Source organism: Periplaneta americana, chromosome 2 (assembly GCF_040183065.1).
Source record: "Periplaneta americana isolate PAMFEO1 chromosome 2, P.americana_PAMFEO1_priV1, whole genome shotgun sequence".
In the NCBI taxonomy this organism is placed as follows: domain Eukaryota; kingdom Metazoa; phylum Arthropoda; class Insecta; order Blattodea; family Blattidae; genus Periplaneta; species Periplaneta americana.
Genome location: NC_091118.1, coordinates 166,928,666 through 167,072,844, shown reverse-complemented (window position 1 = coordinate 167,072,844; position 144,179 = coordinate 166,928,666). Strand labels below are relative to the sequence as shown.

General features: G+C 35.0%; 2 protein-coding genes and 1 long non-coding RNA gene across 3 annotated transcripts in view; 1 reads left to right on the top strand and 2 right to left on the bottom strand.

Annotated features, from left to right (window-relative positions):
* The first annotated feature begins 36,130 nt into the window (after positions 1-36,130).
* On the top strand, positions 36,131-121,259 carry LOC138694784 (uncharacterized). The gene is made up of 4 exons (XM_069818846.1): positions 36,131-36,925; positions 111,869-112,217; positions 115,191-115,297; positions 119,074-121,259. The coding sequence occupies exons 1-4, from the start codon at positions 36,835-36,837 to the stop codon at positions 119,235-119,237; spliced, it is 711 nt and encodes a 236-aa protein (XP_069674947.1). The 5' UTR covers positions 36,131-36,834; the 3' UTR covers positions 119,238-121,259.
* Positions 78,971-83,823, bottom strand: LOC138694786 (uncharacterized). The gene is made up of 3 exons (XR_011331014.1): positions 83,748-83,823; positions 79,903-80,006; positions 78,971-79,229 (listed from the first exon to the last, which is right to left on the bottom strand). It is a non-coding gene; the product is annotated as an uncharacterized lncRNA (long non-coding RNA).
* Positions 121,260-137,909: 16,650 nt separating the features above from the next.
* Positions 137,910-144,179, bottom strand: part of LOC138694783 (CDK5 regulatory subunit-associated protein 3) — a 17,874-nt gene continuing 11,604 nt past the window's right edge. The window contains exons 8-10 of the mRNA XM_069818845.1: positions 141,200-141,405; positions 138,961-139,132; positions 137,910-138,476 (exon numbers count right to left, since the gene is read on the bottom strand). Of these exons, the coding sequence (XP_069674946.1) occupies positions 138,405-138,476; positions 138,961-139,132; positions 141,200-141,405 (450 nt within the window). The 3' untranslated portion in view covers positions 137,910-138,404. The remainder of the gene's footprint in view (positions 138,477-138,960; positions 139,133-141,199; positions 141,406-144,179) is intronic.

Genomic DNA, 144,179 nt, shown 5'->3' with positions numbered 1-144,179 from the left:
GTCAAGAAAAAAGGAGATGGCCAAGAAAATATGATAACCTAAAAGAAGTGAAAGGCCGGGAAAAATGTGGCGGTAAAAAAAAAAGGGAGCGGGCTAAGAAAAAGGGAGTTGAACAAAAAAAAGGGAGTAGGCCAAGAAAAAGGGAATACGCCAAGAAAAAGGGAGTACGCCAAGAAAAAGGGAGTGGGCTAAGAAAAAGGGAGCGAGCGAACAAAAAGGAAGAGGAGCAACAAAAGGGGAGGGGGGCAAGAAAAAAGGAGAAGGCCAAGAAAAAAAGAGAAGGCCAAGAAAAAGGAAAACATCAAGAAAAAGAGGAGAGGGCCAAGAAAAAGGGAGAGGACCAAGATAAAGGAAATTATCAAGAAAAAAGGAGAGTGTCAAGAATAAGAGAAAAAGGGAGAGGTTCAAGAAAAAGTAGGAGAGTCATGAAAACAAGAGATGGCCAAGAAATTGGAGAGAGCAAAGGAAAACGAGAGGGAGAAGAAGAAAAGGACGAAAAGAAAGAGGGCGGTGAAGAACTAGAGGGTGAAGGGAAAAGAAAAAAAACTAAAAGGAAAAAATGAAGGAAAATAGGAGACTAATAAAAATATCGAAAATGAAAAGAATGTGCTAGTGAACAAGAAGAGAATGGAAAGGGGGAACACAGAAAAAGTGGAAAACGAAGGAAATGAGAAAAATGAAAAGAAAATTTGGGCGTGACAAAAAGTGGAAGTCATAGAATAAGTGAAGAATGACAGACAAAAAGGAAGAAAAATTACTGTGTGAAAGTGGGGAGGTATGGAAGGAAACGAAGAGCGGGACAGATAGGAATACAAAGTAAAGACGAAAATGAAAATGCCGATGTATGAGAAAGAAGATTAAGGGTATATGTATGTGACGACCAGAAAATGCAGGCTCTAAATTTCTAAAATTTTATAAGAAAATGAACTCACAATAGGACAAAAATTACAAGGTACCACAACAAGACTTATTAGAACTTAAATATCTGATAAACGTATAAAAAAGGTTACTAATAATATTTTTCAAATCAATTTTATCAAAGTATGAAAAAAAAATCGGCAGCTACATCATTTGGTACCCATAACATTGTTTTGGTCTTTCTGACATCTTTAATACTTTTCCTGCATTTAATAAACACTTATTTCTGAAAAGTAGACTACTCTCAGACATGTAGAGTTGTTTACTTCAATACAATTAATTTTTTATTTGTAGTATATAAAATATATTAAATTTACATAATATTTTGTAGCCTAATTTTTCTATTTTAAATTAAATGGGTATTATTATTATAGTCTATCTTTTGCATAAATGCATGTTAAATCAGTGTACAACATTTCATAATTCTATCTCTAATGGTTGTGCAGTTATGAAAAAATATGTGTGGAAATTTTCAAATTTTAGAAAATTTAATTTAAAGTAAAAAGTGAATTCTAAAAAATATTATTAGTAACTTTTTTATACTTTTATGCTCGACCATGCCGAAATGTATTAATTATACATCTGGTAGCAGTCCTTCAATGCATGTCATTAAAGTACACCTACTCATTAAAGTACAGGTCTTCAGCCAATGATAACTCAGCTTACATGTGTTCAGCCAATGACAAGTCAGCTTTGTACCGTTATAAAACCGCAAGTATCGATTATTCTCGGATATGCAATCGAAAGAGAATTAGCGAAACGTCACGGAGGCTGGAAATACAATACTGTCGCAGAAGGTTATGTTCTATTACTACAATAATTAGCGTTAATTGTAAATAATATTCAAATAAATTCAATTTGTCATCTCGTTTTTCAATGTCGAATTCAATAATCAAGTTATAATATTATAATATTATCAAGTTTAACGGGACTACGTCAAGGCCAATGACATTATTGTTCCTCGGAAAAAATCAATACTTTCGCGTCTGCGCACATCTCACAATTCACGACCTAGAATAAGGTCACTTCCGATCTTGTCAGATACAAATAAAATGTATACGTCTGAATACCGGTAATTTCAAGTTAGAAATATGGTCGAGCATAAAAATTCGTATGAAACTCGCCTATAATGGTAATTAAGAAGCTCGTATGAAAATTATTAAACTCGCTTGCGCTCGTTTGATAAATATCCATACTCGATTCTTAATTGCTATCATTATAGGCTCGTTGCATAATGTACTATTGTCAGATATTTAAGTTCTAATAATTCTTGTTGTGGTACCTTGTAATTTTTGTCCAATTGTGAGTTCATTTCCTTATAAAATTTTAGAAATTTAAGAGCCTGCATTTTCTGAAAATGTTTGTGGTAGTTCACGTACAGTACATATACCCTTAAAAGAAGAGGAGAATGAGGAGCAGATGGAGGAGGAGGAGGAGGAGGAGGAGGAGGAGGAGGAGGAGGGAGGACAGAAGAAGAATTCGAACTCAAATCCTAACAGACAGACTTTCTGTTATTAAATGAATTTCCACGGCGTATTATGCCCCCCACCATGATTCTCTATGACGCAGCATGACGAGTCAGTGGCTAGAGGCATGCCGATACAAACCAAGTGTTGTGTTTGGCTAACGGTGTAATGCAGTACGACTACGTTAATGAAGATCGCTCGCCGCTGTTACGTAACCGCTATGCCGCACACTGATCTCCATCGTCTCTGCGGAGAAACCACTACCCGACCTTTCCCAGCAGTTTTTGCACAAGTTGTGTCGTCACCAAGCACTTCTCCTGCGTGGGAGGAAGTTATGTAGGGAAACAAGTTTCTCTTTCATCCCCAGTGCAAAGATCCGTAGGATCGATCTAATCTAACAATGGTGTGTGAGAAACTCCGCTACTTAATTTTGCACTGGTTTCTGCAGACACACACCGCCATACATGAGATATCGCTTGCCTCCCAAAGATCATGTCTTCATTTTTTTCAGACATATGAAACTTGTTGCCTGCAATTCATCCCGCAATCTTGGATATGAATGAATACCACATAGACAAAGGGCATATAGCCTACGTCTCTGTAGTAGAATCGAAGGTCTTTGTTTTTGTAACTGAAGATCTAGCAGTGCATTGATCCCCACGCCATGGAAATCTATTTTAACTGCTTATTTTATTCTCGTTTAATTATTTATATTTCCTCTAATATTTGCTTGTTTATTAATTTAGTATTTAATAATTTACTTATCTATTTATTTTGTTAGTTGCTTCCTCTGTACTATTTTTTCTTGATTATTCTTCATTTATCCATTGTGTAAAAACTTATTTATTATGTATTACCACGTCTAGTATATACAGTCGCGAAACTCAATACGTGGTAAATATGCATCCATAGATAGTTGTTAACCACTAGGATCGTTACTCTCGCCTCATCACAGACAATGCGAAATAGTACCTGCACAGTCTATTGTTCCTAGTGCCCTCACAACTCAAGCTTCGTGACTGTATATACTGGACTGTGGTATTACTATTTATTCAATTATACTTATTTATTTATTTATTTATTTATTTATTTACTTATGTATTTATTCAGTTTATTTCTAATATACGACCTATTCATTTACTGATGTATTAATTAATTACAATTATTGTTTACTCATTTAATTGTCATGAATAATTTAATATTTTCTTATAATTTTCTTACTTATTTATTTACTAATTATTTACTTATCCCCTTTAGTCCCGAATTCATATTTTTTTTAATTGAAAAAAAAATCGGTCACATAATCATTCTGGGGTTCCAAAAAACCCAATCAAGTCTTCACAGAAAATCAAATTTTGGAGAACTTTTCACTCTTGGTGCCCCCAAATTTTAAATTATAATTTATAATTCTGTTATAGAAATGTTGAAAAATTGATACTCTTCATTTCTAGCAATTTTAAGTTTTCAAAATTTTCAAAAATATCCAAGGCACTGCAAAAAAATTAAAAGAAAATTATGTAGGCCTATAGTATACTCTACAACAGGACTGAAGAGGTTAACATTACCTACCTTTGTAGGCTGTTCACAAAGACAAATTAATTATAAAATAACAAAGAGTACTATTTTATATCTAAGTTAATGGAAACAACATGAATAACGTGGGTTTTGGAACCGACATACTAGTGGATTAGAAATCTTTTGAAACAGTCGTAAATTTTTATCGTTTAAAATAAAGGGTATGAAGTGTAGTTTAGAACATCATGGGTCCATGGAATGGTAGAGGAAAAGGAATAAATTCAGAAACTACTGCTAACACAATTTCGTTCAAAAGTGGATAAGATGGATTTTGAAACTTGGTGCCACAAGTATAGAAAAAAGCTGAATAGGCCACCTTCATCTTTAGATGAACAAGAGAAAGAAAGAAGCGTTTCCTGCTCATTAGGCCGTTGCAAAGGGCTAAAGCCAAGTGACTGATCGGTCACTGCCATGATAATAGTTTCGACAATAGTGGTTGTGACAGTGGCGATTGTAGTGATAACTGATGATAACAAATAATAAATGTCAGTGATAGGTTCTGTAGGTTATTTAATAACGCTGTTTCAACTGCCAGGTTATTTGGTGTTGATGGAACTGCTGACAGCGAGGAGGTATTTCGCGAGAAGAGACAAAAGATTCGTCTCAAGGTTTACCTGACATTCGTCTTATACAGTAGAACCCCGATTATCCGTCACTCTATTAACCGATTGGCGGATTATCCGACTGTGTATTTCTTGCTCTTTTTTTCTTCAGAAATAATAATTTATATGAAGTACTCTTTTGTGCAAGTAGGTTCTACATATGTTTTTGCTAGAGAGTGTTATTACAAGTCTTTATCGTTACAAAACATTGCCTATTGTTCAAAGTGCCGTTCTATAATATAACTTGTATATAAAATGTCTTCCACGGGTGTTAACAGGGAACGTGTTGTGCTAAGTATCGAAAAAAAATGGAAATAATTGAATTGTTTGAGAAAGAGAAACTGTGGCTCATCTCGCATCAGAATACGAGATTGGGGTTACAACTGCGCGATTTAATAAAAAAAAGGATAAAGTGTAAAAAATTATGTAAATCTACAACATGAGACCTCCTTTAGACTATTCCTATCTTTCCTGAGACGGTCATTACAAAGGGTTTCCTTGCTCCTTAAAAACCCGTCGTTGACAACCAGACTTAAATCAGTGAACATCTGATCCACTATCTAGTGAGTTAAATACAAGACCATGCAGGAAATAACAAAATCTTTCATGCTACGGATTATCCGATTTTTTTCGATCAACCGTTCAGTCCATCCCCTTCATTACCACGGATAATAGAGGTTCTACTGTAATTGGGAAAACCTTGGAAAAATCTAACGAGATAATCAGCGCAAGCGGGTTGTGGTGGTGGTGATGATGATGATGATGATTATGATGATGATGGATCTTGCAGTTAAGAAACGCCGCCTAACGTTTTCACCCGCACAAACAATGTGCTCTCCCACAACACAACGCAAATAATACATAACACGCGTCTCCACCATCTGTTAAGAATGGCATTAACCTTGGAGACAGGAGTTAACAAAAGTAAAAGTGAATAACGCCGTCCTCGTCCCCAGAAAGAAAGTAGTAAACATGCAGATGGACTAATGCGAAAGAAAGCTAACGACGCGTAAAGTCTTCGATACCCGCAAACTTGCCAGTCACTCACTGCAGACACTTCAAAATCCATTAGATTCAGTGTGTTCTGATTTAAACCATGTTTACCTTCCCATATAAAATAACACAGAGAAAGCAATATCAGCACCGTAATTGCGACGGCGAGTACGGAGAGAAGTATTTCCAGCGTGTAATCTGTCTAAATACTTTATTTTCTGACAAGGAAGCACCGTTGGCTTTCCATGCCGGAGGCTAGAGTTCAAAGTTGCCGGATCCAGGTGGAAATTTTTACCAAAAGAATTATGTTCGAACAGAATTTTAGAATTCATTGGAAACTTTCAAGATCATATCATCAGGAATATATTTTGTCAAATAATGTTTTCGATGCGAAAAATATTGCGAATTGAGAATTTTCAATAATACTTAATGCAACATGTAGCAACGCTACAGAGTAGTACGTAGGGCTACTCCTTCACTTCACTAACTGGCATAGCGGAATGTAATTCTATTCGAGATATTCTGGCTGCAGCATTGCCGGCTTTCCATAGCCATGCTACTACAGTTGAATGAAATTTGCAATTCCTTTTTAGCCCCTTCAGACCTAAATTTTTATTAAACAAAATTGAAAAAAAAAATGGTCACATAATCATTCCGGGGATCCAAAATTCCCAAATCAAGTCTTCACAGGAAATCAAAATTTGGGGACAATTTTGATCCCTGGGGCCCCAAAATTTTTAATTTTATTTTTAATTCAGGTATAGAAATGTTTCAAAAATAATAGTCTCAATTTCTATTCACATTGAATTTTTCAAAATGTTTAAAAGTATCGAAGACATTCCAAAAAAGAAACAATGTACTATAATGTACATCAGGCCTGAAGGGGTTAAGTGATCCATCTAAACCTACACTTCTAATGACTAAATTATTACTACTACGTGGTTGTAAATAGCTAACTTTATTCTACCTTAAGAAAAACTTAATTTTTAAACAATTTCATAGAAATCATAATTAAAATTCAAACACAAAATATATTTTCTCCTCTTCCTCATATTCCATTCCCTCAATTTTTTACAATCTCTTTTTGTCTTGCCGTATTCCTTTGCATCTAACGGAGAGGTTAAGGGAACGAGTAGTGATTAGGAGTCAAAAATCCTTTTTTTTTTATTTTGAATGTTAAAAAAGTACAAAACTTGTTTTTATATATAGTGGGTGTATTTCTGCAGATAAGCTCTTTAAATGGCCTTTTAAATTTAGCGGCGCATGTAATTCATACATTCTTTTTTTAACGCAGTTTTCTGTAAGTTGATATTTTTTCAAACTTAAGTACATTTTTCTCTGAAACTACTCAATCAATTTACATGAAATATTTACAGTGTGTTCTGCAGCCTGTGTTCTACAAAGTAGACCTACGAATTTAAGAATATCACACACATAACATGAGGAAAAAATATATAGCTTGCCTTCAAAAAATGGCAAAAATTGTTAATCAAAGTTCAATATATTTTCTGTTTCACTAAATGTCAAATATTTAACTAAATTTTGCTTTAGACTTTACAAAATATATCACTTGATAACATAAAAAAATACAAGGCATAAGAGTGAAGATTGTAGCAAGTAATGGGTACCTGAAGAATGAGGTGACTACATTTAGCAAAGTGGGAAAAACAGTTTATCAGTTAGGACCTATTTTTGCGCTTGGATACAAAACTTGTCTTTAAACCATTGAAATTATATTCCACTCTGAACAATAAAAGCCTAGAAATATTAAACTAAACTTTTGTACTAAAATTCTTTAATAGTACAGGCATCGCTACCCACTCCACTTGAGAAAAGTTGAAGTGATAAGATAGTAATACAGAAATGGTTTAATGGATGGCTCAGAGAAAATCTCACACATAATCGTCACTTTCTCCATCTGAAATCTCACAGAATCTTCCGGGGATTGTAACAAAGTCCCCTTGGTATGAAGAAGTCTTTGAGCTTTTGTTAAGCTGTATGAATTAAGCGTCCATCCCCCCCCCCCATCTGTAATCTTTAGAATATCTTTCTCTCGGCTGCTGTCTTAATTGTCTGTTACGTCCATTATTGACATTATACAATATCTTGTCTTCCTGTTAGCTCTGGTATAAAGAGCACCGAACTGCCCACTCCTCTTTGGCCTGATCCCAACTGTTGTTCAAATAATCCTCTTAAAGCATGTATCTCACAAGAATACTTGTAAGCCATCCTCTGCTTTACAGATCTAGGTTGTTGGTCTATTCTTGGTATGGTGTAATACTCATTAAGAAGTTTCTTGATATACTGTGTGAACGCTCTTTGGGACAACTCCTATGACACACAACATTATGGAACAATGAACACTTCCTCGTGATTCCAAAGAGTATTGAAAACAGACCTGCCTTTACCACTGGTATTGTTCCTCCATCTGAAGTAACAAGAATAAAGTAGAAAATGCAAAAATATCTAGTTCATTTTTCTCTAAAATGTAGCTATGAAATTACTTATGTAAAATCTTGAATCTGTGAAAGTCACAGCAGCTTGGATTAACTCAATAGTAGTAGTATCATCATATTGATAGCCGTCCAAATCTTGATTTAAAATATCGGCATCCTAATCAATTCAAAAGAACAAAAAAAAGTAAAATAGGCCTAATTATTTTATTATTAAGTAAATAACTTCTGTGGTTCTAATATTTTGGGGAAATGATTTTTTTCTACGAAAACTGTAAGCTTTAAAACTCGCGTCAATAAACTCGATATAGGCTCCACGTGAAGTTTATATCGGCACGTCAATTTTATTCAAAATGCTAACGCATCATGGTAGTCATATTTTACCGCTTCTTGTGACTAGAGAGAGACATCTGAGAAGGCCTAATCAATAAACGAACTCTTATCTCATCTCTCCAAAAGAAAGCGTCGTCTTTGATACTGGTTGAGTATTAATTAAACGCGGGCACTATACCATCGCTGCTATCTTTTATCCTCGCTCCTACAAAAACACAGTCTAAGACGTAGCATTTTCTATCATCTGATCCTGCAACGCAGAATTCAATTGTGTTGTCAATTTGCTACATGTATTACATGTTGTTATTACCACAATAATTTTAAATTAGTGTTATAAATAAATAATTTGTAGCGCTGCAGTGAAATGTCACAAGAAAAGACGTCGTTCGGAGGGTTGTAACTCACGAATCCTTTGCTTCAGGCGTCAGAATTGGTGCGAAGGACTCGTCAGCTGTTGTGCAGTGGTGGCAACGTCACATCTCTCAATATCAACATTACGCAATGCCGTCAAGTGTACTCGTATAGTCACAACGGCTTGAGGATACTATTACTACTATCATTACCTACTGCTGCTGCTACTGCAACTGCCACTACCAGCACCATCATCACCATTATCAGTGTCTACTGGTAAATATGAAGGAAAGTTTTGTCGGTATGGCATAGTTGCGCCCCGCGGTCAATTCGAGGCCTAGGCATGGCATAGTTGCGCCCCAAAGAAATCAGGTAGCATAATGGAAATGGCATAGTTGCGGGCAGGGCATGGTTGCGCCCCACGGCCAGGTAAGATACAGCAGATAAAAAAGGGTTGGTGTTTTGTGGGCATAGTTGCGCCCCGTTCCCATCAGGTAGAGAAAAGGGCATGGCATAGTTGCGCCCCGATGAAATAGGCAGAGAAAAGAGGCATTACGGAAAATCGAGCCTCGTAATCAACCAACATTATTGATTTCTTATTCGATTTAATATTCATTATCGAACTGTTAAAATGAACACCATAAAATTGGCAGTACTTTATTAACTGTTTTTCTACTGTTTATGCAGTGATTATCGATAGCATAACGTTAAAATCAACACCATGAAGTTGGCAGTACTTTATTAACTGACATGTTCAAATGAGTGAGCCGTTGGAATATGGGGCCTTAGCAGTCTTGACATTTTATAAGTGATTTTCACACCGTTTGTGACGTATAGTGACGTTAATTTAAAATGAATGTTACATTTACTGTAGTGACAAGGATAAAGAGTTAATAATTCACAATGATTCTACGTTTCGATTTTCGAAACCCTGTACCATAGGGTTAAAATATCGGTGTATAAACAAAAAATGCAGTTCATTTATTGTGTGAGATCGATAAAAAAAAAGTGTTATTTTAAATAGCAAAATTGATCATATGCTAGGCCTACCAGATTTCAATGCAGTTACCACTATAATATTTTTAAGTAATTTATTTATTTTGTGACAATCACTTTCGTGTGTACTATGCCCATCGGGGCGCAACTATGCCGTGGCCATTCTGCAACCTGATTTCTTCGGGGCGCAACTATGCCATGTCCATTGTGCTACCTGATTTCTTCGGGGCGCAACTATGCCATTCCGATAGTTGCTCCCCGATGGGCATAGTACACACGAAAGTGATTGTTATAAAATATATAAATTACTTGAAAATATTAAAAGTGGTAGCTGCATTTTTAAGAACATCTGTCTATTTCATCGCTTCTGAATTCCTCGATTACGTGGTTTAAAAAACGGAGCCTATCGATATCGGTAGGCTATCGATAATCTCCGCATAAACAGTAGAAAAACAGTTAATAAAGTACTGTCAAGTTCATGGTGTTCATTTTAATGGTAAGCTATCGATAATCACTGCATAAACAGTAGAAGAACAGTCAATGAAGTACTGCCAACTTCATGGTGTTCATTTTAACGGTAGGCTATCGATAGTAACTGCATAAACAACAGAAAAAATGTTAATAAAGTACTGCCAACTTCATGGTGTTCATTTTAACGGTAGGCTATCGATAGTAACTGCATAAACAACAGAAAAAATGTTAATAAAGTACTGCCAACTTCATGGTGTTCATTTTAACGGTAGGCTATCGATAGTAACTGCATAAACAACAGAAAAAATGTTAATAAAGTACTGCCAACTTCATGGTGTTCATTTTAACGGTAGGCTATCGATAGTAACTGCATAAACAACAGAAAAAATGTTAATAGAGTACTGCTAACTTCATGGTGTTCATTTTAACGGTAGGCTATCGATAGTAACTGCATAAACAACAGAAAAAATGTTAATAAAGTACTGCCAACTTCATGGTGTTCATTTTAACGGTAGGCTATCGATAGTAACTGCATAAACAACAGAAAAAATGTTAATAAAGTACTGCTAACTTCATGGTGTTCATTTTAACGGTATCGATAATAATGAATATTAAATCGAATAAGAAATCAATAAGATTGGTTGATTATGGGGTTCGAGTTTCCATAATGTCTTTTTCTCTACCTATTTCATCGGGGCGCAACTATGCCATGCCCCATTTTCTACCTGATGGGAACGGGGCGCAAGTATGCCCACAAAACAGGGACCCGTTTTTATCTGCTGCATTTTACTTGACCGTGGGGCGCAACCATGCCCTGCCCAAGTTTTGTTTACGTGTGTTTATTCTCTGAAGCGTGTCAATTCTCTGACAATTCACATGATTGCCATCTTGTAATTCCTAACTTAAGAGTACTCTTGAAATCATTAAACTGGTTACCAAAATATCTCATTTGGAGATGAACTTCTCATTAAACTGAAATATGAGCTCTCCAAGAGTGAAAGTCGGAGCAATTTAGCTTGCTATTGACATTCATGCATGCATACGAAGAAGTACGCAATATTCAAGGTTGTCCCGGAAATGGGCCGGCACTTAAGTGGATAGCCTGAGAAAACGCACATCTCTAGAATAACACAACATGATAAGCTGCGAAGAAAGGGAAATGGATGTACTAGCAGATACAATCACAGCGGCTGGTACAGTGAAAGTTGCTCCCACATGCAATATTCATTTGATTTTGTGGACCTCTTTGTTTATATTTACTTGCGAACCTCCTCGCTCTGAAAGTGCAGTGTCCTAGCCTACTTCATGGACACATGGTTGCGATTCCTAACTTAAGAAATGCACTAAACCGTCGAATGCAAAATATTTTTCTGGAATTATTTACCGATACACGATATTCCAATAGAAGAATAGGCCTACATATTTTTAGCATCCCTGATACAAAGTCTTCTTCTTCTGCTTCTTCTTCTTCTTCTTCTTCTTCTTCTTCTTCTTCTTCTTCATGGCAAGACTAAAAGCCTATTCCATCTCAAAGAATCTTCCACCGTGCACTAGGCCATTCGACGGATCGGTTTTCTCTTTCTTGTTATTCTAATACTTTTCTTGTTAATCTGGTATTGTCCATTCTGGATAATATATTATGTTCAAACCAATTATTTGTGAAGTTGTAAATTTTGTCGTCCTATTTAAATATATTTTGAGCTCTTCTCTTATTGCAGAACTATCCAGAGAGAACCGTAAGTAATGTCGTTAATTTCAGACGGTTATTCTTTGAGATATTTTAAACAAAAAAAAATTAATGAAATTTTTCTCGCTTTTGCTTTCTCTTAGAGATAATTTTTTTATATATATATGAAACATTTCATAGTGTGCTTTGGGAAAGTCACTGAATTTATTCTCAACATGCTCAGTCAATTTAAGAGAGCAGTGTATTATAATGACAAATGATTGAAGGAATTTTAGTTTTGTCCTTACATGTGCAGAAATTTGAACCGAATAAATGTAATTTTTCGTTCGTATTATGGTGAATAGAGGATAATACTTATAGGTTCAATATGTATTAGTTTTTAAATATCTATATAGAGAGTGATAGCGGATTAAGAACTGGAACACATCTAATCCGCCATGACGTGAACAAAGATTAAATAAATAAATAAATAAATAAATAAATAAATAAATAAATAAATAAATAAATAAATAAATAAATAAATACATAAATAAATAACAAATAAATAAATAATAAATAAATAAATAAATAAATAAAAATTTTCGTTCTGCAAACGAATTTTACAATGTGACATTTTACGATGAAAGAGTAATGGAACGGAGAGAAATTCTCTCCTGCGCCGGGATTTGAACCCAGGTTTTCAGCTCTACGTGCTGATGCTTTATCCACTAAGCCACACCGGATACAACCCCGACGTCGGACAGAATTGTCTCTGATTGAGTTCCAACTCTTGGGTTCTCTCTAGTGGCCGCTCTCTGCACTACGTCATAGAAGTCTATGAACATAGGACCGAAGTCCACACATATGCTGAGGTGCACTCGTTATGAGTGACTAGTTGGCCGGGATCCGACGGAATAAGCGCCGTCTTAAATCACTTCGTGATTTACGCATATCATATATTATTTCAATGTACCGAAGTACATACGATATTTCCATGCAGATATTCTGCGTCATCATACGATGAAAGAGTAATGGAATGGAGAAAAATTCTCTCCGGCGCCGGGATTTGAACCCGGGTTTTCAGCTCTACGTGGATAAAGCATCAGCACGTAGACTGAAAACTCGGGTTCAAATCCCGGCGCCGGAGAGAATTTTTCTCCGTTCCATTACTCTTTCATCGTATGATGACGCAGAATATCTGCATGGAAATATCATATGTACTTCGGTACATTGAAATAATAATAAATGTGACATTTGTTATGATCAAATTTCTGCACATTTAAAGCTGCCTATTTCTGGCCCTCTCTCTACTTTTGTCTTGAATTATCAATGCGGTCTCACAAATCTTCCTGTAGGTGACCTGCAGCAAGGATTCCCCGAGGATGTCTTCCTACTAAACAGGAGTTTGCGCGTCATGAAACATGCAGACTGTGGGAAGTATGTGATTTGCTCTTATTTTATCCTTCTGGTTAAACCTAAATTATTAAACGTTAATGTATCAGCTTGCTAGAAGTTGTTTAGATTCTCAGTGACCGTAACGCCAACCTAGTGCATTAGTATAATAAAGCGGTATTTAAGTTCGATGTAACCTCATTCCCTTTGGCTTTAATATTTCATAAGGTTGTGACAGAACATAGTTATTATACGCGGAGATAATTAATTTGAATAATCACATAGAAACCACAGTCTCATAATTTAGTTGCACAAAATATATAATAATTACATGCTGTTACATTTAGTTCATAATTTTTATGCCTTCTTTCAACGCTTTGAAACTCCGTGGTTTCCTCATTAACTGTATTTCAAAGTCATCGACAACATTTTCGAAATATCCTTCATCACACATTAAATCTTAAACCATTTCTGCTATGAGTTTAACACTAGAATATTGATTTCCAATGCTTCTAGATATGTTAAAATAAGATATTCATAGAATTAAACTAGCATTGCAGGGCTATGGGCCTACTATGTTGTTTATTTAACGCGCTGAAGTTTATGTAAAGGTGAATTTTCTCCAGTGCGTTATATAGAGTGGAAGTAATAAAACTGTGAAGATTTCAACGGTTTATTCCTTGAACAGAGCACAACAAAAAATTCTAAGAACATATTAATCCCAAATAAATAGTCTACATTTCCAAGAAAAAAATTCCCCTAAATGTTAACATTGTTTTTATCGACAAGTATTATCTGTACGATTCTGGTTTTTACTCTTATTATTAGACAAACTGATAATGAATGATTTATCTCTTTGCAGCGTTTAGATAAAATATACGGTTTTCTTACAAAATGAATAAAAATATTAACAATTATTATTATTTTCTGCGATTGGGAAGTTTGGTAACACTACCAGAATGACTAAGGGACGGAACTCTGCTGTTCAGACCGAGTGCGTGTGTGCTTTCGTACATGAACCGGCGACTCGCTACTGCCAAGCCTAGTTATCTAATTAACCACGCACTTAATTACAAAACGCATAATAGATTTTCATGTATTTTAATGTACTCTATACCCTCTTGAATCTGCACAGTTATATCACTTCCACCCTGTATAAATAGTGCAGTTCCTTAGGGACCAGTATTGGACCACCTATTATTTCTTACTGTTAATGATCAATCATATCTGTAAAAGATACTATTGTAGTTACTTTTAGTGCTAATGATTTAAAGGTTTTGAAACAAGCTATTGAAGCAATAATGATAAAACGTCTGAATGGTTTATAGCCAATAGTATGCTGCCTTTCATTTATTTACTTTCAACATTTATCTTGTAATTTAATTTCCTTTGTCCTTCAGGTGTTCACATTGATAGTCAACTAACTTCGTAACACAAGTTGATTTGAAGAATAGATTACATAAAGTTATTTTATTTGAAATTAAATGTAAATATGCCTTATTTTAGAATAAAAACGTCCATAATAGTTAGGTCTACCTATATGTAGGACCTAAATTTTGTAATAATTCACCTGAAAATGTAAAATACCTAAATAGTATAGCTTTTAAAACAAGAGTACATACATGGTTAGTCAAGGATTAAATTTTTATTCATGTAATGAAAACAAGTAATTTACTTTTAAACAATGTCCTACGTACTGCTTTCTTCAAATTTTAACTTTGTCATTTGCCCGTACAGTGCTTAAAGCAAATAAATGCTACATTACATTAAGAGTAAAAGTGAAATCTTAAAAATGTTCCTGGAAAATACATCACTGATGTAAGAAGCTTTTCAAGGAACTGTGCACATAAAGAGTAAATGTCTAAATTGAAACGTAATCTGAGTTATTCATGTAGGTAATTTGTAAATTTGTTTTCTTTCAAACAAGTATTTCTGTGTATTCATAAACATTAAAAGCAGCATGTGCCATCAGTTCATAAAAAGATAAGATTCCTTTTAGTATCAGTAGTAATATTTATTTAACCTTTTATATTTATATTACATTGTTATTATTATTGTTATATTATTATTATTATTATTATTATTATTATTACTATTACTACTACTATCTTATCATTCTTGTTATCGATTTCATTTTTTATTCGTTTTCTGTGTTTACTTTTGTGATCTTTCCTGTTCTCTTCTTTTAATTTCAATTATTATTATTATTATTATTATTATTATTATTATTATTATTCTTTTACTATCTTATTCGAATGCTTGCTGTCGGTTAGCGCATTAATTTAGTGTTTCTGCAATAACGTGTTTCTTGATACGGTATACTGTAATATCACGTGACAGAATACGGTAACTACATTATTGTCTTTAACACAGTCACGTGACAGAGTACGGCAACTACAGTAATGGTCTTATAGATTTTATGGCCAGTTACAAGTGATTGGATACGGTAAAAAGAGAAAAAAATTCAAGAACTGCTTCAGATCGTCACATTTGGAGGCAATGGAGGTGATTTACGGGATAATATATTAAATACTATTAATAGACGAAGTAGAAGAAGAACAACAACAAACATTCAGGAACGAAGCTTGGCGAAGTCTAGAATTAATTTAAATCAATTAAGTCAGCGGTCATCAGCACAGTGCATCCTCGTGCTTGTGTCTCCTACCCACGGATAAGACATTGCCCTATCGTGCATCCGTGGCTGCTGGCCGGGTATGCTTTCTACCTCTCCCTTCTGCACAAGGGTGCATATTTCGATGCACTACTTACCCGTTACCCATTTCAGCGAGTGCTGACGACCGCTGAATTAAGCGAAGAAAATTGGAGAATGCTTGTTGGCAGTGAAATACCTATCATTGAGCAGAAAACTATAAATGAATGAAATATACAAATAAAATGATATGTATACAGGATGTTTAAAATATACGGGACATAATTTCAGGTATGTATTTCCCACATGTAGACAATCAAAATAGTTCATTACAACATGTGTCCGGAAATGATTCATTTCCGAGTTATGGCCTTCACAACATTGAAATTCACCGGAACGTTTTTCTTTCCGCAGGTCGTTGTCATTACAGAAGATGTTCAAAATGTCCACCTCCTGCTTGAATACAGACCTCACATCGATGTCTCATTGACCTGGGAACACGATCCCAAACTCCAGGAGTATTGCGTATGTCCTCAGAACATGCCACAATTCGATTCCGAAGAGATTCCAAATCAGGCACCGGAGACGAATAAACCAATGATTTTAAATGGCCCCACAAGTAGAAATCGAGAGGGTTCAGATCAGGTGAGCGTGGAGGCCAAACAACTGGGCCACTTCTACCTATCCATCGATCAGGAAACCTTCGATCCAAGTATCGGCGAGCCGTACGACTGAAGTGTGCAGGAGCGCCATCATTCAAGAAGTGAATGTGTTGACGATTGATCAGTGGAGTGTCTTCTAAAACATGAGGTATGATGTTTTCCAGGAAGTTTGTGTACGCCTGCCCGGTAACTCTGTTTGATTTGAATACATGTCGCACAGTCTAACGCCTACACAACACTGAATGTAACCTTCGCCTCAGAATGAACTGTCAGAGTGCCCTCTTAATGTCTCCTTTGACGTCAACGACCTGCGGAAAGAAAAACGTTCCGGTGAATTTCAATGTTGTGAAGGCCATAACTCGGAAATAAAGCATTTCCGGACACATGTTGTAATGAACTATTTTGATTGTCTACATGTGGGAAATACATATCTGAAATTATGCCCCGTATTTTTTAAACACCCTGCATAATGGTTAAAATTGCCTAATAATCCTATAATGAGATCTGGCATATCCAGACTATTGCTGTGAAGTTATTTTGCTTTTGCGTATTATACAATGAATATGTAAATTCTATTTACAATGTGTTGTTGTTTAGTAGACAGGTCCGAACCTCACAAATGGTAACAAGAAGACACCACTTATGAGGTAAGTAGGCTAGGAGATCATGGGATAGGGTGGCCAGTTCCTTTCCCCCTCCATTGCATACATCGCCGACTAGCTACACATTACACTAGTCAGACTTCAGATGTATACAAACAATATTGTTCTTCCTCTGACACCTATCCTCAAGTGAGATGTACTGCCTGATAATATGATTTAAATCTATTTTAATTTCTGACTTACTTCCATAAACTCGCAATCTCAGCTTTCTCACAGAGCCTAGAAAAGTGATCCATGTAAGATCCTGTATGGCTATAAGAAAAGTTTTTTTCCTGTTATGGGAACTTTCATTATCAACTTTTTCCATAGATTTATATTTTCTTACGTATTTGTGCAAATTAATTCACGCATCAAAACAAGGTCGTCCTTTTTGTTAAAACGAAATTTTTCCTATGTAATTTCTTTTACCTAAAAGCTTCATCTCGAATCGTTAAAGCATGTCGCATTTTTAATTTTTCGTTACGAGAAATTGACATATGCGTAGAACATCAATCAGCTGTCGTTAGCATTCACCGTAAATGCCAACAATAATTAATAACTAAATAGCTCTATTGATAATGGAATTGACTTAGTATTATCATAATTAAGAACAACTGAATAAACTCCTTGACCATGTGATCAATAAGGTACACAACTGTCCAAGACACAGACCAAGCACAATGAAAACAACACAAGTCCATCCGAAAAAAAAAAAAACAGATAAATCGCCGGAAATGTAACTTTTCTAGAACACAGTAGCTACTACTTCGATCACACGAAATCTGATCCTAATCAAAGTGTTGGAGTACATCTTGCGTAAATCAGCACGAAGGCCTACATGAACATTCCTAGATACATGTGCTAAGTGATGACAACTTCAACAGTTGCCGTAGAGACTGTATTACTCGTACCAATTTTTTGCGCAATTGCAAACAAGTACTTTAAGTGCATATCTGGATACAAACTAGAAGCTATGCAATGCAACACTTTTACGAAGTGGGAACTACTACTCTAAGTTACACCTTCTAGTCATTAAAGGTCCATCTACATTGACCCTATTACCTCTTTGATTTTTAATTGGTTATTTAACAACGAACATCACCGGATGGCTACACGGACTAAGACGCCCTATCCTTAGGCAGCGCGGTCCGAAAGTTCGTGAGTGCGAACCCCGACTTGGACATGGAAGCAGTGGAAGTGCTATGCCCGCTTCTGAATCCATATTGGAAGGAGTCGATAATATTAAATTCAATCAGATTATTGAGGCTATCAAATGCAAAACTTGCCTTATCCAGGTAAAGTTATTTGTCAGAAAACAGGAAAAACTGTTGTGGATATGGACAGTTTTGCATTTGATATTAGTTTTCTGAACTCTATGGAAGAGGAATTAGTCAAGATTTGCACAAACTGACTATATCCGTAGATAGAGAGCTGCAAGAAGTATGACATCCCATATGTAACTGATTTTTTAATTTTGGATAAAGCGAGTTTTACACTTGATAATTGGTTAATTGCTTATGAATAATACGTTCAAGTCTTTGATAGAACGGAAAGAATGCAGATTGATCTGTAGTCTTTAGGGGTGCTATTCATAGACATTTCGCTAGCCCGCGCTACGAACTTGCTAAACTACTCCCGGCTATCGACTCATTACTTGTACAGGATTCATATCATATCATATCGCTAACGCTGGTTTATGAATACGAAAAACGTTAGTTCGCTGATCATCCACCGGAAGCCCGCGCTAAGAATGTCTATGAATATGGCCTTAGGAGACGTAGGTGAGTTTACTTTAGGTAGTGGACGCACTAAAGCCGTTTTCCAAAGATTCGGGTAGGTAGAAGTAATTATAGAAGAATTGAAAATGTGTGTTTTCATAGTAAGCATGATATCGATTAATTTATTAATAAAAACAATGCTTATCTTGTCAGAGCCTTGCGCTGTAGATCTGGTGTTTTTAATAGCCTGTCTAACTTCAGTGTCTGCAATATTAGAGTAGAAAAAATTTTCGCGTGTAGGAAGAGGAATAGCTAAGAGAGTATTCATAGTTTTAAGTTTTTGTTGCTTATCAGGCTGTGTGGTGGGTGGTGAAGTAGAATAGGCCTAATGATTGAGTTTATCATATGATATATTTGGGATTTCAGTTTCTGTAGTTTTACTTCCCATTCCCATGTCACGTAAATGCTTCCAAGGACACCCTGGGGAAATGGAGGCGTTGACAAGACTGAGAGCATGAAGGCGTTTGACATTTCTAATGCTTTGCGTTGTTCTGTTCCTAATTTTTTTTTATATTTGTAAGAGGTTTCCTCAGATTTATTGTGTCTATACTTCCTGTAGGCTAGGTGGCGTCACGTGACGCCTTGAGCTCACGTATACTATCGGACATCCATGGAGTAGTACGTTTTTTCCTTAATGGTGCATGTTTATCAAATAATTGTATCACCATCTTATTAAAAGTGGGCAATTTTTCATCGAAAGTGATTAAGTTAAATATTGTATGCCATGGCAGTTCCATGGCATTGGAAATTAATTGATCGTTCTCGACGTGTTTTAGATCTCTAGTGGTCGTCACTCGCTAAAATGGGCAAAGGGTAACCGGAGCCGTTCCGTGTGCCCCGTAGTGCAGCAGGAAGAGGTAGAGAGCATACTCGCTAGCAGCTACGAGTGCACCATAGTGCATTGTGTTTTCCGCGGGTAAGAGACGCTAGCCCCATGGTGCTCTGTGCCAGTGCTGCTCATCGGAGTGACTACAACCGCGGAGGAATCGGAGATTACGAATAAAGCTCTCCACCGGTGATCTCCGATACTACCGTAGGTGGAACAGGGGACATACGGAGGGATGCGGGGGTTCGGAGAGAAGCGACAGTTAGCTCAAGGACGACCGGCGCGTACGGACTGACGGTAGTTGTGAGTGGAATAAAATGGCACCAAATCGGATATCCGTCGCATGGAAATTCTTTAATTTAGTTGAAGGTAATAATAAAGTCGCACACTGTAAACTTTGTGGGCGAATTTACTTTAAGGGTGGTGGAATTTCGAATTTGTTAGACCATTTGAAGCGATCGCACAATCGCGAACTTCATGAAATCAATTACGCAAAACATTTGATACGATTTCTTTTTAAATTGTTTTAGTGCTATTGTTCCCAAAGGCTCACAGTCCATGAAAAAGTCTTGAAATTTCTCTAAAACGTAACTTTCGAGGCAATAAAAAACAAATGAAATATTAACAAGACGACTTGAGTTATATTTTACTGTTTAGACAACTTGAGTTATATTTTACTGTTTGGATTAAAATATTTCTGAATGAAACTAAAGAAACATCTGGTAATAATAGCCTATAATTACAATTATCATTAAGTTGATGCCCACTTATATTTTTATTACAGAGCAGGAGTGGCGCCTTTTAGAAGAGGCAGTTCAAATACTGACACCCTTTAACACAATAATCGCAATCCTGTCCGGTGAAGAATCTGAATAAATTATGTTGGACGGTAAATTTTATCCCATTGATAGCCCACGTTTCTTTTGTTTCATTCTGAAGCTCCCTTAATATATTTTACGTTAACTAAACCGATTAGAATAATAATTGACAAACCCTGTTTGCGATTAAACGAGAGTTTCTAGGAGAATTAAAGTATTAGGGTGCTATTCATAGACATTTCGCTAGCCCGCGCTACGAGCGTGCTAAACAGGATTCATATCATATCATATAGCTAACACTGTTTCATGAATACGAAAAACGTTAGTTCGCGGATCATCCACCGAAAGCCAGCGCTAAGAATGTCTATGAATACGGCCCTAAATGTTTACATTAGTTACTGAAAACTTTACTTCTGTGTTAATTTTGCAGTTAGATTGAATGTCATTAATTTGATCAATGACATAGAACTAATACGGCTTTCCACATATAAAGGGTGCGTCAGAAAGAACGGATGGATTTCAAACTATCGATACGCAACGAGGAGAGAGATATAGTGAGGGGGACCACGACTGTTGGTTCAGCCATAGAATGCAGTTTCAGTTGAGAATATGGTGTTGGTCTGGTGTACAACGTGCTTTCATCGTAGAGACATTTCTGAAAAATGAAGAGTCTGTGATCGCCACTCAGGACTCATTTCGACATCGGATGTCACGCTAGGATTCCAACTCGGAATACAATTTTGCGGTGGGTGGCTTCATTTCGTATCACAGGTTCAACATTAAAGTAGAAATCACCTGGACGAAATTCTATTGCACTGAGATTGTCCGAGGCTACGGTAAGATCTCGAGCCCTGCGACTTCTTTCTTTGGGACCATTTGAAGGCGTAAGTTTGTAAACATCGATCACATACACTGGACGAACTGAAGACAGCGATTCGTGAAGAAATCGTGGCAATTGCACCAGCTATGACTGTGAAAGTGATGGCGAACATCAGAAAACGCCTCGATGCCTGTATTGAAAGCCAAGGACATCATATGGATAATGTTGTTTTCCATAAATAAACTGCATGTATTGGTGAATATGTTGATAACAATAAATTTTTGATTTGATGAATCTTTACAATTTTCTTGCCATGTGAAATCCATCCGTTCTTTCTGACGCATCCTGTACTATGAATTTCAAAACTAGAAAAAAAAATCTGTCAGCTAACGTAGCACTTTAAGCAACACAAAAAAAAGAGCCGAAGAAAGAGAGAGAGATTAACATAAAAGAGAGATTAAACAACAACAAACTAGAACTTATTTTAAAAGATACGTGGACGTCAGCGGACTCGAATCACTACCTGATCCGATTAAAGGAATGCTCAGCGGAAAGTGTATGTCTGCGCCACAGCACATATACAACCTGCGCGGCATCAATCGGAGATAACCGGAGGTCTCCGATTGAAAGCGCGCAAACAACCGCTCCGGAGAAAACCTAATCATAAGCAGCACTCCTCTGTGCTGATGACGGCTGCTATAAGTAATGAATTTCGCTGCAGGCTTCGAGCACTGAAGAGAATATTCTGCGAATATTAAGTAATATGCAGATATTCCAGGAACAGGCAACTGCCCTGTTATTACAATTCTATCAGGATTGTTTGTAATAATTAGATCAATTAGGGTTTTACTAGTATCTGTGTGATGGGTGGGATTAAGGGGAAGAATTTTTAAGTCAAATGCTTCCAACATGTTATACAGTTGTAGAGTCCCGTTTGATTTAGGGGCCAGAAGATTGGTGTTGAAATCACCAAACACCAGAACGTGTTCATATTGCGGTAAAAGATTATTTAATGGATTTTCTAGGTCAGATAAATACCCTGCTTAGGAGATTTATAAATAACAGCCACAAGAAATTTCTGTAGGCTTGCTTGTATTTCCATGAATAGGTATTCGGGGCTTGCAGCATCGCCTTGGGATTTCAGAAGAACTTTTGGCTTCAGGTCATTCCTAATATAAGCGCATACTCCAATCCCTCACTTATATAATCTGTCAATTCTGCATAGATTATAAGCATTTAAATGGACAAGAGAGGAGGGGAGAGAGGGCTTAAGCCATGATTCACTGACGAGAATACAATGAAGGACTTGGCTAGAGAAAATTGAAGATACTTCATAATGAGCTAACAGGCTTTGTGCGTTTATGTGCGATATTTTCAGAGACGTGGACTGGAGTGAGAAAGATTGCTTCAACAGCTGTGAGGTAGGTTTTGCAAGGGTTGAGGGTGGGGAAGTTGTATGGATAGATTGTACTGGAGATGTAGGGCGGGGGAGGTTTGTTCTGAGACAGACGGACGGACGGACGGACGGACGGACCGACCGACCGACAGACAGACAGACAGACAGACAGACAGACAGACAGAAAGACAGACAGAAAGACAGACAGACAGACAGACAGACAGACAGACAGACAGACAGACAGACAGACAGACAGACAGACAGACAGACAGACAGATAGATAGATAGATAGATAGATAGATAGATAGATAGATAGATAGATAGATAGATAGATAGATAGATAGATAGATAGATAGATAGATTTGTGTTTTTACAAATGATATGCATACACTTCCACTTTTGTTAACTCATTCATCAGTCCTAGTAACGACAGCGTGGCTACAAAATAAATAACTTCTACAGGGTAGAAGTGAAATAATATTGCAGATTGAAAGAGCCGACAGGATATACTTCAATTAATAAAAAAAAAACCTATATTACGTTTTGTGATTAAATGCACGGTTAATTAGATAATTAAGTTAGAAATTTCAGCAGTCTGGTAACATCGCCGCTAACACAGTCCTCTTTCTTCTCGTAATACAGGTGTAAGAGGTCAATGAACTCAAATCTGTCTCCGTTCGTGAACTGCGTCGCGCCTCCGTCTCTGTCTACAACGTTAAAAATCTGGTTGCTTCGTTCAGTGGCTTGAAATGAGTGGTTTTTAAATTAAATTTACACGAAAACCGTCCACGCTATTAATGTGCACCAGGGGAATAAATGATTCTTTCTATTAATTTGAGAAAAATTATATACCGTATGTATAAATGATTTTTTGTTAGATTTTCTATCGATATGGACAAAATTCACGATTCTGCTCTAATAGTTACCGAGTAGGAGGGTGTTAAACATTTGAGAGGAAAAAAAAACTTTTTTTTTCAGAGAAAATTATGAACTTTCCAATAATAATAATAATAATAATAATAATAATAATAATAATAATAATAATAATAATAATAATAATAATAATAATAATAATATTATTATTATTATTATTATTATTATTATTATTATTATTATATCATATTATGGTATTACACTTTATTTCACTTTCACTCTGTATTTTGGTCACAAATCCATGTTTTTTAAATTTTGATTTTTTTTTTTGTTATTGAATCATTACGTCATTTTTATCATTTCTTATAATCTTTTTTATCATTTTTATATTGTTTGCTTTTCAAATTTGTTGAACTAAAATTTTCAGCCTACGTTTTAAAAAAAAAATTAACGAAGTGCTTGCAGTAAAACTGCTCTGTAACATTATACTGCTGCATTACGAAATAATAGGAAAATGATTATTACAAATAATAAGCTACTTCATACTAAGCACCAAAAGCTTTTATTTCTGAACATAATTGCGTTACCCGCAAATATAATAATTAGTTCGAGTTCGAAATTAAACTAGCTTGTTAAGAATAAATTGCGCACATTATGCTGTTTGTTTCCTGTAATTTACATAATTAGTGCTAGAAAAATCACGTGTTCAAAATTAAATCGCAGAATTACTGAATATTCATGCTCATAAATGCCACCAAGGACACAAAAAATTAAGCCGAATGACATATAGTAAGTTTATTTCGTATATCTTACAATGAAACAAATTAATGATCTTTTAATATAAATTGTTGGCTTACTTTTATGAATTGCACGTAATTTTAAACGATTTAAAAATATCTTTACGTATAGCATACCATTTTCAGTTCTTCCAAGCCAGATTCTTTTTACGATGAAAGAGTAATGGAACGGAGAAAAATTCTCTCCGGCTCAGTCTCAGATTGATTTAAGACGGCGCTTATTCCGTCGGATTCCGGCCAACTAGTCACTCAAAACGAGTGCACCTCAGCACATGTGTGGACTTCAGTCCTACGTTCATAGATATCTATGACGTAGTGCAGAGGGCGGCCACTAGAGGGAACCCAAGAGTTGGAACTTAATCTGAGACGATTCTGTCCGACGCCGGGGTGGGTATCCTGTGTGGCTTAATGGATAAAGCATCAGCACGTAGAGCTGAAAACCCGGGTTCAAATCCCGGTGCCGGAGAGAATTTTTCTCTGTTCCATTACTCTTTCATCGTATGATGACGCAGAATATCTGCATGGAAATATCATATGTACTTCGGTACATTAAAATAAAAATAATATACCAGATTCTTTTGATATACTACAGAGTAATCTATAAATATACAGGGTGTAATCGATATAAACTTCCAAAATTATGTGGGCATTACATATCGGGCTACTGAACAAAATATCTAGTGAAATTTAATTATATCTTACAATTTTGTTTTTAATTTGTAAAATACCATGTTTTTAAGTTTGATAGTGGTTTCATTATTTGTTTACATATCGACTGGACGTAAATGTTATTGCCAATGGCCTTACGCCCAACACATACCACTACACAACAAAGTAACAAACGACAGCTTCAGCGCACATACCGGACAAAGTAGCCTAAATAATGACTGTCTCTTCTCTTTTCCAAAGATGTTAGACTCACGAAACACATTTTTTTTTTCTGGGAAAACCTTGACAGTTACAGAAAAACAACATTTGACTTTTTTCTTCAGTTGTTTTGTTTTACCACAAGTATTTTTCGGGCAGTTTATATAATTTACACCCTGTATTTAAAATTGTCGTGTGCGTGTTCCTACAAGAATATTTAAACCTACCTGCTCCTCGCCCTTTATTTGCACGAATTGCAAGCGTTCTTTCACGTCTACTTCATAGATTAATACTATAACGAAATAGCTCCATTGTGAATTGAAATAAAAGACGACTCAACTTGACGATATGGACGCTAGAAAACATATTTTTATTGTGAACGCGGACATCTGTTATCAATTTGTTTTGTAAATGGCAGCTGTTTTCTGGAATTGACATTCGATGGTCTTTTAATTGATTTGAACCTGCCATGTATCATAGCCAATAAAGTCACCGAAGACTAATTTCCGTAAACACTCACCCCTATGTATGCAGCAGGACATGGATAATAATCAATAACCGTTCCACTGAATGACCGACAGACATAGGGTGGCGTTAAGAGTGAGAATTAGGCCTACATACTGCTGCTTTGAACAGAAAAACCGACATGCATAAGATTTTCAATGAGTAATACTTAACACAAAACTATACATCCTAACTAATTAAACAATAACAGTCTTACTAATAAACCGTGTATAGTTTTTATTCGAGACTTATGCAGAGTTGAGACAGAAAAAGTTACTAATAAACCGTGAATAAGCTATAGACGTGTAAACAGGCTGTAACTATACAATGGGAATTGCTTTGCAGTAGTTATATACACGAAACCCCTTGTTTAAGCGTTGTATATAGGGAAAAAATGGCCGCCCCTTTAACAGCTGTTCGTAACAACTGTCATTTTATGATGATGTTTACCTTGTAACCACAGAAGAACAAACCAAAGATCATAGAATTATTAGAATAATATTGCTGTAGCTTGTACTCTTTGACCAAAATGTAATGTGGTAATCGATTAGAGCCAGTTGTACTATCGATATTTAACATGCCACACTAGAGCGCTCTACCGGATCCAGTAGAGAACCTCAGATATTCTATTACTTTTCGTAACGAAGTAATGACGAAACTATGACGTAGCTGTGTAACAGTTATACTGTTATACACAACGTATGTAGTGATTATTAGTACAGTAAGGAATTTACAGACGACTTATAAACGAGCTACTCATTGTATAAGTATAAGACAGTTAAACGTCTGTATATAGACTTTTTATTAGTAAGACCGTTAATAAATAAATAAATACACAGTTACATGTAAATGCTTCTTATTAAGTTACTTACCAAACGGAGTTTTGACGCCTACAAGTGTAGTAATTCAGATAATCTCAACCTCTTGGTACCCATCGGTATGAAGTTTGTGGGACCTGTAAGACATAAATAAATAAAAAATAATAATAATAAATAAATAAATAAATAATAAAAAATAAATACATAAAAATAAATAAATAGATAAATAAATAAATAGATAAGTAGATAAATAAATAGATAAGTAGATAAATAAATAGATAAATAGATATATAAATAGATAAATAAATACATAATTAAATAGATAAATAAACAGACAAACAAACAAATAAATACATGAATGAATGAATGAATGAATGGATTGAATGAATGAATAAATAAATAACATAAATAAATAGATAAAAAATAAATAGATAGATAAATAAATATATAGATAAATAGGTAGATAAATAGATAAAATAGATAAATAAATAGGTAATTAAATAAATAAATAAACAAACAGACGAACAGACAGACAAACAAATAAATCAATCAAACAAACAAACAAACAAATTACATAAATAAGTACATAAATAAATAAATGAATAAATAAATAAATAAATAAATAAGGAAATAAATAAATAAACTCTCATCGATTTCATCTACGAGCATTTCATGAGCAAAATAAGTGTGGGAATTTCTAAAGTTGGCGCAGACTCTTTGAGGGCTACAGACGAGAGAGAGAAGCTGAACTCACGTACTTTCGAGTATACTTTTATCTTTTAATAAGCTATGTATAAACATAAGCAAATATTGGCATACAAGCTTCTAGTCGATCACTCCACTATGACCTTACTTTCAAGCACACGCGGAGAAATTTAAGTATTGGTAATCTGTCTACACGTTCAAATAATAGTGAAGTAATGGATTCGCAGAAAGCCGTGTTTAAAAATTATAATGTTTATGTCCCTGCCAACTGTTTGTACGGTAAGACTTAGGTAACCGTGTTCAAATAGCCATTTGCGTTTTAGTTTCTAAATGATGTCTACTGTTAAAGACTCATCACCCGTGACAAGAAATGGAAAAGATTCGTTTCTCCATATTCAGCTGGGTACTGTACAGCTGGTTTAAATCGGCGTGGCGGTGTCGTAACACACGGATTGGTTTTAGTGTTTGTGACGCTAGAATGAAGATGAAAGTGATCGATGCGGTATGGAGCTTTCCTTTGGATTCCATGCTTTTTATTAACACGATAAAACCTCACATAATAGAACAATTTCCACAGAGGCGCAAGAGATGATACAGTTGTGAAAACAGAATACAGCACGTGGTTCCACTTCGAAAAAAATGTATTTTCTTACAAAACGGAACACGTTCGATTCTCGGCGATGGAAGCACATATTTTTCATTCTTCCACAGAAGGTTAGACAATTAAATTTTAATTGTCATTTATATTAGGTGAAATCAGTAGTTTGCATCTTAAGTTTTCATTCCAGATAGGTACTGTAAAAATAATAAGATTGTATGTATGTGTGTATGTACTCGTAGTATACTATACTATACCATATTACAGTAGGCCTACAGTACAGTATAGTACAGTGTAATATACCATAGTACAGTATAGTACAGTGTACTAGTATAGCATAGTATAGTATTAGTATAGTATAATATGGTATGGTATAGAGCATAAAGAACTGAATAAAAAAAAGTCATTTTTTTTATAATTGTCAAGGTTTTCCTACTATTATACTATTACCAATCTTAAAAACATGATACTTTACAAATTAAAAATAAAATTATGAGAATCAATTAAATGTTACTAAAAAGTGTGTTCCGTAGACCGATGTCTAGTGTATATAATTTTGGCTGTATATGTCATTAACACCGTGTAGTATAGTACGTACAGTAGAGTACAGTATAGTATAGTATAAATACTGCGTGTTCAGTTCAAAATGTGTCATGGCTCGCTGTATGTCGTCATGTGGCTAGCCGATGAGCCTAGAGAATTCAATCTTCCTACACTTCTGCAGAGGCGTATTACCTATGTGCCAGAGAAGTTGCCTGGCAAGTACGGCGTTCATTCTGAAGAGTACTTACCGATCGTACCGTAACGCCGGTAGCGGCAGGAATGTGAACTGTTTGGAAACACGTACTGAGGTGAGTTTTTTCTTACTGTCGGGGTATGGGGAGAGGGTTAAGACGATTACTTACGTACAGTATTTGTTGATATTAACTTCGACGGTCAACATGGACAAGGAGCATTTGATTTGTATTGTGGAATGTTGCCGTACGCAACCGATGATAACAAATACCCTGCGTACGACTTGCACATGCAAAACACAGTTCGAAAGAGGTTAAAGGTAGTACACAGACCGTACAGAACGCCATCTGTTGCTACGACGTTCAAGTTATACCGTACACGTTCTCAAGTTCAGATTGAACGACTTGATTAATAGGCAACTTCTCTGACACAAAAGCTGAAACTCGCTTCAAATCGCTGACTCACAACAGTGAAGTCATGACACACTTTGAAATGAACACCCAGTATTAGTATTGGTGTTAGTGCAGAATAATATTTATGATGTGCAGTATATGTGTATGTACGATTGTGTGTGAAATCATACATAAGAAAGAGAGAATAATTTGTCTTATGATGTGATGTCTCAAAATATTCGAGTCTCCATTAAACATTTGTTCCCAATCCCTTACCTTCTCGGTCCAGGTGGAAAATGTTCATATTGATATATTTAGAGGGAACTATTTTCATGGTAAGTTACGTTGGAAAAAAATGTTCATAGTGAAATACGAGGATGAAAGGAACTGGCCACCCCACCCTCATTATATACTTAGTTGTCTCATGAATGATGCCTTATTGGTGTCATTTATGAGGTTGAAACCTGTCTACGGACAGTTGAGTGAACAATAAGCGAAAAACAATATTTTAGCAGCGGCAAGGGCATTTTTCTTTTCACATTTTTATGGGGAAAATCATCTTCCGCTTGACAGTCTGCAAAAATACTATTGTAAAATCTACTAACAAAATTGCTGTGGTTGCAAATTGTGTATCTTGTAGGAGTCAACCAATGCAAATGGAGAGTACATGTAATTACGAGTATTAACATTGTAATTTTACATAAAATGAATAGAGACTCTGTGGATTTCGATATAATTGAATTCGTCAGCCCACCACATAATCACACTTGGGGTGAATGGAAGAGTTACGTAATTGGATGAGTAATTGAATGACAGCGAACGAGTATATTAACTTTCAAATTTTAGGAAATAGGACACTGTAATTATGAGAACGATATTACTCGCTGACAACCAGCTAATGATAGGGAAAAATTATGCCGAACAGCACATTAATTATTTTAAAATATTAATATATGTACGCAATATAATTTTAAAATGATTGCTCTAGCGAAACAATGCAAGAGTGGAAACTGAAATAAAACCAGCTTAATGAATCGTTGTTGTGGCTGAATGGCCAGATTTTCAGCCTGTTACATTAGCGGTTCCGATTCGAGTCCTGGTCAAAATTGGGATTATTATTGAAAAAGCCATAGTGACACTTGTGGAAGGACAAAGTCGTAGTTAGAGTTTTTGTAGAGATTTTTGCAATTCTTCCCCTCTCCCGTGAGATTGCAACGTCATTCCATCACTTCAGTTAACACTCCCAAACACCGGCTGGCGACGTCCGGAGTGGGCTGGCCTCTTGCCCAGTGGGGCTGCCTCCTCGAAACCTGGTACTCAGCTAATTCTTGGGCTCATCTCGCACAATATATTTCGCTATTAATAATTAAACCAATTCTAGATAACCACGTAGTAGATACATCGTCATTAAATAACCCATTTACAGGCAAGGGATTTACAATGTACTTTCCTGCTTACAGTTCCGGAGGTTCATTGCCGCCTTGACATAAGTCCGCCATCGCTCCCTATCCTGAGCAAGATTAATCCAGTCCCTATCATCATATCCCACCTCCCTAAAGTCCATGTTTATATTATCCTCCCATCTACGTCTCGGTCCCCCCAAAGATATTTTCCCTAAGTAAACTTAGAGAAGGACAAGACATTTATGCAGTAATCGAAACGTTTCATTTACTTACTCTACCAAAGAAGATATGAAAAAAAGAAAATGACAATGATGATCACTGTGACTTCGAAATTTTCATTACTAATCAATTCAACCAACCTCAAATGCTGAAACAATTACAGTAGATGAATCTTTATACCGACATTTTTAACGTAGCACGTTTAAAGCGAGCATATATTCGGGGAAAAGTCCGTTAGCATTTCTGTAATATTCTATGAGAATCTAGCTCCTTAGCGGGAGCGCGCCAATTCAACCCGCAACATATCACGCTACTTAGCGGCATCGGGTCGATGAAACTCGCAACGTATCATTATTGGAAAGAAAAATAGTGGTTTAAATAGAAAATATCTTCATATAAGTATATTACATTTAAGATATTAGATTACTAGTGGCTTGAGTGGCGAATGCTATATTTATTTTCTTGCATAGGTTGAAATTCATTAATTACGCTAACAAGGGAGCGGTTAGTGAGCTGATATCGAAACATATCTTGAAATTTCGCTGATAGAATCTACACCCTATAGAGAGACCATAGGCCTACACCAAAAATTAGCTGCCAGTTCAAACTACAATTTCCTGAGCGTTTAAAGCTGAATTTTGCGACCCTGCACTGCCGCTAGGTAGTACCACAGCACTCCCCGTCTCTCACCAATATTTGCTGATGAGGGGTGTCCAATTTCTGCTGCGTGGCTACTTTATCAGGCGACACTGAGCCTCGATCTCAGGGCCTTGCAGTTGAAACTCGCAGTTGATGTTCAGTATGTGGCATTATTAGAAGACTTCCCTTTTGTCAGCGAAATTTCAAGGCAGGTTACTGTATGAGCTCACTGACAGTTCCCTTGTAAGATGATTCAGATCAAATGATGACATACAATTACGAGTAGGTATTTAAAGTCGCATAACCGTCAACCACTTAAACGTTTCATGCAATTAGAAGGTTTTTACGAATTCATTATCCTTTTTTTGTTTTCTTAAAACTGTTTTGTGTGTTCAATGAAGTGTGAAGCTTCGTTGCAACTTCGCGATAATATTGTTGGCGGTTTTGCACTTAAACTCTCATATTGCAATATTTACATAAAGTAATATAATTTTTATTTAAATAAAATGAATGACTGTGATATTACGTAGCACAAGAAGAGCTACTGCATGTGATCGACACATTTCTACAATCTTTTAATAAAACATTTTAGCGGAAAATAACAAAAGGAAGTAAAATTATATCGAAAAGCAGGGAGACAAATGGTACCAGTCCTCTTATAGTTTTCTAAGGAAGCGGGATTTCCAACAATAGTATAATGGCGAAGACAAAATAACTACCCACTGGAATCAGGAAACAATATATGCAGTGACAACGAAAATTACATTACGTAATATGAATTATTTAAAAGTTACAAAAAATATACAATTTTTCGCATAAATGGCGTAACTGTAACAATTCGAAAAAATAACTCAAATTCACAAAATTGCTGTTAGAAATATATTCAATTTAATAATTACTTAAATTAAAATTCAGAAAATCGTAGGAAACAGAGACATACATCTCGCCTTATCTCTGCATAACTTTCTGCATTTATCGATGATTAAAATATTTAAAAATAGATCAAATATCCAATTGGATAAAAACAGAAGAAAACAATGGAATTACCATATAAGCCGAATGACAAATGACAATAGTAAAAAATAGACAAGAACATATTTCCAATTGAAAAGTGAAGCATAGGATGACCAAAGAGGAGATGGAAGGACATAGAAGATTATTGAAGAGAAACAGGCGTGAAATATTCATTGAAAGTGGAATAAGAAGAAAATCCTTAATTAAAATACTAATCTGAATAAATTATAATTTATTACTACGACATCAAATTTAACAGTTCTAAATGAGGGAGAAAGCAATTACGGACTATTTAGACAAGGTACGAATTTGACTTGTTTTATTTGCGTGTGGAAGAAGTAAATACAAAATGTTAAGTCCACAACGTTTAGTGTGTTGAGTTTACCTTCACCTTCAGGTGCAAAATCAGGGCGCGAGAGAAAGGTGCCTAATTGCTGAGGTCATTATAAATGTCTAAATGCACCTGACTGACCTCACGTCACCTGAAGATAAAGATACACTCAACGTGCGAAATATTCCTCACCAGCAGTTGAGAGATTCCAATACAAATCTCATTTGGCCCTTGTATTTCGTGACTCATATGTATTTTTTCATATTTATAACTCCTAATCCGCAGAAAGTATTGCTGTACAGTTAACATTCTAATACAGTATATTGTGTTTCTACTATGCCCTCTACTTTTCTGTGTATAAAGATGATTTATTTAAACATATCTCATTATGATTCAATTTCGAAAATTCCGACTTGCTATTTCTAATTTTATTCCCTTATTTTGGTTTTATATCACTTAATTTAAGCACTTTGCAACACTGTATTAACTTTAAATGTTATTATAATTACTGGTATTACTGAAATCCATCTCCGTAAGATATTATCTGTCATTATTTAAATATGACTGATACAGGTTAATATAGGTTTCGTCACAGATTTATTTTGCTTTGTTCACCACAAATAACACACTATCACTGCTAGAACGAATAACTGTTGTCTCTTAGAAGAAATCTTTACTTTAAGAGTTTTGGTTTATCTAGTACCTGTGAAGGACAAGTGATAGTGTAGGAAGCCTTAGTAATTATATCAGCAGAAAAAGATACGATGCAGTAGTTTCTAGTTCTTTAATGTTATGGTAATGTGGATGACAGTGATATTGATAGTAGACACGACGACGAGGAGTGTGGCGGCTGCGACGGAGAGAGCAACGACGGCGACGACGAGAGTAACTGCTACTCGACGAAGAGGATGGAGAGACTGCGACGAAGAGGATGAAGACTGCGACGAAGAGAACAGAGACTGTGACGAAGAGGATAGAGAGGATGCGACGAAGAGGATGGAGACTGTGGTGAAAAAGATAGAGACTGCGACGAAGAGAACGGAGACTGCAACGAAGAGTACAGAAACTGTAACGAAAAGGATGGAGAATGCGGCGAAAAAGCCGGAGACTGCAACGAAGAGGACGAAGAGTGCCACGAAGAGCACGGAGACTGCGACCACGATGACTAGAACGACGAGAGTGACGACAAAAATTACGAGGAGGACAAGAGTGACGAAGGTGTCGAGATTAACGACTGCGATTACATTAATGATGGTGACTTCAGAAATGACGAATGACGACGAGAGTGACTGCGGCTAAGACGAGAATGACGACAGGGACAATGAGAACTAGAATAACGACACTGATAAGAGAATGACTACAACGACGAAGAGAGACTGACGACAATGACGACGAAAATTACAAGACGGTCGATCAGAATGATGACGGCCACGACGACAGACTGCCAACGGCGATGAGAGTACGACAGCGATGACGAAAATTACGAGAGGTCGACCAGACTGACGACGACGACGACGGTGAGAGTGACAGCGATGACGAAAATTACGAGAGGGTTGACCAGACTGATGACGAAAGTTACGGTAGTGACGAAAATTACGAAAGGGTCGACCAGAGTGACGATGAGAGTTACGACGGCGATGACGAAAATTTTGAGAAGTTGACCAGAATGACGACGACGATGAGAGTGACAGTGATGATCAAAATTACGAAAGGGTTGAGCAGAGTGACGACGACGAGAGGACAGAGATGACGAAAATTATGAGATAGTTGAACAAAGTGACGTCGAGAGTGATCATAGTGATGATGAAAATTACGAGAGTCGACCAGTGACGAGGGTGAAGAGAGTTAAGACAGCGATGTCGAAAATAGCGAGAGGGTCGACCAGAGTATCGGCAGTTATGACGAAAATTACGAGAGCGTCAGAGTGACGACGACAACGACGAGAGTTACGGCGGCAATGTCGACGACAACGGCGACGCGACGAGAATGACAGCGGCGACAACGAAGGTGAGAATGAAGAAAACGAAGATGACGAGAACAACAGTGAGAACAGTATGATGAGAATGGAGGGGACAAGGATGGCGGAAACAATGAAAACGTTAAAAAGGATGACAAGGATGATGATGATAACAGTGGTTGCTGCGGCAACGATGACTATGACCGGTATGTGCGATGATGACGACGATGAAAGAAAGGAAAAGAAAGACTGAATAAAATGAACAAAAGAAATAAATACAAAGAAGTTGAGAAATAAGAATAAGAAAGAAAAAATCAAGGAGAGAAACTAGGAAAAGTCAGGGAGTGACTCGAAACAAGAAACCAAGAGAAAAAGAAAGGCAACATACAATACTGAAGAGGAAATACATGTCAATGCCATTTAACAGGTTGAACTGATTCTATTTGACATCAGAAGCAATCCCGTCATGCCTGAAAAAGCTCCACTGCCACACAAATCGATTTCAAGAGCAAACTGCTTACGTTAATTTGTTTAGATTATACATATGTCCGCTCTACTGGTGAATCGAGACAGAGTCGGGTCCGGAGTGGGGGAGAAAGTGTATTACTGTTCACACACAGATGAGGGCGAGGGGACGGGTGGGAGGAAAGTGCGGGGAGGGGCTTCACGAGCGTTAAAAAATAGATTTCGTTTTCGCTTTCTTTGACGGTGGAATTTTCATAGTAGTAGCTTTAGTAGTAACTCACGCATCGCTTACTTTCAACTGTTTTTTTTGCCGTCTACAACAATCCATCTTCAGTTGTGTTGTGTCTGTCAGTCTAAGCGATTGTCTTCTGTGATGTAGCTTAGTGTGTTGTAAATATGTGCATGGTATTCATTTTAAATCGGGTTTCGTAGCCTTTTATTGCAGTTGTGATTTTAAGTGATAACTTTAGTATTTTAGCACGTGTGTTCTCGTAGTATGATATACAACTATCGAAGACTATCGTTCAAAATTGTGTTTTGATTTCTAAATTCCGATCCATTTGTTTTTAAATTTTGTTGTTTCTATGAACCAGTATAAATTAATCCATATGATCTGACCTTTATTCAGAGGTTTATTGAAACTTTTTTGTAAAATATAAAAGAGTGCTATCGTTGCATTTAAGTCTGTCCAAAATATGATAATTACATAACATAATTACGAAAACATTAATGTATTAAAATTATTATTACCATAAAAAGTAATGGAAAATTAATTAAATACATTAAATCAAATAATTTAATATATCAGTAATAATAATAATAATAATAATAATAATAATAATAATAATAATAATAACAATAACAATAACAATAATAATAATAATAATAATAATAATAATAATAATAATAATAATAATATGTATTTCATCGTACTGCGGTATTTGTAATAATTTGCCTTCACTGAAAAAAAGAAAATAAAATCAGTACAGTACATCTGACTTAGAAAGTGTTATTAATCACAATCTCTCTTTAGAATAAACACATTTTAATTTCGTAATATGCAAATAATTATGTTCTGTTTTAATGAGCTTATTACAGCCATTTTAAAATCTCTTCTTCCAGTTAAGTGACTTATTTCACACCCGAAGCTAACTTCAGATATATCACAGGTCTTAATTGCCTGACACTCCAAAGAAAAACAATGTAATTGGAAATAATTATCGGAATATAAGACTTACGACTCTTACAGGATCACACTTACATTACATCGCGACTGCCACACCTTCTATAAATCCTAATCATTTACATTCAGAAACAAGACTATTTTATCAGAGGTAAAAATCTTTTTATTTCAAGGTTGAGCACATATTCACATAGTTGATGGAGTATTGTGTGCCTAAAATTTCTGTGTAGCTGACATCTGTGCTTCAAGGCATGCCATATTTAGGAACCAAGTGTGTTAAGACAGCCGGATTTCTGACGTGTGATTCCCACTAAGGAAGTCATCAAGCTACGATTGGAGAATGCGACCTTGGGATACGTGCAGAAGACTTTGTTATCGCCTTTCTAGTAACAGGATTAGGTGTAGCTCAGTTGACACTAGACTTCTGGGACCGTGTTCAGAGTTCTACGTCATTTCTGTTATAACGTCAATAGAAGGATCATCTGGATGACGTAATGATGCTTCGGAAGTAATACCTTTACGACGCTATGAATCTGTTCCGTGGTCGCCGGAAGTTTCTACTGCAAAACAAGCTTTTAATAATGACTTGGTGGATACTTTTGCTTCTCAACTTTACAGGTAAGTGCACATTTTAGATGAGGACACTCTGTAAATATACAGGATGTATTAGGACCTCACTGACAAACTCTGAGGAATGATAGGTCACACACAGAGGTTCATTTTTTGTTAAGAAACATACGCTCGATGAATTACACCCCTGATCAAATAGCCTATGTATCAAGTAAGCCATTTCCATATTATGAAATGGCAACCTAAAAGAGAACAACCACTAGGATCTCCACTTTCGAATATGAATTTTTGGTAACGACTGCTGCAAGATATTACCACAGTCTAGTATATCGTCGTTGTTCTGCAATAACTCCTATGTGACATATTTATAGATTTTCAGATTTTTGCTTAAATAGTGATAAAGCAAATAATAAAATCTCCTATATGTAATTATATTTCTTTCTTTCGAAAATGTAAGAATTCACAATCCCTTATGTACGGCTGCCATATGATGAATAAATGTGTTTTTTCTTCCTACTGAAAAATTGTATATTTTCCACATAGGATTTATTACAGGAACAACGACGATACACAGTCACGAAGCTTGTGTTGATGAGGGTACTAGAAACAATAGACTGTGCCGGTACTGTTTCACATTGTATGTGATGAGGCCATAGTAGCGATCCTAGTGGTTAGCAAATATCTATGGATGCGTATTCCCTACGTATTGAGCTTCGTGACTGTATATACTAGAATGTGCTATTACTCCATGCAATTCCATCAGGGTTATCGCCTCTGTTACATTGCTGTAGTTTGTTATTGGTCTGTGTAATGCACATTCAGTCGGTTTTACCTTACCTGTCACACTGCACTACGTACGTAGGAGTCCATCGCTGTGGAGTAACGGTTAGTACGCCTGACTGTGAAACGAATGGGCCCGGGTTCAAATCGTGATTGGGACAAGTTACCTCGCTTAGGTTTTTTCCGAGGTTTTTCCCCCAAACCAATAAAAGCAACTGCTGAGTAATTTTCGGCGTTCGACCCTGTATTTTAGTAGGTTATTTTATGACGCTTTAACAACAGCTTAGGTTATTCAGCGTCTGAATGAGGTGAAAGTGATAATGAGGGTGAAATGAGTCAGGGGTCCAACACCGAAAGTTACCCAGCATTTGCTCATATTGGGTTGAGAGAAAACCCCGGAAAAACCTCAACCAAGTAACTTGTCCCGACCGGGAATCGAACCCGGACCACCTGGTTTCGCGGCTAGACGCGCTAACCGATACTCCACAGGTGTGGACCTTGTATTCATTTCACCGGCATTATCACTTTCATCTCATTCATACGCTAGATAACAATAGCTGTTGAAAAACGTCGTAAAATAACCAATTAAAAATACACTGCTCAAAAGATAAAAGTAGTCACTTCATTAAACCTGCATATATTTTCTCCACCGGTACAAATCACACTGAAGTTATAGTGAAAGTAAAGATTATTCTATTTTAATGAAACTTACAATTACATAAACATTCTTCTAAGAGAACTCACTTAAATGTATGCTCGACCATGCCGAAATGTAGTAATTATACACAAGGTAGTAGCCCTTTAATACACCTCATTAAAGTACACCTATGCATTAAAGTTCAGGTGTTCAGCCAATGACAAATCACCTTTGTACCATTATAAAACCGCAAGTATCGATTATTCTCGGATATGCAATCGAAAGACAATTACCGAAAAGTCACGGAGGCTGGAAATCCAATACTGTCGCAGAAGGTTATGTTCTGTTACTATAATAATTAGCGTTAATTGTAAATAATATTCAAATAAATTCCACTTGTCATCTCGTTTTTCAATTCTAAATCAATTTCCAGGTTATATCAGAGTAATCTTCATCTTATTCTCTGCCAAGGTCAATGACATTCGGCCTCGGAAAAAATCAATACTTTCGCGTCTGCGCACATCTCACAATTCAGGTCAGTTCGCAATAACCATAAGAAGACCTAATTGTAAATAATTTCAAGTTCGAAATATGGTCGAGCATAAAAAGTCGTATGAAACTTGCCTATAATGGTAATTAAGACGCTCGTATGAAAATTATATACTTGCGTCTTAATTACTACCATTATAGGCTCGTTGCATAATGTACAATTATTTTTAAGAAAATGTCTTAAACTAAAATGCTCCCACATGTCACAGGTTAATGAAATTCATATTAAAACGTTAGTGAAAGCAAGTTAATATCGAGTACTGCCTCCCCTAGCATATATGACAGCATTGCAACGCCTGTTCATTCTTCTGACAAGACGCCGCAGTTTTTCTTGTCACAGAAGTCTCCAGGGCGAGTAAATCACCCGCCCTGGAAGTCTCTATTCTTCCATTAGGGCTTTCTCAAGGGCTCGAAAGTACATTTCGCCGTCGAATGCGTTGTTCCAGTTAACCCCAGATTTGTTCTACTGGATTTAAATCTGGACTCCTGGATGGCCACTCCATTACTTGTAGATTGTGCTCCTGCATGAATTCCTACACATCGTTGCCAACATGTGCTCTGGCATTGTCATGCATAAACAATGCATTTTTCCCAATTGTCCCAGTTTAGGAATAACGTGAGGTTCTACGATCTCATTAATGTAACGTTCACAGTCAAGGTTCCATTTATAATAAAGTTGAGCTCTGTTTTTGTATTCAAATTTATACCTGTCCACACCATAACGGACCCACCTTCGTATGAACAACAGGTTGAACTGCTTCAGGATGGAATTGCTCTCCTCGTCGTCTCCAGAAACGTCGACGACCATCTGACCCATATAAGCAAAACCGACACTCATCAAGTCGCCAAAGTTGTAACTCCCAGTGAACATGTTCTATGCCGAACTGCAGTCTCATTCCAAGGGAATTTCAACGCTTCGTCTGGACGTTAAACCAGCCTCTTTTAGTCTGTTTCTGATGATCTGATCGCTAATTCTGATCCCTGTAGCCTGCTGTAGAGCGAATTCCGAATCTCACCGGTGAGCAATCCGATGGAATCACGGTGTTCCGAATTCCACCGATGACGTCATTGATGCTCCACCGGTGTCACACCGGTGCCATCAACTTGCAGAGGTGGTGGCAGTCTCCATCAGTGAATCTGATTGGTTCTTGTATAGGGCGGGAATTAGCAGACGAATAACATCGTGCACTGTTATATCATGGCGGTGTGTTCTGCTTCAGTTCTGCTGTATTGTTTGTAATGAGCACAACGTAAAAACAATATGTTAATGGCTTATGAGCGAACATGTCAACGGACCCGTTATTACTACCGGTTCAAGAAATAAATTGTTTATGCTATCTTTTCTTTGAACGAGATGGGAGTACGAAAATTTCGCAAAATTTTGCTAGCGTAGCACAAACAACAACATGTACAGTCGCCATGACAGCCATCGATCCTTCCAGCAGTTTTGTTCCTTATTTCGCTGCAACGTGACGTCATTGATGCCACCGGACGGGTGAGATTCGGAATACGTTGGTAGGTTTACCTGTACCTCTCGTGCTGTTACTTGGCGGTTCAGTAATGCTTGTATAAGCATAAAACGGCCCTGTGCAGGAGGAGCTGTTTTCCTCTGGAGGCAAGTTTCACGTCTTCTAGATACTGTTCCATTATCTTGAAAGTGTTTCCAAATTTTCGATCGTGTCCTGTACAACCCCTAGCAACATACCTCTGTAAATGACCTTCCTGCAGAAGTGTAACTGTACGTGCAGCTTCGTTTATTGATAATTGAGGGGCTGGGTGCAAGAAGGGCATTTTAGAGGATGTGCCCTTTTTTGAGTAAAACGCTTTATTGTGTTCTCTGAACTGTTACGCATATGATCACCAAGTTGTAGTTCAGTACTATGATCATAGAGGACAGGAGTACCCAAAATGGAAAGGCGTGCATAGATAACATTATTTATTGAATTTTCAACATCAATTTTCTCAGAACTTGCACTTGAGAGAAGTGCCTTTCTTGCACCCAACCTTTCAATTGCTTTCTAGTTGCCTTTCTTTGCCCTCGCGATCAGCCATTGTGTCAAAAACAATTAAATTACGATTAAATCAGCCACACAAGCAGCCAAATCCTAACACACAATCTAATTTATGTTATGTGAAGCTTTCAGTTGGCTTCAACAATGAAAAACAAAACAATCGCGATGTTTACCAACTTTCATATCGCTCCCCCAGTAGAAAAGTGTCGTAACAAAAAAAAATTGAATTTTGAGTTACATATGGCATTTGATGTGGTTTTTTATGCTCTTTCGTCCTAGAATACTGTCATAATTTTTTTTGGCTAAATTTACAATTTTATAAGCGATGTTTCAGTTTTCTATTTTATACTTTTTCTCTTATATCAAGTAGAACACTGTGGTATCAAAGTTACAACAGTTTTCGACAGTAATTCAGCAATTATTTTATTATCGGCAGTTTCGTAACTTAGATGCGACAATAATATTATTGACTTTCTTATGCCTTCGTGTTGTCTTAAAGAAATGTCACTGTTGCCTAAATTACATTCTTATTCTATGTTTGTGCGTTGTAAAAAGTTCACAAATTCATTTTTGTGTTTATTAAAGTAATCTACGTGAAATAGTCTTAATATATATCAAAATTGTCCCGCGCCGTGGCGTCGTGGTCTAAGGGTACGTACAAGTTGGAGCGACGATAAACGATAAAAGAACCAGCGATGCTATATCAGAGAGAATTGAAGCATGCATTATCATTGAGGTGTGCATATTGGAGTAACGATAAAAGCGAAGATACACGATAAAAGCGACGAAAAAGATAAGTTCCATTTTCTTCGCTCTTGTCGTTCATATAATCTCTGATTAAGATAATATTGATCTGTATAATGACCGGTGGTTATCAATATATCCGAATATTAATAGATTTATTACTATTTCGGCATATTAAATTAATTGTTGTAGATATTGGCAAATTGATCAGTTGTGTATTTATTCGTGATACATTATGTGACCACAATAACCAATCACAGCACAACGAATTTATACTACCTTTGGGATGAGAAACGGGTTCAATTTTGTACGTATTTAAGTTATATTAAACTTGACCCTAGCAGCTGATATTTCCTATATATCTTCTTTTTCATTAAGTGGATGCATAGAATATCTTCTACTGATAAATCAAAATGTTCTCTTCCCGCGTCCTCGTTGCTCCGATATGAACACTTGATTCTTTGATAATACCAAAGTGTCGCTAGGTCATTTCTTTTATCGTTTATCGTTGCTCCAACGTGTACCTACCCTAAGGCATCCTGCCTAGGAGTCGCGTTACGGAATTCGCGCTGTTTCGAGTCCTCATGGGGGAAGAAATTTTCTCATGACATTGCGGCCAGTGTATGGGACCGGTGCCCACCCAGCATCGTGATGCACTTGGGGAGCTACGATAGGTAGCGAAAACCGGTTAAGAAAGTCAGCTATAACGGCTGGGGGGATCATCGTGCTAACCACACGATACCTCCACTCTGGTTGGATGATCGTGCACTTCTGCTTCGGCATGTGGCCATGAGGCAGCAGCCGGCTGGTCGGTCATGGTCCTTCATGGGCTATCGTGTCACAGATTATTATTATTATTATTATTATTATTATTGTTATTATTATTATTATTATTATTATTATTATTATTATTATTATTATTATTATTATTATATATTAAAAGTACATGAAACAAATATAGCCTATACGTATAGTAAGACCGTAAAACATTACGAGAGGAGTTCGGCCGGCACCGTGGATCGTGTCCCGGCATAGCTCAATTGGAAAGAGCACTCAGCGCGTAGAGCTGAGAGGTCCCGGGTTCGATTCCCGGTGCCGGAACGAATTTTTCTCGTATTAAATGGTGATAATACACATTGGCTACTTCATAGTAGTCGTGTAATATTCAATGAGGTAGGCGAGACCTCATATATAATGAATATGTGATGTATAGCCTATACGGATAATGCTAGCTGGTCAGACTTGAAAACATTAAACGTTTCTTGGTGTCTCATTAATTCCTATAGTTCATTAGTTCGTCATTGTCCTGGAACTATTTATCATGCAGAAAATCTTAAACTGAACTAAAACATTGGGAACTATAGGTTGGGATTGTGGACTGTAGGCTGGACGAGGGAGTAAATCCCAGTTAATTTCAATAATTTATTGCTGGATCAGTCGTGTGCTGTGTAGGCGAGAGTTACCATGCAGCGAAATCACAGCATTCCACGAAGTTCTGGATGTTTAGACATAACTGCATCATTTTTAGTGGGTTGAAGCTTTACACGCTGTTGACTGTTCTGTGAGCTTCGAAACAATAACAAAAAATTCTCTCTATACCCAACAGGCATCTGAATTTTTGGAATGGAAATAAGCAAGCTTATTCAACGTGAGAACGGTCTTTTCTGAACAAACTATTCTACCTTTACGTACACATCCTTAGACTCATACATGATTTTTCTTAACATATGATTGGGCACATTTATAGATGAAAAGCTTTCCGCAAAAAATAGTGTTACATTAATTCGGTGTTAAGATAGATTACAATTTTGTAATGGAGCTAACGAATCTAACGTATTAAGATACATACAGTATTAATAGACCTTAATATCCATATACCATATAATATATAAAAACTGGATTCAATTTAATCAAGCAGTATTAAAATACACATAGATGAAACAATTAAAATCAATTGTTACACATGGTTCGGGAACTACTATCCCATATGTTTTAATACGAAAATACGAAAAACCTGAAATCCCATAAGGGCAACGGCCTCCTACAGCAGTGTAGGGTGAGCTGAAGGGCTACTACACTTGGGGAGCCAGTCCAAGAGAGCTTACACTATACTTACAAACACACAAACTATACCAACTAAACATGAAAAACTATACAGACTAAACACATAAATTATGCAAACTAAACATCCACAAAAAATTATGCAAACTAGACACATCTATATATATATATATATATATATATAATTTGAACTGGTAATGGAAATTACGGGAAAACGGCTGAAGGGATTTTAATAAATGACCCTTCATTTTGAAGCTTGGAACCCAAAGGTTTTCGAAAAAATAGTAGTTTTCAATAAAATGTCAATTTTCCTACATTATTTTCCTTTTTTCCAAAATCCATCTTTCGTCAGTTTTGAGAACTAATTAATTGCATTCACGGTCGACTTGATGTTCGCTTCCTTAAGCGAAGCGAGCATCAAGTCGGCCGTGTTGCATTTCAGAATGAAACAAAACACACACACTACAATAAACAATAGGCTATTACACGAAGGCCATGACCTACAGGATTGCTGACAGAGTTCAGACGGCTCAGATTCTTTCCCATCATAATTCCAATATGTCGATCTTCATTTGTGCAATTTTTTGATAACGTATAAAACATAATTTACAGGTCTGATTCTCTGGTCTATAGTTTTCCGAGTACAGCTGTGTATAGGATATTAAGAACTACAAAACTTAAGAATGTTTGATGACATTATTACCATTAAAAATGAAATATTATTATAGTTAATGCAAAACATAATGCTATACTGATATATGAAAGTGAAACCTTTTGGAGCTTTATGTAAGTAGACGCAGAGAAAGAATATTTTATATTAGATCTTGATTTCTATAATTTACTGAGTAACAGCTATAGGCCTATATAAATTTATGTTACTGAAAACTATAAAACTTACGTAAGGTAACAATGTTGTTATTAAAAATGAAATATGTTTACAATTATTAATCAAGTGGTGTGGATCCTTTTCATATATGTAACGGCAGTGTGATATAGATATTTATACAGTATGTCTGATTCTCTAACTTTCCTTGGTAGTAATTGAGTCATGCTTCCTATTTTAGCTGCGTCTTTAAACTACATCAAAATTAATTTCATATTTCTTTGGTTTAATTGATTAGATTTGTGATCGCTGCCAAGCATATTTTGTTGTAGGGAAAATAGCATGCCATTTCACTTCTTGCTACCGTGATGAGTAAGTTTATTTCCCGCAACCAGCAACAAATGAAACAATGAAGCTGCTAACGATTTACGATGGACAATTTTATTTAGGGCGTATATAAGATTCTACAACTCTGACATATCATTCGCCTCATTTTCCACATCTCAGCAATAAATTCCTCACAACAGCCTATATTACAGAAAATATACGAAATAATATTCATTGTTACACAAATTAATCCAGCAGTATTTGATAGATCAGTATTGTCTGGAAGAAGCGCAAAAAATTACAATTCATAAGAAAAGACCAAAAGGTATTACTTATTGATAAAATAAGAGGCCTATAAGATTTTTGTAGTCTCTTGATCACCTCAGCAAGATCTCTTAGTGGAAAAAGTAATTCTGCCCTCTATATTTCAGGGTAGTTCACAAAACATGCAGCAGCTATACCAAGATGCTAAATCTTTTGTTCAAAGCATGACAAACCTTACATTTTCTTAACTTTAACATACAATCCGCAATTACCCGAAATAGCTACTGCATTACTCCCACATGAAAAACCCACTGATCATCCTGACATTGTTACTAGCGATTTCGCATTGAAACTCAAGAACTGAAGGAAAAGTATTTGGCAAAAAAAAAAAAAAAAAAATCAGAGGGAGTATGTTTCACTATTATGGAAGCAAATAACTATCAAAATGTTTGGTATTCTTCATTGAAAATAAATCTGAACAATTTTTATTTTAACTTTTTATGGACTTAGTTTGCAGCAATTGCTGCACAAGCCACTAGTAAATTATAATCTGAACACACAACTATCCACACTAAACACACAAAAAATTATACAAACTAAACTCATATACAGTCTTAACTCACACACCAACTAAACACACAAAAACCTATACAAATTGCACACATAAATTATACAGTCTAAACACACGAAAAACCATACAATTGAACACAAAAAATTATACTAACTGTTTAATACCGTTTGATTAAACTACAAACACAATTGTAGGGTTAATAAATGCATACAACAGTGAATTTAGCGGCTGTAATTGAGCATTTTGTAAGCGTGATATTATGGAAGAGAACGTATTACCGGTTGGAGAGAGAGGACGACCACGGAAATGTATAGCAGCTCCAGAAATAACGAAAAGAAACCAGGCCAAACTAGCAAGATTAATATTCTTTTCTGATTCTGCTTGGTTCCTACTGATGTAATGGTAAATTACATAGGGCCGAGTGTTTTATCACAATTATAATGTATTCAAGTTCTATATGTATGTCATTGATGGTGCCGTGAATAATAAACTGAACAATACTGAAAATATGTGCAAATTGATGAAAGCAGATATTAATCTTGTGATATAAAGGAATGCAGTAACGAAAATTTGAGTTTTGATAAAATTTATAATCAGTATTTCTTTCGTAGGTTGCAAATAGTTGGGTAGACTCAAATAAGGGAAGAACCCGCTTTTCTAAGAAAATTTAGTTTTTTCTCGTCTCTAGAATGTTGTGTTATAATTGCAATAACTCTAGCAATAGCTTGGCCCACTGGAATTTAAATTTCTACCATAAATTCTCAGACTGTTCTGAGAATACTTAATTTCCCTATTCCAAGATTTGTGACTTATCCTTCTCCCTGACTGGACCCCTCAATTTACTGTATATTTTACTATATTCTTTTGTAAAATGTAATCATCTGAAGAATTTAATAATTTGACACCTAGGGTGCTATGCATAGACATTTCGCTAGCCCGCGCTACGAGCGTGCTAAACTAGCCCCGGCTATCTAGTGATTACTTGTACAGGATTCATATCATATCATATCATATCATATCATATCATATCATATCATATCATATCATATCATATCATATCATATCATATCATATCATATCATATCATATCATATATCGCTAACAATATGAAAACGTTAGTTCGCTGATCATCCACCGGAAGCCCGCGCTAAGAATGACTATGAATTACCATGCTATTCTTTTATATTGAATTAAAAATATGCTTGAGGTAATGTTATTGTGTAATATTTTAATTTGTTACTGTAAAATCCCACATGATCCCAACTGGACATTATCTAAACTGACATGTTCCAAACGGAGCACTCTCAGAACACTCATGATCCAAAGGCCATTGTCAAAACTCGTATGATCCATAATTTGAAGCTAAATAACTTTTACTCCTGTGTAAATAAATACGGTTACAAATCTGAATAGTAATTTTTAATCATTGCTCTTTCATTTATTAACTTTCATTGTGAAGAAAATGGGCTCCAAGTATTACAAATATGTTTTCCCTCATTTGTGAAAATTTTCATTTTTGGAACAAGTGAGTTATGACTCTAATCGACTCATATGATGGAAGTTCTAGAAGATTAGCGACGAGAAAAACCTCTTTACCATCCGAGATTGAACCCAAGACCTTTCAGACCGCAGTCAATTGCTCAATATCTGTTGAGCTATCCGAACGCCTTTCGAAGCAGTGGGATGCTATAAATATTTCTCCAGTATCGCCAAATGATTTTCCTCAAGAATACATTGCACACTTCTCAAGATTATTTTTATACAATTTAATAACAGTTTAACTATCAATAAAATGCAGATTAAGTTAAAAGGTTAAAGCTTAAATTCATTTTATTTATCAACATCAACGCCATTTAAAGAAAGACGTTTGTAATAAAGTCCATTTTTCCAGGGTTAAGAACATCAAAATAATGCCATAGTGATGGACTTATTGACCTCAATGAACATAATAATCTCAAACATCTTCATACACTATTTCTATAGCACTTTCACATTTGACCTGTTTCATCTCCTTATGTCTGCAGATATCGTGTATTATATTTCTGCTGTCAGGAAGTTAATCACAAAACCTTTCCCTGCGTAGAGACAATGGAGGACGATTTGCATTTCGAGATGATAATCGGCCATTCTTCTCATTTGATGCAAGCAGGAAAGCCACGCAACAACTACAGTTGTCAGGGCAACTAAAAAATTCACAGATGTAAGTTAAACCGCAAACTCATGTTAAAACGGACTTGTTTATAGTGTAGAAAAAACAGCCGTGCCCTTCCAGTAGCAGAAAACTCTGTTTCGTTTCTTGATGTTTACTGCTTTGATACGTGGGCTACTTGTGGTGGTATATTTAAATATATATCCTATTTTTTTCCGGTATATGTATATGGCACAAAAGTCGATAATACCAGAAGAATATAGCCAGCCAGGTACAACTTTCTCTTTGCAATGCTGAAAACCGAGAGCCGGTGTCAGGCAGGAATGCCTAGGGCGAGCTCCCGTTTTCCCTGTCTTCACAAATAACATTTCACCAAACTTTCCGCTTCACTTTATCTAAACCCTAGTTAATATATTACACTTTTTTGTATACATAGCACAGGATGGCATAAAAATTGATAATACCAAAAGGATATGGTAAGTCGATACAGCTTTCTCTATATTATGGTCATAACCACGAACCGATGCTGGGCAGGAATGCTAAGGGCGAGATCCAGTTCCTCAACCGGGATTGACCTTACACTCTGTTTACAGCTATGAAACTGTCTGGTCTATATCTGTGGTATCTCCGAAGATGAGTAGAGCGGAGTGTGAACTTATATTGCGTCTAAAACAGAATGAGCAAGATAGGGGATATCATATGCCATTTCAAGAACACATGGAATTTCTATTCAAAATTTATTTCTTGACTCTTTTTTGAAACGGAACTAAGCCTTATAAAATGTCAGTTCATGTGTCTGCGAGTAAGTGGATGGAAGAAAATGAGTGAGCGAATGACGTAATGAGCATGTGGAAAAGACTGAGGATGAGACAGTGAGCGAATGAGAGGGAATTAGTAGGGGATTGGGATAGTGTGCGAATGATAGTGAGTGAGTATGCAGTGTTGCCAACTCATAAATTATATCCCCGTCAGTCTAATATATGAAAATCCGTCAGAATCCGTCAAAATAAAAAATAACAAGGCCCACTCATTATGTCTATATACAAATAAAAAGCAAATTTTAACACAACTTACTTACCAATCTTGATTAAAATAATAATTCGTCAACCTTTGATTTGACTATGAGGAAATCTGAAACAGGGGATTCCTTAACATGGTACGGAACGGACAGTTCTGTTCAAAGAAAAAGTAAAATTTCCCAAAAATTAAATAATTATAAATGACAGCAGTTAAAAAAAGTCAAAAGACGATGTAAATAGTAATTTCCGCCGAAAATCCGTCACCAGTCAAAGTCATTCTTTTCCCGTCCGCTACGTTGAAATTCGGTCAATGACGGAATTTCCGTCCAGTTGGCAACACTGGAGTGTGGAGAGTGTGTTAGCGAGTGAGGGATAGAGGGTGTGAGCGAGGAGAGTGTGAGGGAGTATCAGCGAGTGCGGAAAGAGAGTATGAGCGAGTCGAAAGAGAGTATGAGCGAGTCTGGAGAGAGAATGTTAGCGAGTGAGGGAGAGAAAGTGTGAGCGAGTGAGGAGAGAGTATGAGTGATTGCTAACTCCGATTAGTTTTAAACATTTTCGTACATGTTTACATTAAAATAAATTTAACCCGTGTATATTTATATTTTTCTCTATAAAAATCAGGTGTAAATATCTATTTTGGACAGATCACTTCGAAGTTAGTATTTTTCCTGATTTTTTTTAAATTTGATTTTGAATTCTTTTATATGCTTTCCTTAGACACTAGCCTATCAATCATAAAAATTACAGCCCGATTGATCGACTATCATAGGGGCTATGACATGAAATGTTTGAATGGAGCGGAAAGCATTGTCTCGTAAAAACAAAGCTTTCAGTGTGACCACCGGTTAAGGCGCTTGCCTGCCGGTCTGAAGTTGCGTTCGGGCGCGGGTTCGATCCCCGCTTGGGCTGATTACCTGGTTGGGTTTTTTCCGAGGTTTTCCCCCACCGTAATGTGAATACAAGGTAATCTCTGGCGAATCCTCGGCCTCTTCTCGCCAAATATCATCTCGCTATCACCAACCTCATCGACGCTAAATAACCTAGTAGTTGATACAGCGTCGTTAAATAACCAACTAAAATAAATAAAAGTGACCACTGGATATAGCGAACATCGCGTACAGTACATAGTGTAGCGCTCTGTGTAGCCTCAGCATCACACCTTCAATTTTACATTTCTCAGGATACAAGTGGTATTGGAAGTTCAAAATGCTTTTAATATACCACATATTTTCGTTTTTACTTCTGTATTCTGTGGTTTAAGTTACCTGGTACGTTTAATTTCTATAAATTTGTTAAATACACGTATATTTTGTTTACCTCGATTTTTTAAAATTAAGTACTTCTATTTTTAATTTCCCATTGGATATATTTTAACACATCCTCTTAAATTCGGTACAGTTATAGGCCTATTTAAAACATGGGTTTGAGATTGGTTTGAGATTATGTATTATGTAGCTACGACATATCAGTTATTCTATTGATATCCGAAAGTATTTCTTATATGCTAATATAGGCGCTAACATTGTTAAAAAATGGCTTAATTCCAACTTCCTTTCTTTAAATATATCCAAATCAACTTTAGTACCATTTTCGTTAACAGCTGCCAGTGTTCAGAATTTAAAATTTAGCGATAAATATAGACTAATAATACACAGTGAAAATTGTTTAGATCCCAAAAGTTGTAAATGTCCACCTTTGAAAGAAGCCACGTATGTCAAATATCTAGGTATCATTATTGATCACAATTTAAAATGGCCTCATCACATTACTTATCTTTGTAAGAGGCTTCGTAAAACAATTTATAAATTCGTTAATCTTCGATGCTACTTACCTATTAGAGTTCTACGCTATGTTTATTTGGCCATTATTCAGTCTATCATTCAATATGGTATAATTGTTTGGGGTGCAAGTACAAAAATTAATCTTAGTCCGTTAAATTTACTACAAAAACGAATAATTAAAATTTGTTTGAAGAAACGTTTCGATTACCCAACTAAATTAATTTATTCTGAATTTAATGTATTTAATATTGAACAAATGTATAAGTATACGCTGTTAAAATTTTATCATAAAAATCGTAATAAGTTTGTATTACAGACACACAATTATGACACAAGACGAAATATTAATTCAACATTAGTAGAACCTAAATGTCTCACATCTGCTGGTCTAAAGCATAGTATAAATTTTGGCCCTCGGTTGCACAATGCTTTAACTAAATTAAACCCAGAACTTCTAACATGTAACCCACTAACATATAACAAGAAAATTAGAAACGTGTTAATATCTTCAATTTGATTAAATAAATTTATAGCCTATGTGTATGAATTAATCAACCTATATTATATTTGTATTCTATAAATTTGAAATATATATTAGTCCTACTTTTCACGTGCGATATTATTCTTCTCTAGTGTTAATATTATATTACATAATTCCATTGCCGCTGTAATTATATTTTAGTTCCTATTTTATTTTACTTATTTATTTATATTATTATTATTTTTTATTTTAATATTATACCTGAACTGCGACCGAGCACGAGCGCTGCTCATTCGGTCTCAAATTTTGTTAATACTACTGTATCTTCCTTTTATATTGCTCGTATTATTTTATTTGTATTTCTCTTTGTTTGTTTTGTAATTATATTTCTTTATTCTGTATATTTGAATTTAAATAAATAATATTAGTAAGAATAGCTGCCACAGCTGTGTGAACTATACGTAAAGAGAATTGCTCGATGAAGCCGTGATGCTCAATTCGTCTAGCGCGATGATTATAGGTCCGTGCGGTATAGAGTATTACCAAATATCTTGACCTCCTTGCAGATGCTGGAAGAAAATCGTGTGGAATCCAAACAGAACTAACGAGTACCAAGATTTAGCACGCTTCTGAAGACCTTTAAACCAGACAAAGTGACTCAACAGGTTTTCACATCATGACCAGCAAGCCACGGTGGGCCCGCGGATATCACAACACAAACTATTTTCGCAATTTTTGTGGCCGTAAATTTAAAGTGATACGCAATGTTTCGAAATACAAAACAAGAAACTGAAGCTGATCAGATTTTGACAATGGCACGTTTCACAACTTTAAGTAGAAACAACTTATGAAAATTTTTGTATTGCTAAATAGAGCAAAAAAACTTCCCAACAAAAATATAGTTTCCAGTGCAATGTTTTGGATGCAAATCGTAGGTTTAATGTGGCGTAAAATATTCATTCTTTTATAATACTGGTGATATTATCTATATCAATAACCTTTGCAATTTGTGGCACATGAAAGAGAAACAAAATTACCAATGACATGTGTACAGTCCACGTACAGTCTATTTTTAGATGCAGATAGTTCTGCCAATTAGCCACCAGTGGTATACGTTCTGGTATCTACAAAGTGTCTTATAAGTAGAGAGCGGAATTTTAGGTCCTAAAAAGTGGCATTTTAGGAGCCTAAAATAGGCTCTTAAACTCCTTTATTTAGGTTCTATAAAATAAAAAATAGGCTTTTTTGTTAAAGAATGTCACTAATATAAGAGTGTTTTTCATTCACATTTCCATAGTTTGCTTCACAGTAGATGATCAGCACTCATTGTGGCTATTATGTCGCTCACTTCTTTACTTACAAATAGTGAGAAAATAGAAAGGGGTTGTTATGTCATGGAATGTAAGAGAATGCTTATTCGAGTACAACCCAGCGAGTTTGTGTTAAATTGTTGACAGACAGAGGGATATATAATAATAATAATAATAATAATAATAATAATAATAATAATAATAATAGTAAAAGGTAAAAAGGTAAAGGTATCCCCGTAACATGCCATGAAGGCACTTGGGGGCAAGGAGGTAGAGCCCCATGCTTTCCATGACCTCGGCACTAGAATGAGGTGGTGTGGTCGGCACCACGCTCTGACCGCCTTTTACCCCCGGGAAAGACCCGGTACTCAATTTTATAGGAGGCTGAGTGAACCTCGGGGCCGTTCTGAAAGTTTGGCAACGAGAAAAAATCCTGTCACCACCTGGGATCGAACCCCGGACCTTTCAGTCCGAGCCAGCTGCTCTACCAACTGAGCTACTCGGCCACTCAATAATAATAATAGTAATAATAATAATAGTAATAATAATAGTTTGTCGCGCAGTAGTTCTTTTACATGTCAATAAATCTACTGACATGAGATTTAAGCACGCTTAATTGCCACTGACCTATGTCGGGATCGAGCCCGCAACCTCGAGCACAGAAGACCAGCGCTATACCGACTACGCGACCCAGGCCGATTGAAAGTTGGAATTTTAGGATTGCAATAGGCTATTGTAAGAATGAGAAGCGGTGGCCCGGAGGTACTTCTCTATTGTGTTGTTCACTGCTAGGAAGGAGTTGTTATCCGTCTTGAAACTTGGAATGTGAGCGGTACAGGATGTTAAGAAAAGCAGTAAACAGTTACGAAAAATGATGCAAAAATTTAAAAAACTTAAAAATAGGCACTAACGTCGAAATAGGCATTTTAGGCACTATAAAACCCCTTTATTTATATCTATATTTTCATGAAAAATATATATCAAGGAAAAAAAATAGGTTTTTGCCTAAATTCCGCTCTCTACTCATAAGTCTGAAACAATAAGCCAAATCTCTGAAATACTGTTTCTTCTATTCAGGTACTTTTGAAGCCTGAGTGATGTTTGGTAAAGAGGGTCGCATTCAAGTGATCCTGTTTGTTGGTAGCTGCAATCACAGGAAATATACCCTGGAGTTTAATTGATTGCACCCAGAACGAACGCCGATTACACACAGTTGCATCGGAAATCTCGTTAAAAATTTTGAGGCACGTGAAAGACAAACTGCTCCATGGACCACCGATAATGTTAAATGAGTAGCAGACAACTTAGTTTCCTCACGTAACTGTGTGTAATCAGCACTCGTTCGGGGTGCAGCTGATTAAATTTGAAACTTCCCTGCGGCTGCAGCTACCAGCAAATATAATCACTTGAATGTCATTCCTCTTTACTTAACGACATAACTCTGGCTTCAGAAGTACCTATAAAGAAGAAGAAATACCATTTCAGAGATTTGACCTGTGGTTCCAGACTTATGGGACACTCTGTATAAATTGAAGCTCTATGAAAATATCTCTACTAGCCACCATTCTTGCCTACAATCGTACCGAGGGTAATAAATGTTACTGCAGATCCTCCTATCTCAGAAATCAACTACAATTCCGCCAGACTAGCAGAATTGTAGGAAGGTCAGTTTATTAGATTTGGAGAAATTATAGAGCCAACACCAAAAAATCACTTCCGTCAAAGAGAGTTTCTTGTATCTATGTATATATGAATGTATTCATTTCTTCCGACTCTTTATACATACATATGTATGCATTTCCATCTTCAAATCTTTATAATAGGGTTTTATCGTTACATAAGCAGGCATTGTACAGAAATCCTATTGCTTAAGTTTTGCAACAATTAACAAAAAAACTTTCACTCCAGAGAGTGAATGCATGTGAATAATGTGGTACGCACCTTAAGGCTGACACCTGCTATTCTCACGATGAGAACATGCTAAATGTGACGAAAGAAAACCTTCCAAGGCCATTTTTTCGCCGTTCGGCGTTAATTGAAAAGGACGTAATGCTACCACTATAAGGTTTAATATGTGTGTATAAAATAGTATCTTTGTTCACCAAGTTCAGATTCTCACACATACAGTTTATTGAACACGATTAATCAGATTCTATTACATATTAACCATCTTAATAATTTAGCTCTGAATTACTACATTTTAGGAACGTTAATGCATTGCAGTAGACATTTTTTTAGTTGGTTATTCAACGAGATTATATCAATTGCTAGGTTATTTAGCGTCGATGGAATTGGAGATAAAGAGATGGTATTTGGCGAGATGAGGCCGAGGGTTTGCCATAGATTACCTGATATTCACCTTAAACCTGGGGAAACCTCGGAAAAACCCCAACCAGGTAATCAGCCCAAGCGCAGTAGATGTTGGCAGTCATACTCTACACATCGGTTATGACAGACCTTGACGTTGAGTGCGGACTAACGTCATAGTCCGGAATCCCGCCTCCAGTGGAAAGGCTTTCCTGTCAATGTGATGAACCTGTTTTGTTTATGAAGAAGCCTTATATCGTGCTTATCTCACGTAAGAGAATTCTATCACGTATGTGTACCATGTGAAATATGAACATCTCCCAACAGAAAGACAAAAGAAAAAGAGGACAGAGAGATGAAAAGAGTAGAAAAGGGAGACAAACAAGATGAGGCCAACAAAAAAGATGAGATGGGACAAACAAGATGAGAGAAGACAAAAAGAGGAAAGAGGGGAAACGAGAGCAATGAGAGGAAACAAGAGGAAAGAGAGGAAAGACAGGAAAGAAGAGGAAAGAAGGGAAACGAGAGCAATGAGAGGAAACAAGAGGAAGGAGAGGAAAGAAGAGGAAAGAGGGGAAAGAAGAGGAAAGAGGGGAAAGAAGAGGAAAGAGGGGGAAGAAGAGGAAAGAGGGGAAAGAAGAGGAAAGAGGGGAAAGAAGAGGAAAGAGGGGAAAGAAGAGGAAAGAGGGGAAAGAAGAGGAAAGAGGGGAACGAAGAGGAAAGAGGGGAAAGAAGTGGAAAAGGGGAAAGAAGTAAATGGAGAAACGGGACGAAAGAGGAGAAACAGGGCGAAAGAGGAGAAACAGGACAAAAGAGGCGAAACAGGACAAAAGAGACGAAAGAGGCGAAACAGGACGAAGGCGAAACAGGACGAAAGAGGCGAAACAGGACGAAAGAGGCGAAACAAGACGAAAGAGGCGAAACAGGACGAAAGAGGCGAAACAGGACGAAAGAGGCGAAACAGGAAGAAAGAAGCGAAACAGGAAGAAAGAGACGAAACAGGAAGAAAGAGACGAAACAGGAAGAAAGAGGCGAAACAGGACGAAAGAGGCGATACTGGAAGAAAGAGGCGAAACAGGACGAAAGAGGCGAAACAGGACGAAAGAGGCGAAACAGGACGAAAGAGGCGAAACAGGAAGAAAGAGGCGAAACAGGACGAAAGAGGCGAAACAGGACGAAAGAGGCGAAACAGGACGAAAGAGGCGAAACAGGACGAAAGGGGGCGAAAGAGGACGAAAGCGGCGAAACAGGACGAAAGAGGCGAAACAGAACGAAAGAGGCGAAACAGGACAAAAGACGAGAAACAGAACGAAAGAGGCGAAACAGGACAAAAGAGGAGAAACAGGACGAAAGAGGCGAAACAGGATGAAAGTAGCGAAACAGGACGAAAGAGCACGAAAGAGACGAAATAGGCGAAACAGGCCGAAAGAGGAGAAACAGGACGAAAGAGGAGAAACAAGACGAAAGAGGAGAAACAAGACGAAAGATGAGAAACAGGACTAAAGAGACGAAACAACAAAAGAAGCGAAACAGAACGAAGGAGACGAAACAGAACGAAAGACAAGCAATAAGACGAAAGAGGAGGAACAAGAGAAAACAGGAAAAACGAGACGAAAGATGAGAAAGAGAACGAAAGAGGAGAAACAGAACGAAAGAGCAGAAACAGTTCGAAAGAGGAGAAACAGTTCGAAAGAGGAGAAACAGGACGAAAGAGGATAAACAGGACGAAAGAAGAGAAACAGGACGAAAGAGCAGAAACAAGACGAAAGAGGAGAAACAGAACGAAACATAAGGAGCGAGACAAAAGAGGAAAAAGAGTTGAAAGAGGAGAAACGAGATGAAAGAGGAGAAGCAAGATGAAAGATGGAAAGAATAAGGACTTTAATGTAGTAAATATTGATATCATAGTGCAAACTTAAGACAACGGCGTATATTTTATATGTCATAAACGAGTTCGTATTTTACTGTTTCGTCTTTTAGGAGACCTTCACAGTGTGGTATGGAAATCACTACACTAAATATCTTACGCCATTTAAATGTACGTGGTTTGTAGCAGTTTTAAGTTGAAAATGAGAAAATTAGGTACTGTAACTTGCTTGAGTCTTACGTATTTATAACATTAGGTCCAAATACATCAGATTTTATATCCCATATTATTCGCATTTTCCATTTTTCGCAAGTCTTCATGTCTTAGTTTCCTCAGTTATTGTTTGTATTCTATTTATTTAGATTCCATTGTATTCGTACACTGTTTCACAGTTAGAATATGAAACATGTCAAACGAAAAAAAAATCTTAATATTACTATAAAGTCTTAATTATAGTCACAGTCTAATTGAAACAGGATACAGAAGAGTTTTACAATATAGATTAGATTAGATTAGATTTATTTATTTAACCTGGTAGAGATAAGGCCGTCAGGCCTTCTCTGCCCCTCTACCAGGGGGCTGCTAGTTCTGCTAGTTCAACACAAAGTTTTAGTATCAATACTTAATAGGATATAGAAATATTCATGAAGCGTTGTTGAATGTCATGAATTCACCTACAGGATAGAAGACGTGAGAAATTAGGTACTTCTTTAGTTCGGCCATAAATAAAGTTACGTTTTTAGTTTCATTTTTTTTATATTCATAGGGAGGCTATCAAACATTTTTACTACCACATAACGCACTCCTTTTTGATAGCACGATAGACTTGTCAATGGAGTATGAAAGTCATTTTTGATGCATATTTATGCTATGAACTAGCTTGGGAGTTGTTGGTAGTTGATATGTTTACTGTAAAACATAGGGAATCATGATTTAGAATACTGAAAACTAGACAACGAAGTCAATGGTTCTGAACATCTGGCCTGAATTCATTTGATAAAGATTTCAATTCTAAATATGCACATACACGTCGGTAGGTTCATTACAGACGTAAGATTGAGTATTGTGAGCTTTTGAATCAACATATTTTCAACTATTTCTACTAGAGGCCTCTTTATGGTCACACCTTCTTACCAGAAACTAAGAATTTAGTAGTGGCAAGTCAGAAAAAAATTTTTTTTTCCTTGAAGAAAGAGATGATTTACATTTTAGACAAACCTCCTACATGGGACCTGAAAATTCATAGTCATCGGCGGGTTCTGAACCCGAGATAATTGTGTCCACAGACAAACACAGTAGCCACTAGACAACCGAAGACGATATTTTAAGAGAAACATGCGAGATACTGAAAAATAGTAGATGGTAAATAAGTTTAAAGTCCAAAGATTCTTTGGTAACCCGTAAAATTCTATCTTATATTAGAGATTTAGTTTCTTTTGGAGTAATTTTAAATTCTATTTTTGTGGCTACATCTTAAAGACTTTACAATACTCTTGGTTTCAAGTCAATGAATATTTGATTCCGTTCCTTTGGGAGTAAACGCTACCTCCGTGGTTTAATAATTGCGACTGCTGCATTGCCTCCGGATTTCTTTCAAGCAGTCACAGGTCGAAATCTTTTACTGTATTTCTCCACATATTCAAGTTCTCGCAACTTTTTGTTATTTAAAGCTACTTCAAGTCTTTTATTAACATGTAGAGCTATGCCTTTGCTTGATATGAAGGGTTCGTTTCGCCAAAGAAATAGGCGGTACACTTTGATAACATGCATTACTGAAAATTGTTCCTGTAAGATTTCGTACGTAAGCAAACATAGAACAGCCATTATTTAATTTTCTATTCCAAGCTTCGGAGTCAACGAACATGACCATTACAAAGTTGAGTTTGATTTTAGAGACCCGCTATTAAAATAGGAACTTACTCGCCATAGTAGTCGTCGTAGGCGCAGTCAAAGCCATAACATAACTATTTAGATTAAGGGGAGATGATGATTAAATATGGTGAAAAACTAGTAAGTTTTCAATTCTTTTTTAATATTCTTTTATATACGAAATATAAGTTACTTATGGCCTTTTCAGCAACTCAGATACCATTTTTAAAGCTGTAGTGCACAGGGTTTTTAAATAACACTAATCTATGATTGCAATTTCCCGTAACTTTAATAAGTTTCAATTATTTTTACTTTAAAATGCTGTTCAATATATGAAAATACATTACTTAAAATTTAATGCGTATGTATGGCCTCTTCAGCAGCACAGACGCCATTTTTAAAGCACTAGTGCACAGTTTTTAAATGACACTAATCTATGATTGCAATTTCCCGTAATTTTAATATTTTTCAATTATTTCGGTTTAAAATCCTCTTTGATATAAGCAAAATACATTACATAAAATATAACGCGCATATATATAGCCTTTTCATCAGTTGTGACGCCATCTTTAAAGCTCTAGTGCACAGGGTTTTTTAAATTACACTAAATTTGCAATTTAACTTTAATTTTTTGCTTTTTTTCTATACAGAAAGTTATATATCTTTGGAACTATTTAAGCTAAATGCATGATATTTGGAACTCACATTCTTCAGGCTGTTAAGAAACTGTTCTTTGTAACAGAAATTTGCTATCTTAATTTGAAAAATATACCTACATATTCTATATTTCTATTCTTAAAAGTAATTGTTTATCTTAAAATTATTGTGAAAGCCAATATCAAAATTGTGCTCCATGCAATTTAAAGAACGCGTTTTTGAGAGTAAAATATTGTAGAAAACCTTAATTTAATCTTTAGAAATGGCTGAGATATATTAATTTTAATAAATTACAGTATTCTGGTATCATTTTTTTTTAATTTGGACTCAAAGTTTTTCAGTGAAAGCCAATATCAAAATTTTGCTTCAAGCATTTTATAGAACTTGCTTTTAGGAGTAAAATGTCATAGAAGATTTTAATTTAATCTTTGTAAATGGCAGAGAAATATCACATTTTTATTTAATTACAGTATCCTGGTATTTTTTTTTTTTTACAAAATTTGGGCCACCATTTTTTTCATAAACTAATCTCGAATTTTGAATGTTACAACAATGATTTTTCTATATACAAAAAATTAAAATTGTGCATCAATAATCGAAGAAAAAATTCAAACTTAACCATCATATTCCTTTAAAACCTTTCTCATCGTTTACACTGTCTGTCAATGATTGGTTTCGTTCTAATTACATGTACATGCAATGTAAATTAACTCTGTCGACAAATTTTAAGACAGTATTCGGAAGAAGTATCCCACGCCATAGCGTCTTGGTTTAAGACATCATGCCTGGACTAAAGTTAAGTAAAGAGCGCTTGTTCGAGTCTTCATGGCGAAAGAAATTTTTTCATGAAAATTTTGCCATTGTGTGGGATCGGTGCCCATTCAGCATAATGATCAATTTGAAGAGTTACCATAGATAGCGAAATCCGTTTCGGCAAACCAGCTGTAATGGTTGGAGGAATCATCGTGCTAACCAAACTATACCGTACTGTTTGGATGATCATTCACCTCTACTGAGGCATATGGATGTGAGTCCAGCAGCCGGCTCGTCGCACTTGGACCTTTACGGTTTTTTTCGCCGTCAGAATTATTCGGAGGAAGTATGTATAAACGTAAGAATGTTTCGAGGAAAGAAATCAATGACCGCTGTGAGCCATCATTCGAAGTCAGAAGTATGACCCTCAAGATATAAAATCCTGTTTTATAACTCTATTTTGATTATCCATGTCATTAACTGTTATTTAACAACGCTGTACCAACTGCGATGTTATCTAATGTTGGCAATGCGTGTTAGAAGTCATATCAACAAAAGATCTGAACATCAATGGATCGGGAGTGATGATCTGATAGTCTTATCGTACGGCCACCAAGATCACCTGACCTAACTCCATTAGACTTTTTTGTGGTGGTATATCGAAAGCTTAGTGTACGAGACGCCTATTGAAATTGAAGCTCCACATTGTTGCTCCTGCACTAAGTGGTCAGATGTCATCTGCCTATTTCACGTTTCTACCCCAAGTAATATAATACTTTGTACCAATGAACTGTACGTAGAGAAGTCACTTTTTGTCCATAATTTCTTACTCCTAAAATTGTAGGCTAAATCATTGCATATTCCCATCATAAAATCTAGTTCCTCTATGAGACTAACAATATTGTTTCAGTGACTGAGGTTAATAAAATGGCTGATAAATAGTGTGAAATTTTTATTGTTGTAAGTCTACACAAATAAGTTTAATAACGTTGAAAAACATTTTCGCAATTAAACATGGTGATGAGCAGAAGTAGCTTTTTGAAGTTACGTGCTGTACACGACGGGCAATTAATTTAAATGTTAGTACAGACTTTAGCCGCCTGCGGTTGTCACGGCTGTTTGAACTGTGTTATTTCCTGCTTCTTCGCGTCACGAAAGCACAATACTACACTCTCGTTCCCCTCGGCTTTATCGCCCATGATCCCTTGCCATATAGAATAACTCTAATTACAGAACAAGTCCCAATAGAACAGTTTTCTACGAACCGCAAATTACGAGAAAGATGCGCACATTTATATACCTTCCTATACTATTATTGTAATTTATTTACTCTTCTATTTATTTATTTATTTGTTTCTTTATTTCCTCTTCTATTTATTTAGTCACTTGTTTATTTATTTATTCGTTTATTCGTGTATTCATTTATTGATTTATTCATTTATCCATTTATCCATTTATTTATTTATTTATTTATTTATTTATTTATTTATTTATTTATTTATTTATTTATTTATTTATTTGAAAATAAGTGGTTTTTAAATTAAATTTACACGAAAACCGTCCACGCCGGAGGAATAAATGATTATTAGTTTTTCTATCGCTATGGACAAAAATTACTTACTGAATAAGAGGGTGTTAAACATTTGGGAACGATTTTTTTCTGAGAAAACTATTACTTTCCACCGATATTTTATTTTATTTATTTATTTAATAATAACATATACATAAAAACGTTACATTAAAATACCCCGAAAGAGAAATTATAGTTCTTTGTTACATACGACATTAGCTCTGAAAATCTGCAGGGTTATTTCACTCCCACACTATATAAGAAGCTACATTATATCTTTTGATCTACAGTAGTTGCCTCATATGTGGTGCCTTGTTGGTATTACTTGTGAGGTTCAAACCTGTCTTCTGACAATTGACTCAACAACAACAAATGTATTTTCAGGGAAAATGAGTTTACTTTTTTTTCACAAACTGTATAAGACATCAAAGCACCATTATTAAAAAAAAAAACATCTTTCCCCAGGAGATTTTGAGAAAAGAAATATATCGAATGAAGAAAATGCTCAATATATTAATTACGTATGCTCTTAAATACTCAAAATAGAGTTAAATATTCAGTCATGTCAAAAAACGTCAATATATTCAAATATACAAATTCAACATGACTTTGTTTCAACCTATAAGACATGATCGGAAAAGATATACTAAGTTTTCAGATACCTATATATGCCCACTGTATAAATGTATGCAATTGCATGAATTTCCGCAGTCTATACTTCGTTCCATAATGTCTGACAGGCGACGTAAATACTGACGGCACAAAGAGAGGAAAGGATAATTACCATTGAACTAATGACAGATGTCTCATTCCACACTTATCTTGAAGTCGGGCGGTCTGAAGCGTTCTACTCCCGCCTAACTTAAGGACAATCAATTGTACTTTTCTTCTCCTCTACCGGCAATATTTACGACCCCTGTCAGACATTATAGAACGAAATATAGCCACTAGTAACGCAAACTGCTACTCTCTAAATACGAACCCCAAGACGAGAGCTTTATATGAAAACAAGTCTTTTATAAGCGATGTATTTTTACCTCAACTGTATTGGTGTAACATTAATTATTCAAGAGAGAGCGCCCATTTGAGAAGCGCACTTAGCAAACTTTTACATTCATTGTAATTCCTTGCATAATTAGTCTCTCGAGTAGAGAGACTTCGATTACAAGCATAGCGCCGTAATTAACGCAACTCTTTATTAACATTCCTTTTTAACTATAGAGGCCACTGGGAATGATGAGATAACGATATGACCACAGCAAGGATTTTTGTGTAATAGTATATTATAAAATATGTGCTAAAAAGTAAGGCTCTTTGGGAAGTAGGTAAGAGTCGGTCCTTCATTAACAGGAACAAGAAATGAAAATTGTCACGATGATGATACACAATTTCTCATTATATGACTTCAGTAACAATTCAGTTCCTTTAACATGCTGCGAACTATATTACTGTGTATCAGTATTTCTCAAACATTTCCATTACGGAACCACATTTAACCAATAGTGTTACCGTGAAACACTTATAAACAGACAGTGTATGCGGGATGACTTAAGGAAAAGTGAAGTTGTTTCGTATCAGAGTATATGGCACGTGCCGTGTCGTCCGTCTTTTGTGTGCTGGCGAGTACAGCAGCGTAGGCCTACAGAACGAAGGGACCCGGTCCGTTCATAGTAACATTGCAACGCAATGTGTGCAGTTGTGTTATCCTGCAGGATAGGCGAAGACGATTCAGCTTCGACAACTTACGAGAATATATCGTCGTTTACTGCAACGCTAGTAATTCCATCAATGATGACGAGGTATGTGCTACAGTACGTCATTTTTCTTTTCATTCTGACTGTACGGAGATACAGTAGCATGTTGACGTCGTCTGTTTACGTTTAAAACCTGTTCAGACAATGATCTGAATGAAAAAATTGTAACACATAGTAAAATGTCATAAGTCATCCCGCATCCACTGTCTACTTATAAATAATTTTCTTCGTTTTTCTTTTATTATTATTATTATTATTATTGAGCAATTCCACGAAAATGTCATACTGAGGTGAATTTCTTGAAATTGATGTAGGAGTATTTTTGTTGAAGAAATATGTTTCTTTATACTTTAAATCGCCTTATTTCGTAAGATAATGTTTAAAATACTCTTTCTTTTAGTCTATAACTTGCTGCAGATCTTGTCATATTCCAAACGCTTAAAAGAACACGTATAGATACTTATGTTTCGTGCCACAATTTGGACATGTAAATTTGTTTTATTTCGAACCGTCTTTTTTGTATACTATATTTTGGTCTTTCCTTGAAGTAAATATGTAATTAGTTCAAGTATCCTAAGATCCTAAATAACTTAAAATCATTATAATTATTTGTACTGTAAGTTACGGTCAGTCCGTCACAAGAAACATACAAAAACTCTTCCACACAGCACAATAACTGACAGATTAAAATTTCCTTTGGTATTCTGCGTTATTACTACATGAACAATAAAAAAGTATTAGAACATTTTCTTCTAAAGTGATTTCGTTTTCCGCAGCGGCATTGTGAGTGACTGACATGTCGCGCTCTCAGCTGTTATGTTGTTCATTCTCACAGCGTGCTTATTTACTTGGAAGGCCTTGGTGAAGTTATACGTGAACTGGTGATAAATGTGCAGTAATTATACCTGAAAAAAGCAAAATGAGATTCAGGCAGCTCATTTGAGCAATAACCAGGTCTCAATATTTACTGCTGTTGCCTGGTTTAAACAGGAAGGTGACAGGGAAGTTCAGAAGAAATCCTCTGCATTAGTGGATGTGATTGGAGACCAAGTAAAAAGGATGGCATGGATGCCTGCGAAATTGGGGAAGAAGATACAAAGCGCTACAGAATTTTGTAACATTGTGAGCAATAAAAACATCCAAATTATTGTTAAGGAGGTAGCACAGATTGAGATAGACGAAGGAAAAAAGTATCTCGAAAAAACGATTTGAACATCTTGCACCTATTCCGGCATCTCATGGAGTTCATTACGTGAAAGTGTTAGATCCCTATGTTGTAGAATATGTACAACTGTCTTGTGAACAATCAGTGCGAAAGGTCCACAGGTACCGTGTGTGAAAAGAAACTAAAGTTTGTTCAGATAACAAGTGACATATTGACAGTGTTCCTGCAGTACATACTTGTTAGACTAAATAAGTGAGTCAACGAGTGCCGTGGAGTGCTTCTACGTGTTTAATTCCAATGGTTCAAATTCAATCTAAAAGTACAACTCAACATTCTAATCTATTATTATGGACATAATATATAACAGCCATAGGCATGGGAAATATAAACTGTGATCTACGTCACTTTATCGTAATCGATAAGGAGGTCAGTGCCAGATGATTAGGAACGCGCTTGAATAACGTAACATACTGTCTTACGCTGGGGAGTTGATGCCATAGAGAGTGATAAGCGCTGCCAAGGTTGCTATGACACACTTATAGTCCTAAAATTAAACACCAATGCATATGGCGTATATATGCAGTATTTAATCACAGAGAAAGAACTATATATGTTATTAAGTAGGCCTATGTAATACTTGTATGTGCATTAATTTGTGTCATTTAAGGTGCATGGTTAAGCAAACTTATTTTTGTATTCTGGAAAACATATTAGGCCTATTCATTTAAATTAATCGTTATGTTAATTTACTACTTATCAAGTTTCATATTATTTTGTACTATTTACGGTTCTGTAAGTGCAACTTAATTTTAAAATTCAGAGATGTCAGTCAGTTACAGAATGAGGTCAGTCTGTTACACATCACTTTTTCGGCCATAACTCCATTACTAATCGTGGTTCGGAGGTCGTTTTCAACTTACTCTGATGATTACAATTTCCTTTCCGAACTATATTTTTCAAAATTGTATCAGCAATGACAATTCAGAGAAATCTGTGGAGAACCATGTTCACCCGAAGAGAGAGTTAACATTTATGTCAGTCTGTTACATACACTTTGGACGTAAATAAATAGTTTACTTTTCCTATTAAAGACGTTTATTTTTATATGTATCTTAAGTGTACACTTCCCTCTATAAAATCCTGCGGTGACACAGTCTAATTTCAACCCATTATACAATTTAGGCAGACATTTTGCTGTCAAAGTGTACTGTAAATGTCAGTCAGTTACACGTGGAATTGCTCTATTATTATTATTATTATTATTATTATTATTATTATTATTATTATTATTATTATTATTATTATTGCTAACATTGTTCACATAACCTTTTGTATTAACGATTAATAGTTCCACGACCGCTGTAGGACTAACAGTTAGTACTTATTTTAATAAGTTGACAAGCAAATACATAAGAAAGGTAAACAAAAGAAATATAAATTCAGTATTTATATGTATTACTCAATCTAGCTCGGAATAGGATGGACTGGCAGCGCCACTATCGCAAGTGAATGGATTGACTTGTACTGATGAGCAACGTACAGTCTTAGAAATAAGTTTTGTCGCACAGATACTTATGTCCCAGAAAGAAGGCAGTGCGCAGACATACATCGAAACAAAACTAATTTTATTACCTTAACTAATCCTTCTCTTGTGAACCAGATCGCTCGTCCTCTGATCATGCGCACTGCCTCCTTTCTGGAACTTCCGTAAATAGGCTACCTTAAAGACTGAAGTTAAAGACTACTGGGTATGTAATACGTCGAACATAGGTAATGCAACCGATAAAGTTATAAACACACGGGTCGTGTTTTGCAAACGCGTCGTTTTCTTAGATAAGAAGTTGGAAACTTTAAGAAAGAACATCCTGTAGATGACTCTATTTCGAAAAGTTGTAGCCCCATTCTGCTTCTGAATTTAGTTTGTTTCGATATTTTGTTTTGGTGAATACATACGCAGAAATATAAATGATAAATGATAAAAATATTATTTTCCATTTTAGATATAAATGTTGTGGTTTGTTTAACGACGCTCGCAACTGCAGAGGTTATATCAGCGTCGCCAGATGTGCCGGAATTTTGTCCCGCAGGGGTACTTTTACATGCCAGTAAATCTGCTGACATGAGCCTGTCGCATTTAAGCACACTTAAATGCCATCGACCTGGCCCGGGATCGAACCCGCAACCTTGGGAATAGAAGGTCAGCGCTATACCAACTAGCCAACCAGGTCGACTTTTAGATATATTATTGATGTTTCAAGGTATTATTGATTCATATTTTCGTGAACTTTCGTGTATATTTTGTAGTATCCGCTAAGTATAAAATAACATTCTTAAACCATTTAGGACTCGCGGAAGCCCTAGGATTTGCTCGCCAGAAACGCTGCTGTATATAGGTAATTTCTTTGGTAACCATTATTCAGGTTGCCGCTTTGCGTTTCTCCACATCTTTTCACCCAGAAAATGCTACAGAGATGAGCTTATTTAGACCACTGACTAGTTAGTTATAGCCCCTGGACCATAAAAAAGTGAAGATATTCGATCGATTTTAAAATTACAAGCATACGACAAACATACAGGGTGAGTCAGGAGGAAAAGTACATGAGGGGTGATAATATTGGTGATTCTGAACAAAAAGTTTATATGAACGTATGTCGGAGAAAACTAAAAGAAAGAATGAGGAACATGAAAAGTGCAAGTAATAGTAAATTAAAATATTGTTATCTTATGTTCCGTTTCATTGTGTACTTTTCTTTATAGAACATGTTCAAAAAGTCTACCGCCAACTTCAATGCACTTTGCAGCTCTTATAGTCAGCTGCTGTATTGCTGATCTGAGCTGATTCGGACATTCCTTTGCTTGAACAAAAGCATGTAAAATATGAGCGAGAAGTTTCCACTTTGCGCTTGTAGACTTCGCTCTTAAGCCAACTCCACGCACAGTTATTCAATATAGTAATGTCGGGTGACCTCGGTGCCCAAGAAACGACTCCACCGCGACCGATCCAAAGCTCAGGATACGCTTCATTGATCCTACTACAACCTAATGTCGTTTTGGTTGTGTCCGCATGTGAGTGTTGATAAAGGACATGAGACTGACGCTCATGATTTTCAAACAGCTGTATGTCAGATTATGTTAAGAACAAGGTATAATATGTTCACGGAAACTTTTTTATTCAGCATCACCAATATTATCACCCCTCACACCATGTACCTTTCCTCCTGACTCACTCTGTATAGATTCAATTTGTACGACTATTTATTACGGACAGAGCCACATCGACTTCCATTTCAACTTCATAATTTATTACACGTCAAATAAGAAGACAGAGTGAAAGTAGACCAAGGAAGCGCAAGAGGGACAAATTTAAATAGATTTCAATTTTATGAAGCTGGAACAGTCAGTAGGCCTAAGTAAGATCAGAATCAGGATCAGGATCAGGATCAGGATCATCATCATCATCATCATCATCATCATCCGGGAGCGAAACTTCTTGTCCGATGAAACAGGTTTGCTGATCTTAGATTAATTCTTTCTACAACTGTACCTAACTTTCTTTAATATTTTGAGATTTTGTAGCTACTCACATACACTGCATGTTTATATTTCTTCTTTTACTAATTTTGTTTCTCTCATGCACTGAAATCATGTAACATATTATATCAACGTAATTCTTATAATTCTAACCACAAGTTCTCTAATAGTTTGCAATATTTACATTAGGTTTGGTAACATAACTGTGATAGAGTTATATTAATGGAAGCTTGCAAATAATGTTTTCTACACCCGGGTCCCCTCAAGTAATTATCAATCAAGTGCAATGACAGGATTACATTGACTTAGCAAACATTTACTTTCTTTTGTGGCAATAGTGTTACATTACATTGCATACAAATAACATAATTATAATGAGGCACCCGCATGTTTTGCTCCCACATCATATGTTTCACTTTAGGTGTAAAATTCAGACGACCTATTTGCATGTATTTAATATTGAGTAAGTCAGAAATGTCAAGTCTCTATGGGAATTCGTTAACACCAGAAAGGCCAATGACCGGCATTAAGTAATGTAGCCTATATGTAAATATAAATTTCAAAGGAATTGCATGAAAACAAGCAACATTGTTTCTACATTGTCGGTGAAAAGAATCGGCTCTATTCTACTGAAGAGTTTAAAGCTCGCACGCTACAAGTGAAAGACAACATACAAATTACTGGAAAATTAGTCTAACAAAGCTAATGAAAACAAGCGAAACAAATTATACCAGTTGTATTGTACGTTCATGCTGATACCAAGATGAACTTCTCATGCGTGGATGCATGACTAGTAATTTTATCTTAAGATCGTTTCGTATCAACCATGAACGATGCATTAAACACTCTTTCTTTCTCCAGAGATTGGCTTGTACCAAGGACTTTTATTTACATTCTTATACTAATTTTAAAATGACCTTCCTTTTTCATTTTATTACCACTTTAAGTATTATATCTCACTGATCTGTTACCATCCGTCGTCCTTATCGGTCAAGTGTTGTTAACTTTGCCACTAGGTTCGGGGTTCAATCTATCGGAAATGAAGTAGCTCGTAGCTGAAAGGCTTTCGTCGTAGATTCATGGTATACGTAAATTAATTCTGTCCCTGAATGAATAGAGTCCGAGAAAATTTTACTAGCTGTTTTAGTCCAGCTCAAAACTCAATAAAAGAAATAGCACAATGGATCCATATTGGTGTATTGTATGTGTATGGCTTTATCATATTCTCCATTCATCAATCCACGCGTTCACCCTGTAACTAACTCCAGTAACTTTAAGGGTTAGGTACAGCTTACACCAGTACAATTTTTGGAAATATTCAAATTTTTTGTTTCTTCCATTTCTGTATCTTGTACAATAATGAAAATTGGTATGTATAAAACACTGTCCTTCTGCTATATGAAAAAAAAATATTTTTACCATTAAAAAATTATATATATATATATATATATATATATATATATATATATATATATCTTTATATTCTCCCTGTAACATAGTCCTAGTAAGCTTATATTAAATTAATTTTCATCATTTTACTAGCTATCTCAAATATTAAATTAATTATAATTCATTGAATTAAATTAGCTCATAAATTAAGTTACTACTTTACCTTATAGATTTATCTAAATTTAAATAAATGTGTAGTGAAGATTATTGCTGGAGAACCTTTTAAGTGTAGTGAAAATATTTGTAATTTAAATTTATGTATTGTATTGATTAAGGCTGGTTGAGTGGAAGAGAAGGCCTTATGGCCTTAACTCTGCCAGCGAAAATAAAACATTATTATTATTATTATTATTATTATTTTTTTTTTTTTTATTTTTTTTTTTTCAAAATTCAAAATGTTGGCAGTTCACTGTGCAGTGATGAAGCTTTACCCTTATAACTCAAAAACTTGTTAAATTTTTCATGTTCTATCTCTTTTGTTTTATTGCTGAAACTCATGTTTACAACATCACGCTCTTTCAACTACATTCCTTAATAATTTTCTTTTTGTGTAATAGAAAATACTGAATTTGACCATTTTTTTAAATGAATTTATTTTTATCAGACAATCTATCAAAGGTAGAGAAGTGACCTTGCATCATATTGTAGATATGATATGCATAAATACACACGAAAAATTTCATCACAGAATATTGGATAGTTTTTAAATTATGTGAAAAACGCATCATCACTGCACAGTGAACTGATTTTGAAAAAAAAAATGTAAATAACTTTTTAAAACGTAAAAATATTTTTTAACATACAATAGAAGGACAGTATTTTACACATACTAATTTTCATTATTGTACAAGATACAGTAATGGAGGAAAAAAACGTTTAATATTTCCAAAATTTTACTGCTGTAAGCTGTATCTAACCCCTTAAGAGGACTTCTCAGTCTTCTACGGCATCTCGGAATGCGACATTCCAAAAGACCTCATGCCTTGAACAAATATTTTACTATTTACTGTGTATAATATTTAGGGTAGTGAACTAGATTACATTTCCAGTCCTGTATCTCAACACATATTGATGCATTATTTTATGTTTGTGGTTTAGTAAACTATCCGAAGATAGGTTTGAATCTCATAGGTGACATTAATAAGGCATCACTCATGGGACATTTGAGCCAGGAGATAACGGGGTAGGGTGGACTGTTCCTTTCTCCAACCATTGCATACGTCGATGACTAATAATCAGGCCTCGGTCCAGGGTACTAAAACGCAATAAGTTACGAACGCACTGATGAATACATTGTGTAGATCGAGGGGAATGGGAGATGGAGATTGCAGTTAGTCCTTGCCTTAACATGTAAGCATTCAGTCGCAGTAGGGCACAAAATAAATGCTCACGTTCACAGATTTAGTAGATACAGTGCATTTATAGTACAGAAAATAATTTCCTAACATTACACGTTTCAATTTACATTATATTAGCCTATACATGTTTTAACAACGTAAAATAATCATTTTCTGAATGTGAGAAGAGAAGGAAAAATATACAGTACATAAAATACATTTCTTCACAATTCATTGCACCGAATTACAACGCACATTCGCAATGTATCAAGCATCTCCTATTTTCACTTATAAACGGCATTATTAGAATACAGGATCAAAAGCGAATAAGGGGGGGAAGTGGCTTAGATTATGTGATAAAAGAACTCAAAAGATCAAATGGTGTTACAGAGAACATGTGCCGAGAATAGACCCATTCAGATGCAAATATAAGTCAACATGGTGGGACCTAAGAATATTGCGGAGGGTCAGTGTACGTCCAGAAAACAGATGGAATGACGAATTCAAGATATACTAGGTGGCCAATGCAGCAGATTGGAGCGTTAAGATATTATACAGTGGAGAGAATAAATAGACTAGTTAAGTGAAAAAGCAATATGCAGCATTTACATAGTATTGAGATGCGTTTAGTACCCCAGACTGTTCATTTGAGAGGCTTTTTGAGCGGCAATATTTCTTATATTGGTATCTCGCGAGCTTTACCAAATCACAGGAGGTCTTGCCCCATTATCGATTTATGACTTACATGTAATTCTGCTTCTATTCATTCCAAGAATGCGTAGAGTCCATTTTTTTACTTTGTCATTTAACGACGCTGCATCAACTACGAGGTCATTTAGCTTCGATGGAATTGGTGATAGCGAGATGATAGTTGACGAGATGAGGCCGAGGATTCGCCATAAATTACATGACATTTGCCTTACGGTTGGGGAAGACTTCGGAAAAAATCCAACTATAATCAGCCCAGCCCCCGAGCGGAAATCAGAATCGGCAGGCAAGCGCCTTAGTCGACCGAGCTACGCCGGTGGCTCCCAATTTTATTATAATAGTAATTTTGAATTCTTTTCAAAACTTGAGTGATTGAGATCTGATAAAATTTCTTAATCTACAGTAGCATATTTATTTTATAGTCTTGTTATGTGTATTTTGCAGTTTTTCTTAAAAATGTAAATTCTGCTGCCCTTGTTGTGGATTTACGAGTATTTTGTTCTCTTATTGCCTAAATCTAACATTCATGTAAAAATGTAGGTACGTAAGCCAAAGTGTTGTATACTTTCAAACTGTTGTGTTTCTGAATTTTGAATAATTTTAAAATTTTATTGATATTTGTTATATGGAGAAAATTTGTCATTTTTTCTCTTTATATTTTCTTCTTTTTGGTATGAAATTGTACATCCGAGATAGTTAAAAGTGTTTATTTGCTGAATTATGTTATTTTTATTACAATTTTACTTCAAATTGATATTCAAAATTGAAGAAAATGAATATAAAACATTTAAGAAGAAAATATTGTATTTCCTTATTAAGAAGCAGTGAATGTGTTTACATTTCTTCACTCATATTCTGCTCGAACAGTTCTAAGACTGAAAATGAAAACGAAAATAAATTCTTGCACAAATAGACAACAATAATTCTGAGAACAGATCCAAGAATAATCTTTTAAGAAAGAATGTCGGAAAGCTTCCAAAACATCCTCTTTCTGAAAGGAATTCGCTTCCTTATTGCCATGTCTCCAGGGGAAGTATTCTCACGTTCATAATACCAAACCGTTTTCTTTCTTAACACCTACATAAAATATTTTTCTATTGTTCAGTGATTACACTGAGGAAGATCGTGATTACGGCGCTGCTTTATTCCTGGAAATCTTCGTCAGAGCTATCTTCCGCCCTTCACCACTATCACCATTCACTTTCAAGGATTCGGAACTTTCGACCATTCCGTCTTTATCTTGTAAGGGTTTAGGAATCAGTACTAGATATTCACAAGTAACTGGATAATTTACTCATGTGGTTAGCATGGTGTTAAGACTACATTTCTGACAACACATATCGATGAAATACAAGATGACGAACTCTGTCCCAATGAAAAAGTAAATAATTTTTTACAGGGAATCAAACTCGGGTTCGCTAGATTTATAGCTATAAATGTTACAATTTGAATCAACCATATAGGGACGGTAAAATATTGTATAATGCATACATTTTATCTTTCCACGCTCGCATGTGGGCAGTTGGGCTGTGTACTGTCGCCTCCACTATACTTCCAGCAAGTATGGAAAGTTAAAATGTATGCAATGCACATACTAATAAATAAAGAAAGAAATGAATATATATAAAAATTAATAAATAAACAATCAGCCTGGTGTTTCCTCGTATCGCAAAGGTCTTGTTAAATTGTATCAGAGAGGCTTGCATGCGTTAATATTACAGATCCTTGGCTCATCCAAAAAAAAATACAAATTTGAGATATTGAGCATATGGTGAGCTATCTACTGAATTAGCTGTAAGGAAAAACCGCCATAGGCCTATGTTACAGGAGTGGAAATTTTCAGGGGTTTTCATAAAACAACAATAGTCCAAAAACTTTTTTGTAAAAACAGTCATTGTACAGCCAGGACGATGGTAGTATTTACAAATATCCCATTCATATAATTTTGAAACATTTTTGCAACACCTTAAGAAATGGCATTATGAATTTCATACTCGAAAAGTCAACAACACCCATGCCAGATAGTTTTTTGTATTCCTGAAAATTTATGTTTCTGGACTATGGTTGTTTTTTTTTTTTCAAAAAACCCTCCAATTAACTTTAAGTCATAACTAGAAAAGTATTAGAGATAGTTAAACATTTCTTCACCATATTATTGAGAAAAGTCAACTCAACAAAATGAAAGAGAGAAAAATATGCACCTTTAATCTAAGTTCAAACAGACGACACAGTATAATTATTCCCTCTCGATAGCCACCTAACTTCGGTACTAAATAGAAATTAATAATGCTCAACACCCATTTCACTGCACAGAATCGAAAATAGTTGTGAGTTCGTAGCTCTGGGTTTAATAAAGTTGACAGTTTTTCTCACTGCTTCATTAAAAACTGTCTTCAGATCAACTGCCTGAAACTTCGTGATGAATGCTACCATGTACAAATTTAGCAGATTGCGCAGGGTTTTCAAATCACGAATTTAAAGTAAGTTATAGTTAAAATGTAATCCACCCGTTATTCTGAATTTATTCAGTACTAAGCTGTGTGTTTTACTGGATATTATTCAATTAACATTAACGAGGTCTGGTGAAATTGACCAACAATCATTTTATATTCAAAAACACATATTTCCCACTAAAATAATTTTATTTAATGTTTCATTCTTTTAAACTTTAAAATCAGCTATTCATCCACTCATTCATACATTTCTACCCAACAGCAGGTATTTTACTGTAAACCACCGTTCTCCAATCTTTCCTATTTTTCTGCTTTTTTTTTTAAATTGGCTATTTTACGACGCTTTATCACCTGTTGTGGTTATCTAGCGTATGAATGAGATGAAGGTGATAATTCCAGCGAAATGAATCCAAGGACCAGTGCCGAAAGTTATCCAGCATTTGCTCTTAATGGGTTGAGGGAAAACCCCGTAAAAACACAACCAGATAACTTGTCCCAACCAGGATTTGAACCCGGGACCGCTTGTTGCACTATCAATCATGCTAACCGTTATTTCACAGCTGTGGACTATTTTCTGCTTTCCATTTAGTCTCCGTATATGATCCATATAGGCCTATCTTAATGTCGTCTCTCATCTGATAAACAGCTATAATATATGGTGTGTGGATAAGCTTCAGGGCTTCTACCGCGTTGTCTTGGTGTTATTGGCTGACGTTTCGACCGCTGTGTTGTGGCCATCTTCAGAGCAGCTGTTGGATAAGGAAATAGTCTACCAGTACTTATATATATAGTAGTCTCGATGGGGGGGAGTACTTGCTGTGATAGGTCGTAGGTTCACCTTCTGGCATCTAATTGGTCCTACGTGGTCCAATCCGGTTGAGGTCTGTATGAAGGGGAGTATTCATAATAAATACTGGCCCTCATAAGGTCCGAAAGAGTGACCTTGATACCGTGCCCGTTGTCCGGATGAAGGGGGGTGGGCGCCACGTACATGTGGAGACCTGGTTTCTCGTTCCTAAGTATAGGTTGTAGGTTCTTCTTCTGGCATCTGGACCACGTAGGACCAATCAGATGCCAGAAGGAGAACCTACGACCTATTACAGCAAGTACTCCCCCCATCGAGACTACTATATATATAAGTACTGGCAGACTATTTCCTTATCCAACAACTGCTCTGAAGTTGGCCACAACACAGCGGTCGAAACGTCAGCCAATAACACCAAGACGAGGCGGTAGAAACCCTGAAGCTTATCCACACACCATGTACACCAGCCGCGGAAGCCTACGCGAACACTTAGCTATAATATATGTTTATATTTTATAATAGCATGCTTTTATTTCACACTTAAAATAACACTCAGCAGTGGCAAATGTAGTACCAGTGGTACGCGTACCATAGATTGAGAACCGCTGATTTAGATATATCCCTATATGTATCATGGTACCTTCCACTTGAACAACTCATCATTACACATTTTCGATAACATCAATTTTGTTTATCAAAAGTTGGCATGAAATATTGAACACAGGTCTCTTCAGATGATACTGCAGCCCAAAGCAACTTTTGTGAGAGCTTCATCTCTCTTTAGAAACCATTTTTCTTTAACATTAGAAAGTATCTCCCACAGTTCCGTCATTTTAAGTGGTCTGTATTGCAGTTCAGGTTTTCATCAGCTTCATGTTACCTTTTGATCCCCAGGTCAGTTATCTGCACAGTTCCTACAGATAAAAAATAAACATCCTTGCTCTTGGTCTTCCGAGTTCAAGACCTCACGTACAATGTTGCGGAATGGGTTTTCGGCTACCGACTTTCACTTCTTAGATTCGTACGAAGGAAACAAGATTGTTAATGTATATTTATGTGCTTGTCTCTGATCCCTCTAACAGCGTCTACGTACACTATCTACCAAAAGGTAATTGGGCACCCAGGATTTTACGTGCTAGATGCCATGATTCGGTGGCTACTATGCAGTGGTGTGCAGACAATAATGTTCACCGGTTGGACTGGCCTGCACAGAGTCCTGATCTCAATCCCATTGAGCACCTTTCAGACGAATTGGACCGGCGGCGATTGAGGTTTCGGGAAATTCGGCCAACTTCCATTGTCCAACTGAGTGCCATATTGCAAGAGGAATGGCGACGCATTCCAGTGGATATCCTACACAAACTAGTGGAGAACATTCCTGACGGGGTGGCTGCTGTTATAGCAACAAGAGGTGGTATCACGAGGTTCTAAAGGGGCAAAAAAAAAAGAGCCCAATTACTTTTTGGTAGATAGTGTATAATCAGATGTGACAGAACTTTCTGCAAATATTACTAAAGGCTACGTAACGCAGCCAATTTCGATCCTTTATTTCCAAAATGGGGGACAAAAATATTTAGTCAATCAAGAGCTGAAAAATTGTAGGCGTTAATTTTTTAATGGTTTGCCCGAATCTTTCAGTCTTCCGTTTCCTATAGTAATTACTATATTATTATTATTATTATTATTATTATTATTATTATTATTATTTAATCCGCCATGGTTGATCAGTAACAGCACGCTTTCTGACTATGCGGTCCGGTGTGTTTAATGAAGAAATAGCTCATCTTCATACAGCGGGATTGTGTTCCTTTTGTCTTGCTTATTGCCCTATGCTGTATCGACGATTGTCCTATGAACCTATGTCGTGTTTATCCCACGTCCAGGGATGTGTGCGTTGTGTAGTTTGCTAATGTTGATTGAGATTGTATAATTACTGTACCTCTACATTGACTGTGTCGGTATAAGAGACAAATACTAGGCCTATAGGAAGTAAGAAATAATTTATTATTATTATTATTATTATTATTATTATTATTATTATTATTATTATTATTTACGGTCGTATTTTATCAAGGTGTCTACTGAAAATACGAAACAAAAATCTGTTACTTTTCATTACCACAACTTAATAATAATTACTCTTAAACGGATGAAAAACATGAAACACATTTCAGTCATCTTGCTATCTATCATCAAACTTGTTTCTTAAGCTCTGTGATCTTCAGTTAAATTGACTTCAAACTCCTTAGCTTTTTCTTCCAATAACATTCGTTTTTTGTTTTTGCAACTTTCAGCTCCACCTTAGCCAAGATTAAACAAGTGTAGCATAACAACATTATACGTAATTTCGTTACCTATGAGCGTTCAAGTCTTTTAAATTCGTTACTTATCGTTTACCTTCGTTAAAAATTGCTTAAATTAGTTACTTTTTGGTTACTTTCGTTACTGGCAGATATCCTTATATCTTATCTGACGTAACAACAGGATATAATACTCTCCATCTTACGAATTGTTATTCAAGAGGTTTTCGGTGAAATTTCATGTGCTTATGACGACAGACTTCATTTCTAATTAATAAATTAATACATTAAAATAATAATCTAAAACTGAACATTAAAAACTTTATTCTTGTTAATTATGTTATACATATGTAGCACGTATGAGCGAATCAAGAAATGCATATACAGTGTTAATTGGGAGATCGGAGTGAAAAGGACCTTTGGGGAGGCCGAGACGTAGATGGAGGATAATATTAAAATGGATTTGAGGGAGGTGGGATATGATGATAGAGACTGGATTAATCTTGCACAGGATAGGGACAGATGGCGGGCTTATGTGGGGGTGCAATGAACCTGCGGGTTCCTTAAAAGCCATTTGTAAGTAAGTAATATGTTCATAAAACAATTAGCAGTGTTACCAACATAATATTTCAAGTTGCGTAAAGAATATAACTATGCAAACAAAATAAACAACAGTTTATGAGGGTAAAATAAAAAGGTCATTGCTAACCGAACCGCCCTTTAACGCGTAGGCTTGTCTGCGCAGACACAACAGTACTGTAGATTGCCAATAAGATAGACACCATTACCTTTAAGCAATGAAGTGTCAGCACTTTCAAATCCAGTATGACCCAAGAAAAGACTGCGTTGGAGAATACTCCCAACCTTATGAACTATTGACATTACCTGGTGAGGAAACATTCGACAGGACAATGCAAGCAGAATTGTACCGGTTTGCCGTGACCCACTTGATTCGAACCAACAGCTCCAGAGTAGCACAATGCACAAACTTGATTAACTATGGCAAGGCACAAACGACATGGTTCACGATTGTTTAACGATGATTCACCGTCTATTGCCGTTATGTAACGACTAGTGAAGGTAAGGATCATAAAAAGTACGAGAACTTGTACACCAATGTGTCATTAGACAACACGTTGTCTACTCATCACATAAAAAAGGGATAAACACAAACTATTTTACTAAGTAAGCTGACTCTACTTTCTCATTAGCATAATAAAACTGATGTTTCACGTATATAACAGCAGTTATGTCAGCATCGTCGCAGCAGCTGGCACCACTATCACGTTCTAAAGTTGCGCGATTCGTTTGTGTTGTTCATGTTTCAAGTTCTCTCAATTTATTTTGTTTGGTTAATAATTATTCAATATTTGATTTGCCTACATATACAGTGTATACATATATACAAATACAGGGCTTTCATTTCAAAACTTCCCAGTCAAAATAACCAATTATTTAAATTGAATTCAATTTAAACAAAAAACACGACAATTTTGATATTGAGGGGGACGTCTGAAACCAGGTTTAATTGCATTTTAGATTTCCCCAGACACTTTTAAATTTCAAATGGCACCTCTATATTTTTATACTTAAATATGGAAGAGCATTCAATTGTTTACACACCTCATTAATTTGTTTTAGCATCTTTTGTCTTCTATCGTCGCCTGGCAACCTATATTTTTGTTATTATCAGTTAATTGTATGATGAAAACACAGTTTATTTTCTGTAATTTCCTAAATTTAATCAATACGGATGATTCATGTTCTTTCCCGAAGGGTATACACCATTTTGAAATAATTTAATACACAAACACAACTATTATATGAAATTCTCAACAGGTTTTTGTAGCTTTATACTGGGTTGCAAGAAAATAGACCTTATAATTAATGTATTTCTCCATTAGTTAGTGGACCTTTAAAGTTAGAGGATTGTCGGGTTGCAGAAGAGGAATTTAACGGGCCACTAGTTATTGGATCATTAACCAAGCATCTTTGGATTTCACAAATGACGCAATAGGATGTGAATGAATAAAAAGTGAACATCGGCTGCTAAACTGATGTGAGGCATTGCTTTTATTGTTGTCAACATTTTCAATAAATATAGACTAACAAGACAGACTACAGAGCACATAACCTCGTCGTCAGAGAGTGAACTAAAATAAAATTATGCGTTTTGTAATTAGATGCATGATTAATTAGAAAATTGGACTGAAAGACTGCGTAGTTTGGCAACAGAGCATCACAGACTCGCCTACGAATACACACGAACTCAGGTCTGAAGAGAAAGACCCCGTCCCTTTGTCACTGCAGCAGTGTTGTCTAATGGCAGAAAATAACGATACATGCTAATTTTTTATTTAATTTAAAAAAACCGTACATTTTATTGAAAAACTGTAAAGGGATAAATAATTCTTTACCAGTTTTTCTAAGGATAAAAATAAAAATCAGAATCGTACGGATAGTACTTATCGAGTAAAATAATGTTAACATTTAGCAAAAAAATATTTTTTTCTGAGAAAAGTATTCATTTGGGACTAATCTGATATTAACTCTTTCTTTTTTTGTATTCTGTCCAAGGAATAAGTTGTTAAAAATCTGCACTATTATATTACTACCATCCTCTATAGACTTATTCCTATACCATATTTTCGTAATTGTAACCAATCAAAATTCGTTTTGAACGAATGCATTGAAACTCAGAGACATCATTTACAACATATGCTGTAGGTGTCTATCGCAGGTCGAAGTGTTTGAACGTCCGAATAACGTTATATTTCTACATTGACGTTCTTGTTTCTTTCCATTTTTTCTAGTCCTTCATTTTTTGTTTTCTAATATCTCATATTAATTAACAAATTTTAATCAAATATTTACATTGTATATACACACTGACATTATGATTAATTCCAAAACTAAAAGTTTAAAAACAAACTAGGCCTATCTTTATTCCGGTTTTCTACTACTACACGTACATTTTACATTGAAGGCTTACCGTCAATATTTTTCGGCTGGTCTTGAGTCTTCCTTGCTCGCAAACATTCACGCCTACATTCCATTTGCTGACTGAGTGATGTTGAAATGGAGCCATTACGCCACCTACAGTATAACAGAAAAGTCGAACAACTTTAGTGGAGATTCACATACACATTTCTGTATAATTATGTAATGATGAAACTGTTATTTCCAAGAAAAGGTCACTGTCTTCCCTCCCTCCTATCAACTTATTCTTTAGTCATGTCACTCCACTACCTATCTAGATGGAGGGAAAGTGACCTTTTCTTGGAAGTTACCAAATGAAATATTCACTGAAAATAGATTAGGTTGTTGTTGTTTAGTCAACTGTCCACAGACAGGTCTGGGCCCCACAAGTGACACCAATAAAGCCTTACTTATGAGGCAACTAGGCCAGGAGATAATGGAGTAGGGTGGCCAGTTTCTTTTCACCTCCACTGCCTACATCGCCAATTAGCTACATATTACACTATTCAGACTTCAGATGTACGAGTATACGAACAATTGTTCTTTTTCTGACACATATCGTCAAAGGAGATGTACTGCCTGATAATAGATGTAAGCTACATATGAGCCAGTACCTCAGTCAGAGGTAATAGATTAGGTTATATTGTATTATATTATATTATATTATATTATATTATATTATATTAAAGCAGGTCTGGACACTAATAACTCAATTGAGGTATTGCAGATTTCCCCTTAACTCCCCACTCCACCTTCCCCAGCCGAGACTAGTACAGTACGATTATTTAGTCCTGACAGTCGCCGGCGATCTGCGCCTGGGTCAGGCGAGTCTATTTAGTTACCCCAAGGGGTGTTTGGGTTATCTACCCGCTTGCCTTCGGAACAATCGTATGTCATGCATGCGGTAGAGCGGTATGTTTCCAATACAATTAAGCTATACTGCATTCCTTTACCGACCGCTCGCCCTTATCTCTACTCCGGAACTCCTCCCCACTCGTCGAGCTGGTTGGCGAGTTGGTATAGCGCTGGCCTTCTACGCCCAAAGTTGCGGGTTCGATCCCGAGCCAGGTTGACGGCATTTAAGTGTGCTTAAATGCGACAGGCTCATGTCAGTAGATTTACTGGCATGTAAGAGAACTCCTGCGGGACAAAATTCCGGCACATCCGGCGACGCTGATATAACCTCTGCAGTTGCGAGCGTCGTTAAATAAAACATAACAACCTCCCCACTCCTCCTATTACTTCCCCTCTTTCGCGTCGCTGAACTGTAATGGGTAAATAATCGGTTTCTACATAGGAAAGTAAATATAACTCAGTGACGGATTGTGTAAGTCTTTTACGAACTTTCGGCTTGTCGCTGGTCGCCTGAAATCCATCACTGATGCACAGTGCCTATTGCGTGTTTGTTTATAAGGCAGTGTAAGCGAAAAGGACATGGAGGGAGGTTTCTGAATTCCGTTTCACTCCCCCCATGTGCTCAGGGCTGCATTTGAGCTTAACTGAACCTTTACTAGGAATAATCTCATATTTCTGTATCATTTTAATCTTAAACGGGTAACCAACATGCAATAAAAGTGTTCCCTAAACATGATGTTTCTTGTTTCTATTATTGCGCTGCTACACCAAAATAATTAATTCTGTGCTATAAAATCTGTAATGTCTTATTTACCAAAAAAAAAAAAATAACTGCATAATTCGACAATATTTAGGACTAAACTAGCGCTGAGTTAGTTCCTCGTACTCCGCTTATACACCTTCAAGCGTTCAGAGATATTTTCTCAGTCATACCAACATAACTTTGATGACATTACTAAAGTTTCGCGCTATGCCTTACATATACGAATCTGTGAGAGGTTATACGCTGGGAAAAGGCTGATGACTTTTTGTTTTGTGATGTTGCTAGTCCTGGTCCTGGTTAAACTAGCGCTGAGGTAGTTTCCTTGATACCCGCTTAAACACCTCGCATATAAAAAACTGTGATAGGTTAGATTTGGTTAGTTTAGGCTTTTGTTCTGCCTTGCATATACGATTAACTGCATCTCCACAAAAAAAAACCCTTATAAATTCCGAAATCGCCAGAACTACGTCATCGCTAGTTTCATTCTGATTTGTAATAAGGTAATGTAATGGCGGATTTTTACTACCGAAATCACCGGAACTAACTTTGTGCTAGTTTCACCATGTTTAGTTTCATATGACAAGTTTAAAGAAAGAACAAGATGATGTTTATAATGTCGCATTACTGGCTGTACATAATGTGTTACGAAATACATATAAAATTATAAAATAGCATTAATAATCAAACTGAAATCAATTTAACCATATTTATGTAACTTCAACTAAAGTAAACTTGTGAATATGTAATAGAGGATAATAAATCTCATCTCCAATACGTCATCACAATAACCGACTTCTTCGTTCTTCCTTTTTGTTACAAGGAAATCAATTGAAAGATGGGATAACTTTCATTTCAGTGTCTTGGAAGTACTAAAATTTGTTAGCGTTCAATTTAAAAGAGGACCCAACATAGCAGACGTTTGAAATGGGCAGGGCATGTAGCATGTATGGGCGAATCCAGAAATGCATATAGAGTGTTAGTTGGGAGACCGGAGGGAAAAAGACCTTTGGGAGGCCGAGACGTAGATGGGAGGATAATATTAAAATGGATTTGAGGGAGGTGGGATATGATGATAGAGACTGGATTAATCTTGCACAGGATAGGGACCGATGGCGGGCTTATGTGAGGGCGGCAATGAACCTTCGGGTTCCTTAAAAGCCATTTGTAAGTAAGTAAGAGGACCCAACATAGATGCTACAGTGTAAGTAATAATTATACTGGAAATTATGTAGCTTCGTTTCAATTCTCCACACAATAAAATTGTTGCTTTCTTACTAATTATAACGTAGGAATACAATAATAATAATAATAATAATAATAATAATAATAATAATAATAATAATAATAATAATAATAATGTTTTATTTTCGCTGGCAGAGTTAAGGCCATAAGGCCTTCTCTTCCACTCAACCAGCCTTAATCAATACAATACATATTTAAATTACGAATATTTACACTACACTTAAAATGTTCTCCAGCAATATTCTTCAGTTAAGTTTTAACGACTAGTAGACTACATATTTATTTAAGTTTAGATAAACCTATAAGATAAAGTAGTAACTTAATTTATGAGCAAATCCAATTCAATCAATTATAATTAATTTGAGATTTGAGATAGCTAGTAAAATGATGAAAATTAATTTAATATACGCTTACTAGAACTACGTTACAGGGAGAAAATATATATATATATATATATATATATATATATTTCTATAATGAGAATATTAATGTAATTGCCATTAGAGGTTTTGTAAATCTATTTAGAGAAATTAATGATAATAAGAATGGACAGATGTTAGTTTCATTATATGTAATAAATATTAATCAGAAATTAATTCGTTAAGTAAGAATTTATGTAATTTTGACCTAAATGAAGTTATTGTCCAACAACCCCTTACATCACTCGGTAGCGAGTTCCAATTTCGAGCAACTGAAACTGTATACGATGAAGAATATAAAGATGTCTTGTGGTAGGGTATAATGAATAAATAGTTATGATAAGATCTTGTACTTAGCTGAAGATATGCGGATACAATATATTATTACTAGGTACTAGAAAGAAAATATACACAACTTATGACATACTCTTCAATATGTTGTTCTCTTTTAAACTGAACGCATATGATTAGTATATTTACATTACTTATATTAATGGAACTTTATTATCTAAATTAATATAAATATGGATCATGAGAATTCTTACTCGTTAAGATATACCTTTGAATTTCATAGCTCACCTGTCCCTTAGGTTTGCAAGGAGTTTTACTCGGTTCTAGATCGCAAGGAGACAGCTGCATGCCTGTCCAAGGTCTGATGCTCAACTGTTCTATCAGCTACAGTATATAAAGCATACGGACAAGATTTTTTGTTTCGATGTCCGTAGAGCACGTTAGGGCTGTCCAAATGAAAATGAAGCGAATGCACTTAATGAATTCGTATCAAATGAAGGACTGCTTAATATTTACAGAAGACCATGAACATAAATATACATACAACTGAATGTAATTTCTTTTCTTTATTTCTTTCTTATTCTGCTTGACCTCCACCGGGTAGGATAGGGAGATTCATTTATTGGCATTGATATTTATTTGTCAGCCAACTTTACAATTCATAGTTATGGTGGACCTTTACATTTCTGCTTTTCGATTCACCATCCCTTTAATACATACCACTATATTCATTTGCCAAGTATTTGCTATTTACTTCCTAGTCTTTTGTTTTAACTGAATTGCTATATATCTTTCCCTACCTATCCTCTTCTATTCTCTCTCATACCTAGATTGTTTTCCTTCTATTTCGTCTATCATCTGATATCTTATTCTGCTCCGAACTTTTCTCCCGTTCACCATTCCTTTCAGTGCAGCCTTCAGAAAGCAGTTTCTTCTCGACCAGTGAACCAACTAATTCCTTTTTCTCTTCCAGATCAGTTTCAGCATCATTCTTTCTTCACCCACTCTTTCCAACACATCTTTATTTCTTATTCTGTCTGTCCATTTCACTCTCCATTCTTCTTCATATCCACATTTCTAATGCTTTCTCTTCACTGCGTCTTAATGTCCATGTTTCTGCTCCCATACAATGTCACACTCCACACAAAGCACTTCACTAGTCTCTTTCTTAGTTCTTTTTCCCAGAGGTCAGTAGAAGATGCTCCTTTTTCTATTAAAAGCTTTCTTTGCCATTGCTATCCTCCGTTTAACTTAACACGTTAAAATACATTCATTAACAGGCATTCTAGGCACGCTGTACATGCCAGTAATTTTAGTACTACATAATCTTTATTTGTAAATACTATGGAAAGGAATTTTTTATTAATGATTTATTAAATACGCAACTTTACAACTTCAATATCTATAAATCCGAAGATGATTAAAACAAGATTAAACTAGTCATTTATTAAGGTACAGGTTTCAATATTAAACCAAGAAAGTTAAAACGTTGTTCATTTAACAAATTTAACCATTGCTGATACAAGCGTTAAAAGTGTGTAAAAGAGATGTATAGAGTTTTTATTATATTTCTGAAGATGGATAATGAAATAAAAGAAGCATAGATGTGATCTAGCGGTAGCACTGCAGCTACTGTTGGGCGTGGATTCGCAACTCACTTGGACTGATAATGTAGTTGTATCTCGTTAATGTGAGTCAGCCATCTCTATTCTGCCCATGTTAAAACGATCAAATACCTATAATATAAAACCCATTATTTTATCAACTAATGATCACATCCATTTGAAATGTTTATAGTTTACTACTTATACCACCACTATCCACCTTATCCACACTATCCACTATTTTATATTTTTATGTCAAAAGAGCTTTGAATTATTTAAAATATACTTACTTACTTACTTACAAATTGCTTTTAAGGAACCCGCAGGTTCATTACCGCCCTCAAATAAGACCGCCATCGGTCCCTATCCTGTGCAAGATTAATCCATCTCTATCCTCATATCCCACCTCCCTCAAATCCATTTTAATATTCTCCTCCCATCTACGTCTCGGCTTCCCCAAAGGTATTTTTCCCCTCTGGTCTCCCAACTAACACTTTATAAGTATTTATAGATTTGCCCATACGTGCTACATGCCCTGCCCATCTCAAAAGTCTGGCTTTAATGTTCCTAATTATCTCAAGTGAGGAATGCAATGCATTGTGTAACTTTCTCCATTCTCCTGTAACTTCATCCCTCTTAGCCCCAAATATTTTCCTAAGAACCTTATTCTCAAACACCCTTATTCTCTGTTCCTCTCTCAAATTGAGAATCCAAGTTTCACAACCGGTAATATAAATTAAAATATACAGTGACTCAAAATGAAACTCATACGCCATCGTAACAAGTAGTTATTTTACGAATAGATATGTAGGCATTGACATATTTCCACATCTTATAAGCAGAATAAAATCAGCGTACATTGTATTATTATGTCGCCATTGGTCACTTATCTTATTCCTAAATTTACACAGATATCACAGATTTTATAGTTCGATGTTGATAAATCTCGTCAAAATATAACTCATACAGCTCTGTATTCATAGTTTTGTGGGAGAAATTGTGTCCGTTTATGTTGCATATGCCCTGAACGAAGAATACTTAGTTTGTGCTAAGGAGCTGCAGAGTACAGACGCGTACAGTACGATTATTTAGTCCTGACAGTCGCCGGCAATCTGCGCCTGGGTCAGGCGAGTCCATTAAGTTACGCCAAGGGATGTTCAGGTTGGTCTGTTGCCTGCAGTCAAAGGGATCGGATGTCACGCATGCAGTATAGCGTTGTGTTTCTAATACAGTTAAGCTGTACTGCATTCCTTTACCGACCGCTCGCCCTTATCTCTACTCCGGAACTCTCCCCATTTCTCCTACTACTTCCCCTCTTTTGCGTCGCTGAGCTGTTAGGACTAAATAATTGGTCTGTACAGTCGAGTCGTCATGGGTGGTCAAAGAGGTCAGTCTTCGAGAACAGAAAGAGAACTGATGATTTTTCATTACAAAAAGGGAAAATCTCTCCGAAAAACAGCTAAGATTGTGAATAAGAGTCATGTAACTGTACACTGTGTTATCAATAGATACAAAAATACACACAGCATTGAAAATAAAGCAAAAATAAGCGGAAAAAAATTTTCAACCCAAGGAAGGAAGACGAGTACAGAAAATCCAATGATTAGTACTCCAAAACTTGCTGTGATGACTGAGGAACATACAAACAAGGAAGCTCATCCTGAAACTATTCAAACATGTAAAAATATTCTGCGGGTTCTCATTTGACATTAAAAATCTCTATAGCGCTGGCCTTCTACGCCCAAGGTTGCGGGTTCGATCCCGGGCCAGGTCGATGGCATTTAAGTGTGCTTAAATGCGACAGGCTCATGTCAGTAGATTTACTGGCATGTAAAAGAACTCCTGCGGGACAAAATTCCGGCACATCCGGCGACGCTGATATAACCTCTGCAGTTGCGAGCGTCGTTAAATAAAACATAACATTTTTAAAAATCTCTTCCTACTACCAGCAATATATGATACCGATATCACATCACGTACCGATTACACATCTTTCCTCGTTTCTTTCCATCTTCCTGCGTTTTATCCCTTCTGCTTTGTTCGCGTAATGCATATTTTGTTACATGTAGATACTTTCCCTCACATCCCTGTGATTGGTATTGCAGATGTGGTTACATACATTCATATAATCAGATTACAGTTTATGTTGTTGATAACTCAGCATATGCGACATATGAATGTTACGAAAGTGCATGAAGTAAATCAAACTTAACATTGTCACATCACAATTCGGTTAGACAGTAACTTATAGCTTAACAGGCTAGCAAATAACACAAATCTACTGTCTGCCGGCAAATTTATTGAATATGTCTAACAACAAAACCACGCTTTTCTCGGCTCTTTAAAAACATACAATTGGTAAAACAACAACAACAACAAATAATAATAATAATAATAATATTAATAATAATAATAACTAGATATAGCCTTCTGGATTATAAAAGAAATGAAGCAATAGTTAATGAACTCAAAATAATCCATATAGTTGAATATCTTCGTGACTACAGACAAAAATTTATTGTGCCTGATCTAACCTAGATATCATGAATTTCTCGACGATAAAACATTTCCCATGAATCAGGGTCCGTATGAAAGAAATTATATAACTTACTGTATTTAGATGTAATTCGCATGGGACATTTTGATTATATCACTAATTTGTTTAATTGAAATAAAAGTAACTTCGAAACTAGCAGTTCGACAGAGCTAAAAATTTCCACACCTTATTCTTAATGCAACTAACAAACAGTTAAAAAATGAAATAATCGGATTAAAATTGTAAAAATTTCAAAACTCAGCCCAAGTATCCCTTAAAGACGTATTCACGTCAAGACAAACATAAAATGTACAGAGTGAACAATAAGAATGGAATACTACTCATAACTTCTTCTTCTTCCTATCACATATTAAGTCCGGTGACCGTTACGGACTCATTCCATCGTTTCAGCGGACGGCCCAAAAATCTTGTTCCTAAAGGACGGTAATTTAATTCTTGGCTTTATATCTTTGTTCTAGGCTTCTTGAGTATATGAGATTTCCATTTCTGTCTATAATTGAATTTTCTCTGAAGTTGGGTCAATATTTAATTCTTTCAAAATATTCCAATTTTCCTTCTTGTGTAATGTATCATTGGCAGTGACTCGGCGTCCATCACATTTACGTATGGTCTTTAATTAGGTATGCTGTAATTTTACAAAAACAAAAAAGGTTTATACAAAAGCTGTTGGAGATTAACCATACAATACGATACCAATATTCGAAACGTGTTACTTATTCAGGCACACAGTCTATGACAATAAACTTTATTTTTTTAATGAACTCTATATTAAAATTTATATATTTCGAATCGTCATTAAATTTTACGTATGAATGTGTAGAATTTTACCTATTCACCCGTTTCATGTCTTTTAACTATTTTATTGAATTTGTTTCGTGGACTTCAAATTTGAGACAAATAAGTAGGCCTATGTAAAATCATGTTGAGTAGGCCATAAAACTAAACAAAACACTATCACTAACCACACTTGACAACAGATGCTCAAAATAAAAACAATTCACAGTCAAACAATGTCCCAGACTGCCACGCAAACAATCCATTGTCTTCATCCAGTTACAAGACTAATCTGTTCCATCTCATATCTACAATAGACTGTTTTCATGATACACTGAGACATCTTTTGGCTGTTAATGGTTCTCATTTTGAGCATCTATTATCAAGTTTGGTTAGTGATAGTTTTTGGTTAATTTTTATGGCCTACTCAGCACTGGTCTCATATTTTGTGGTTTATCTCCAACAGCTTTTGTATAATTTTTTTTTATAAAATTAAAATATAAAATTTTTTTAGGAATATTCCATACTTATTGTATACTTTGTATAATACAGAAACCTTTACAACTTCAGATGTAAATAACAAATTATTGAGACATCTATATCTGCATGCGGTTTTTGTATGTTAATCAGAAACTGTCAAAGTAGGGCGAACGTTACATAAGATCAGTAAACTTAAAATGTTCACATTCATTTACAGCATTTGAGCAGAAGACGCCTAAATTCATGGAAGTGAGAGAAGTCCAGCAGATGTAAGAAACTCCAGTTACGATAATTCTTGTCGGCTGAATGCCGTTGAGAACAGCTAGATCGCAAATAACCTCAAGGAACCTGATAGGGAACGATCCATTTCATGTTCCTAGAATTCAAGCACCCTAAATTCAAACTAATATTATCTAAGAAGCACAAGATTGATATTCAAATTAACGAGTTCCTCAGAAAATCCGACAATAAAAATTACTTCGACATTGCAAAACATGTAAGTTACATTCAACGCGTGTAAGAATTGATTCTTCGCCGAAATTCAAAGAATTATTAACATTCGCGTTTTCATTTAATATTACTCCAGTACGCAATACACTAGCTTCTAACGCTGAAAAATTATACGGTGAAGAATCGGTAGAACGGAGAAAATTCTCTCCGGCACCGGGACTGGAACCCGGGTTTCCAGCATTATGTGCTGGCGCTTTATTCACTAAACCACACTGGAATCAAGTTTGAATCCCTCTCATTTTTAAGTTCTAACTACTGTGTTCCCCTTTGTTGGCCTACCCTCGTGTACCGTGTCACAGTATGTGTGACAGTAGACACAATGTCCAACTACAAGTACAGAGGTGCACTCATTACGAGTGACTAAGTGACCGGGGTCCGACGGAACATGGCGCCGTCTTGAATCACAAAGTGATTACTTGCGCTTTATCGTATTATGATGTACCGAAGTACATATGGAGAACTTAAAAATGAGAAGGATTGAATCCGATGTGACTTAGTGGACAACATGTAAAGCTGGAAACCCGGGTTCAAGTCCCGGTGCCGGAGAGAATTTTCTCTGTACTACCGATTCTTTACCATATGGAAACGCGGAATTACTGCACTGAAACTCCATGTGTACTTCGGTACATCATAGTAATCTGAAAAATTATGTTAACAAGAAAAGCTTCCTTTTGTTGACAAGTGTGTACTTAATCGCTAGCTAACTCGTCTTACTTTATCATTATACAAAGTAGTCGTATAAAGATATTATGTGGGGTGTAACTTTAATAGTGGCAACACTGCTGTAAAAGCGAAACGAGACAGAGTTAATTGTCGCTTTTACCACATGTTAATCTATGTCTGCCCTCCTCCCCCCTAAAAGGACTCTTCCGTCCGACTCACAGCGCATGCGCTGTGGAGAGTTGAAGTTAGTCTCCTGTTAGTTACAGCTCTAAGCGGTTGTGTTTCGCCATGTTTACAAAGCAGGAACAGCGGTCTTGGCTGAAAATTCAATCTGTCCGTGGTCGTACAGCATGACAGTGTCATGACGGTCTTGTTGAGGCATGTGAAGAGACGGCGTTACCATACAGGATTGTGGCAAGGTGGGTTCGAACCTTCAACGAGGGGCGTACCGCGTGGAAAGCATGGCTCGGCCGAGTCGTCCGAGTGTTAGTGAAGAGGAAGTGCAACTGTTTGTGCGTTATTAGACAACGATCGACGACAGAGGCCACCGGCGTGGCTCAGTCGGTTGAGGCGCTTGCCTGCTGGTCTGAAGTTGCGCTCGGGCGCGGGTTCGATCCCTGCTTGGGCTGATTACCTAATTGGGGTTTTCCGAGTTTTTCCCCAACCGTAAGGTAAATTCCGGGTAATCTATGGCGAATCCTTGGCCTCATCTCACCAAATATCATCTCGCTATCACCAATCTCATCGACGCTAAATAACCTCGTAGTTGATACAGCGTCGTTAAATAACCAACTAAAAAAAATCGACGACAGACGGTATGTGAGTTAGCCCAGGAGATAGGAATATCGCATATGACTGTGTTTCGTATTTTAAAGAATCGCCTAACGCAGGATAACGCAAGGGCGCACACGGCACACTGATTTGTACCGTCGCTGGGGGTGGGAAGTGCCTTTCCATCCACCAAATTCACCGGACTTAAGCCCCTGTGATTATGACTTAATCCCAAAGATAAAGGAACCACTTCGTGACGTTCGATTCTGGATCGTTCCCGATATCCTGCAGGCAGCAGGGCGGTCCATCAGAAACATCAACAGAACAGGAGCTGCTACAGGGATACTACGACTTCCACATCGCTGGCAACAAGTCGTAGACAATGCTGGTTACTACATTGAAGGACTGTAGAAGTTTCACAGATGTATCACTTGTATATTCGTAATAATTAAATAGTTGCCATTATTAAAGTTACAACCTGTATATTATGGTTGCGAAAAACGAATCGATTTCGAAATCTTTACCACATGTGCTTGGGCGTTGCCCACAGGGATAGGCCTAAGTATTCAGAATAAAACGTCACAACACCATACGTTCTATGATCGTAGATGTACTTCGATCCAAAAATTTGTAAGTTCTCGAGGAAGTTCATTGTATTGCCGATGGTGGGAGCAATCGTAGGATATACAGGAAGCGTGAAAAACCGGGTAAGTCCACTTTTTGTGAAATATGAGTTATTAGCATGTATCGATTCCCAGTGCCGAGGTTTATAACGTGAAAAACCGGGGAAGTCTAATACCAATTAGTATAGATGCTACATCATGGTGAAATAACGGGTAGAACAGAAATTGATGCAAAATTGTTGGTAAGTCGACTAAGCTTGTTATTCACCTGCCAAGTACGAACGAGCAAAAGCATGTAAGTCTAATTACATCACTATTCGTTTGTCAAGTCTTCATTTTGGTTCCGTGAAAAACCGGGTAAGTCGAATTAGTTATTATAGACCTTACAGTTTCGTATCAAGAAAGAAGCAGTGCGGTAAGTTGATTTGTTCTCTTCTTCACGTCCACATAATTTCTTCCGTGTGGAGTTACCATACATTTTGCTTCTCAGTTTTCAATAAGGAAAAGGAAATCAATAATAGAAACAATAAGAACAACCATATTCGGAAAGAGAACGTCAACAATATGGATCGGAATTAAGTTTCAGGCATTACTTTTTTCTTGTTTTAGCAGCAGACAGGCGCGAACCAAGATATTTCTGTACCCACAACAATCACAAGCCCGTCAAATCATAACTGCCTTGTGAATGAGCTGTGAGTTGAACATTTATCGTACAGTATGGTTTAATGTCACATAGTAGCAAAGTGAACTGTGGTTCGACTTACACAATGTCACATCGTGCACGTCTTCTTGTTAATCTAAGTTTAAAAAATACTCACAGTGATAACAGTTGTTCTGAAGATGCTAAGAGAAGGAAGATAACTTATCCTCAGGAAATTGCTGATCACAGTGGTAATGGTAAGTGATATTGTTTCTAACAATGTTGACAGCTTGACACAATATGTATCTCGTATGCTACTTTCCTAGTACTTTAATTCAGCGGTACCCCAACCTGTGTCTCACGGACCCCAGGAGTCCGTGATTGATTCAAAAGCGGTTCCCAAGCCAAGATGTATTTTCAAAAGTATTTTAATTATTAAGCCTAACTTTAACTTTTTCTATTGCTTTTCTCAGCTTCTTGGAATATTTATTTGTTATGCCCCACTCTGTTACAGAGTTCACCAAAAATGCTTCCGGCTATAAGTTAAGCATTTTAAAATGAACCGAATTCGAGTATGAATGTTAAGGGGTCCGTGACACTGAAAAAGTTGGAAACTCCGCTTTAATCGACTGTTGTTCAATATGCGGCTCATGGGCAACTTATAAGCATAAAGACATTTAAAAGACAAAACATAACTTAAAATCCGAATAAAGCAAAAGATAGTTACAAATTATCAGGTGTATGTTCGACATTCATTCTATCATTGCTGTAAAAAACATTGAAATCATGAGCTGATATTAAAGTAAACATATGCGTTACAACTTTAGGACCCTTATTTTTAGGTACATTTCCACTGGCTCCTGCACAAAAATCATGCAGTGAAGATCTACTAAATATATTTGGACCAGATGTAAATGAGTGTACTCAGCTTGTAGATTTCGATTCCGATGATAGTATAAAAGATCCAGACTACCACCCTGATGAAGACATAGCAAACAATCAATTTTACACCGCAATGGCTGAGAGTGAGGAGGAAGAAAATTCTGAAGACACGAATGTATTCAACAACGATCAGGACCAGAAATCCGAAAATTCTGAGCCAGATGCTGCTGTTCAGAAGAAAAGGACTATGAAGGACAGACAAATTAACAAGGAATTGAGGAATAAAGGAAAATCCTATGTTTCAGAAAAAGGGAAGGAAGTGAAAGCAAGGGAAATGCTTCCCCTTAAACCATGCCGAATGAAGTGTCTGGAAAAGTTTATGGAAGAAGATCGCCAAAAGTGTTTTGAGGAATATTGGGCTATTGGTAATCATGATAACAGGGTCAGATATATTTCCTCATTGATAACAATTAGTAAACCAAAGACTCATCGTGTTGTTGAAGACAATGCCAAGTTAAGGGAAATAGTTTGTAAATATGAAATTATAATTCAAGGCAATAATCAGGCCATCTGCAGGGAATGCTTTCGCAGAACATTTGGGGAAACAACCGGTTTCACTGAACGGGTAACTAGTAAGAAGAAGGAATCGTTTTCTGGAATTATTGCGCCTGATGGCAGAGGAAAGTTTGCTCCTGCAAACAAAACAAAAATGGAAGATTTACAGTCTGCAGAAAGTCATATTCTCTCCTTTCCTAGCTATGAGAGTCATTATTGCCGAAATAGAAATTCTAAGCGGTTTCTGTCCTCTGATCTTAATATATAAAAAATGTGTGATTTGTACAAAGACTGTACTAAAAATCCTGTTTCACTGAAAATTTATTCTAGATGCTTCCATGAACTTGATCTAGGATTCAAAAAACCTAAACAAGACACTTGTCACAAATGTGATGTACTGAAACTGAAGATCAACACTTTGGCAGGAGAAGCTAGGGACTCTGCAACACAAGAACGAGATACCAACCACAAGGCTGCGGAGGAGTCATATGAAGCCAAGAGACATGATAAGGAAGTGGCTCAGAAAGATGACAGAAAAGCTGTGTTACCCTCTGATTTGCAGCAGTACCTACCGACACCTTACCTTACAACATCAGTTTCCTTTTATAAAAGGCAATTATGGACATTCAATCTGACAGTCCATTATCTAGTCACCAACGAAGCTACATGTTTTATGTGGAATGAAACCACGTCTGGAAGAGGGGCTAATCAAATAGGTTCCTGTCTCTATCAGTTTATTTTGCAGTTGCCAGATCATGTAGAAGAGATCACATTTTATTCTGACTCTTGCGGGGGACAGAACAAAAACAGCAGCTATGTTTTCTTTTGTTATTGACAAGAACCCTAACAATCGTGAAATTCACCACAAGATTTTAGTGAGTGGGCATACTCATATGGAATGCGATGCAGACCATGCAGCTATTGAGAGAGAAAAGAAGAGGACAGGGATGAAAATAAACCATCCAAATGATTGGTATCAGCTCGTGAGGTCTTGCAAACGTAAGAAGCCATTCAAAGTATTTGTGATGGAGGGACAACATTTTCTAGACTTCAATTCCTTGACGAAAACAAGTGGGCCCTACCTAATGAAGAAAGTTGATACAGAAGGTAATAAATGTCTGTGGACCAGCACTCACTGGCTGAAATACATTCGAGAGACAGCGAAAATATTTTTCAAGAGTTCTCCCGCCGAGGAAGAATCTTTCCGAAAACTATCTATCCGTAGACGTGGCAAAAGTACATTTCCCACATCACTACCTAAGATTCATGAGGGTCCTGTTTCTGTCAGTGCTGAAAAGAAGGACATCTTGGAACTTTTACCACTGATCGACAATGTCTTCCATGACTTCTACAAGAACTTGAAAGTTGACAACATACCCAATATTGACCCGGATTTGGAGGAACTGGATGCAGATGCGTAACATCTGTAATAACATGTGTAATAAGAAAAGGTTTTGTAAATGTCCTATAAGACATTATTGTATTATGCCAAAGTTCTTATACTGTATTATTCAATATTCTGAAAAGTAGTGAAATAATAATTAAAATGGATGTTTATGTATATATGTAAATAATGTTTTTTTTTAATTTGCACATAAATATGTAAGTCCCTGTAAGAATTTAACAATAGACGAGAAAAACCGGGTAAATCACTTTAAGCCAAGAACCTTTAGTGATAGATTACTGTAAACATTTCCTTTTGAAAGCCCGTATGTGAATACATATTTATGCAGGATTTCAATTCCCCAAATTAATTACACGATTTAGGAGAGTCTTGTGAACTTTGTTTTCTTCCTCCTTTAAAATTTACTTTTGGAGACTTACCCGGTTTTTCACGCTTCCTGTATTATATAATAGCTATAAATAGAAATAAACAAACAGCCGAAAATTTATCCTACGATCAGATTTGAAAATTCAGCCACTGAACCATATGAAGTGAACGAAGAGAAAAAGAAAATCTATTAGCCCATCATTCCATTCTTATCAGTCAAGTACAACATTAAAACAATCCCAGTTAGTGGTCACTTCTTTGGAACGAGAGACACTATTCCGAAATCCTTTGAAAAGTGGAAGGAAAGATACAAGCTGAAGAGAGAACTTGAAGATGCCATCGTCACCACCATAATAAAATTATCCTCTACTAGGTTTCTTTTTTGTTATGGCTTAATCTATTTTGTTTGAAACTTGTTCATATAATTTTTCATTTTAAATTTTATTGTGAGCTATTCTGTGCCTCAAAAACAACCAAGTTGTTGGGTCAGACTAATAATAATAATAATAATAATAATAATAATAATAATAATAATAATAATAATAACAATAATAATAATAATAATAATAATAATAATAATAATATTTTATCATTTCTGAAAACGAAACTGTTCTATTCGCCATGCCATCTTTTGCTATAACTGTCTACAGTGAAGTTTTATAAAATATTGGACTATTTTGTTCATGTTCAGTATCTACCAATCTATTCAATCGAGAACGGAGCCCATAAAATATAAATTCATTAAAAATGATTCTCTGCTTAAAAAAGAATAAACTAAATTGAGGGGGTCAGAAGCAAAGGGATATCAGTACACTTAAGTTATTGGTTGAAAGTACTTTCGTAAATTCCGTTCCGTGAAATTTGTATTTCAATTTTGATGTTTGATGTGATTAACATATACAGAGTGATTAAGAACTTATGTTACAGAAGAATACAGTAGATAGAGGGTACTATACGTAAAATTTAACGGAGATTTGGAATATGTAAATCTTAAAATAGGGTAGCATTAAAAAAAATGAAGTTCACTGTCACACCTGCATGTCTGAACAACTAACTTTTTTCGAACACTGGTATCACATTGTGTGGTTAATCTCCAACAGCTTTTGTATAAAACTTTTTTTTTGTAAAATTAAAATGTAATAAGTTATGAGTAATATTCCATACTTAATGAACACTCTGTATAATGTTATTCAATCTTGTGTCACACACTTTTAACACTTGTACATTACTATATGACTATAAAGTTTGATAATGGAAACGACGCCGAAACTAGTCACAAGGGTTTAGTACCTACTTAAATTTCAGTAGTAACACAGTACAGATCCAGAAACAAAAAGTGCTTACTGATCTTGCACAGTAAATATGTTATAACTGGAACTTGGAAAATTCAGGTGATCAAAAATTTGGTGTGCATTATTAACATTCGTCATAATTATAATGTTAGTTCGTATTTAGAGAATAGTTCGTATTTTCTTTTCAGTATAACTCTGAAGCACTTTCATAAAGTGTAAACACAGGATATTTTTACCTCTGCAATACACAATAAAACGTTTAGACTCATTTATGAAGCAACCTGTACCAAATATTCTCAAGACTAAGGTTACTATCTGAATAAACCCGGAACAAAGATATTTTCGCAGAGGAAGGATGTGCATTTTACATGCATATGTTGTGTTACCTTCAGAACAGAAGAAAGTGACAGTTTAAGTAAATCAGCGCTCTCACTTTCTTTTGTTGCCAACTAATTGTATATGTTCATTGTTGCGTTGATGATGGAAGCTTCCAACCTTCAAGTTTACGTCTACTGGAGACGCCACGCACTGTAAAATTAGACAATATAACAGTTCCTTCTTAAAAACACCGCCGAGAAAATTTACTGAACAAGTTCTATTGTATGCAACAGTCAACTGCAGCAGAGTTCAATAAATCTTATCCATGAAAAAAGAAACAAAGATTTTCTTCGAAGAAACAATAACGTTAATTATCCAGTAAACCATTTTGCCAACGTCATACGTTTATTTGCATTATTTTTCACGGATTTCTTTAAAGCGCTTCTAAGAAAATCTGCAAGTTCCGCTTGAGTCAAGTCAATTATTATGCATCATTAGTCTTACATAATAACTTATATCTAGGAAAAGAAAATATGCAAATGAAACTTCATGCAACTTCCCTTTATAATAACAACTTCTACATAGCTGACACGTGGTCACTAAAACAGGAACATAGACATAAATAAATTATTAGCTAGAAATGTATTATTTAAATAGTTCTCCGAAAGTTCTACGGTTTAATATGATGAAAAAATAATAATAAAACGATTTGAAGAGAAATAGGAGCACCGGCGTATCTCACTTGGCTAAGACGATTGCTTGCCGATTCGGAGTTGCGCTCGAGCGAGGGTTCGATTCCCGCTTGGGTTTTTCTGAGGTTTTTCCCAACCGTAAGGCGAATGTCAGGCAATCTATGGCGAATCCTCAGCCTCATCTCCCCAAATACCATCTCGCTATCATCAATACCATTGACGCTAAATAACCTAGTAGTTGATATAGCGTCGTTAAATAACCAATGAAAAAAGAAATAGGAATTAAAAATAAATTTGTACGTATACATGAGCAATATTAAGGAGTAGTTCTCGTGGCTCAAGTATTCAGCAAACTCGGGTTCGATTCCGTACTATGACTGGAATGATAATTTCATTGTGGCTAATAGACTATGAATATTTTATATAAGGTTCTCTAAGTCTTCAACTTCACAAATTTCATTATACTCCTTTCATCATTTATCATAGTTTTATCCCATAAAAGTTATGACAATGAGTGGCATGTAACTTTCTCTGTACAATAATGTCGAATATGGGTAGGTGAACGACATCTGGCCGCCTAGGGCGAGACCCGATTCCTTTAGCTTGGTAGATTTTTTAATCTGGTAACTGGTAGGGAACTGACTGGTCTATCTTTATAATAAGTATCAGAAGTAATAAATCCACCCGCAAAGCTCATTCATCTCATCCCTCACTCCCACGGGATCAGTAAACAATAAACTTTAAGATCAGATTTCAGAATAAAGGCGTGACTCTCCCTCCGAAAATAAATATTTTTATTAATAAAATCTGTTATCCTATGCTGTAGATAGCTTTCCTTTCTGTACACGAGCTTGAGGGGGAATCGGGGAGGGGGTATCGATTCGCAACATCTCGGTACGAGAAGCGGCTAGCCTCAATAATAATAATAATAATAATAATAATAATAATAATAATAATAATAATAATAGGCCTAATAATAATAATAATAATAATAATAATAATAATAATAATAATATGTTGCGGTGTATTGGTGTCCAGTGAATGCACTGTTGCGTTATTGAGTGTTAGTTTAATCAAAAGTGGGTGTTACATATTAATTTTGTGTAAAATGGTTCATACTGAGAGAACATTGACGTCATTATTTGCAGAATTAAAAGAGAACCCGTTTTCAAGTTGAACGTATGAAACAAAATGTGCTTAAAAAGATAGGAAATCGAGACCATATTTACATATTAAAATAGCGGCTGGAGGAAGACAAAATATAAATTTTCAATTTTCGTGATATAAGAAATATCCTTGGCTAAAAAGAGAAAAAAAAATTAAAAAACCAAAGATGTTTATATATATTAAGGATATCATCTCCAAAATTAAATTCTTAGAATAAAAACCAGCCAAAAAGGCATACCACAGAAAGCAAAGTTACTACTAATTCCACAATTTGGGACATCTGGCCGACATCTACGGCTGACCACTAGGTTCCAGAATACAAAGCAGAGGTTAACTTAAAAATAAAATACAATATGATTTGAGGAGAGAATACAGAACAATGATAAATTTAAAAATAAAGTACAATTTGATTTTGGAGAAACATGAGATGAAAGTGCAATGAAGAGTAATGAAATGAAGATATATATATATATATATATATATATATATATATATATTACGTAAGTGATTGTGTAAAATGGATAATGAATCTCTCATTAGACAAATTTTGTTAATGTGCTCATTAGAAAATTTAAGAGAAAAGAGAATGACTTTCATTAACTTAAATGAAGTTCGCAAGGGCCAAAAAGAAGTCCTTTCACTTGCCATGTATTAATATTCATTTTGTATCTCTCACTGAAGTGAGGAATGCATGGATTGTAAGTAGACTTCTTTCCATCGTTAACGTTATTGGCTTGTTGATCATCCTTCTCAAAACGAACAGTGGGGTCAAGCATGAAGTTGAAGTAGAATAAACAAGTAGAAGTTAAAGGCATTTGAAATGATAAATTACCTATAAAACCAATATCCTGAGAATCCCTTATAATATGAATTACTGTACCAGCACATATAAATAATAATGCCTTTAAATCAGGGGTCGTCAGCACAGAGCACGCTGGAGCTAGCATCGCTTACCCGCGGAGAACGCAGTGCACCATGGTGCACTGCATAGCTGCTAGCGGGTATGCTCTCTATCTCTCCCTGCTGCACAACGATGCATATGGGACGGCACCGCGTACCCGTTGCACAGTTCAGCGAGTGCTGACGACCACTGCCTTAAATAATGCATGAGTTAATATATTAAAAAAGCCAAAATAGAAAATCCCATAGACAAAATACGTATTATTAAACCCAACAGTTTTAAGGTTGATAAACCAATAATCTTTTTTAAATTATACTCAAAATTAGCCCCTAAACCAGCCCTGACTGAGACAAATAAGTTATATTGTTATAGCTACCTATATTCTGTTTGGGGGTGAAAATGAGTGGCCATCATCTTCTTTTATGGTCTGTATCTCCAAAAATGTTGATAGAAAATCCGAGAAACATCTGCTCTGTAAAAAGATATAAAGTAAGCAGATTTTTTCGGACTACCCAGTATTTACGCCTTAGCTTAGCCACTGGTGGTGAAGTTTTGAATATATTGTATTTTTTTTTATTATAACGGTGCCATATTATACTGTTTGTCATTTGGTGAAATAAATCAATCAATTAATACAACTTAATATGAGTCTTTCTAATTTTATGTCCTAAATGTTCAATCTAAAGCATAAGACTTGCAGCGCTCGGTCTTTGCAAATCTGCAGATCTTGTTTTAACTTCACTTTCGAGTCTATTTGGCTTCTGAAGTCTGAGTTACAGTATTACAGCTTGCTAAATTGTGTCATATGCAAAGTAAATTCTATAATTAGTGATATTTCCTTCATTTTTATGTCTCACAGTTCTATATAAAACGTCGAATAAGAAATGTTTCAGTAACATTGCTAACCCTGAGTTTATGTCATAATGCAAATATTTATAGTTCCGAGATCGGTCGCTTATCTGTTATGTCCTAACTTTCAAATATATTACTATACTACTTAGGTCATGAAAGCATGGGACCATTACCCTTTTGCCTCCTATGCCACTGAATGGAGAAATTATACATTCGACTTTATCTATTATGTGCGTAAATTTACACACTAATATTGAGAAAAACTTGAAAATTTCAATCACTTATTCAGCTAAGAAACAGCTGTTCTTTTATTTTCTGAATTTTATTGCGCATTTTTTCGAAATAATTATATTTAGAACTTATTAATTCGACTTTACTTACTTACTTACTAATGGCTTTTAAGGAACCCGCAGGTTCATTGCCGCCCTCACATAAGCCCGCCATCGGTCCCTATCCTGTGCAAAATTAATCCAGTCTAACATCATATCCCACCTCCCTCAAATCCATTTTAATATTATCCTCCCATCTACGTCTCGGCCTCCCTAAAGGTATTTTTCCTTCCGGTCTCCCAACCAACACTCTATATGCATTTCTTGGTTCCCCATACGTGCTACATGCCCTGCCCAACTCAAACGTCTGGATTTAATGTTCCTAATTATGTCAGGTGAAGAATACAATGCGTGCAGTTAATAATTCAACTTTAAAATTCTAAAAATGCTAACTCATTTTGTCTCTGTTGACCGAGGTATTATAGGCCTATTGCAAAAAAAATCAACGATTTAATAATTTCCATTATAATTTACCTCCTCAAATTTGTAGGTCTTTTTTCGCAGTTATTTTGCTTCTGTCTACAGTTTCGCATATGTATCTTGCCATTTTACTTTTTTTTTTTCCTTTGTAATTTATAATTTGCGTTGAACTTTTAGGAATAATTCACTAAAATTTATAGACCACCTCCAGGATGGCACAGCACTAGTGCGCTGGGCTAATAAGGTAGGGGATCCGGGTTCAAATCCCGGGTGATCTACCCTTAACTTGAATTGATCAAGTCAGTGGCCCAGGCAACAAAAGGGTTTCCTTTCCTCCGAGCACTCCAGTTCCCCTGTGACACCCCAATAATTCTACATCACCGTCGTCTTCGTCATCTTTGTCATCATCATCATCATCATTATCGTCGTCATCGTCGTCAACACCACCATTCATTACGAGTGCAATTTAGGCCCACACCCTGTGGTGTACTCTGGATAGTCTCTGACCAACTAAGTGGTCCACGCTTCTCGACACTAGTGACATCTATGAGTCACGCTCTTAAAATCGAATCGAATAGCGGTAAGTTAAGAAGTCTGTTATTAAATTAAAAAATTGCGGCGTACATTTTTATACTAAGAAATTTTAAGCAAAATAAAATTGACAATACTCAAATTGTACTCCAATATCTCAAACAACATTAATCAATGAAAAATGATTAAATACCAAACTATAAAAACATAGCGAAAAGTGTCTGAAAATATAATTTCGTCTATTTAAAGAGCTCAAAATTGGTTTTGTGTACTGAGTTGCCAGACATCTCAGACCAGAATATGGAACATTAGTGTTAGCCATACAAAAACACACCTCGACATGTACCTAAATAAATTATTCCCACAAAAATAATTATTGTTGTTGTTTTTAGTCTTAACATAACGGCGTTCTTTATTTGAAGTCCTATAATTTGTATAAGAGCGAGAGATTATTATTATTATTATTATTATTATTATTATTACTATTATTATTATTATTATATTTTTAAGAAATTTTCATTCTATATATTTATTTGCTGAATAAAAGTAATATAATCTCCAAGTTTTTTCCTCTAAAAGTTCCGATTTAATTGAAACATGATTGAAACATTTTTTGTAAGAGAGTTAAATGAAAATTATTAAAATCAAAAACTCTGGCATAATTCTATCAGGTTAATAGTTACTATTTATGTCTGTTCACTTCAATTTAATCTAGATAATTGCTTATTTTACGAAAAGTGCTTTACTTACAAATATATCAATTTGGTGAAATTTACTACGTCATTGCCCATATTCTTAAAAATTGCATTTAGTTTACTACCGACATGTGTTTATCAATATCATTGAATCACCACTTTGAAAAGGTGAAAGCAATAATTATAGTAGCCTATACATTACAATTTACGCTATTTCTTTCCGTAGTTGTTAACTGACTATTATGCTGTACTTCACTGTAACCGCACAACCACCCACCTCTCTCCTACGTATATTTTATACAGCCTGAGGTCAAAGAGAGATTAAATTTTGATTTACTTGCATGTGAAACATTATTACTCTCATATTAAGTACAGCCAACAGTGTTATATTGTTCTTCTATCATGTTCAATTTTAAAGAGTTTAATAAACATGTCTCCTAGAAAACTTGTAAACTATACTAGGTTGGCAAGTTTATTACATTTACAATGCAAATCTTGATTAGTGGGTTAATTTTATTAACTTTTTATTCAAAGCAGCAGATTATATAAAATTATTTGCTGTCAGGTTGGATATGCAATAATGTAAACGTTACAGTTGAAACTTATAATAAGAACATGTATCAGTGTTAACAATGATCTAAAACTGTTGTTGAAATGGCCATAAAAGCAATAAAATATGCGTTCCTGCATATATGACATGTATGTCTAATATGCATGTAGTAGGGCATTGACAATACAAAGGAGGAGAGTTCGGCCGGTGTTGTGGACCGGATTCCGGCATAGCTCAGATGGTAAGAGCAATCAGCGCGTCAAACTGAGGATCCTGGATTCGATTCCCGGCGCCGGAACAAATTTTTCTCCATTAATAAGTATCTACGTGATCTCTACATAACGTCAGTCCACACCTGTGGAGTAACGGTCAGCGCGTCTGGCCGCGAAACTAGGTGGCGCGGGTTCGATTACCGGTCGGGACAAGTTACCTGGTTAAGGTTTTTTCCGGGGTTTTCCCTCAACCCAATATGAGCAAATGCTGGGTAACTTTCGGTGCTTGACCCCGGACTCATTTCACCGGCATTATCACCTTCATCTCATTCAGACGCTAAATAATCTAAGTTATTGATAAAGCGTCGTAAAATAACCTACTAAAATAAATAAAAAATACATAACTTCATTGATTACACAACATTCAAGAAGACGAAAAGAATATATATCTGTGAGTGTGTTTTTAAGTTCTAATCATTTAAAATTTGATTGAATCAAAGTTGCAAATGCAATTAGACATGTTCGGTTGTTTCCGAGAGTAGGAAAAATAACAATCCAAGTGATCTGAAAAAATATATATACAAAATATATATATACAGAGTGTCTCAGGAGGAATGTAAAATACTTCAGGATAATGTAGTTTGGGTTAACCTACGTCGATTTAACTGGATATACTAGGGCATTCGAAAAGTAATGGCAACATAGTTACTGTTTCACAGTAAATTTATTTAGGTTACTTTTAACATTACATACTTCAAATATGGTCTCCTGCCATGTCAACAATACGTTGCCTAATTCTTTGAAGTCGGCGGACTCCATCTGCAGCAGCATTTCTGAACATCTCTCTCGCTGATCAATCTAAAGCTCTTCGGATGTCAACTCTTGACTGAAAGTGAATGCCTCGCTTACACCCAACTTGCAATAGTTCAGTATGGTAGGACTTCTCTCCCACAGGCTTCTTGTAGTGCCCTAAAGCACTGAGTTGCATGTTTTTCTCTTGCAACTTGGATTTTTATGAAGCATCTTTGTTCGTACCTTTAAGGCAGTATTGTTTACTATAAATCAGAAACAGCCACTGTATTTACAAAATATGGCTACTTCGAGACTTTGAAAATTGTAAATTTATGAAAAATCGCTGCTCTATTACGTAGTACCTACAAGATTTCAATGGTCACCGTAGGAGCACTGATTTACAGCATTGTTGCCATTACTTATCGAATGCCCTAGTACTTATGTCCGAAATATAACGGTTAGGAAGTTATTGATGGGCATACTTTTAAGTGGAGGGAGGCATTATAGATGTAGGCCTATTTCTACGTTTTAGAACATTCTGATATGATACATTATTTGTAAATGCTGCATCTTGTATTGTTCCAATAAGTTTATTTCATAAGTACAAACTCAGTAAGAAAATAAAATAATTACACCAAATTACTAAGGGTGTCCTTCTTATACATTCTATGAATTGTAAATTAATATCAGGTGCCATTACAGGTTCTCTTTCCGGCGTCAATAAATCACTTGGTAGCTTGCTTGGTAAATTTCCAAAGTGATGCCCTTCTACGTCTATGCATTTCTCATTTCTTTGAAGAAAAGATGGATTGTTTATTTTGTACGAGGAGCGAGGTTAAAAAGTAAAAACTATAACCTTACATTTAAAAAAGATTAAATTGACCTCCAAATGCAACATAAATAATGTAGTTTGCTTAAATTCCTTAAACTCGATTAATTTTTATTTCAAACATTTCATTCTAAACATTTCTTTTTTTAGATGTTTCGCATTATCAACTTAAATGGTTCACCCGATGTTTAAAATTGTAGAAACATGGAAGGTTTTGGAGTTACATATCGGCTTCATCATCATAGTCGAGTTACGGAAATTTGCTCTTGGTAACGGATCCAAGAAATAAGTTTCCTCTGTCTGTCTTCCTTAATGATAGACTCGACAGTTCGCTGCGAAATATCTTATTTGTTACTACATCTGTGACATGATGCAAAGCTACAAAGATTTTGCATCACAAATATCGTCACGATTTAACTGAATGGCGAATAGTTTGATACAAACCGTATCTAAATATGGCAGAACATATTATGATTTACTGTTTACTCCCGAGAGCTGTACCTAACTTTGCTCTTGAGTATCCCATTAGGAAAGTCCAGGATAACAGAGAGGGTTTGGAATTGAACAGGTTACATCAGCTTCTTGTCTATGCGGATGACGTGAATATGTTAGGAGAAAATCCACGAACGATTAGGAAAAATACAGGAATTTTACTTGAAGCAAGTAAAGAGATAGGTTTGGAAGTAAATCCCGAAAAGACAAAGTATATGATTATGTCTCGTGACCAGAATATTGTACGAAATGGAAATATAAAAATTGTAAATTTATTCTTTGAAGAGGTGGAAAAATTCAAATACCTGGGAGCAACAGTAACAAATATAAATGATACTCTGGAGGAAATTAAACACAGAATAAATATGGGAAATGCCTGTTATTACTCGATTGAGAAGCTTTTATCATCCAGTCTGCTGTCAAGAAATCTGAAAGTTAGAATTTATGAAACAGTTATATTACCGGTTGCTTTTTTTGGTTATGAAATTTGGACTCTCACTTTGAGAGAGGAACATAGGTTAAGGGTGTTTGAGAATAAGGTGCTTAGGAAAATATTTGGGGCTAAGAGGGATGAAGTTACAGGAGAATGGAGAAAGTTACACAACATAGAACTGCACGCATTGTATTCTTCACCTGACATAATTAGGAACATTAAATCCAGATGTCTGAGATGGGCAGGGCATATAGCACGTATGGGCGAATCCAGAAATGCATATAGAGTTTTAGTTGGGAGACCGGAGGGAAAAAGACCTTTGGGGAGGCCGAGACGTAGATGGGAAGATGTTATTAAAATGGATTTGAGGGAGGTGGGATATGATGATAGAGACTGGCTTAATCTTGCACAGGATATGGACCAATGGCGGGCTTATGTGAGGGCGGCAATGAACCTCCGGGTTCCTTAAAAGCCAGTAAGTAAGCTGTACCTAATGTTTTTCAATACAATTTGTGAATTTATTAATTTATGCAGTTTTTACTATTTCTTTAGTGCGCAACGAAGTGAGTAGTAAACCAGTTTATAATTTCGTCAGATTTCCATCACTTTTACATTACGTACAGAAACGGAAATAAAATTTGGAGCTCCCTTATTGTACAGGGACATCATTTTATTTTTACTTCAATTTTTATTGTATCTGAGTTTTTGAATGTACTTCACTCACACCCCTTCTACTAATGAACTTCAACCATTCTCCACACAGATCCAAGACCGCATATACAGTCATAGTAGCCTTATGGTCACAGTAAACAATACGTTCCAAAAATATGTTCACGTTTTCCAGTGACGAAAAAACTTCAATATTAAATCATTTTCACACAGGTACTGTCGTCCATTTGCCTACTTCGCATCCCGGTTTCCCTCACCAGCTTCTATTCCCCCTCTCTAAAGGCTAGTGGCTAGGCTGTCTTAGCTCTTTTCTGAAAACATTAATTTCTGTTAGGAATTGGACGTCTACGTAATATTATACAACTGTTTAAAATAACTTAAATAAAAGGCTTAGTGGCTTAGTGGATAAAGCGTCAGCACGTAGAGCTGAAAACCCGAGTTCAAATCCCGGCGCCGGACAGAATTTTTCTCTGTTCCATTACTCTTTCATCGTATGATGACGCAGAATATCTGCATGGAAATATCATATGTACTTCGGTACATTAAAATAATATATATGATATGCGTAAATCACTTTGTGATTTAAGACGGCGCTTATTCCGTCGGATCCCAGCCAACTAGTCACTCATTACGAGTGCACCTCAGCACATGTGTGGACTTCGGTCCTAGGTTCATAGATATCTATGACGTAGTGCAGAGGGCGGCCACTAGAGGGAATCCAAGAGTTGGAACTTAAAACTGAGACGATTCTGTCCGACGCCGGGGTAGAATCCGGTGTGGCTTAGTGGAGCCACGTAGCACGTAGAGCTGAAAATCCGGGTTCAAATCTCGGCGCCGAAGAGAATTTTTCTCCGTTCCATTACTCTTTCATCTTTAAATAAAAGGGCATCATTAAGTAATTAACTGTCACGTGATTTCCCCCCTTCTACGACCCTGCGACAAAACCACTTGGACGGACAGTAGATAGCATGTCTGAGTAATTTTATATTTTCGGATCGGACAGAAGTGAATATTGAATTTACAGTACGTAAGGTACTCTTTTATAGAGTAGGTACAGAATTATTTCAACATGAGTTACTTGTTACGAAGGACGAAATTGGTAATTAGGATTAGGTACAATAGTCTATAGTGCGATAATATGCACATTAGAACTGAAGCCTGTATCGAAATGAACGGCCACCATTTTCAAAAATGTGTTTAAATATCCATATTATGATTATTTTTCAATTTAACTTCATTCTCTATATTGTACGCTAATGTGCTGTAGACAGTATAATATACACTGCATAATGAATACGTCCACATGGATAGCTCAGTTCATGAGTAGGCTAAAAACACTCATTGTTAATACAGTACTGTATTTTGATTAAACAAAAACCTAATGAAAATTATCAAACTCAAAAGCGCGATATTTCCTAGTTTACGTAAATGGATGAACTACTTTTTTCCCTCCTATACGTAGTAAAGTGATTTGTTTGTATATTACGCCAGTATCATCGAACTCCAGTTGTGGAAGGGGTAGGAAACGGCGTTGATCCAGAGGTATAGCCAGGTTAATATTAAAAATGTTAGTAAAAATAAAATGATGTCCCTGTATAAGTTTCGTTTACAACACACTGGACATGTGCAATAAAGAAGAGCCCTTATGTATATGCTACTTGTGGACAGTCATGCAAAATTCTTGCCTACATATAGGTGAACTTTCATAAAGACATGCTCCAAATTTTAATTCCTTTATCTGTACAATTTAGATTCTTCCTGACGCCATGTTGCTCCAATTATTTTCCCCGCATCCATGTATTCTACGTCAAATGTTAACACTCAATTTTATAGCCTACATAGCGTGAGTGGAAATTTCTTCTCATAAAATTTTGCAAGTTATTAACGAGCCAGTGTCACTTTTGTTTCTATATGGGGTCGTAGAAGCATTGGTTTTCTGAAAACTCTAATACTGAAGCTAACATTCCGAATTAATTTTCTACTACTCTTCTTGCTTACTGAAACGGTAATTGCTTATTTTTTCTTTACATCGTTTTTCACGACAAACAAGAAATAGTTTCAGAATTGAATTTTCGGGTATTCCATCGTCTCCTGGAACTTGACATTTTGAACGTTCAGCAACGACATACAGATTCCAACATCAGTAAAGCTCAGCGTTTGGTGACCGAGTGAAGAAAATAGGTTTAGCTGTGTTATGGGGTATAATTGATAGCTCACGTTCACGGCACGTTCGGTTCAGTCAGCGCAGAAGATAACAGAAAAAGTGTACCGATGGTAACATGGTTAGGTGTCGATAGTCTGATTGAAACTTTTCTACCAATCTCTAAATGAAATTGAAACATACAACCGCGTCATAAACACTCGATTCACGCCATCTCACCTAACTCGATTACCATTTGATGAAGGATGGATAGAACAGAGAAAAATTCTCTCCGGCACCGGGATTCGAACCCGAGTTTTCAGCTCTACATGCTGACGCTTTATCCACTAAGCCACACCGGATTCCAGTTCCGATGCCGGTCGAATCCCCTAGTTTCAAGTTCTACCTCTCGGTTTTCCCTTTGGTGGCCTACCCTCATGTACTGTGTTACAGAATATGTGACAGTGGCACAATGCCCAACGCACTATGTACAGAGGTGCACTCATTACGAGTAAGTGTCCGGGATCTGAGCGCCGTCTTGAATCACTAAGTAATTACTTACGCATGTCATATTTTTATGATGTACCGAAGTACATATGATATTTCCGTGGAGGATTTCTGCATTATCATATGATAAAGGATGGATAGAACAGAGAAAAATTCTCTCCGGCACCGGGACCCGAACCGGGCTTTCAGCTCTACGTGCTGACGCTTTATCCACTAAGCCATTGTAAATTGTAAATTATTGTTTCATACGTACTTCTACGGAACAGGCTTCTGGTAACGGAGGATGTCTAGGATCACCTAGCTTGGCGATTGCGAAGGGCAAAGTGGCGAACTTGGTACTTTCTCTAAACTTCATATAATGAGAAAGTAAATTCGGAAGTGAAAGCTGCACTTGAAAAGCAATTGACCGCTTAGGAAAGGTGTGCGTTAAGTATATACCTGTTGGTCGATGTCACAGAATGTTGGTCGTACTACACTGACCGTGACCTTGGGGCGAGGTTCACTGGTAACGCTTCAAGAGCTGCGTCGTATCAAGTGGGAGTGACGGACCGCCGAGAGCTGCTTGCCAGCTGCTTGTGACAAGTGGGTCACACATGTGACGTTGGGGAAGGTCACTACTCGTGTTTACATACGTATGTAGTCATCTATATATTATCTCCCACTAAACATTCTACAAGACGGTGTGAATGGTTTTACCTCATGGGGTCATTGCAAGCATTTATAACGCGGTCTTTCTTCCAAATCTCAGCAACAATTTTACTTTGCCGGTACGAATGACTTGGATTGTCTATTGGTGCATTCCATTAACAGCAGAATAAACATGAAGGGGGTAGGTACAGCTTAACACTTTCAAAAAATCGATTTCTCAAAAAGTTTTTAAATATGAGCCAAGTATTCAAATTTATTTTGGTGAAACAGTTATTTCAATATCTGCAGTAATTTTAATGTTATGAGTTTTAATGCAAGACATTGCACATTGTAGAGTTCGGGAGGCGAGACATGGCATCTGAAATGCGCAAGAAGGGAAAGACTAGGAGATCAGAAAAATAATTTGGCGAATGACGGTCGTTAATATTACACAAATCTACAAACACGGAAGTTCAGCTCATGCTAAAACTTATCTTCCTACTCCATACCCACTGATGATATAGACACGACGCACGATAGCGTCACAGGACAGGTCTTGCCTCGTCTACTATACCACATTTCATTTTACATATATCTTAAACGCTCTTTTCTCGCTAACTACATTCGGAAAATCCATACCTATGATATAATTCTTAAACTACATAACAACATTTTATTACATTTTTTGTATGTAACGTGTGGTGGGAAGACGAGCTGTACGACAAACACGAGGGATGCACAAGATTTTAGTTACAACATTTATGGCGGGGCATTAATTGAAATTACATTTTCCAAAAACACACAAAACAAAAGAACACTAATTGCATAACGTTATCACAGACACATTTTAACAAACTAGCAATTGTAACGTTGAAATAATTCAATAAATCAAATTTGCTACTTATATGATGATGCTTTCAAGGAGCATTTTTACGGTCATGAATTTAATTCTCTGTATGACTAACATAATATCATCGTCTTCTGTGGCCGAATTAACAAAACTGCAGTATATTGGTCAGAAGTAGCAACACTATTTCCAAAACATAATTATCCCTTCTCAAAGTTCAATTTATTCAGACACAATACCTGACCACTTCAGACCAATATAATGTAGTTTTGTTAATTCGGTCACAGAAGAAGGTGATATTATGTTAGTCATACAGAGAATGAAATTCACGACAGTAAAAAAATGCTGCTTGAAAGCAACATCATATAGCCTAAGTAGCAAATTTGATTTGTTATATTGAATTATTTCAACGTTACAATTTTATTGCTAGTTTGTTAAATGTGTATATGATAAAGTTATGCAATTTGTGTTCTTTTGTTTTGTGCGTTTTTAGGAAATATAATTTCAATTAATGCTCCGCTATAAATGTTGTAACTAAAACCTTGTGCATCCCTCATGTTTATCGTACGGCTCGTCCTCCCCCCACACGTTACCTGCACTTTGTTTACGTTTTCACTGTGCCTAAACGAGACGCTCTACTGTATCCCTCTGTTAGAAATGTGACCATTTTGTATATGGAACGTAAACAGCGACGATGCGATCTTTTGTTGTTACCACAGTCTAGTATATACAGCCACGAAGCTCAATATGTAGTAAATATGCATCCATAGATAGTTGCTAACCACTAGGATCGCTAATATCGCCTCATTACAGACAATGCGAAATAGTACCAGCATAGTCAATTGTTTCTAGCACCCTCACAACTCAAGCTTCGTGACTGTATATACTAGACTGTGTTGTTACTCTGTGCGAGAGAGAGACATAGTCCATGACTAGAATAAGCGAGCGATTGTACTGCACGGTGACTTAACAACGGCACACTGTTTCTTAGTACAGACCCAGAAACAAAATTTGGTCTACCTGAATTTTCCAAGTTCCAGTTATAACATACTGCGCATGCTCAGTAAATGGTCCAAATTTTGTTTCTGTGTCTGTACAAGCGACTGCCGCTCCACAAACAGAATGGCCGAATAGTATTTATTTATTTTATTTATTTATTTATTTACTTATTTATTTACTTATTTATTTATTTATTTATTTGTTTGTTTTACTTATTCATTCATTCATTCATTCGTTCATTTATCCATTTATTTATTTAGTTATTTATTTCTTATTTATTTGCAGTTCTAGCCGGCTTCAGCAGCAATTCTCTGTCTTACAACGACACGAACCCGAGCAGTAACCTGGTAGACTCGATAGATCTGTCGCTCGACGATCCTGCCACTTTCTTTCTGGGATACAGCAATGACCCCTGGGGTACTTCGTCCAAGATGCTGGAATCACAGAGCAAGTTTCTAGAGCCCCCTCCTGAGGAACCAGACTCAGGACAGACTACCAAGCGCAGCAAGAGAGGTGTACTGCACTTGTACAACATGGTATTGTGTGCCACAGGTTGCGATCCCCTGGCCTTTAAAGGTTATGGTTGCTACTGCGGCTTCCTGGGCTCAGGTTATACTGTTGATGGTATTGACAGGTAAGAGCTTGTACACTTATTAGATTATAAACTTATTGTTGTTTTTAATTATGATAATTACCATCCTCCTAGTCGAAATTTCAACTAAACGTATTGTAAGTGCATACATTTTTTAGAACTTCCTCAGATTGGCATTAAAGACATATTTGGTCTCAAAAGAAATGGGGTCGATAAGATGCAGAATATCTATTTTGACATGACGGATCTCCAGTTACTAAGGTTAAAGGCCCATTCACAATGAAAATTAAACGTAACGTAAGGGTTACCTTAAGAATGTAAACGTAAAGGTAAAATCACATCATTCATGATGGGGACAAACATAACCGCAAAGAAACTTGGTAACCATGGAAAAATAACAACGACGCCATTTCCTCATATTCTGTCGTATACTTCAGCGCTCCACGATTGTGTATTGTTTGCAAATCACGTAAACATAAGCATGAAAGTGTGGAGTTTGCAAACTTTCATGTCTAACGGCAATGTTAATGTCAGTGTTTATGTGAATCTTTGTGAATGATCCCATTTGGTAACCTGGGCGCAAACTTATGTGTTTATGTTACAGTTATGCTTAATTTTCATTGTGAATGGGCCTTAACTGTTTATAATGTTATTATTTAATTTGGACAATATAGGAATATTGGCAGATTTCCCTACTTATATTCCTATCTCTTTGATGAGTTGCATCTGAAATAACGTCTAATCCTCTATAATCGCGCAGCGTTAACTGGAAGCATAGTATGTATGCATTAGGATAAAGAGTGCTTATATAATGGGTGGCGCAAAAGTCACTTTAAAATGTCAACTATAAGTTACTTGATTTTGTATTTTAAGCTGGTATCACCAAGGATGTATTGGATGATTGTCATGATTGGATGTAGGCCTATTGTCTCAACAATAGCTGATTTTTTATTTGTTTCATTGTTTCGTAAGTAATTTGAAGTTAGTTTTGTATAAAAGTAAATTTTTGTACTGTCAAGTGAATTTTGCGCCACCCTGTATAAAAATATTATTATATCGTTATTTCGATTTAGTTTTTGTGAGCTGCATTGTCACTCATTTTGTAGGAAGTAAATACCTAAGTTGTAAAACACAGAAAGAAATTTAAATTTACACAAAACAATTATATTGTTTTTCCACATATTTAATGCAAAAATGATGCTTATAAGTTTCATAAATAAGTTTCTTCTATTGTCTGTACATATCCGTACTCTTTCGGATCAATGTCGCACAACTGTACACGGTAATGACTTCAATGGAAATTGTAAGTCTTAAAAAATACTCTTCACAAAAACAAGAGTTACCAACATAAATCATAAGTAAATTTATTATTGTAAGATACAGTTTGGATACGTACAGTGCACTGTGAATGACTATAAGATCACCATTAAACTTTCAGGTACAGAAAAAAACTCATCTTGTCAATTATGGCCATGTTTAGGATACATTGCTGGGGGTTATACCTAAGTAGATAGGCATCATGTATGTATTTTTCGAGACCATAATATTTCTTCAACATACATTATGAATTGAGGAGCTTGGTATCAAATTTGGACGATCCACTTTTGCTTTTTTTTTTTTTTCTTCTTCTTCTTACTGGAGAGGTGAAAAACTAGATCCTTGGAAACCAATGTCACCATTATACGTACATTTTTTTAAGCATTCTCATGGGTCATAGAAACATTTTTTCAGTCTCAAAATGTAATTAAAATCAATATCCAGGTCACAATTTAAGTTTAAAAAGTGGAATTGTCCATCTCTGAAATTAAGTCATGGAGTTGTCTGTTTCTGAAATCAAATAAAGCCATATTTAAAGTGAAGTTGTCTGTTTTTGAAGCCAAACGAAGCCATATTTAAAGTGAAATTGTCTACTTTTGAATCTAAGTCTCTTCTAACTCGGTTTCAAAGCAAATTTACGTAAAACAGTACTTATCCATCCATAAACCGACTATATAAATAATTAGCCATGTTGGATTCGCAAAGCTTGATGGGAAAAGGTGGTACGAATGTGGGCTTCTTATTGGCTACTGAAGGAATTGTCCTAATTTGAAAACAAGCCACAATGGAGTTGCCTACATTTTGATTCTAAAGCGCACAGTTAAGTGCTATTTTCGCTATGTTCTATCCGTTTTTGAACCTAAACAGTTCCAGAATCGCATTCAGCATACAAAATTCTATGAGAAACGATCGATATCTCGAAATCCCAAAAAATGGAGTTGTCTAACTTTGATACTATGTTCCTCAATTGACTTCAACAACGTGTATACATACCGGTTCTATTCTATTAGTCCCCCTTTAGGGGAGGGGCATGGCCAGAGGACTGCCCTCGCACGTAGGCCACTTGGGTGGGCCCATTGTACAATCCTGTACGGTCAGCGCGTCTGGCCGCGAAACGAGGTGGCCCGGGTTCGAATCCCGGTCGGGGCAAGTTACCTGGTTGAGGTTTTTTCCGGGGTTTTCCCTCAACCCAATATGAGCAAATGCTTTCGGTGCTGGACCCCGGATTCATTTCACCGGCATTATCACCTTCATTTCATTCAGACGCTAAATAACCTAGATGTTGATACAGCGTCGTAAAATAACCCAATAAAAAACAATCTTGTACGAAATGGTGTGCATGCTCTAAGGTTCCCGGGGACCGCCACCGAACTCATGAGCCCTAGGAAATAACCCATAGCACTACCGCCTACATACCTGTACATTTAATATGTCAAATTTGATAGGTTCCAAAAATTTGACATGGAAACAATTCCTGTTCTTTTGCAATACTAGGCTATTAACAGGATTTAAGATTTTTGTCTGAGGAATAACATAATAATTATGTAATTTTTTCAATAGCTGCATGTTTTGTGTGAATTTCGGGTGAGTACTACTGTATAATGTTATAAATTAACAAATCTGTTTAAAACAGTGCTGCAGCTTAGCATTTCGTCTCTAGTTACTGGTATACTTGTGTGTTTCTTTTTCTGCCATCAGGTGCTGCAAAATGCATGACTGGTGTTACAATACTGCTCACTGCCCTATGTACCTGGAGTATTTTGTTCCCTACCTCTGGAAATGCTACCGACGACGTCCACTCTGCGGTGAGCCCTGCCAGCTGTCTAGTTCACATTCATTCATGTTTTAATGTTTAGACTACACTTTAGAGGATATGATCATCACACGGCTTGTTAAACAAGATCACTGATACATGAAACTATTTTATAATCTCAAAGAGAGATGCAATACAACTTCAATAATCACATTTTTCTTTATTTATGTTACCCGGGAATAAAAATAAATATGTTGAAATTGATTTCAAGTTATTAATAAAAATTGTTTTTTTAATTTGATTCTAAAGGTAATTTTCCAGTGTCCCATGAGAAAAAAGTTATGGTAAAGGTTGATAATATTATGATACTAATAATATTATGATAGCTCTTTTTGAGAATGTTTTTACAATTTTACTGAGCGAGAGGAAGATCGGCTTTTTGCGTCAACGTATTAAGGGAATGAATAATTTCAAGGGAAAAATTGTTCCGGGGCCGGGTATCGATCCCGGGACCTCTGGTTGAACGTACCAGCGCTCTTACCAACTGAGCTACCCGGAAACTCCACCCGACACCGTCTCAAAGCGAAAAGTTGAGACGGTGTCGGGTGGAGTTCCCGGGTAGCTCAGTTGGTAAGAGCGCTGGTATGTTCAACCAGAGGTCCCGGGATCGATACCCGGCCCCGGAACAATTTTTCCCTTGAAATTATTCAAATCTGCTTTACAGAAAGCATTACCTGAAGACTAGATTTGCGTATTAAGGGAATGTTTGTAGACAAAACCGGTCCTTCTCTCGCTCTGTAAAATTGTAAAAAAATTCGCAAACAGTACTATCATAATATTATTAGTATCACAATATTACCAACATTTACCCTATTTCAAATATTCCATCCATTGACCACAGGACCATTAGTGACGTAATATATCCATAGAAATTCAATACATTTAATAATTAATAAACATAATGAAAATGAATAAACTCGGGCCGTTATGAATGTACTTATGTATTTTAAAAGATCTAAATTTAGGGTTCCAACTCTCCCATATAAACTGGGATCTCTCTGTTCTCTCTTATTTTATTGCTACCCCCAATCTTCTATTTTTCTGATATTCTCCTGCATTCTTTGTAGACTATCATGCAGAAGAGTGTTTCCAAACCTGAGGATGTGAGTATAGACAACGCAGAAGAAAAAAAAATACATGTGACTAATTACTTACTTATGGCTTTTAAGGAACCCGAAGGTTCATTGCCGCCTTCACATAAGCCCGCCATCGGTCCCTATCCTGAGCAAGATTAATCCAGTCTCTATCATCATATCCCACCTCCCTCAAATCCATTTTAATAGGATATTATCCTCCCATCTACGTCTCGGCCTCCCCAAAGATCTTTCTTCCTTCAGCCTCCAAACTAATACTTTATATGCATTTAGGGATTCGCCGATATGTGATACATGCCCTGCCCATCTCAAACGTCTGAATTTAATGTTTCTAATTATGTCAGGTGAAGAATATTCTATGTTCTGGTCACGAGACATAATTATATACATAGGAATTTTAGGTGCTAAAAGTTAAGAATGACACTGAGTGTAGATGAATAGATGTGGTGCCCGTGAGGAGGGTTTTAAGCCTAGTTCACAGGAATCCGATATGTAATAATAGACAACATAGTCACAAGGACTGGGCAATGAATCTTGTAAACCGTGCGTTAATTTGTAAGTGGTAATTAAGAGGATTACAGACCTTTAACGGTACCAAAAGGAAAATACTGAAAGTCAAGAATGATGTGTCAAAGAAGTGGGGACATGGCTTTTATTTTGTAAACTACATACCGAGAAACAATATTAACTTTTAGCACCTAAAATTCCGGGCTCTAAATCATACATGTGACTAATAAACAGAGAAATGAATATACAGGCCTACATTTTGATACTTGCGAGTGAGAATTTAATTACAGTAAAACATTGATATTTCAGCCGCACATACTTTCAAATTATATAGGCTTACATTTTGTTAAAATAAGTTACTGTACTGCTATTCCTGTGCATTTGAATTATTTTTTATTTTTTTTTTATTTTTCTGGTAGATTAATGTGAGTAGAAATCAATAATTCCATTACAATAAAACATTATTGTTTCAGCCGCACATCTTTTCAAATACTGTACTATTTGTTAAAATTATGTAAGAAGTATTGTAACATTCATACTATTACAAAAAAAATAGCACAAATAATACCAAAAAAAAAGGCTAACAGATTTTTAATAAGAGACAAACAATTGAATTAATATTTCAAAGCAAAATAAATAAATGAATTTTATGCAATAAATGAATTTTTGCTTATACATAGCAGAAAAATTCAGATATCGCATTCTTGATTTTTTTCCGAGTTAAATTAGCCTGCCATCAACAGATTTGCACAAATAGGCCTATCTCATTTTTTTAAATTGTCGGTTGGTCTATTATTGCGTAGATAACTCCATCCAATTAATGTACTTGAAGGGGGGCATGAGATATGCAGGCCTTAAAAAGGAGAACGCCAGCTACAAAAATTTGGGATCAGTAGTGTAGAATAATAGGTTCAATTACAATCTTATTAACTTAATATAGGTCTACTTCTTGTATTAGTTGGTATTTAAAACACTATTTTAATTTATAATTTTAATGATATTAGGAACTTATTTTATATGAATATTTACTAGAAGTAATATTTACAGCCCGTACTTTACGAGAAAGTCTGACATTTAACATATGCGCTGAGAACAGCGTTTCTAATACTAATAATAATAATAATAATAATAATAATAATAATAATAATAATAATAATAATAATAACAACAATAATAACAATTTTATTTGAAAGATAATAATACTACACTTTTGGTTGGCACTCCCGATGAAGCAAAAGCTTCTGACCGGGAGTGGAGTTTACATTTATTTATTTTTCTTTCTTTCTTTCTTTCTTTCTTTGTTTATAGTTTTCTGCCAAATGCAGATCTTTCACTGCAAACCCAGCATTCTCCAATCTTCCCTCTTTTCTTCTTTCCTATTAGCCTCCGCATACGATCCATATATCTTAATGTCTGTCATCTGATATTTTCTGCCCCGAACTTTTCTCCCGTTAATCATTCCTTCTAGTGCATCCTTCAGTAGACAGTTTCTTCTTCGTCAATGACTTAGTTTTTTCTTTTTTATTCTTGATCAGTTTGAGCATTATTCTTTCTTCACCCACTCTTTCCAACACAGCTTCATTTCTTACTCTGTCTGTCCATTTCACATGCTCCATTCTTCTCCACATCCATATTTCCATTGCTTCTAGTCATTTCTCTTCACTCTGTCGTAATGTCCATGTTTCTGCCCTATGTAATGCTATATATTTCCCTAATCTCTTCCTTACATAGTTTTTTTTCCCAAAGTTCCGCAGAAAATGCGCTTTTTTCTATTAAAAGTTTCCTTTGTCATTGCTATCTTTCTTTTAACTTCTTGGAAGCAGGTCTTACAGATTATCTAAATTCATGAAAACTAATAAACTTTCGACGTAGGTCTATATTAAATTTATCAATTCAATTGTCAATATATATATTTTAATCTCATTTTCTTCCTAGTAATTATGGTTTATTAATGTATAGATTAACCTTTCGTCAGTGTAAAAAGAAAGAGTATCAATAACACTGCCCCTGAACACGAGCTCGCACAGACGGGTGTGTTATGTTTATTTTCTGTGACTATTGATTTTGTAAAGTAGCAATAAACTACAACAAAATAAAATATACAATTGATTTGTTACCTGAGAGTTACGTGGTCAAAACCTAATATTATAATTATTTTTGTTCACAGCTCTAGAACAAGATACGTGGAGTGACTGGGGTATATGTGCACAGAGATTATGTGAATGTGATCGTCAGTTGGCGGAATGCCTTCGCAGATATCCATGTCCCAGAACCAAAGCAGTGTGCACATCGTCACCATGGAGACTGCTTCAGAACGTGTTTATGCTATGAGTGATATCAATTTGTGATAATGCCATTACCATGACTACATTATGCCATTTCTTTTGTTTTTCTTTCCTACGAATATAATATTTTAACGCAACAAAATATGTGAACGAAGACGTAGTGTAGTCTATTATGAACAAACAATCTGTAGTTTGTAGAATTGCTTCAAAATATCAGAATGATTACAGATTCAAACAACGCTTCTATTCTTCTAATCTATGGTGTTCGATCGATCAAATGTAATGGCTTTTATAAAAGCCAGATCTTCTATTTCATAGTGAAAACTATGGCCGAGAATTTTCTCATGGCGTAGTGCCAATAAAGATGACGGACAGCAGATATAATGATAGCAGAGCGAAATATAAAATATATTGTTATATTATGTTTTATCAATATTGTAATTGAAAATATGGCTTCATTGTTACAGTCTAAATAACTAAGAAAGATGACAATATGTAATGTTGGTTATTTAGAAAGTTATGTAAGAGTTTATAAAGTTTCGTATAGAGAAATTCTCTCTAAGCAGACTAAAAATTGCATTATAAAGTATACTTTATATTTGAGGTTAGACGTGAATTGTTCATTTAATTTGAAGAAATTCCAGTGATAAACAGAAATATGGGCATTTAAGTCATTTCTGCCAGGAATCAAATTCTAATCATTTGGTCAACAGCTGTTCATATTATATCATTATCAAAGTTAATATTTTAAGAAGATATACTTTAAAAATACGTACGTAGAACACCACCAATTTGGTGAAGACATTTTAAGTTACCATTCTCGTATGTATGCGCGATTTGCAATATTCGTTGCGAATTTTCTGGATCGGAAATTTATTTCACATGCATACGTGGCTGATAAAATTTTCGAGCAGATAATGAATGTGATACAATTTAATGATTATTTTGTATTATTTTCATCTTTTCTTTAACTATCATTCTCTTTTCTCTTCTATAACTTTATAGTACATTACACTCGAATTTCCGTTTGTGGATTCTTACTATAATGCAAAATTTTCTATTTAAAATCATATTTTATAATGAAAATACACGATTTATAAAATGTTATTCACATTCAATTTGGAGCAAAGCTTGAAGTAATTTTAAAATAATTATCCTTGAAATTAAAAGGAAATAACCAAAAAACGGATATGAAACAATACAAAAAATTTGCAATACTTAAAAGTAAAACCAAAATTATTGATTCACTTATTATTAAACTAACAATGACAGAAAAAAATAAGACACCATTTAGAACCTGGTTGAAAAAACTTACACAGTCTAGGTAAAGACTTGACAAGAACGTGATAAATCTTTGACAGATAAGACTTTAAAGGAAATTATTAAATTACTCTTAAGAAAAATCAGAACGTGTATAGAGTAGTATTCTTACGCTAGCATAAACGTCACTTCATACTACTAAAAATCAAAGTACTGTCAACCGTCTCTACAGGAAACTAAATTGTATTATGATATATAATTTCGCTTAACTTTTTCTGTTATTTAAGATCCAACATATTTCAGTCTGGTTGTATCAAATAAAACTTGTTAAGAATTGCTTCTCTACATATTTACAATTGAAGACTGGATATAAAAAAGGCTGTAAGTGCCAATGCCTTTGAAAATGAGTTTTTCCAAAAAAAAAAAGTCTATGTCCCTGGTTCAATCCTCTAAGAAAAATGATAAGTCCCACTGTAATTTTATTTAGGTCCTAGCTTCTAACATAGATGTGCAAAATGCATGACATTACATTACTATTTGCACAAGAAAGCTCTGTTTTCTACGGTTTGTCTCTTTGGCACTTACATACTTTTATGTACAGTCTTCAATTTCTCTACTTAGTAACAGGAAAAAAAATTACTTTAAATAAATGCTAAAAACATAACTTAATACGTATTGAAATGATACAAAAAATTACAAGGAATACAATAACTTTCTGTGATAATTCAGTACTGTAGCTAACAGAAGTTGCTTTGTATAAAATAATGACTATTATTCTTTTAAACGTAAAAATGCATTATTATTATTATTATTATTATTATTATTATTATTATTATTATTATTATTATATTATTGATATTATTATATTATCAATATTATAATATTATTATCATTACTATTATTAGTCATTATTACTATATTATTATTATTATTATTATTATTATTATCATTATTTTAAATACCAAAAACGATTATGTAATTACTCACAAAGTTTTTCTAATGCCTTTATGACAGAAGTAAGAAGTAGGAAATGATAGTCAACATCTTACCGAAATGAAATACAAAAGCAAGTTATGGTTTCTTAAATATTAAATTATTTTCAGAAAATATAGTAGCACGGTGTTATAAATAAGTAAAATTTAACTAATTAATTGCTAGCAATAGGCCTATCATTACATTATCAGTTTTATAATTTGCACAGAAATATCAATGAACAAGAACACTATTTTACGTTTTAGACTTATTTACAGTATTTTCATTTTGCTATTCAGATATTATAGGCCTACTTCTATGTATTAATATGGACTTCTTCTAATAGGAATTACGTTCAATTTTAAATAAATCTCAATATGTTAAATACATATTTTGATCTAAATGTCTTTATAATAACAAACATGACAATAATAATAATAATAATAATAATAATAATAATAATAATAATAATAATAATAATAATAATAATAATGGCTTTTGTGGCAAACACGCCCAGAATCTAACAGAACATCACGCCCACAGAAATGCATGGTTAATGAACAGTCAACTGTTTCCTGAGACAGAAGGCTTCATTATTTTGTGCTATTAAAGATCTGGTGTTACCAACTGAAAATTATAGAAAAAAATACAACTATATAAGGATGAAACAGAGAATGATTTTTGCAAGAATCGTAATACTTCGTTTGAAAATATTAAACATATAATTATTATCAGGATGTCGCAAAATGACTTTTTCTTATTAACAGAAAAGTTTCTGTAAGATAGGTACGTAACTATTTTTGAACATAATTTTATTCAAGGAAAATTTCAAAACAAAAATATATATAACCTAACGAGATGGTTCAGTGGTAATGCACTATATAACATTCGGAAGGCCGTGGGTTCAAAACCCGTGGCCGGTCAGTTTGACTGAGGTTTTTCGTGGTTTTCCTTAGTCACAAAAGCAAATGCCGGATTGTAAATTTACACACCATGATTCATCACCGTCTTAACCATCATTATTGTAATCATTAAAAATTGAAATCAGTTAAAATGAATGCAAAGTATACATAATATCGACGACTAAGAGCACAAACGTTGAATGTCCAAAAAAACTGAAAGATAAAAAGACTTCTTGGTACTATTAACCATGAATACAGTGACATATATGAACAGAAAAGATTTGAATTTGATTGCCTAATGGCATGAGTTCTTTCTAGGATCTTAATGTCGTGTCACAGAAGTATGGAAAATCGTTTCTCAATATTAAACATACTCGGTAAAGAACAATAATTTCTTACGTTTATGTTAGAAACTTTTATATCTCATATTTGCTCCTAGAACATGCCGAAAGTCTTCAACAGTAACTTTAAATTTATATACGTATGCTTCTAAAATATTAAGACTTTAATCTGGTGTAGGCATTTGAAAGAAAAAGAAGTTTCATTGAATTGCAATATTTTTAATGTCCTAAAATACGAGTACTATTACAATACAGTGTTGACATTTTGTTCCTATGTGATTCAAGCCCTGTTATTACAAAGCTGTGAACATACGATATTGGACAATCAGGGTGTTTGTATATAATTACTTTGTTGGTTTGGCTACTATAATGCAGCTTGTTCTTCATTGTGCCCAAAAGTGACAAATAATCTCAGTGTTAACTCTGAATTGTTAAGGACAGTATAAGAATCAGGAGCGCCTGCATGGGAAGAAGTCAAACATTTTTATTTTTTAAATATATTACACAGATATTTTTAACATGTTGTCTTCAAGACTATGTATATTTTCCCTGTACATTGGTTTCGCTACATTATATTGGAAGAGAGATGATCGGCACAAAATGTTAGAATGTTACTCTCCAAAATTAACATCATGGGTATCGAGGAAGCGTTTTATCCCTACTAAGATAAAAGACTGCAGTCATTACAGATAAGAGTGATATACAGATTGATTCACGAGGATTTACCGTCCTTTACGGAGCTTATTTCCGAAGACATTCTGAGCAAAAAATGTCATATAAACATGGGTCTTATTCTCAATATTTACAGAGTTATGTTTCGTTATTGGAACGCATTGCTGTGAACGCGTGATCTTGGTCAGCGTGCAGTCAGCAGCCAGCGCGAACGCTACGGAAATCAAAGATAGCCGTATGCAGTTACGTAGAGCGACGAGTGCCGTTCACAAGCGTGCGGCCAAGTGTACTCAAGCGGACGGCGACATTTTTTTTTAAATATGTTGTAAACTCTCCAAGACTATAAATTAGGATGCAAAATTGAACTGCAAATAATTAAGTCGGTGGAAATGGTGTGATTTGTAATAATTGTTGTGATAAGAGCGTAAGAATAATGTAATTTTCTACTTAAAAATTGAAAAACATGTCTGTACGAAGCAACTAAGGAGTTCACAGCACATTTTTAGCTTCATAATACTTGCCAATTAAGAAATGATACTTCTGAATGGTTCATTCTCTATTTGTATTATTCTTTTACCTTCAAACTAAAGAAAAACGTATTTTTACAAACAACTTTAAATTAGTGTAACTCTGAAAATATTGAGAATAGGAACTATGTTTATATGACATTTTTTGCTCAAAATGTCTTCAGAAATAAGCTCCGTTAAGGATGGTAAATTCTCGTGAATCACCCTGTATAAAATTCAAGTAACAATTTATTGCAATCTTTCTTCACTTCAAAGAAGCTTCAGTTTTGTTCAAAATAGTTATGTTTTAAAGACGTGAGGATTCGCGGAACCTATAAATTATGTGCAATGAAATTAATGTTACAGAATATTAGAACCAAAATTTAAAAATGTGTGATATATAAAAAACGAACGTAGAACAACGTAGGAAACAAGCGAAGAATTTTTTACTATAAAATTGAATCAGCAATAATAGCTATTTACCTTATAAGAGGCTTAAATTGACCATTATTTGTGAGTGAAATATTCACGACACGAACACATTATGGAATTTTAGTAACATGTAATATATAGGATGTCTGGCTTAAGTCGTCCATTTTTTTGCTTAGGCAGCCAAAATAATGGTCGAGAAATGTGGGAGGTATTTAATGATTTCGTAGGCGGAATCAAGGGTGGATGATGGGTATAACGTTCACTACCATCATCACGTGAATGTTACAAATTTTAGTCTTCGTATGATAATGTTATGTTAAACACGTGCTACCAATCTATGTATTATGTTAATTATTTTCTTTCTCCTTTCCTACGTCTATTCCAGTTTTGGACAATGTTTTATCGAGTCATTTGCTCTTCTTATAATTCCTATAACATCGTTTTCTTAATACGCAAGTTATATCCAATCCTTCAAATTAATTTATTTGTTTTGTTTTATTCGGAACAAGCAACATATCTTTAAAAACAAACAGTGCAGAATTTTAACACAATTTATTAATTTACTTCAATATATTTTGAATATATCATGCCTAGTGACACAACCATGAGAACGTCAAAACCTGGGGAGACCAAGAAAATAAGTTGGAATCAAACTGTAACAAACCATATGGTCTAAAGACATACGAGATCGACAACAACCAGCATGGAGTTGAACGGTGTCGAAGTAGTTTCCTTACTGGAATATCTTATATTTAATTTTTCTCTTGCTATATTTCGCTTTCGCTGTTACGAGCTTCAGAGATTCGAACTGTGAATGGTTACCGACGCAACGGTTGAATTCGAGCTTTTATAGCTACTGTTGTGAACATTCTGGTTCATACGATGTTGCGATGGATTACTATTTCCCTTTTAAAGTAGTATTAATTAGAATATTATATAGAAACATCTGCAATCCAAGTTCGAAATTAAAAATTACGAAAGAAAGTACCGAGTATCGAACCGTCTCGGGCAGGCGAAACATTCATACGAACACATCACTCTAGCTAAGAGCCATGAATTATCCACGAGTGATCCGCGTATTATAAATACTCGTTTCTTTACTCAGACGCATCGTATGAATTAATGTATCAGTTAGTTCACCGAATATTTATTATTTTAGCTGTTTTCAGTCGTTACGAGATACAGAATTTCAACGACGAAAAGTATTGTGTGTCCATCCTTAGTCGTGTTGTGCATGAAGCCTAAAACAATTTATGAACGCTTGAGTCAGACACTCTGTACAACGTTTTATCTGATCCTAATAATTATTATAACTATTTTCCTTCTTATTTATACAGGGCTTTCATTTCAAAACTTCCCAGTCTAAATAATTAATTATTTAAATTGAATTCAATTTAAACAAAAAAAAAAAGACACGTAAATCTAAATATTGAGGGGAAAGTCTGAAACCAGGCTTAATTGTATTTTAGATCTCACCCCCACCTCCAGCCACAGTCGCTTTGAAATGGCACCCTTATATTTTTATACTTAAATATGAAAGAGCATTAAATTGTTTATATACCTAATTCATTTGGTTTTCGCATTTTTTGTTTTCTGTCGTCGCCTGGCAACCTGTATTTTTGTTATTATCAGTAGATTGTAGGATGAAAATACAGCTTATTTTGTATAATTTCCTAAATTTAATCAATAACGATTATTTATGTTCTCTCTTGAAGGGTATACACCATTTTAAAATAATTTAATACACAAACACAACTATTACATGAAATGCTCAATAAGATTTTGTAGCTTTATTCTCTTCAGTTCTAATCAACAAAAACAACAATTCAGGTTGCCAGGCGACGATAGAAAACAAAAGATGCGAAAACAAATGAATGAGTTCTATAAACAATTGAATACTATTTCATATTTAAGTATAAAAATATAGGGGTGCCATTTGAAATTTCGAAGTGGGGGAGACTGGGGATGGGAAGCGTGAAATATAAAATGTAATTAAGTCTGGTTTCAGACTTCTCCCTCAATATCTAAATTGACGTGATTTTTTTTTATTTAAATTGAATTCAATTTAAATAATTAATTATTTAGACTGGTAAATTTTGAAATGAAAGCTCTGTATAATGTTAATTAGCCATAATGAATTAATTGATTGAAGTCTTAGCATTATACAAAAATTCTTTTGTTGCTAAGTTACCGGTGGGATGTAAATGAAATGTTTGTTTCTAATCAACTAATTATTTCACAGGATAAAAATAATTGTATCTAAGATACCATTATTTCACATTTGTAGTAATGAGTTATTTCTGATAGTTGTTAACAGTTTAATAAGCAATACACTATGTCACTAGATAAGACATAATTCCTTTTACATGACCATGTAGAATATACCAATAGAAGAGTAAGTAGTAAATAGAATAATAATAGTTCTGCAAATCAGAAAGAATACTGTCTGAATATTCATTATTATTTTATCTTGTTTAATTTATGATGGTACAAATTCGGGCTCAAATCCCGGTAAATTTAAAAGCAATATTATATGGTGAATAAAGGTGATATTTATTATAGCTTTTCGAGAGATACCGGTAATCAGTTCCCCTGCCAAATTTCTGTCATTTATGCATCAACTATAAAGGTGATGATGATAATAATAACCATTATTCTGATTCAATGTAAATACAACTGCAAATGTAGGTTGCAGGCAACGTCTATAATGGAGAATAATTTATGTCCAAATTTTCGTAGGAGAAAACTTAGTTTAAGGTAATCAACCAAGTGTCCATTATTGGATTAAAAAAAAATCTGTTTCAGAGTAGTGGGCGTACACACGTTCTGCTTAAATCTGTTTGTGACATTTGATAGAGGATTGCTTCTCTTTTTGGTATCAATCACAGTGAACAGAAGTGGGCAGTGAGATTAACATGATGAAGTAGTGCCAGTGAAAACCGTCAGCGCTTTGATCTTTCGAGGCTGTCTATTATGCCGAAACCAGTGAAGTGAATGCGAGTTTCTATTAAAAAAAAAACATCGTTTAGTCATGTGTTACTCATGCTTCTTTAATACCATAATGGAAAATCGAGTATAAATATTGTAATATGCACTCATTTGTGTAAAATCTTGTCATCATTCATATAGAATAACGATAAAAAACATGTGCCTTCCTGCTTTGTTACCGGATGCAGATTTGTATATGACTGTACTCTTACAACACGCATACCAGTGGAGAATTTTGCAATTTTCTACAGATCTGGACGGTTGTAAGGAAAGATGGCAGCTAACAGACTGAGAGCTGTATGTATATTTCACATTTCTAAGACGATCTCATTCTTGAAGTCGATTTGTGCTGAAAGGATAAGCTTTAGAAATTTCGCATCTATGGTGGAACTTGAGGACAGTCAAGAGTTCCATATACAGGGTGATTCACGAGGATTTACCGTCCCTTACGGAGCTTATTTCCGAAGACTTTTGAACAAGAAAGTCATATAAACATTTGTCCTAATCTCAATATTTTCAGAATTACACTAATTTGAAATTGTTTGTAAAATACTATTATTCTTGAGTTTTAAGGGTAAAATAATATTACAGATAAAAAATGAACTATTCAGGAGTATCATTTCTTTAATTAGCTAGTATTCTGAAGCTAAAAATGTGTTGTGAATTCCATAATTGCTTCGTACAGAATTATTTTTCCGATTTTTAACTATAAGATTACATTTTCTTACGCACTTATCACAACAATTGTCACAAATCACGCCACTCTTGTAAATTCTTTAAAACTGTACATTAGGATGCATAATAATTAAACTGTAATGAATCAGTTCCTAAAGTAGTATGATTTGTAACAATTTTTGTGACAAGTACGTAAGAATGATGTCGTCTTTAATTAAAAGTTGAAAAATAAAATCTGTACAAAGTAATTAACAACATATTTTTAGCTTCAGAACACTAGCCAATTAAAGAACTGACACTTCTGAATAGTTCATTCTCTATTTGTAATTTTTTTTGCCCTTAAAACTGAAGAAAAAAAATATTTTACTAACAATTTCAAATTAATGTAACTCTGAAAATATATTGAGATTAGGACAGATGTTTATATGACATTTTTTTGCTCAGAATGCCTTTGTAAATAAGCTCCGTAAGTGACGGTAAATCCTCGTGAATCACCCTGTATTTTCCCCAACTTGGCTGTGTATTTTTCAACTTCTTTAATATTCGTGAAATCTATTAAAAATGGAACACCAGCCCTCTATCAAGACAATCAAAATTAAAGAATTAAAAACGGAAACTTTGGGAGTTCATATAAATCAAATCTTCTTAACAATGTAATTTCAGTCACTGATTTTGACTGTATAACATCACAAGACTACACCGAAGACACATTGCTCAACAGCAGCTCCACTTCCACTAATTTCTGCATTTTAAAAAAGATTTTATTGATCGTTCAGCGCTGTAACAATATACAGATCTATGAGAAAAGAAATAATAAAACAATAAGTAAATAACAAGAAGTAGGTCAGCCAATTTGACTTATGCACTAATTTGTATAAAATGGCGGAAAACCGCAAATATAAACAATTTTATTTACGTAATAGCACAACAATATACACAAGCCCGTAGCAACAACACGCAAAGCTCTCCTTGAAGACCTCACAGAATTTTATTTCATAACATTCGACTCGCACTCTGCCTAAATAAATTACACACTTCAAGAATTTGTCGATAGAAATGGACACCAAGATGATTAAAAGAAAATACAGTCACAGTTCACAATAATAAGGAAGTGTCAAGAACAAAAGACTGTACAAGAGGGGCATACTATAGTAACCAACTTAACAGGAGTATACAAATTATCATGCAATAGTTGCAACTACTACGTTGGACAGACTGGAAGATCATTTCAAACAAGGAACATATCACATCCATAACCAAACTACGCAACAATTTAACCTACGCAGAACACATCAAAAACTCCAATCATAACTACAGCAACATAGACACAGACATGAAAACACTACACATTCAGCCACAAAAACAGAAACCTGACACTATATGTTCCGAAGAATTACATTAGAGTTGCCTATTTTTCTTATTTTCTTAGTATAATTTCTTATGGACTACTTTTATGGGGTAATAGTTCTCATACTAATAAGGTACTTATGTTACAAAAAAAAACTATTAGAATTATAACTAATTCATCAATGAAGGCACACTGCAGACCGTTAATTGTAAATGAAAAAATTATGACTGTAACATCACTGTATATTTATCAAGCCCTAAATTTCGTCAAAGAAAATTCACATATGTTGACACAAAGGAATGATGTTCACCTATACAACACCAGAAACAGTGACCTTTTTGACATACCTAAGTGTAGGCTGACTAAAACAATGAATAATTATTTTATTATGTCGTTAAAAATAGCAAATAAATTTCCGAGATATCTTTTTAATCTGGAAAGGAAGTCTTTTAACAGACTTGTCTCTGGTTGGTTAATCAACAAACCATTTTATGAAATTAATGAGTTTTTTAATGTCAACGTTGTTGAGAGTTTTTGAATTGATTTTATTGTTTTGTTGTTTACTTCTTATTGACTTTGTCAATTGCACAATGTTGTGTGCTCTGACTGTACAATACTGAATATACTGAATATACAATGTGAAATTTACAAACATACAAAAACACATTCCCAGCACATTCTGAACACTCAACTCAATTTCAAAAAAACACAACTCTTTTCGACACAATCATGAATACACCTCACCACAACATGAAACCAGAAGATAGAGCAGGACCTTCACTAGGCTTTGAACAATGATGAATAACACTTCGAAACTAGTCAGCCAGGTAATTTCCTAAAAAAGTTAACACGTCGAAGAAGTTGTAAAGTTAATCAGTAACGAATTTATTTAGAAGGGCTTGCTTTTGAGAATAAAATTTCCAAAAGAATGTAGAAATGATCTGTTAATGTTTCCGTTAATAGATTCTAATTCATATTCAATCTATAAGAACTTATAGAAATAACTAGAACCTTGGTACTCTCCTTCTGTAAGTTACTTAGTTTTGTTTCCATGTTTTAAGAGTTTTGAGATAGCAAGAAAACATCATCAGCAAAATCAAGATTTTCGATAAGTTGCATCAACCCCCATTGGAGTCCAGTTATTTTTCCAAAGCTTATTTTCATCCAGTAACCACATAACAAATTTAAGTAATATATTCCTTCAAAATAAAATAAATAATATTAAGTGAATGAAAAAGAAAGAAATAATATGAAAAATATAACACCGACTTAAGCTCAAAGCAAAGAATTTCGATGATGTGCTAGTCAAAATCTCTACAAAGTACCACATGATCACACTTTCTACTTTTATTATTTTGTTATGCCTATTTCAAAAGTAATTATTAAAAGCAATTTTATGTGAAATAAGAGGCAAAACACTATTGGAATGCAAAGACAAATTAACTTACAACATACGTACACTTTACTATCTTTTCACTTTCTACTTCACTCCATTAATATGGGTTTGTTTCTTTCTATATTCCACAATGCAAAACATAAACCATGCAGATGAATATACTGTGTATTTTTCACTGAACTAAAATGAAAACAAAATTCTCCATATATTTTACTAAACAAATTAAAGTTTCATGAGAGTTTTGTGACCACGTAGGTAATCTATAGGTACCAATAATAATGCTTGGAACAATTCAGAGTTAACTGTAAGATTATTTAATTATATAAACTTCAACAATACCTGAAGGGTTCAGAATGTTTAAAGGATTTTTTTAATTTGGCATTATTATCATGTTTGTCAATGTTATGCAATTAGTTGTAAAGGTGTTTTTTCAAGGTTGACGACTTCAGTTTGCAATTGGCACCAAAATAACTACGAAGCAATAACTGACTAACATACTTGATTTAAATGATGAACTCTTCAATTTAAATGAAGTTCTATTTTGTTATGTAGGTGTAGACGAAAATAGGTATTATATTTATGAACAATTATATATCTCAAAATGATCTTTCCTTTTATACTTTTTGTACACAATGTATAGTGTTCTGAATGTGAACAATAATGAAAGTGACTTCCTCAAAAGATGTGCCTACTGATAACTGTAAGAAATTGGAAGTCTAATTCAGAAAGAAAGATTGCTTTGTATAGTGCTTTCTGTACGAAACTACCATTGTTTATCTTTATTATTTTTATACTTTCCCTATTGCTTCATCTAGGAATAATAAATTCTTATATGTATAAATTATGCATGCCATAAAGTAAAAGTTACCATTTCTGTATTATTTTCTTCTCTGTTCTTAAAATGTAAATAAATATACTTTTATGTAGATGTAGGCTTACATTTTCTGAATTAATGATTTTGTGTGTAAAATATTAGTTATAACCTATAAATCCGTATGATTAAACATTATTAAATCTTGGATGCAAAGGTGTCATAAAAACGAATTTCAGATCAATATGATGTACACAAGGGAAAGTACGCATGTGTAAGGGTTTTCATTGTTTATTTTACTATGATATAAAATTGTATTTAAAATAGTGTAAAGAATGGACTTGATCAGCATCACTAGTTACTAAGTCATTCAAACATTCTATATTGTGAGTGTTTAGTCTCTACAATTGTATGTAATTCGTTAAAAAATTGCTTTTTTTTGTCATAAAATTTGTTTTCATTTGAAATAATAAAATAAAAAAAATAATAATTTGTTTGGTGATGGTCAGTCATTACTCTAACTTTTATACGTGTAGAAAAGTTCGAATGTAATGAACACTAAAGAGTTATCTGTTATAACAAGTAAATTTATAATTATTGTATTAGAATATAAAATCAAAATCCAATGAGTCATTAGACTCTTCTGCTATGTACAGACAAATAAAAGTCACGTGCTACATTCCAGGAAAACTTTCAATTAACTGTTTTAAATAATGGATCAATGGAAAGCACGTACCTGAAACAATAATGAAAACGTTCACAACACACCTAACAGAATAGATTCAGAAAATACATCAACAGTTCATATGTATTCTATTCATAAATTCAAAATTCGTCATTGCCCATTCATATCACATGTTTAGCCTAAGTTTAAAATTTCTCTCATACATTTTATTAATTCCAGTTCTACATTATAAAAATTCAATATTAAAAAGTACGAATTCACAATTTGTGCAACTTGCAAAACTAATCGAAGAATTGAAATTTACGAACATAAATTTCAAAGTGCTAGTTTCAGGAAGAGATAAAATTACTAACTTTGCAATAAAAATGATCTAAAGGATCATCAATAAAAATGATGTTCACATGTTAACACTGCATCAGTATTTACACAAATTCCATCTGTATTTTTATGTGCCTTAATTGTTTTCTGCATTGTATGATAAAATTGTTATTTACTATTATTCAGTGTTTTATTTTGTTACTTTCTATTCCAAGTGTCCCAGCTTCAAACTTGGCAAAGCATAGTAGATTTAGGTATTACTATTACACTTTTACTACGTAATACTATTTTTTACCAATAAAATGGTATGGAACGACGTGTTTCAACCAATCACAGCTGCTTATCTTAAAATTTTTATAATTTCCCTAGCATTTGTTTTTTATCACCTCTCTAGCATTTGTTTCTTTGTTTGCCAACATTGTACTTTCAGTAATTGTACCTTTTAAAATGATTAATGTTTATTTCATCATCCTTATTTAAAACTTTCCTATAATTTATTTTGTTTACATTATTGAGGTTATATTATAGCTTCTGTTTGAGATTATGGATAGTCACGTATCTGAGATTAATATATAAATATTGATAATTGAAGTGGAATGCAACTGTTTTAATAAAAATGAAACTTAATCAACAAAGCCTTCTTGACTAATCGTCCACAGTGTTCAATGAAGATTGTATAGTTGCAAGAGTGTACACAAGGCGGATTGCCTGGTTTAAATCTCCCCCCCCCCCCTTGAACTAAAAAAAAAATAGACATATTTAGATTTTAGTATTTTGTAATCCATATTATTATTTTGTCCAGGTCATGAGTAATTTGGACAACTGTATGCCGCAAAGGTTAACAAGCAAGCTGCTACCAGAGAGTAATGGCTTCTTGTGAGGGGGAAACAGACTAGATGAGCGAGCACGAAAAACGAGTGACAATTCCGATCGTCTGCTTTATAATAGTACAGCAATGGCCACACATAGCTGGACTGAACACAAAAAGAAGTTGTGTTACTGTTGATTGAGGAAAGCTTTAACCGAATCACTGCTCAGAAAGAATTAACTGAAATAGTATTGGGAGAAGTAACAATTTTATTCAATCTCGCTTGATCCACTTAAAAGAATACAATAAAGGTTATGGTAATTTTGCAAACCTGGAATCAGGCTTAAACAGTCACTGTTATCAGTACATGTTATCACTATTGCTGTTAAGTAAATTAATTTTAATCTGAAGAGTACAAAGACCAAACAATTATGATGAACACTGTCAATAGTTTTTATGCAACAGTTCACATTCCTTTAATTAATCCGTACAAAGATAAAATTCTTTATGAAGCAACCAATAAAACTTTTAAATTCCCTGTTATTTATCAATTTATTATTTTTTTGGTTATCGGGAAAAATAATCTTCTCTATTATTCAGCAGTAAACCTGGCTTATAACTACTAATTAGTAATCTTTCTTGTCAGATTTCTCAACAAGAGCAAGTCAAATTGACATAGCACAGGGGTTAAAAATCTGGACTTGTGTTTTGAAGCTGAGTTTGGTTGTAATCCATATTATTATTTTGTCCGGGTCCGGCTTGGATTTTTCCGAGGTTTTCCTAGATTGTAAGAATATAAGGCGAATGTTAAGAAATAAGATGGCAAATACCCAAATTCATCTTGCCAAATGGTGTATCCGTATCACTGATTCCACTGGCTCTAGATCACCACGCAATTGAGACATCATAAAATGTTGGATTGAAATAACAAATGAATGAAAATTAAGTTTCAAAATTTTTTTTTTTAATCAGAGTTATTTAATTTGCCTCTAGTCTATATTTTACTTGTCAACTTTCCACTATTAGTGTAACTAATAAAATTTCTTTTACAAAACAACTTCCAGGACTTAGGTAAACGTTTCCCCCCTTCTTCTTACATTTCTTATCCCTCATAGTCACTAGTTCAGAACTTGTGTCTGTATTAATTTCATTCTGCAATATAATGTATCCATATTTATTAAAATTTCAAGAATGGAAGTGATTTCTAATTTCTGCACATTTAGTCCTTATTACATTATTATTATTATTATTATTATTATTATTATTATTATATGACAATCTCATTCATATTAGAATTTGCAAATTTTACACAAAATAGCAAAAAATACACACAGATTATACAATATATATATATATATATATATATATATATATATATATATATATATATATATATATATATGTAATATGAATACATTGATTCAGAAGAAATATTCCATAAGAAGGTGTATCCAGCTTCTCTTCTGAGAAATCTGATCTCTGTTATATTTAATCTTTTCTCATTTCCGGAGATTCCAACATACTATATTACATGAAAGTGATATTTGGATCATCTGGACTTCAATAAATTAAGCACTACAGATATGAGATTTCTGGATATAGGTTTGCTAAATCACAAAGAAAAGAAATTAAATTACAAGAATGGCACCAATTCTAGAAAAAAAATACACACAGAGGGAGAAAGAAAGAAAGAAAGAAAGAAAGAAAGAAAGAAAGAAAGAAAGAAGGAGAGAAAGAGAGGATGTCTGAGGAGGAAAGGTCAATATTTTGGGAGATTGTAGTACCAGTATCGGTCATTTTGAACAAAAAAGTTGTATTAATATGTGGTCATTATCCAAAGGTTTTTCTTCAGAATTATATAATACACAATAAACAGTATACCGGTACACAAAGAAAACTGTTTCCTTAAACAGACTTTATACTTTCAACCTCACAATGCTCAAACACTAACTTGCTGATCAGATTATCTACAAGTTTAAAAAACTTGCTACTAATCAGCATAATATGCTGCTGTAACAACAATAATCCTTAATCAAACATTTTTGGAGACGTGTGTATATCAGGGATTTCAACCTTTTCACGCATGTGGTCACTTAAATTAAATGTAACTGACTTGAAGATCGACTGTTAACTGTTGTTTAAATCCAGTCTAGCTAAATGTAGAAATAATATTTCAATACAACAGTGACAACTATTCTTTGAATATAAATACAAAAGATTTGGCATTAAATTAATTAGAATGTTTAAAATAAAATGGACCGAATTACAATACCTATCAAAGTTTTGCAGCTTAAATAGGACTTGTGCAAAAGAAAGATAAATTTGAAAATATTTAAACTGCAAAATTTTGCAGACATATTTTGATGTAATTTTTACAGTATTATAATGAAACAATTAGGAATATTCTAAGGTGTAAGGCATGACTTTCACGTGCACAGTTTTTTCTTTACTCACTGTTACATAACATGTGAAAAAATATTTTATATTAGATTATATTTAGATCAGCTACCTACACACATCTCTAAAACAGACTATGTTAAAAACCTAAAATTCTATGTCGAATTTCCGAACTCAAGTACTGTACATTATAAATAGACCATTATTATGATACTGATGTAAGAACTGCTAGTAGTTTTATAGAAATTGTGAATTGCATCGGTATTTACAGTAATTTTTATAATAAATTAAAGACAAAAATTATTCAATATAACATATAATGGAATTTCATAATGAACCTAGTGGTTTTGTTTTACTAATAAAGGATATTCATATTGAAAATTTTTGCTTCATAAAAGCAAAAGACTAACTCAGAATATGCTAGTAAAAGAAAAGAAGTAAGATGATTTGCTGAACCCATTTTGTTTCTGACGTTTGTCATTCGTAATATTACAGGGGCATAATTAGCATAACAAGCGGAGCTGTAAGATTTCATCTTCGGGTAAATAATTGAAGACAAAACATATTCGCTCTGGGAGAAATGGTTTTCATTAGTTCACATCTTTCATGAAATGTACATGCTTATTTTAAATTGTACGTACCCCTAATAAAGTCTTTCCATCCTGTCCCCGGTTGAATACCATTGAGACAGAGCAGAAATGGGAACCTCGTATTATAAACAAAGTAGTCAGCATGAGTACCTACACACAACAGCAACTAAGGTAGCGGGAGAAGCTAAGCACTCTGAGAGAGGCTGTTCCCCAATGCTGGGACAGAGGAACTGGGAAGGTCGAGCTCTTAACAGGGAAGAATAGGAAAAGCTTTTGAAGACAATAATTACATTGATATACGGGTCTGTGAGATTGGCAACATAACAGATAATAATTATATACGAGTCTGTGAGACTGGCAACTATAGCAGACAATAATTACATAGATATATAGGTCTGTGAGACTGGCAAATACAGCAGACAATAATTACATCGATATACAAGCCTGAGAGATCAGCACATATAGCAGACAATAATTAAATAGATATACAGTTCTGTGAGACTAACAACTATAGCAGACAATTATATACGAGTCTGTGAGACTGGCAACTATAGCAGACAATAATTACATCGATATACAAGTCTGCGAGACGGCAAATATAGCAGACAATAATTATATACGGGTCTGTGATACTGGCAACTATAGTAGACAACAATTACATCGATATATGGGTCTGTGAGACTGGCAAATATAGCAGACAATAATTATATACCCGTCTGTGAGACTGGTAACTATAGCAGTGAGACTGGCAACTATAGCAGACAATAATTATATATGGATGTGAGATTGGCAACTATAGCAGACAATAATTACATTGATATATGGGTCTGTGAGCCTGGCAACTATAGCATACAATAATTATATACAGGTCTGTGAGACTGGCAACTATAGCAGACAATAATTATATACGGGTCTGTGAGACTGGCAACTATAGCAGACAATAATTATATATGGGTCTGTGAGATGGCAACTATAGCAAGACAATAATTATATACGGGTCTGTGAGACTGGCAACTATAGCAGACAATAATTACATCGATATACGGGTCTATGACACCGGAAAATATTGCAGATAATAATTACATCAATATATGGGTCTAGAGACCAGCAACTATAGCAGACAATAATTACATACTTTAATAAGAAATAGCGATAACAATTTACTTAACAGATTTAGATTAAAACCACACTACAGCACACATAAAGAAAACATAGCTCAAAAGATAAGACATAATATTAAGCAGTGTTACAAATATTCGAGAAACAAAACATACCGGCCTGGCAGACCCCTATTTCAGGTTAAGAGTTAAAATAAATTAAACTGGCTCATTTTGAAAGGAAAGCTCGCTCCGAATTTTTTTTGCCCCCCTTTACAAATCCAATGCCAATGACTAAGTTTGAACCTGTAACATTTGTGCTCAAAGGCAAGCACAGGTACCACTTTAGACTACCGAGAAGACTACACAAATTTAAGGTTAAAAATTTGTGGAGAAGATTACACGAATTAAAAATTTAAGGTAAGTATTTCAATGAAACAGAGGGAGAGGAGAGGGTAGAGAGACACACAGAGAAGAAGGTACATTTTCTGAATGAACTAAATTAAATGAAAAAGAAAAATCACCAAGAGATATATTTTATTATGTACAAAATTAAAATACAAAATGAAAACAATTAATTTCACATATTGGCCAGTATGAAGTACTACAAAATTACAATACTTTATAAATCAAAATACATCCAATAATTTAAAAACTTAACTTAGGCCAATAACAAATCTTTACTCTGCACAATAAGACACAATCAACTTTTACTCGAATCAATATTAAAGCACCACCTCCAAAACCTTTGAAAGGTCTGAAACTCTTAAAAAATAATTAATCCTATTATATTATAACAAATTGAAGAATAAAAACATGTTAAGGGCCCAGAATTATTCAATTTGCATGTAACAGAGTAATATTGAAGTTAACAAGAAACTTGTTTTATTATAATGTTTTATTAAAACATTTTATGTTGGAAAAATAATAATTTTCTTTTACTGTAACAAATTATCTTATTATTTCACCATCGGAAGTATTGTACATTATGGATACCAACAAAAACCAATTGTAGCTACATCACATTGACACCGCCCATTATATTCACAGGTCGATTTTTGTACCTTTTAGAAATGTCACGCTCAATCTGAAAAAGAAAACAAACATTGTAAATAAACATTACTTATATGATACAATATACAGTACTGCTTTTTTTTACTATTAGAGACAATTTATTTTGTATTACTATTTCGAGTGCTGTTAAGAATACTAAAAAAAAAAAAAAAAAAAAAAAAACAACCAAGCCTTATTAGATAAGACAATTGTAACGTTCCCTGTGGGGAAAGGAGACGGAATTCCTCCTTTCTTGAAGACAAAGATCGATATAACATTCGGAATATTTATTTTAAGATGTATTCATTGCAATGAAAACATTCCGAAAACTTCTTCACCCTAATGTCCTTATTTCTTCTTCTATTATCAACAGAGTGTTTAAGATTTAATGTATACTTCAGAAACTTATCCCTTCACCAACTCGACGCATTAAGAGAATACAGTGTTAGCCAAGGAACATGTCATTCAGTTTACTCTTAAGTATAATTTTCACAACATACATTTAAGATTAACCATACCTCTCCTTGCAATTCTTTTGTCTTTGCGATAATAAGTTTCAGTTTTGGCTGCAGGCTATGAGCTTCCTCCCCTGCTTCTTTTCGTCGTTGTCTAACTGCCTTCTGTGATGCCATCATTTTATCTGCTATTTCAAGTTTCTGTTTCAATGAATTGGTTAAGTGATCAACATACCTTAAACACACAAAATATAACTGTCAGCATTAATATAAAACTACAATTAATATTCACTTTTTACAGCTGTAACTATAATGTTTAACAAATGAGTGTGTGTGTCCATCAATGTATACTGTGTCTTTCTTCTCTCTCGATATATCTCAACTTTTTTATTTTCGGCACATTTTAGACCTAAAAATACTCTAGTGAATGAAGTTTTTCTCCAAATGGCCTGAAATTTTGCATAGAAGGTCATAAAAATGTTATAAATAAACTGGCATATCCTTTTAATTGTACTAATGAAAATGTTGTAACCATCAGTTGCTGAAGTTACAATTGTAAAAAAAAACTGTAAATTGGGAAGTAGAAAGTTAAATATATTTTCTCAAAAAACTTTCTTCCTAAATGCAAAAAGTATGTCAATATTCTTATTCATGTATTAGGAACAAAGGAAAATTTTTTTGAGAAAAAATAATTTGGATTATAAAAATTAGAGCAATATTTATACGAAGTTAATGAATATAACAAAAAAATTAATAACTCAGAAAATTTGTATGGTCCATCCCCATATGGCCTGTAACGTGTGATAGGAATTTCAGTGTCATAGCACTGAAAATATAGAAGTTATAAATTTCAGAGATCCATCATCTTAAACACACAATTTCAGTCATTCAAGGCCTACTGCAATTAATGATGTCACCATATTAGCAGAATGTGTGACCAGATTATATCGAATGTAAAATGCATAACAATTTCATATTAAAACATAGAAAATAAAATTACACAAACTGAATTAAATAAAAAGGTAAGGCAAATGCATATCATTTGTTACATGAAGATCGTCGTCGTTCCTGCAATAACTCCTATGAGCAAAATATAAAATTTTTCAGTAGGAAGGAAAAACACATTTATTCATTCTATGGCAGTGGTACATAGGAGATTGTGAATTCTTACGTTTTCGAAAGAAAGAAACATAATTAAATATAGGAAATTTTATTATTTGCTGTATCACTATTTAAGTTATTTAAGGTGAGAGGATGGTATTTTTAAAAACTTTTTTCCTATTTGGTGTAAAATATTAATTTTTTGTATGTAGGGAGCTCATAGCTGTGGCAACTAAACCAAATAAAAATATTTTGAAAAAAAAATTATTTGGGGGCCCAAATTTGAAAAAAATATACCCAATGCAGGATTGTACTAAAACCGATATATCTAAACCGTTTTTAAAGATAGATTCAAACAGTTTTTTGCAATGTATATGCAAAAGTATGTTCTACAAACTGTATGTAACAGAATTTTTATATTAGTCCCTACGTTTGTAAAATAAACAATTAAAATTTAATAACAATTTTTTTATTTCCTTTCTTGCAAACAAATGGGCGTATTTTTACAATGAAATCAATTAACAAAATTCTGTTACAGAGAAAAGTTTTCTAATAGTCTAAAGAATATGTGTTCTAAATTTCATGCGAGTATCTTTAATAGTTCAGAAATTATAACCATTTTTGTCTGGCAATGTAGCAAAAAAAATGAAGTTACTGGAAACCAATAAAAGCGGGTGCAGGAAGTTTAAAAATGACGTTTCAACATCCAATAAGGGCACAAATACCCACATATCAAACGGTATTTAAAAAAAAAAAAAAATTTTTTAATTTAATTTACCGGAAACAACAATAAAAGTGGGCGAGTGATTTAAAAATCCATAATGCAGGAAGTTTAAAAATGGCGACTCAACATCCGATAAGGGCACAAATACCCACAAAATGTTATGCTTTGCATTCCACACATATCACAGAGTATTTTAAAGAATTTTTTTTTTTGAAAATTTACTCATTTTTCACCAAAAAATACCATCCTCTCTCCTTAATAGAGCAAAAATCTGAAAATCGATAAATATGCCACATAGGAGTTATTGCAGAAACGACGACGATATGCTAAATTGCCTATTACATCCAGAAATAATGAAAGTAACACAAAGCATGAAATATAGGGGGGAGAGGGTAGGGTAGGAAAGGGAGATATTTTTAAATCAAAAGCATAGACATGTTTTCGACTCTACACAAAGGAACAGTGTAATTTACAAACCTTGGTGAGTGTTTTATATTATGCAAGTGTTGTGTTCTTGAATCTGTGATTTGTTTCATCACAACTTGAACCTTGTTCAGCATCTCGGAAATACTCTGTGTTGTCTGGAGCTGTAAAATAGGAGATCCATCCTGCAACTGACTCACTGTCAGCAGATTACTTGGTCCTCGCATTTCAAAAAGGCGAACTTTCAAGAATGACTCCAACTGTAACAGACAGCCCTTCATAGCAAACATGGGCTCACAATGATCAGTGCGTCTTAATACTTAACAGGACTGAAAGAACCTTCACACACAACATTATACCGCACATACTAGGCAGCAATTATAATAATCAACATATCAAGTACAGGCTTATTAAATTATTCATGTTTGCATTTTTACAGATCCCACAAAATTCCCATTGTCAGAATTCTTTGCCTATTTCAATTCATATCCCTAGAATACACATCATGCAACAACTACACACAGTGTCTTCCTAAACAGCTGACATACTTCCAAACACCAATTGAACCATCATTCATAAACTTGCAGATTGAATGGACAACTCTGAGACTTAATAAAACTTTATACAGATATTAACACACATGAGAAGCTGCAGGTAATCAATCTACAATTAGCTGAGCCAAATATTTTTGAGGATATACAAGTTGTTATACAGTAAAAGCCTGATATAGTGCGGTTGTTGGGGGACATACTTAAACCCTGCGTTACAGCTGAACCGCAATATATCAGAAGTAATTATAGTCCATGTGTTAAGGAACTGACAAGCCACATGGAGATAGGTAAAACCGGTAATTTAATGCACTATAACCACAGTCTACTATATACAGTCACGAACCTTGGGATGATTTTTTGCAATTCTCGCAATAGTTGCTAGCCGCTTGGAGTGCTGTGAGTACTAGGAACAATAGACTGTGCCACAGCCATCGTGATCTAATACAGACCGTAAGGCAGACCATGTAACTCGCTTAACCCGATCACGAAGGGCGGCGTTTCAACCATATAAATTAGTTGGAATGCATAAACAGTAACATATGTTTCTCTAAAATGTAGTGTAATTCCATTAATAAAATTTAAAACAATGATTATGAGACACTTCAGACATAATTCACTTGCGAGTGAAGGTGCAATATTATTTATGGTGTGAAAATTACGTTGTTCGTATGTGTAATACCTGCCTTTATTTCGATTAAATATTGCGAAATTCTTGTACATTCATTTATGCACGATTAAATAATTTTCAATTGCACCGCACGGATATTTAGATATGTTGAAATTATAGGTTATGTTTACTGTACCAGTTGCCCCTTTCTGTCTAAATTTAGTGATCTCCAATGCCTTGCCATTCATATGAAAATTATAAGTTATGTTTACTATATTTAACTTATATTCCTAAATTCGCAATTATACATTATAATAATTAAGCATAATGTCATACTCCGGACATTCAATTTGTCTATATTTTAAAACTACAATTGAGTACTGAATTATTGTATTTATCTACTACCTAAGAGACGAAGTAACACAATTGCACGTACACTAATTTCATAGCAGTGGTATGATAAATGTTTTGTCTAAAATTAAGGAAGGTAGATGTGCTAAATTGAAATCACAATATAAATTCTTTTTTATTAAACCTCAAAATAGCTTCCATTCTAAACTTAAAATGTTGACGTGAACAGATTATGTTAACATGTAAAATTCTCTTCACATTTAAATAACACAGTTTTGTAATTATTTCTGCAACATATCATGCAACAAGAAGTCAACGCAACTTATGATGGACAAATTACACTAAATAAAGCTTAGCAATGATAAGCAATAAAGTTATAATATAATATTTCACTGAGCTCCATACACTGAAATAGAAAACCCGAACAAACATTACGGCCTGTTCTAGATCGAAAAGGCATTGACTGTGCCATATTTCGCATTTTTGTGAAAAGCTATGTAAACTGTGAAATGTTCGTTATCGGTTGTAATAACTGTAAACATCTAAAATACAATAATTTGAATAATAATATGGGACAAGGAGACGTTTGTAGTACTACAAATTGTAAGAAAAATAGGTTAAAGTTATCCTTCTTCCAAAAGATCCAGGAAGGTGAGTTTATAGAATATAATATATATTTTATGAAAATAATATATAAACCTTATGTGTTTCATACTTCAATAGTGGAAGGAAGGTATTAATTTTTTCAAAAGAACACGATATCGAAAGTACAATACATTTTATCGTCTGCTAGGGAAAGAGTCTGTGACGAGGCGATAGTAGCGATCCTGGTGGTGAGCAACTATCTATGTTTGCATATTTAGTAAGTATTGAGCTTCGTGACTATATACTAGACTGTGCTATAACTCTATACATGAATTTAAATAATGTAATATAAACTAAACATTCACCAGTTATGTAGTTTATTCCATAAAACATGTTATTGTAATATTTTTAGCAATAATATCACTTTACTGTTTATGAACTATCCTGATTTTACACTGAAGAAGACCGCAAGTTTTATTTGATGAACTAAATCACTGCATTTCTTCTCCACATACTGTTTTATATTAGCAACATGGAGATGAACACTGTTTGGTTCACTTTCCCTTTCCAACCAAGATATTACATTATTTAGATGAAATATCAATTCAGTAACACTATGAATGTTGTCTTTCTCTTCTACAACATTTTCATCACCACCATCTTCATAGTAGTTTTCTTCATTTTCACCACCATTTTCATTCTGTATATAACATTTATGATATCTTTATCCTCTATCCTCTGGAATGCTACATTCGCGTTACAAGTTTGTCTTTGTTTCTCTGCTTATTTTAAGCTTTTTACTCAGTGAATATGTTTTTCGTTTTTGCAACATAACTGTATTTAACGTTTAATTAAATTAAGACTCAGAACGTGTGACAGAGACTAAAACTGAACAACTTAACACTCAGAACACGTGACACAAACTAAAACATGGTACAGT

Bases quoted from the DNA above. Each gene is read 5' to 3' on its own strand.
- LOC138694784 (XM_069818846.1), top strand. From the start codon at position 36,835: ATGAATCTGTTCCGTGGTCGCCGGAAGTTTCTACTGCAAAACAAGCTT. The intron at 36,926-111,868 runs GTAAGTGCACAT...ATTTATTTGCAG, and splicing joins TTTGCTTCTCAACTTTACAG to TTCTAGCCGGCTTCAGCAGC. The intron at 112,218-115,190 runs GTAAGAGCTTGT...TTCTGCCATCAG, and splicing joins ACTGTTGATGGTATTGACAG to GTGCTGCAAAATGCATGACT.